Genomic DNA, 144,179 nt, shown 5'->3' on the forward strand with positions numbered 1-144,179 from the left:
ATATTGTTGAGGATAGATTATTCTTCCTGAACATGTTCATCAGCAGTACCCAGAAAAGCATGATGACAGTTTATCCCAGTGTAATAGACGTGCCGTGCCCTTATTCAATTTTCTTCCTTTTTTTCTTTGTGTGCTACAGCTAATTTTTTTTTCAGGTAATCCTCCTAGTAAAATGACATGTTTACCTATTCCAGACATTTCAGTGGAAACCATGGAGAAACACCTTCAGTGGTTTTGCTTATTTATTTTCTGGTTGCTCACAGGTCTGGAGCTGTTATCATTTGAGAAAAGAAAAACTCTTGATCTGAGCTACTTGATGGACAAGATGCTGTCTTTATGTTTTTTTTTCCTTTGGCAACTGATACTCTGTCTGACTTTCTTCTTAACCCATCTGTCCTATGCTTTCTTGTTTTGCCAGAAAAAAGAAAAAATTGACATCCTCACAAAATGTTATTTATATTGCCATAACTGGACAGAGAGAAAGAAGGTTCCTGATTGATGAATATCTGAAGGAAGTAAACTGTTAAAGGGATATGTTATAATAATTGGTAATTCTACTATGAAAGATAGATTTTTATTAATAAAGCATCCTGTTTCCTTGAGCCATAGTAAACAAATGTACTATGGGTTGTAAAACCAGAAGAACCTTTTGACAGAGGAGTCAGGTAAGCAGAGAACTTAACACAAAAGTAGAAAATTTGTTTTCCCTTAGTGACTCATAGACTTTTTTTTTAGTTTATCTATTTATTTTTGGCTGTGTTGGGTCTTCGTTGCTGCGTACGGGCTTTCTCTAGTTGTGGCGAGCAGGGGCTACTCTTTGTTGCGGTGTGCAGGCTTCTCATTGTCGTGGCTTCTCTTGTTGTGGAGCATGGGCTCTAGGTGCGCAGGCTTCAGTAGTTGCAGCACACGGGCTCAGTAGTTGTGGCTCGCGACCTCTAGAGCGCAGGCTCAGTAGTTGTGGCGCACGGGCTTAGTTGCTCCATGGAATGTGGGATCTTCCTGAACCAAGGATGGAACCCATGTGCCCTGCATTGGCAGGCGGATTCTTAACCACTGTGCCACCAGGGAAGTCCCACAGACATTTTAAAAATGTTACTTTTTTTTTCAGAGAAGGGAGTGGAAAGGATATATCACTCTGTATTTTGTTTATTTTACTTCTGAATTTTATGGATCACATTGGGTGGATTTACTCAGATTGCAAATGACTTGCTGTTTTGAAGAAGTAGGGAGAAAGGCCTGTTGAAACTTGTATATTTGTTTACTATTTCTTATACTCTCACGTTCTTTATTTATCACTCTTGAGATAATTCAAGTCCTATTTATTGGTGATGTACGAGGATCTAACAAGAATATTTATAAGATTAAATATTCATTGATGTTGACATCAACCCTCTTAGCTTTTAAAAAATAATTTTATTGAGACATATTTGCATACCACATAATTCACTCTTTTCAAGTGTATGATTCAATGATTATTTTTAGTAAATTTACCAAGTTATGCATCCTTTCACCATGAATCAGTTTTAGAACATTTTCATCACTGCATTATGATCTCCATGTACATTTACTGTCAATCCCCATTTCTTCTTCTTTTTTAAAAAAATCTTAATTTAATTTAATTTATTTATTGGCCGCGCTGTGTGGCATGTGGGGTCTTAGTTCCCCAACCAGGGATTGAAACAATGCCCCCTGCAGTGGAAGTACAGAGTCTTAACCACTGGACCACCAGGGAAGTCCCCCATTTCTTCTTCCCTCCTCCAGTTCCTTGTCATCCTGGCAGCCACTAATCTGCTCTCTGTCTTCATAAACGTTTCCTTTTCTTTAATTTCTATAAATTAAATCATAGAATAGGAGGTATCTTGAGTCTGACTTATTTCACTGAGCAAAATGTTTTTGAGGTTCATCCAAGCCTTAGCAGGTATCCCTACTTTGTTCCTTTTTATTGCCAAATCGTGTTCCATTGCATGAATATGCCACAATTTTCCTATCCATTCACCAGTTGATGGACATTTAGGTTGTTTCCAATTTGGAGTTATTACAAATAATGCTGCTAAGGTCATTCATGTGAAAGTGTTTCGTGAATATATGTTTATATTTCTCTTGGGTAGATATAACTAAGAGTAGAATTTCTGGGTCATATGGTAAATTTATGTTTAGCTTTTTAAGAAAACTTCACACCAAACTGTTCTCCAAAGTGGTTGTTCTATTTTACATTCCCATCAGCAATGCATGAAGCTTCCAAATTATCTACTTTCTCACCAATGCTGGTAATTGTGGGGCTTTGAGGGGGGGTTTGCTTTTTTTTGCCATTATAGTGGGAGTGAAGAGGTATCTCACTGTGGTTTTGATTTGCATTTCCCTAATGATCTTGAGGCTCCTTTAGCTTTTATAAGCTTACTTCTGCAATTTTTAAGCCTGTCTGCTTCAGACAGACATGTGAGGAATACACTGTGTCTTTAAAGGAATCTTTAATTTTTTTAAAAAATTGCTTTTAATTCATAGGCATTTAGGAAAAAAGTTATGTAAACTTTGGTTTTATCCAAAGTGACAAGAAAAAAATTCCCTGCTGATGAGAGAATAAAATGTACAGCAGGGCTGTGGGCTAAACTCTGTACAGTCTTCTCAAGACCTGGCATGCAGTACTAGCTGCTTCACTGGTTCTGTGACCTGGGACGTGTGTGTGAAGGCAGCAGCTCTCAGATAAAATAATTAATTTAGAAATGCTGTGAGGGATAAAGGCTCAAGAAATGAAGGTATTCTTTATGTTGACTGCTTGACTTTCTACCAACGCTGATCTATAATCCATATTCTTGTATCTGCTGCACTTCGTAATCTAACACTATACCATTTATAAAGCATTAAAGTGAAAAGGAGAGGAAACCCCACTATATAAACATGAAAATATAGCAGAATCCTTAAAAATAAAAATTAATACATAATCCAAGAACAGAACAATTTACTTCTTTCTGTGGTTTGACATTGTGTTTGGGATTCACTAAACATCTCTTCAAAATGCCAAGGAATGGGAAGACGTTTCAAACTCAAGGTCTTAATGACTTCTTTAGAGAAACGAGCCCCATTGCCATTGTTAATCTACAAAACAGACTGGTGAGCCACAGTGGCTCTTCAGTTTTTAGGAAGCAGAATTTAACTTCTGCCCCTGTACTGTTGGTAAAGAGTGAAAACCAAATGCTAATTTCATGACATATGATTTTTTTTAGCTTTATCTGTGAGGTAAAATTGTTAATTTTACCTTTCAAAAATGTTTCAAGTGGAAAAGGGGAAACATGAAATCCAAGTTGTTCCAACTGAATAAGCAAATGAGATGACTAAATCCAGAAAACTCAAGCACTGAAATAACCCAGCCATAAGATGAATAAACAAAACAAAACAAAAAACAAACAAAAAAACTAAACAAATAAAAGAATCACTTGAAAAACTTTAGTTCACCTCTATTAGCTAAGTGGAGGAACTTTGGAAGAAAATTGGCCAACAGAATTTTATAGGAATTTTTTAATGATACAGTGAGAAGATAAGCTAAGAACTCCCTAAGCTGAGAACGTTTATTTTTTGAGTAGTTCAAAGCTTAGTAGCAAACAGTGGTACCAGAAAATATTGTTCAGAGACACTTTGCAGAAACTTAGCAGCTCTGTACGTTGAAGCTCTGAGACAAGGTTACCAGAAAAGCAAAACCTACAACACAAGTAAAACCCATGGCTTAATGTTATACAGAGCAAAATATATCTCACATTAAATTAAATTATGTCCTGGAAAACACTATAATTATATAAATAATGAGAATTTATTCTTACTGTGGAGCTTTGAAATAACTCAACTCATTTATTCTTTATATACCTACTCTGGAAGATAGTTTTGGTTATACTAATTTGATAGAAGAGAAACTGAGTTTTCATGCAGTTAAGTGATTTCCCAGATAACGTGGCAGCGGCTTAAAGTATAATACCATGTTCCAAATCCAAGTTCACAGCTGTTGAAACTGCACACAACTTAACTGACAGTATATTTGTTCTCATAAAGAGAGTCAGTTTAGGGCTTCCCTGGTGGCGCAGTGGTTGAGAATCTGCCTGCTAATGCAGGGGACACGGGTTCGAGCCCTGGTCTGGGAAGATCCCACATGCCGCGGAGCAACTAGGCCCGTGAGCCACAACTACTGAGCCTGCGTGTCTGGAGCCTGTGCTCCGCAACAAGAGAGGCCGCGATAGTGAAGAGGCCCGCGCACCGCGATGAAGAGTGGCCCCCGCTCGCCGCAACTAGAGAAAGCCCTCGCACAGAAAAGAAGACCCAACACAGCCAAAAATAAATATTTAAAAAAAAAAAAAAGTCAGTCTAGAAAACTGTCTCTGACCTTTTAAAGAATGCAATTTTATTTTTCTAATATATTAATAGACAGTGGGAAGTATACATATATGTGTGCGTATATATGTGTATATATATATAGTGTATTGAGAAGTTATATACATATATATATATAAATGTAAATGTATACAAATATATATTCCAATTCAGAATCTTACAAACTCATTCAATTGAGTCTGTTTCCTCAGATTAAAATAGCACCTCTGTCTTCATAAGTACCACAGTCAGATATGGAAGGCTCAGTAACATTTTCTACAATGGTTTTGACCAGGTTTGAATAAATCCCTGGGTAGATCTTTCATCTCTTCTTAAAAAGGCTTAGATCTTTACATCACTGCTATACCCTTGTTAAAAAGGCGTTTGCCTCACTTATTCTTTCCCAGTGCTGTTGGAGAGTGTTTGCTTCAGGTTTTTTACCAGCTTCCTTTTGGAACAGAGAGCAACTGCTTAACAAATGGCAGGTTTATGTAAGGGGAAATCTCCATGGTTTAACATGCTTTTGTTTCCTGTCAGTATGTACCTTCTGTTTTTGTTCACGCATAATCATCTTGTAACTTTCATGGGAAGTCAAAGAAACCAAGGCTTGGAGAAACGGATATTCAAGAAATTACTTCCACACTGATTTCCCAATTCTGGGCCCAAAGAGCTTCCCAGGAGACGGGGGACGCTAGCTGGTACCTGGGGTTGCCGCATGCACAAGGCTGGATATAAAATAAAGCTGCAAAGTTCCCTCTAAATCAATACCTTGTCAAAAGAGCCTCCTCATCACTTGGAGGAGGTCTTCCCTCTAGAGAGAATCTGATTCAGGGCACTGAAGTATTTTGCATACACCTAAATTGTTATATTTACCTAATGAGTATATAATTATTTGTCTATGTGTCTCCACTAGACTGAGCGTTTTGACAGGATTGGAACTGAGTCTATTCAGCATATGCCTGCTACTTGTTTTGTGTTTTCTGCAAATGTCTGTTGGATGAATGGATGATCCACATACTGTAGAATGGTGTTTCAAAATCAGAAGGGTGTTCATTTCAATGTCACCGAATCACATGAACCAAGCTGCACTCACAAAAAGGGTGTCACACATTAGGAGTATTTTATACTCATGAGAAAAATGAAAAGCCACTTCTCCCCAGTATGTTAATCATGGATTTCCTTATGATGGTTCTCATCGTAGGAGAAAGAATGCATTTCTCTCTACCTGCTGGAGGAGCTAACTCATGAAGTCAACACATGTATTTTGAGTATTTACCAGGAAAACAGAAAAGTAAGACCAACTCAATTCTTTGAGACACTTAGATCTAGTCCAGAGACAAATATGAAGATAGCTACTGTGGCTTTGAGGGAGAATGAAATGAACACCATACTATCAGAAAACCATGAAAAAAAGAGAGGAGTAAGAAGTCATGAATGTCATCCTTCCATATGGAAACTGGAATTCTGAACCAACCACATGTGGCATTGGTTTGGATTGGAAAGGAAAGGGACGTTAGAAAAGAACAGGATTTGGAGAATGACTAGGTTTGGGGACTGTAAAGCATGGAGTAAAGATGGGTTAAAAATACATACCCAAGAGGAGACCGTTGAACCCTTTTCTAAGGACATATAATACAGGAGGAATTTCCTGGGAGATTATTCCTGGATGAATTTGATATTTTGGGTGTTTATGAGCTGCCCTAAATACTTATCTTGCTCCTTTAAAAATTCTAAATTCATGAGTGTGGGCAGGAACTAGTAACTCATTTCCAAACAACAGAGTATGGAAATGGGCAAATACTTCTACTGTGGAGAAACCTTGCACACAATACCTTAAGGAGTGATGACTTTTTCATAAGTGATGTCATGCTGATATCTTGTACCACCTGATATGATGTGATGAGAATGACATTCCACCTCCATGGCATTCTTTCCCAAACCCATAATTAAGAGTCTAATCTGGGGTCTAGTCATGAGAAAACATCAAACAAACCCAAACTGAGAGACAAAATACCTGACCATTACTCATTCAAAACTCTCAGGGTCATGAAAAACAGTGAAAGACTCAGAAACTGTCACAGAGCACAGGAGATACTATGGCTAAGGGCAATGTGGTACCCTAGATGAGATCCTAAAACAGGAAAAGGACATTAGTGGAAAAACTGATGAAATAGGAATGAAGTCTGGAGTTTAGTTAGTAGCAATATAACAGTGTTGGTTTCTTCCTTTTGATAAACGTGCCAAGGTAATGTAAGATGATAATGTTAGGGGAAACTATGTTTAGACTGATGTCATTTTCTTATGTTTTGAAGGCTGGGACTGTGTGATGTAATGATAATACTGTTAGCAATAACAACAACTAAAATTTCTAAAGCACTTTCACACACACTGACTCACGACCTGACGGTATATAAGGCTGGTAGAACGAGTATTTTTATGTCCATTTCATATACGAGTAAACAGTGGTTTGAAGCTGACTTACTCGGGATCAAAATTTTTAGTTCCTTGGGCTTAAACCATGATCTTGTGAATCCAAATCCTATGTTATTTTTACTTTCACCAAGTCAATGTTCATGTGCAAATGGGGAAGGGTACAAGAAACATGGAGAGGGGGGCTAAAGGATTTGAGATGACAGTCAAAGTTCAACTGAAAACTCCACTGAAGATTGAAGTCCTAAGCATAACTAAGCTGACTTTCTGGTTTTTGAAGCTCACAGATTTGCTTTTTGTTTCTCTCCTTCTCTACCCTTCTACATTAGTGATAGTTTCCCTATAAAAATAAAGTAACCTAATTATCACAGTTTTGTGAGTCTGCAAAATTATTATACCCTGGAGACCCTGAACCACATTCCTTTGCTTCCTCTGGCCCCGCCATCATGCATTTCTAGAGCTGACTCATGGGTCATATGCCTAAGAAATTTGTAACAGTGATTCTGTTCATACATTTGGTGTGATATTTTCCATACTTCATTTTCCTTGTCCTGATTAAATAACTGCACCAATCGTCTTTAATAGGGAGTATCTTCATATGACATTCTCCTCTTATACTTTGGAAACAGCAATCATCTAACATACAAATTCTGTACATCTGCACCACCCCCTCTCCCTTTCTCAGTCTTATTCATTTTCCCGAAGCATAAAACAGAAAGCACAACCTCAACAGGGTTCTGTTTGCCTTTAAACAAAAATGTATTCTTAAAGATGAAATAGTAATACCGTTATCTCACATCAAGGTTTCAAAGGAAGAACCTCGTGTAGATACTTATGTACACTTACACACACGAAGTTGGATGTTTAAAAAGCAGGTAGATGAATATTTGTTCTAAAATGTGGTCACCCGTGTTGATTCTGCGGCTTGAGGAGCTATCCCTATGCTTTGCTGCCACCTTGGCAAACTAGAAGGATTTACAACGGAATTCTGCACCCGGCTGGCTGGAAACAGCGTCCCCATTGACTCGGCGGGCTGGCCTGGCTCAGAGAGGCATTTGAAACGGCTATTATGTAGCAGAGAGAAATTAGAACATCTATCCGGTGGATTTTCTCTATTTAAACATTTTCCCTATTTAAAATAACTCAGGTTCTGCAAGATTCAAGTGTTACTCTCTGAATGATTTTTAAAGGCTCGGTCTTTCTTTAGTTCGAAACGCAGATGGAGAAAGAAGGAATCGGTTGAAGACGTCTGAGTTTGCGCTCTGGGCGACGTTCTGGCTCTTTGGGATATGACGGTGACAGCAGAGGCGTTCTGCTGTCAGTTTTCTCTTGTCTAAGCTTCCATTCTGCGTCCATGAGATGACTCGCCTCCAACTCCAGTTAACTTCTTGGGAGTCCAGAGCAAGTAGTCGAAGATGTTTACAAAATGCAAAGCATCTGGGTGGCCAAGGCGGAGGAGGCTCATATTCGTATTCTCTCTCTCTCTCTCTCTCTCTCTCTCTCGCTCTTTCTCTCTCTCTCAGGAACTGGGGAAATAATGTTTATTAAAATCCAGGCTCTTAAAGTTAACCTGCTGCTTTCAAAGTTGGGACTCAGATATATTTTCTGCATCGTCATTCTTGTTTGTGTTTCCCGTTTTTTCCATTCTGAGGATTTCTCTCTCTCCCCCTCCCCCCAGCCCTCACCTATTTCCCCATTCACATCTCAAAAATCCCTCACCTCCCCGCCCCCCCCCATCTTCTGGTCTCTTAATCTTATTTGAATATAAGATTATTATATCTGGCTTCTGCAGACACTGGGTGGTGGGTGACTGGGAGGCAACTTTCCTTGCGGTTTCATTTAAATTTGGCGTGAGTGGGTGGGTGCCTTCAAAAATTCGTCTCGCACACGCAAAACAGTTAAAAGCTAGAGTTAGAAGGAGCAGAGAGTCCCACAACTTCAAAAGCATCGTCTAGGAAAGGAAGTAATCCGGGGGTCCGGAGGATGGGGAGGGGGGAAAGGAATAAAACCCAACTTCGCTGGCAACTCTAATAAATCTGGTAACTGTAGGCAAAAAATAGATTCCGAGGGCTGGGTCTGGTCCGGATGAAACGCTAGGGCCCCTTCCCATGCCGAAGTCTGGCGCTGGAAACCTGCCACTGGTGTCTTGCTACGCGAGTGCCCCCAGACAGCAACACACCCACTGGAATCGCACGTGAACAAAGCTCTCTCCCCGGGAACCGCCGCCTGCGGTTTCCTGGTCGATTACAGCTTCTCCGGGGAGTCTAGGGCGCACACAGGGTTAAGTTAGTTCCCTCCCTGGTAGGAGGGAGAGGCGGGGGAGGGGGAAAACAGCTTACAGTCTCAGGCTGGGTACCTCGTAGTTAGTTGTACGTTCGAAACCTGTGGCCGTCACTTGCGAGTTTGGCATCTTCCACTGTCACCGAAGAGGAACGGGGGCTCGGAGATAATACCAGTGGCCGCAGTCTGCGAGCCAGGCGCTGCGTGACTCCCGCCCTGGGGGCGTCTCTGACCCTCGGTCCCGTGCGTCAGGGAGCTGCGAGGCTGCAGCTCCGCGCCCGCCGCCGTGTCCACCCAGCCCGGGGAGCAGGTTGGCAGTTCTCAACGATGGGCAGGAGGGACCTTGGCGGCGACCCCTAAAATAATACCATGCCCCGGGAGCCCTGCTGCTGCCGAGCCAGCTTCTTGCCTTTCCACCTCCCCGACCCTGTCGGATTCGGATGAGCCCACTGAGAGAAGCCGCGGCCTCCAGGTAAAGGGACTGAGGCGCCAGGTGGAGTTTCCAGTAACCGACCTGGCTGCCGCTAAGCGAGCACCACGAGGTTTCTTAAGGGGGATTAGAAATCAGCTGGGGGTGGTCATTGGGGTGGGATGTTTTAGGCTTTGTCTTTCATCCATAGAAAGAACAGACTGCTTAACTCGCCCCTGATTTTAGGGAAGGGAAGTCTAATTGCAGGTCGAATCTACCTCCTCTAAAGAGTTTCCTAACTGAGCTCTGGGTCAAAACGCAAATTAGCTAGCCAGCTGGAGCATAGATCCTAAATTGGGATTTCTCGATCCACTAAGCTTGCCTGAATCCAACCTCTCATTTCCCCTGAATGAATGCTAACTTCCAAGAGTAACAATCCCCTAGTCCCCCACCCCTGCGCCCACTCGATCTGCTGTTAATGTCACCAGCGTTATTATCCAGCGGTTGCGTCTAAAACCACCAGCCCGCCCCCTGCCCGCAATCGGGGATCCATTAGTGGCTAAGAAGATGCGGAGGGTGCTGGTTCGTTTTCCTTCGAGTTGGGGAAGGGGTTACTTTTCCCCAAACAAAGTCTTTCTCCAGCCCTACTGGTCTTCAGTAGCCTGGCACTGAACTCCGGCCTGCGTGTCTTGTAGGCGCGCCAGTGGTGACGGTGAAGGCGGGAGGAGCCCACCAGGCTGAACTGGGATTGCGTTCCCGGCTCTGCGTGCGTGGGACGTGGGGAGGGGGTGGATAACGCCTCCCAACACTGGGTTTAGGGGCGAGGCGACAGCAAGGAGCGCGGGAGTGGAGCCTTGCCAGCTGCCACGGAGTCCCAGGGAGGGGTGGGAGCCGCCTGGAAAGATCCCTCCGCCACGCAGACCAGTCCCGGGCTCGTCCTCGCGCTTTCAGCGCTGTCTCGGTCGCTTCTCATTTGTAATCAGGCCCAAGATCAAGGCTGCTAGTCGAGGTGCGGGCACTAACCAGGGAAAGGAAGTATCCGGAAAGAGGGTGACTGGGGAGGGCTGGAACCACACTTGATGCCCCGTAAAGTCCTGGAGCGCTTGGGGCTCCGGAAGGCGGCAGCTGCTGGTGGAGGCAGAGGCCACCGTTGCTGTCGTCCCTGGAGCTTTACTCCTGGAACCTCCCAGCAAGACGGCACTCACTGTCAGTCCTGGTTCAATTAACTCCCTCAGCCTCTCCCCCCACCCGATATTTATTAGTCACATACTGAGTTTGGGGAGAAGAGCGGCTTTGTATCTGTAAGTCAAAGCATTTTCCTAGACACCGTCTCAGGATGCAACAGGAGGAGCGACCCGCGGGCACGACCCCGGGTCGTGTGTGCGTGTGGGTGCGCGCGTGTGCCAGCGTGCGTCTCGGGCGTGCGTCTGGGTGGATCCGTGCGTGGTTTGTGTTGGAGAGGCAAATCAAGCGTTTCTCCAAGTCCGCTTAACGCGATTTAGGCGCTCAAAAAACGTGAAGGCGGTAGACACAACGGGGATGCGAAGGAAATAAAAACAATTAGGAAAGTGGTGCCAAGTGACTCAGACTTTGAACTGAGGACGGAGAACTCATCCCGAGCTGGTTGTGGCCACCGTCCCTGCCTAACACTTCCGCCGCGATAACCGAGAGGATCCCTAGGGAGTTGGTCCTAAGCCAGTTTCAAGCTCGCTGGTTGCTTCTCGCCTGGCCCCACCGACGGCGCTTCTCAGCGCAGTCCAGCGCTTGGCGCGAACTCGCTCTCCCTCTTCTGTTCAGATTTAGCCTCTCTCCAGACTTGTTAAAACATGACAGCAACTTACTGGAGGCAGGAGGAGCGGAATTGAAATGAGAGGAGAAAACCAGAAGCTTTTTTTTTTTTTACCTTTTTCAAGAAAGAGACGTGCACCTAGTTCTCCTTACATTACTCTTTAACCTTTGCAAAAGATTGCGAAGTGGAAACATAGCCTGTATGAAAATCAGGCTTTTTTTTTTCGCTGTCAAACCTGTTTTCTAAATCTCTGAGGCTGAATTTGGTTGTTCGTTGTAATCTATGGGGCAAGTGAACAACGCTCTTTCCAGCGGCCAGGGTGAAGGAAGAACATGGGTGGCTTAAAATAATTATATGAAACTTCGAATTATTTTCCCTATTGAGTTATTTAAGAAGATCCGGGATCAGGGAACTAGTGATGGGGCTGGGGGCAAATCACCAAGGTTGCCTGCATTTGAAATTACGCCATCTTGGTTGAGAGACTTGTGATATATTTCTACCCTCTAATGTCACGTTTCGATCGTTTCTCAGTGTCTAAGTAATAGATCCTCTGGCTTAGAAGTACAACTCCGGGCGGGCAGGGGGAAATCAACTTTTGGCGCTCAGATGGTGACACTATCCTTCAGAGCTGGGGGTGGGAGGGTTCAGGGTAGAGAGAGAGAGAGGGGAAGGCGTGCACGGTCTGGGTGGCATCCGCGTTGTTAGCCTCGGCGCTCGCGCTGCAACTCTCTTCAGGGAGGACAGGGTTAAAAGCCGAGGCTGACTTTGCCTCTTGGAAAGCTTTGAGTTGCAGCCGCGCCTCCCAAGCATTCTTTAAACCAGAAATGTGGGAGGGGCTCCGAGAGGGAGGGAGTAGGGGAGGGAGGGAGAGAAAGAGGACTCGAGGAGGGGAGCGCGCCAGAGCGCGAGGGACCCAGGCAGAGGAGGAGTGCGGGAGCGGCGGAGGCGATCCCGCGCCTTCATTACTGTAAACACCTCCCGGGGGTGTCAGACGGGGTGGGGGTGGGGGCCGCGGCGCCTACATTAGCCGGGCCGGGTTGGGTCGAGGCGGCAGTAAGGTCGGAGCAGCCTCCGCACCCACGCCGGGCCGGCGCAGCCCTCGGAGCGAGCCCCGCGGCCGCCCCCGCGCACCCCGCGCAGCGCCCCACGCCGGGCTCCGCGCGGTCGGCGCACAGGCGTCTCTGGCGCGCGCGCCCGCCCGGCTCTCCGGCTGCCCCCCGGGGTCCTCCGTGTCCGAGGAGCCCCGGCGCTGCGGGGCAGCTTTCCGCCGCCTCCCCGGCTCCCCCGCCTTCTTTCGGGACTCGTGGGCTCTGCCGAGGCAGAGAGGGGGGAGGCAGAGGAGAAGAGGAGGCGGGGGGCCGCGGCGGCCGGAGCCGAGAGCAAGTGGCATGCTCGAGCCCTGGAGGCGGAGGTGTTGGAGGACGGGGGAAGACGATGCCGCGGCTCCGTAGGGGAGGAAGGCGAGAGCGAGCGAGGCGAGCGGGGCGCCCGGGCGCCGGCCGGCTGCGGGGAGGCGCGCGCCGCTCTGAGGCTCCGGCCTCCGCATCCCGGCGCCCCGACGCTGCGGGCGACAGGGCCGGGCTCCGGCAGCCGCCTCCGTCGCCGCCGCCACCACCCGGAGGACCGAGCAAAAGTTTGGATCTGGGGGAGGACGCGACGCTGAGCGGGATTACTACCAGGGCTGGAAGGAGACCTCAAGAACCTTCGCAGGTAACGCACACCCCCAACCCTCTCCTTCCCTGCCTGCCCGCTGGGCTCCTGCTCCCTCCTACCGCCTTTCCAGACGCTCGCCAGATCTGGCTGAAAGTAAGAGGGAGGCGAAGTTGAAGATCCCGGGAATGGGCAGCTAGCACGGGGAGATCTACTGGAACGTTATGGGGAGATCTACTGGAACGTTATAGCGGGATCGAGGCGCTTGTCTACGCAGGGTGGGCAGCTGTGCAGGGAGGCGAATCTCGCCCGGGAATGGATGGGAGCCCTCGGCCCCAGCTGGTGCCTCATCTTGTAGCTCGGAGGAAATTTAGAATGTTTATTCAGTGGCTTTTAGTATTCTTCAATCCAGAGAAATGATGCGTAGATTTCACTCACTCCACCTTCACCCTCCCACTCTCTCACCCTTATTTAGTATCTTTTTAAAAATGATACGAACCCACTCTCATTCGCCTGCCCGGTTTAGCTGGTGCAGGAAAGCAAATGGGGGGGGGGAGTGGGAAAATTTCAAGCAAAGGGGAAAATTTACCCTTCCCCTTTTTAACATCCTAAGAGCCCTCCCTCCCTCCTTCCATTCACCTCTGGCTTCATAAAATAGGAACTTTCGAAGTCACATTTTGATTGAAGGGTGAGATGAAACACGGTAACCATTGGTAGTGTGAATTTGCAGTGATCGTCAGCCTGTGTAAGTGTGTTTAGGGGGTTAGTGGTGTTGCGGAGAGGCCGGTTTTCCTCGGTGGCCTGATGCACCGGGGCTTGGGGGGAGTGAGTGGTCGCGTTTGTGCACTAAGGCGGGGGCAGCGGAGAGAAAACAGTCACGTTTCCTGGGCAGCAGCCTTTCTTAACGCTAATAAGATAGCTCCTGCGTTTCACTCCGAGAGCAAAAAGGTTTCAGCCTCAACTCCCCGACGTCCCCTTTCCCCCAGTCGAGTTTGAGTTTCGAAGCAACTCAACGTTTGCTGCTCTGTCTTCTTTATTATGATCATTATTTATTCATCTGGAAACTCATGGTGCCGTCTCTCGTAAATGGAAATCAGTCTCCAAGAGCTTCTGATTAATTTTAGTGGAGGAAATCTCTTGTAAAGCTTACAGTAAGCTAATCAAGTGCAAGGCACAAATCCGTGTAAATGCTCGCGCAGGAGTGCAAGGTGCTGATTAGATTTCTTTACATGCTGCATTTGCTGTGCAAAGCCTCTTCTAAATGGGAGCTATTGCTCCCCACTCTGCTGGGAGACTCTTTAATCACCCAGGGTCAGGGAGCTTTGGGGCATGTCCACTCGCTCACAGGCTTATTGCTAAATTTATTATGTCTACCTTCTCCCAGGCAAAAGGTAGTATGAAGGCTACCTTCCATATCGGGACCAATATTGTCTGTGGACTTAACAGTATGACCTTATTACATCTCCAACGAAAGGATCCCCCAAATATTTTGAGGTAAATAGAATGCAGGTTGGCATTTGTCCAGGCATGTATTTGGTTGTTGCAGTATGAATCAGTATGAATGTAAAATTTTAGATCAGTATCTGAAGTGTTAGAACTGGACTTTTTTTTTTTTTTTTTAAATCACTGAGCAACATGCGCCAGATACATAAGATCGACAGGCCACCATGTTAGATGAGAATCAATCTTTGGGTAATCAATCTTTCATGCATAGCATGAAAAGTTGCTTATTTTCCCACAGTGTCAGTAGTCCGCGAAATACAACTTTTCTTCCTCGCCTCATCAGAAACCTCAAAACCATTTATGGATTTTTAATAATCACAGGTGACAGTGCAACACCGTACTGTCATGTCGAGCTGCAAATATCTGTGACTGGAGGAGGCTGGAAGATGAAATTTCAAACATTAGTCCATGCCTCTGGCAGCAGGTACAAGAAATTGTAAAAAGACTTGAGCTAGCTGTACTGTAGCAGACCTATTACAAACCTAGCATGGAAGGAATGCTGGTTTTTAAAAAAATGCCTGTGTCTTAACACTTCAGTAGTTTCATTGCAGTTTTAGAAATTCCAGGGGATGCTTTTTACAGAAGAAGTAGATTCCCAAATGACACCATGCTGGGCTGCCTTGGGTTTCCCAAAGCAAGCATGGTTTTTCCTGTATGCTAGGTTTCAGATGATGTGCTCTTATCCGAGTTTGAGTTTGACTTGACCGCCTGGATCTAATTTGAACCTCCTCTGATACCCGTTACATTTATATTCTGGCCTGCTGGAGAGTTTGATTTAGGATTTAGACATATCTCCCCAAAGCAATCCTATATCTTCCCAGTTTGAAGCTGTGGTTTCAAGAAAGGCTCAAGTATGTACAAGTGCGGAAGCCTTATTCTGTAGAGAACCAGTGTGAGCATCTGATCTGTCTGACTCTTCAGCTTTGTACTCACTCTACAAGGAAGAACTGCCACTTCTGCGGTCCCTAGTGTCTGAAGGTAAAAACCAGCAAGGGTTCCGGGTGGCTCTCGGTTTTGCTCTACTTAGAAGATTCGAAAAAGGTCAAGGTGATGTAATTTTATTTCTATTCCGGTTAGACCTTTCTGGATAACCATCTTTTGGTATCTTTCATTTCAATTCAAGTTCGTTTTTCACTAGATTACTAACTTTGTGGTTTCTGCCACAGTGATTCAAATTCAGGCCATTAGTGACCTCTGTCTGTGAGAAGTGAGCACTCATTGTTTTTCTTCTCATGAGAGTCGACAGATTATGTGTGTGTGTGCGGGGGAGAACCCAACAGCTCTGTAGTTCTTTCTGAGTATTTAGATTTTCGAACTTGATATTTCTAATACAGAGTTCAGAATGGGTAATGATATTTAACAACGGTAATAAAAATGTTACAGGCTAATAGGCTACTAAATGGTTATTCCATACAGCATTGACAATGTGATCAACATAAATAAAACACCAGTGCTGTCCACTGCCAATAAAAGGATAGTACAGTCAGGTAGACTAATGTTTCGAGACTCACAATACTGCTGGATGTAAGTGAAATTTTATTGCCCTGAAGTGCTTATGTAACAAGGGAAACTTGAGACAAGCCCAGAACATACATGTGGGATCTAGACTTCACAGTAGCAGTGCATGTATGTCTTTTTAAGTTCAGCTGTGCTTCTACTGTGAATTTATGGTCCAGATCAAGGGCGAGGTGGGGTGTGAGAAGGGTGTCTATAAACAGATGGTCTTTTAAGGAGACTTTTTAAAATCTGATTCCTAATCCAGCTTTGTCTTCTGAGCATTTTCAAATTAAAATTTCCATTTGAGTTGATTATCCTAAATGGTAATTGAAGACAAAGTTTGCTGGCTTTCTTAGGTGGGCGGATACCATTATCTGGCATTTTCCAGATGGTTTTTGATCTCGTGGTATTTGGGAATATAGAATTTTTAGGAGGCTTTCTCTTCCCTTGGGCAGGTTTTATGCCAGAGACATTTAAAAAGACCAATTATTATTATTATTATTATTATTGTTATTACTAAACTTAAACAACTATTATAACACCCCAACTTTCTTACTTTTCCCTACCCTCCACAAATTGCCTTGCTATTTTTAAGTTATATTTTTCTTCTAAAACTACATGTTGGGGCTAGGAGTAAGGCTATCAGTATCTTTTTCCTCCTTTCAGCAATGTGACCTCCAACTAAATACCTGTTTAGAGTAAAACATACACAGGTAAACATCAAGGACCATTTTAAGACAGAGATTCTTTTCAAGGTTTGAAATATGTTTCTTTTTAAAGGACTATGACACAAATATTGTAATAAAAATATCCTGTGTTCCAATGAATACAGAGACTTATTTTAGTCACATAGAACAGTAAAACACTGTATTGGCAAAATAATCAGCAGTATTTTCAGTACATGGTCAAAATCTGTTAGAACCTTCATGGGTTTTTTTTTTTTCCCCTTGGTGAATTTCGCATCTACTGGTCTTTTTGGTTTTCTTTGATTCTTTCTAATGTGGCTCTTTGAAGTGATTCAAAATTAAACAGTAGCTACTTTTCTCGGGAAATTCATCATGTTACGTTCAGGATTCCAGAGGAGTTAATGATGCAGAAAAAGTCCTGTAAAACGTCTTTCTAAAAGAAGTCCTTCTCTTGCAGGCTTCCCACTTACTGGCCTCCTGTACCATTTGCAGTGAATTGGAACTCTGTTATTTATTTATTTTTCAAATACCACCTCTAACTTAATTTAATGTGGGATGTGTTTCTGCAGAAGCGTACAGCACCATGTGCTGTCCGAACAAAGCAGTGTCATTTACGGATCTGTCATAGGGAAGGTCAAAGAAAATATCCTTGTATAATTTGGGAGGTCAAAAGGCCACATTCATGATTCTTAAATACCGATCAATTGTTCTGCGGATACTCAATAAGGGCACACATTTTTCTGGCAGTTTAGTGGTTGAAGACCTCAGCCGTTTTTTGAGGCATTCACAAAATAAATCTCAGATGCTCTTACCCGTTCAGCGCTCATTAGAACTGGGCAGTTTTTCTCACTTTCTTCCCAGGTTGCTTTTCAGGGAATGTGCGAGAAACTTGGCAAAAAGTCCTCTGTTCCCCTCAGTTCACAGGTCGTGTGCTGTATTTCAGTTCTCTTTATTAGAGCTTTCAACACACAGATAAAAGAGTCTTCCAGCTGAACCTTTTAAGAACCTGAGGGCTTTTGGATTTAAACCCATCGAAAAATATCAGGTCTCCAAGTTCATCGATACTGTTAGGCCTCAGAACACTGAAAGCTCCTTCCACAGGGGGTGAAAGAACAGTGGCTTCTAAAACTGGTTCACAAATATATGGTCCATTGAAGTCAACAGAGGTCACAGGGCTGAATGGAAAACATTAGACTTATATCAGTCCCGAAATAGGCCCACGTGCTGGTGTCACTCTTAGCCCCAGCTGCCCATGGGTGTCACTTTCATGAAAATCCAGTGTCAGAATAACCTCTATGGTAGTTTTCTCTCCCACTTTGCTCCAGAGCTTCGACTCGAATATTTTGAAGAAGGAAATCATGCAGGAACTTGTAATGTTCCTCATAGATATTAGATAAAGAGGCACTGAAGGTTAAGGGAGTGGATTGGATAAACATTTGACATAGTGGTTCCAGAAAATTCTGTGTAGGCCCTGAGGGATGACATTGACTTTAAATCATATTCCTCTTGATTATTTACCCCCCCCCGTTATGTTTTTCAGTTCTCACATACAGTATTTCATTTATTCCTCACAACTGCCTCTTCTGTGAGTTGGTCTGAGAGAGCCCCACTCGCCTGACTTCTTATTGGGTAACAGGAGCTGGGAGGAAGTTGAAGGCTATCTAAGGCTGCACAGAGCCCTCCTTTAAACCATTTGACTTTGTACAAAATCATGAACATTACATTTAATAACATAGATGCTGAATTCTCTGATACAGTTTAGAAGTTTCCTTCTTTACGAACTCACCTAAAATGATCGGAGTTGGATTTCTTAAATTAAAACTGTAAAGAATCTTGCGATTGTGTAAATATTTTGATTTTAAAATAACACTTCACTGTCTCTCCCCCATTATCCTAGAGGCATGTTTGCCTGTTAGGATGGGGGTAATTTTATGAGGTCGGCTTTGTGATTTCGGACTTTTACTGTGTTGGGGAATGAGAAATAGGGAGGCTGTTTTGGAGGAAGGAGAAGATGTATTTATAGAAAGAAAACCTGCATTCTCATGTCAGCACACTCCTTTCTACACTGATGACCTTGGACAAATTACTTCATCTTCTGGAGACTTAATTTCCTCTCTACAGAGTTCAACAGCGTTGTTATGGGGTCAGATAAGATTAATGTGTGTGAAAATACCTTGATAATAATTCAGTGTTATATTCCCATAAAGAGGCATTATTCAAATTGATAACATTTATCACTGCAAGACTGTCAGGTGCTAGGATAGTTCTAGGTTTTATGTAAATAGAAGGGTAACCAAGACAGAGTGCCCTGCCCTCCAGGAGCTTTTGTTTTTGTGAGTGTTCTGGATACCACCCAACCAGTAAAGTGTCTGGTGGTCCTCTACATCACTCCCTCCTTTCATTTAATGGTGCATGATCTTCTTCCGTGGTGAGTTGGGCACAAGGGCCAAACTTTCCTTCCTTGACAGCTTGGCTTGACATTGGAAACTGAATTTATCACAGATGGATTCCACTGGGGATCTTTTGGGAAGGAACCGTCAACATTCCCTGAAGTAAGGTGGTTTCTTTTTGAATGGCTTTATACTTTAGCCATCCAAATGAACCTTTTGCAAACACACAGTCATTACTAGAATATATGATAATTTTTCAGACTTTTGTTTTGCAAAATAAGGCAGGTCAGTGCAAAAGACTGTCAGTAGTTTGGAAGCCTCCTGAGCCCATTACCAATAAATGGCCTCATTTATTAAGAAACAACACAGTCTCCAAAGCTGGGCCTTATTTTGACTTGTGAGTGTCACAAAGCCCTTGTGGGACAGTTCTTCACAACTTATTTCTTCATATTTTGTTCAGTTGTATTTTTATAATTGTCAAACCGGAGACACTTTTAATTTTAAATGTTCCAAGAGTTGAGCATGTTTATTTTACTTCTCTGATTTGTATACATGTAGGCCTCTGTAAAGGTTAAGGTTTAATTGTTTTAAAGTTACTTAATTGAAGCCTGCAGAAAACACACATATGCGAAGTGTGTATTTATAGAACGTATGATTAAGTCATGATTCTTGATCAGAAGAGACTATTCCTATCAGTGATTTGAATGTATGACAGTCTGGATCTAACTGTTCTTTTTAGTTCTGGATTTTCTATCTGCCAGAGTTCTGATGCTTGCTTTTTTCTTTTTTAAGTTGATCAGCATTTTAGTAGTACCTTGTAAAGGACCTGGCCACAGAACTATATTTTTACATGACAAATTATTTTCATAGTCTGAAAAAATTAGTCTGAATACCTTTTGTTCTGGCAGTGCCAAATGATATAATATTTGAAGAAAGAATGTTTGCTGCTACTCTGAAGAGTTCTGCTAACAACATGAGAAGAACCTGTGGGTACATATGGGGGAGGTAGTATATGTTTGTGTGTGTCTTTGAAATGCACAAACAAATCTAAGGCTTAGATACTGTGGGATGGGAGTACTACTTTACCCTTATGCTAGGTGGTGCTAATTTAGCCCAGATGCCCCTAATATAATAGAGCAATGAGATAACCCACCTTATTTTTGGTTGGAGATTTTCACTTCCAAATAGGTCCTAGGGAAACTCTAAATAGATAAACACACACGTTGTAACGAGGGTCTGTACTTTTGTGTGAATGGCGTGGTACTTATGAGGAGATATTATTCTTGTATAGGCAGAAGGTATACATCCGATGATGAAGAAAACTTTTTCATACATTCAGGAGATGATTTTTGCCACTTACCATGTACCAGGCATGGAGTAAGACTGGAGAGGCAAACATTGGTAATGCAGGATCCCTCCACGGAGGCAACCCAGGCTGGTGAGGAGAGAGGAAGACATAAAACCTATCTGCATGGCAGTTTCATCCATGATTGAAGACAGTGCCAGGAGCACAGAGTATTCATGAAAAGAGCTTTACATTTGGAGAGAGAGAGTCTCGGATTCTAATGCTGCCTCTGTCCCTTGTTAATTATGTAAACTTGGGCACACCTTAAAAATATCTTTGAGTCTTTGTCTCCTCAAGTGGAAAAATGGAAGGAAATTCTTTCTAGTCACAGAGCTGTTCTTCTGAGGATTGAGATAATTATATAAAATGTCTGCCTGTCTGGCACACAGTAGAGGCTTAATAAATGCTGACTGCAGATCCTTCTCTCTCTGAAATGATAATGATTCCATTATGTTACTCTCCCCCTCTACACATACCTCTGCATTTCCCTGGAATCCCGAAGAAGGCTTTTGACCCTTTGAACCTGTTCATTAACAGGATACAGCTTCTGCAGAAGACAATTTCGTTTTTTATGCACGTAACAGAGCATGAGGGGACAGCAAAGGAAAGCGCTCTCCACATAGTGGCAGAATGGGCTCATGGCTAGTGGGATACAGTGTGGGCTGATGGTGTGAGAGGGCACAGAGGGAAGGGACGGAGGGCAGAAAAGAGGCCTCAGTTTGGGGAATCAGAAGGTGGTGTCAGCTGGGTCCTGCCTGACTTGCAATGTTTTTGGTCATTGAAAGCATAGCCTTTGGCACCCCGCCCCCCCATTCACCTCCATGCCCCCTTCCAGGGTGACAGTACCTGCAGCTTGCAACAAGCCCCATGTCTAGACTGTGACCCTGGACACAGTGAGCCGAGGTTATGATGCCTCTGCCAGTCTACGGAGATTTTTTTATCAGAATGCATTTTAAACACTTGCTTCACACAATCCATCTCGCACATGACTCTTGGCAGAGTCAAGAAGATATTTTATTGTAGAAGATTAACATGTAAATCATTGCTCTGTTTATATAATGCTTATTCTGTGCTTACAGAATGATTATACCTTGCTTGTGTGATGGTAGATGCTCGAATCAGAATGATGCTCTTGGGTTATCATTTCCGTGTGGAAGGATTTCTTTCAGAAAGCCATTTTCAATTAATTTAAGTAAAGGAGCTTCTTACTGCTTCTGTGTGAGACACTCCTGAACAGCACTCAAAGGCACTGCTCAAATACACAATGCTGGGGTTATTATTCATTTATCATTATGATTACATGTATATATAGTATAATTTTTGCATTCTACTGAGCAGTGGAGACTTGGTTCTTTTTTCTTAGCACTATGTTTTCTTAGCACTATGAATCTGTAAATTGATGTAGGAAGGTTATATTTAAGAAGATGTTAGGAAACCCCAGCTTCCAAGTTTGGAAACACAGAAGGTTTTCCTGTTAAAATCACATCATATATATGCAACACATATACATATAATCAATCACATTGGAGAAGAGAAGCAGGCACTAGAGTGTATTCTGCAAGCTCTTCACTTCTTAGTAAGTAGCTTTAGAACCAACATTCCACCCAACATAAAACAATAAGACCTTGTTTTGCTTCTTTAGAACATGTAAGAGAGATTAAAATTCTTTGGGAAATGGTTTATTTTATTTTTTTTACCCAAATAGGTAAGGAACCAGTCAAATAGTGCTGACAGCAATGGAATTTAAAGCTCAATTCTCATAATCTCTGAGTCCCAGAGGAATGCAAGGCAGACATCCATTCAAGTCACAAGCTTGTAACTGGGGATTTGACAAAGGTTGATTTTTTACCATGTGCCAGGCACCATGCTAAGTTTTGTTCTGAGCATTTGGGATACTCTTTCAAAGAAGACCTCATCCCTCCTCCCCAGGAAATCTAATGGATTGACGTAGAGTTGCCCTTTTCCAAACTAGACTCAGCCATCTGAATGAACTGAAGGAGCTGGTTAAAAATCCATGTTTCTGGGCCTGAGGCCTGGAGATCCCGATATTTTAAGTCTGTGATGAAGCCTGGGAATGTGGATGTTCAAAAGTTCCTGGGATTGGAGATCACTCGCTGATAATTTTTAGAATTTTTTCCGACCCAGAGACTCAGTGGTTTTATAGTTGTCTGGTTTAGAGTAACTTGTGAATTTCTGAAAGTATTTTTCCCATACATTTTGCCACATAGGAACTATTGCTCCATTTAACCCAACTCTTCTAGGGGAACCTTCTGAGGGACCAGATGTCAGGGCTGGTTTCACTCTTGGTAGCCACAGTCTCCTGTGTGGTTTCTCCACCATCTCTCTGTACCATTCTTGGTGACCCCAGAGTTAATCCCCTAAGAAAGCAAATCACATTGCATTACTAGTCCTATGATTTGGATTTCCTGTCCCCCTGGATAAAGCCCATCCAGACTTGTTTTCGTGACACGTGAGATCCATGACAATCTGGATCCCAAGCATCACTCAGATCTCATTCTCCAGCACCCATCCTCAGCACCCATGCTCCAAAGATGGTAAGGCCTCTTGATGGTTAGCCTTCCCCATGCTGTTTACCCTTTACATAGAATATTACCTGCTCACTCTCCATTTGGCAAACTCTTTTCCTTTAAGACACACAGGAATGACACATTCCCTCCCAGTCAAAATTAGTCATTACTTTCTCTGGGCTTCTAGAGCATTTTGTTTGTCACCTTATTAGTTCCCTGTTGGTGTTGTATTGTAATGTGTCTGTTCACGTGTCTGTCTCTCCCAGTAGACCCAAAACCCTTGGCTCATTCATCCCATCTCCCTGGTACTAACAGTAGTGCTCCATGCCCCAGGTTCTGCATACATGTAATTGAATGAATAAGTACATAAATGTGCTGGACAATTCTGGAAAACAAGAAGATTCATAATCTAGTGATAGGGGCTGCTTCCTCAGAAGTGCTTTCCATGCCTATAGATTGGTGGCTCAATGGGGAAAAAATACAACCACCACCATTCTGCCTTACTGTAAGAAGGTTTGTCAGGCAAAAGCCTTTTGGTTAACCCAACCCTGATCAGCATCAAGCTCTCCAAACCTCACATAAGGCAATTTCAAATGCCACACTCGAAGATGTGTTTAAAGAAGGAATAATTTTGCTTGATGAAGTATCTCTCTTGGCACCAAGTAAAACCATCAGTTAAGTAGATGTTCACGCAGATGTGGTTTCCATAAAATGAGAAATTTAACTTACAGTGTTAACTTTGTGTCTCTTTCCTGGCAGGATTAAGGAGAGCAAAGCAAAGAACTTGTGACAGTGCTGTGCATTTGCCCTCTTTTTCATGTTGTTGCTCTTCGTTTTTGTTTTGTTTATTTTATCTTAGGCACATTATTTCCTGATGGCGATATCTGAGGAATGAGGGCCCTCCAAAGAGGAGAAAAGAAGACTAGGAATCATAGATCCTTAGTCACTCTGTCTCCACAAAGCAGGATCCACCCTAGTCCTCATGATATGCACATTGAATGCAGCAAAGCACATGCAAGGGTTGCAACAGATTCTAAACTTGCATGGTTTAATGTGATCACAGTAGTGACAGAAGTTGGACTTCAAGTCCTTCTTGTTGGTCAAGAGACAATTCGAACACCTTGCTGCTTTTATGGTAGGCTATCGATTGACGGACAGAGAGGACTTGCTTGCAGGTGGGGGTGCTGTATGCACATATAAACACACTCTGGTCCCTCCTCCCCCTTTTTTAGCAAAATTTTCAGTGGCTAAAAGAGTAGAAGATAGTGGAGCACATTTTGATATGCCCACACCTTAACCCTTGGTCCCCTCTGGGCTGTCTATATACTGGCAACACTTTCCATGCCAATAGGCGACCCATGGATGACCTGAGATGACTTTTTCTTTTTAATTAATTAATTAATTTATTTTTTGGCTGTGTTGGGTCTTCGTTTCTGTGCAAGGGCTTTCTCTAGTTGCGGCGAGCGGGGGCCACTCTTCATTGCGGTGCGCAGGCCTCTCACTATCGTGGCCTCTCTTGTTGGGAGCACAGGCTCCAGACGCGCAGTCTCAGTAGTTGTGGCTCACGGGCCTAGTTGCTCCGCGACATGTGGGATCCTCCCAGACCAGAGCTCGAACCCGTGTCCCCTGCGTTGGCAGGCAGATTCTCAACCACTGCGCCACCAGGGAAGCCCCTGAGATGACTTTTGATAAAGCACTCTGCTTGAGTTCTAGGGGGTAAGCACAACCTCCCCCAAGGATCTTACAGGGTTAATTTATGGGGCTGTTTAGACACAATACGCTTTCCTGATTCTTGAATCATGCTGGGTATCAGTAAGGCCACACTCTCATCTAGGGAGATTAATAAGAATAATAATAGTAGTAGTAATAATAATTAACAGGGGTAATTGTATTGATTATACAATTCATTTAGGATGCTGCTTATGCAGTTCATGTATATCATCATGTTTAAATATTCACAAAAACCCTGTATAAGAGGTTCTGTTTAGAAATACTGCTAATAACCCCAGTTTACACACTGGGAAACTGAAGTAGAGCGAATTGCGTCAGATTGCTTATCTTATTTTGTAACTGCAGTTAATTAGTTTTATAGGATAGGTGAGCACTAAGTAATTTCCAAAATCCACTCTGAATTTATTTTTCCAGGCCTTAAAATCAAATTCCGGGATGATTGCTCACTGTGCCCTAGGCAGCATGTGGTCCAGCTTTCCATATTTGACTTTTCAATAGGTAACTATCTAAGAAGTCATTATTTGCTCTTTGCCCTTTTTGAGTGAAAGCAGTTCTTGGGTCTGTCCGTGCATTTCTATAAAATGGGAAGAGAGAAGAGTCATTAATTAGAAAATAAAGTGTGACAACTTCTAGCATGTTTTCAGTACTAATGAAAGTCTGTGGTAAGTACCTAGTGATTAAGGAGTCGGTTATCGGAGAGCAGGCTCTCCATTTCTTGTCTTTACCCTTTTACCAGCACTACTAATAAATAGTTAGATGGACTGATTTGAGATGCACCTCTTTTTCCCTGTGGAGGTGATAATGGACAATGGAATGGCCAAAGGGCAGATAATAACATAGAGTGAGAGGTTTCTGAGAGAGCCTGGAAATGACTGACAATTGACTGTGCTATAAATAGATCAGATTCTCTCCTTTTCTAAATCTATGTGATTGCTCAGGTGGTAGACCCTGTTGGGTGAAAAAATGACCCAGAGATGGTCTGGGAAAGGCTGTTGCATGTTGATAATTTGAACATAAGCCCAGCGCTTACAAGTCGTCACCCAGTTGAATTTGATTTTTGACCATCCCTCTTTTTTCACCCTTTCTGCTGATGCCCTCATCTCTGCATGTATTCTCGTTGCATTTTATGAATTTGCAATTATTTGTCCTTCCTGGTTCTGTATAAATATTCTTAATTCTGTCTAAATTAAGTGATCCATTGCTTAATTCTTTCATTTCCCTGTAGGCAGCTAGACCATGGCTGCTGTTGTTTCTATGTTCTTTTGTCACCACATGCCCATCATCTGTCATGAGACTTCTGTGGATGGGGTGGCATAAGATGATTTCTGAGTTGGGTCAGTTTGGATGGGCTCGTGGATGGGGTGATTTATGAAAGCACGCTCTGCCCAAGTGTGGCAGCAGTTTGATAAGCGGCTCCCCAGCTCCAGGGCCACATGCAAACACCAGCTCTGTTTGGCCCTCTGGTGAATTCTGTGTTATTTCTGTCTATGGCAGAAATTTTACCTAATGCTTTGTGTCCACTCTCTGTGAGCTCACTTAAGGTGGAGGCCTTGCCCAACAAATGTTTGAGGAGCTAAATTGAACCAAAGCATTTGCTCTCTGCAGTTTGCAGCTGAGAAGTGATCAGGCCACATGGAAGAAACTGAAACATACCAGTGTCAGTCTTGCTGGAAATGGCTGCCTGGTCTCTTTGGACCATGCGCAGACCTATAAAGGATCTGCCTGCGACCCAGGGTCACTCTTCCCTCTCCACTCGGAGTGGTGAACTCACTTGGATGTTGTTGGATTTCAATGTCGGTATGTCATTTTAAACAGTCTCACTCTGTTTAATTCACATGTCTTTATTAAACAAGATCCGCTGTCTAGAACCACTGCTTTGAGTCATCTTTGATTACTCCCTTTCACTCACTTTCAACTGTTCTGTCACTAGTTTTATGCATCTTTCAAAAATTCTGTCCTTCTTGCCCTTTCACTTTGGCTGCATTGCAGTTAAACCCAGGTATGTCTTTCCTCCCCTGATTTGCACACCACAGCTGCTCTTCCTCATTTTCAGGCGGATCCTACTGCTTTCCATTATTCACAGGGTCAAGGCTAAACTTTTAAGCTTGACACTCAAGGCCATTCTTTCCGTGGCTTTCCTTTATCTTCCCAAAGAAAGTTAATCTTCTCCTCTGAACTAAATGTAGGGTGAGCCCTCACTTTTATCTTTATAATAGTCTCATTGTGGTGTAAAATTTTACCTGGCGCTTTGTGTCCACTGTCTGTGAGCTCCTTTAAGGAGAAGGCCATGCCCAGTAAATGTTTGAGGAGCTCCACTGAACTCAGGTATCGGACTCCAACCTACCTCTGAAACTTATAACACAAATCTCTATCTCCATCAACATATCCTACTTCCCATCATTTTCAATACTGAGCAAATTAATATTAACAAAAGTTTGCAGAAATAACTCATGCATTTGAATTTCAAAGTTATCTAATAGAAGCTTCCCTTGTTCCCTCTGTGGAACACTTTGTCAAAGCAGTGCACTCTTGCTTTGAAAACAGGAAGGTAGAACATTCCAACAGCACCATGAACCCTCTGTTTATATTTGTAAAATCTGTAGTCTTTCCAGACCTCTAAGCAAAAGCAAATAGAAATAATCAGAGGCATTAGACTTGATTATGTTGAGCTGGATTCTTATAACTGAGGCTGGATAGCCAGAATTAGTGGTGTGCTGGTTTATACTGAAAGAGATGCTTGCAAAATTGCAGAACCACAGACTGCTGCTTGCTGGAATCTTTGAAGACATCTGGATGTTTTGAAAAATGCAACAATCACATGCTTTTTATTATCTCCATAATTGTATTATTTCAAAAAGGGAGCTGCGTAACGACAGAGGATGGGTGTAGTGGGAAGGCCACGGAGTTTGCATTCACATGGATGGCTTTGAATCTGGTTCTGCCGCAACCTGCTAGGGTAACTTGAGCATGTTTCTTCGTCTTGGGTCTACTTCCTCCATTTTTAAATGGAGGAAAAATAATATGCATCTCACAGGATCACTGTGACAAATAGATTAGGTGATGCCTGACACACATAAAGTACTAGTAAGCCTTGGCTCTCCTTCCTTTTGCACTCCAACTTGGAATAATATGAGTGCTGTGGCTTATAAATGGCTATTTTTTTCCTGCATAGATAAGGCAGTTCTGTAATACTGTGTCACTGTTTCCCTAAAGGATCTGTCTGTGGGGCAACACTGCCTCTTACCCAATTTCTCCATAACAGTATTTATGTCTGGGGTCCAGAAGAGGAAACGATATCTTAGAAATAGTTATCACTCTGTCTCAATTAGGACACTCACTGTTGAAGAACTCTTAAAAACACTTTGCTTCTGGGAAAAAAAGAAATCTCTCCAGCAGTCTTATCGCCTCAAAAACAGTGGGTATCATGGATTATTAGAAAAGAATTACTCAAAGAGAGTGCTCTTAAAAACAACTGCCCGCCGAGGAGTCTGGCTTATCAACAGGCAAAAAAAGATTTTTTCTACTAAATTTTAGCTTGTCACTATAAACATGAAAATGGCAACGCTTGTAATATATTCTGTGGGGACGATGCAAGGAGTGTTTCCACTAGGTGAAATTCTCAAGGAAGAGCTTCTAAGAATGAACATTAACTCTTCAAGAACCCTAGGGAATGTCTATTAAGAAACAGGTAAACAACAAAATGAAAGCTATTACAAAGAGGGAAGCAAAACAGGAAAATCAAGTAAATAATTTTATTGTGGACCACATTGTGGAAAATATGATGGAATGTGAGGCACATTTCATTTAGCATGAATGACCAATGTGATTATAATTGGCTAATGCATATGTTTTCTTTTTCAGCGTAATATTAGTGTCATCCAGGGTTATGAAGGTGTTTTTCATATCAAAACCCCACAGCCATGAGAAATTATATTCGTAGACTTATTTTCTGGTAAAAAGTCAATGTTGTTTCAGCTTCACTTAGATTTCAGTTTAAAGGCTTGTCTGCAGTCTGAAAATACATGTTAGCAGATACAGAAGGATCTATACAACATGACTTTTTTTTTTTACCCTTAAAAACCAGTATTAGAGCTTATCCTTGATTGTATTTTTCTTTGTGTGGAAACCTTGATCTTCTTGTATAAAATACTTTGGAAGTTTGGCAGGGATCTCATGGGAGAATTGTAGCATTTCCTTCATTAGCGATTTTTCAGATAACATGAATAATTACCCTGATGGTTTAGCTTAAATTTGGTCTCCGATGACAGGCGTGCAAACAAGCTGGCTTGTTACTGCCCACTCTCGTTTCATGATTCTTTATTTCTAGATCATTAATGGGGTTTCTATGAAAATATATAGCAAATAGATTCCTGAAGAAATGAGTATTCAGTTGATTATTTGTCCTTAAGTGACAGAGAGACTTGTAAATAATGGAATGTCGAGAGAAATCTCTAACTTCATTTAATGGTAGCTTGGCTGTGATTGTGACTCCACCTTTTTACCAGAACTCCTGACAAGAAGATGAAAGGATTGCAACTTCAAGTCCCATATTTCTTTTGCTCTTCAAGATTTAGAGCACGTTGCTGATGGAGGAGTGCTAGTTGGTATCTGTGAAATGTGCTGAACAGGACCATTAGGCCATAATTGAAGTGATATAAAGAACGGGATTGTTTGGAAAAATTAGGAATTAGAGGTAGACTGGAAGATTAAGAGGAGCATGGACATGCCGCTGGTAGAGATAACCTTCTAGAATCTCCTTTTCTGCCTACAGTAGCTCTTAGCCTTCTCCAATGGAGAGTAATTGAGAATTCGTTAAAAAATGCAGTGTTTGCTTTTTTTTCATATCACTCTATGATTTAACTCTCTAGAGCCCAAGTGACAGCAGTAGGTGCTCCTGTGTCACCTCTGCTTGTCCTGTTTAACGGGAGAGGTTGGGAAGGGTAGTACCTTGTGGTCATCGGCACATCCAAACATGACTCCAGGTAGAGGGAATGTCAAGGACAGCACGGTTGTTCAGTGTTAGAATTAGGTGGGTCTGAGTTTGCATACCAGCTCTATTACTACCTAACTGTGACACTTTGGGCAAATTATAAATTTTATCTCAACCTCTTGTATAAAATGATGACATTAATATTTTATAGAGTTCTTATAAAGATTAAGTGAAATAAGCTATGCAAAATATTATGCCTAGTAAGATCTTAGCATATTGTTAGTTTTCAGTGTGTTTGGCTAATTACCACTGTATCTTAAGTTCTTGAATGAATGGATGGATGAGTGCATGCATGGATGGATTTAGATGTATGTTCTGCCTTGAAATCCCTAAAAGATTCATTTTATTTAGGATTGCAGTGGACCCTAATGGAATAACTAAAGATTTAATTTAATTATTGCCGGAGAGAAAGCATGGCATGAAATGGAAACATGAAGATGGGAACTGTTTTTCGTAATCCTTTCCATTTTTGTAATTCCTATTTCTTTTATTTCTTAAAGCTTTCAGTTTGGTTATATCATTTTACTTTCCTGTCTCCTGTAGTAGGTGGGGTGTGTACAATGATCACTATCTCAAAGATTCCCAGAGAGGAAGATGAAATGGGGAAGGTCATGTCCATTTCTGTTTTGTATAGCTATGTACCAAATAGTCATCTTATCAACAATTGGTGCCATGAGCTGTACCGGACAAGCAGTGTGGATCATCAAAAGATCAATAGTCTAGTGGGCAGATGTTCTGAATTCTAGTTTTTGTGCTGTCTCTAAAAAAAAAAATCTTTGATTTCTGTCAAATTTCTCAACTGTCTTGAGCCTCAGTTTCTTCATTTGTTTAAGACTGGACAGTTCCAGTAATTCTTTAATTCTCAGAATCTAGGGAGCCAGCATTAGTGGTTAGAAGCTAGGCTCTGGATCTTGTCTGCTTGGGCTTGTAGCTGCCTTCACTACTTCACAGCTCTGGCACCCTGGCAAGGTACTTAATCTCTATAAGCCTCACCTTTCTCATCTGTGCAGTGGGGACAGCAAAATTAAAACCTCCTTTAAAAAGTTGCCATAAGGATAAACAACAAGGTCCTACTGTATAGCACAGGGAACAATATTCAGTATCCCGTGATAAACCATAATGGAAAAGAATATGAAAAAGAATGTATGTATAACTGAATCACTTAGCTGCACAGCGGAAATTAACAGAACATTGTAAATCAACTATATTTCAATAAAATAAGTTTTAAAAAAAGAAAAAAAAACAAACCCCCAAAACCAAAGATAAACCAAAGAAAAATCATGTTAATAAAAAAATGAAAATAAATATATAAGTAATCAAAATAAATGTGCATAGATTTAATTCACACATTAGTTAGAGATTCTCAGATTTGATAAAGGAAATAAATGGGTATTATGCTATTTATAAGAGACATCTCACCCCTATTAAAAAACTATACCTGAAGTTCTAAAATAAAAGAATGGAAGATTATACCACACAAAGAGAAATTAAACAAAGCAGACAAATAAACAACAACAAAAACTCCACCATCAACAACAGTAAAACAGAAAGATGCCAAAGAAAAAGAAATTGATATAGCAGTAGCAACATCCAATAACTAGAAAACAAACTAAACACTTAAGAATTACAGAAAGGAAAATATAAATCATGTATAATGCCAAATACTGGTAATGATCATCACTATTATTATTTCCATACGTTTTTCCATATTTGGAATTCTATTAAATACGTTTTTATTTTTTAAAAAACAAGTTGCCATGAGGATTAAATGCATGCCGAGCATTTAGCGTAGTATCCGGTGCAGTTATATGCTCAATAAATATTAACAAGTGCTTCCAACATGGCTTATTCAAAAAAAGGTAAGGCAAGCGTCACTGATGTTTTGGAAAAGCAATAGACATTAACGTGTCCCCGTATTACTGACCCAACAGCCCAAGTCATGCCCTTCGAAGCTACCAAGGGCAGATGATCACAGAAGAACACCCCACAGGCCTCTTCAGTGAGAGGTGTGGTCCCTCTCGTTCCCTCTAGGAGCTCAGCCAGTGTTTCATGAAGATACTGTTGATGATTCTGCCACAGCATGGAATTTCCTGGTGTAGACAGGTAAGACACGGAGACCTTTCGGTTTATGGAGCGATTTAGAAGGCTGATCGTGAAACCTTGGATGTGAAGGAATGATTCCAGAAATCCTTCCGAGAGACCTGCACTGCTGTAACTAATGAGTCTTGTTGTGCATGTATCTAATGCTTCTGCCACTGCATTATTTCTCTGAAAATTTTACCAGCCTAACCTCTAGGTCTAGTTATAGAAGACTGTGGAGGAATGGCATTTCTGGATGCAGTGCTCAGGCTAGGACTCTCACATTAAATTTTAACTAGGGGATTTTTTGTAAATGAAATACTTTCAGACACAGTAGATAGTGAATAAGGCAGGGGACACTGAGAGAGCAGCCACCTTCCACCTGTTAGCTCTTTTCTTTTGATTCAAGTAAGATTTTACAGGTATCTGCATTGGTCTTTGTTATGAAATGCACACCTGTTCTCCTTTGCAGCATTGAGACAGAGCAGAAGGATGCAGTGGCTATTGCAGTGATAAAGGTTTATTGGCCACAAAACATAAAATCCGGATGAGATGTGAGATACAATCTTCTTAAGGATGCAAACAGGGTATTTTGTAGTGGCCGACTTTCAAACACTTGCCCCCAATCATCCACTTGCTTTCTCTTCCTCTCCCTCAGTGGGCTCTGCCACTGGGACCATCTAAGGGTCCTTTCACCTTGTTGAAACCCTTGGGATGATGGCTGTCTGAATTACACTTTTATCCTCAGATTCCAGCACAAATCAGGGATATAGTAGGGTTTCAACGAATATTTGTGGTGGAAAGGAGTGAGAGAAGGGGGGGGGGAAGGAAGGAAAGATTGAGGGAGAAGGTAAAAAGAAAGATGATTTCAGGACTTCCCTGGTGGTCCAGTGGTTAAGAATCCACCTTCCGATACAGGGGATGCAGGTTTGATCCCTGGTCGGGGAACTAAGGCCCCACATGCCACGGGGCAACTAAGCCCGCACGCCACGACTACTGAGCCCCTGCACTCTAGAGCCTGCATGCCACAACTAGAGAGAAGCCCACGTGCCGCAACGAAGAGCCCGTACATCGTAACAAAAGATCCCGCGTGCCTCAACGAAGATCCCGCATGCTGCAACCAAGACCCGACGCATCCTAATTAATTAATTAATTAATTAATTAATTTTTTAAAAAGAAAGATGATCTCATGTTACCTCCATAGATGAGTATAAGTTTTGGTGGTGGTTCTGCATTGTAATTTTGGAGAAGGATAGAGCCTTTTTGTCCTACTGAAGACACGGCATAACAGAGGACCTTTGGAGTGCATTAAAACACAGCTCTGCCTATGTGCTTGACACAGTTATCCAAAAAACAGCATAGATTCAGTTTTATATTCATCAGCTTATAAGGTAGGGCAGATATTTTCAAATGTGATTTTGAGGGTTTCAATTGAAAGGAAAATCTCATCAGTAACAGAAAGCCAAGCCTCCCTTCTTGTTTTCATTCTCATGTAGAAGAAAGGGGGAAACATTTTATTCTTTTCTTCTTCAAAGAGCTGAACTTATTAGAGGGCTTCATTACCCTCTGCAAGACACCACATATTTTTAGGTAAAAAAAGATTCATGATTGAGCCAGCAATCAACAAGTACTTATTGAAGTCCCAAATACCAGAAAGTTCTAAGTGCTAGTTTAGTGTTCTTCCTGCAGGATTTAATAAACTATCATCTTGCAAGAAAGACATTGTAGAAGATAAACATTTGTCAGTGAGCGATCACGGGGTGCAGACGCCTTTCCTGCAGAGTGGAAGTATTATGTGCTTAATTTCCTGATATATTAGTGTACCTAAGAAATACAATCCAGGATGTACTACATTTTCATTTTTTTTTCAAAGCTTGCCAGTGGCATACAGATGACTCTGAGGTTTTATCAGACCACGTCTGTGTGGTTTGAATATCTATTTTGAATCCTCCAACCCTTTTCCTTAACTGAATCCTGACATTCTAGTTAGAGCTGACAATGAATTCAACTCACCTAATCGGGCCGAGACTCTTTCCCTCTTAAAATTGTGATATTTCTACTTGATCCATTATTTGTAAAATTTAGTTCATTAACTTTGACCAAACAATTAGGATTGTGAATATGAGTGTGGTGTTTAACTTATCTGAGGAATGGTTATGTTTGCCATTCCTTTCTGAATTTAAAAATAGAGAGATGCTGCTATGAATTTCAGTTGACTCGCCCCAGTTAAGAGAACAATTCTACATCACTACTGGATGCCTGCTAAGGTCTGATTCTGAGGTCCTTTTTCCCTGAAGGTGGTTTGCTGTCCTGCAGTCAGAGGTGGTGCTTGATACCACGTCAGCTTCCCATGCCCTCACCCACTGGGTATAGATCACACCTGCAGAACACACTGATGTGGATTAAAGACCTATAACATCATCTAATAATGCCTTTCTAATGGAGACAGGCATCATTCTGGTAATGCAATTGTGGTCCTTAGAGACCACTTGGTATGCTAGTTTACTCTGTGTAAAAGCTATCTTTATTGAAAGGGAAGGAGGGAAAATCTAAGAGTGACGAGGTACTGAAGTCTTTTCACGTCACATTTCACAGTAGATTCAGATCTTGAGCTAAGGGGCCAAAGGAGGTTAGCAGCCCTAATAATCTTGCTGTACCTTCAGAAATGAACTAGTTAGTATGTCAGAATATGCCTAAATTCCTATGAGATGCTACAGGTCAGCAACATAACTATTTCTTCCCTATCTAAAATCTTAAAATGAATCTGGTAAGGAGAGAAGAAAATGGGAAGAACTCCGACTATTAAAAATTAGAAAAGTGATGACTAAAAACACTTTTAATAATTAGCAGGAGAAAGGGACTTCCCTGGTGGCGCAGTGGTTAAGAATCCACCTGCCAATGCAGGGGACATGGTTCAAGCCCTGGTCCGGGAAGATACCACATGCTGCAGAGCAACTAAGCCCATGCGCCACAACTACTGAGCCTGCGCTCTAGAGCCCGAGAACCACAACTACTGAGCCCACGTGCTGCAGCTACTGAAGCCCGTGCACCTAGAGCCCGTGCTCCGCAACAAAGAGAAGCCAGCGCAATGAGAAGCCGCCACACCGCAACGGAGAGTAGCCCCCACTGGCCGCAACTAGAGAAAAGCCTGCGCGCAGCAACGAAGACCCAACATGGCCAAAAATAAATAAATAAATGAATAAATAAATAAATTAATTAAAAAATAATTAGCAGAAGAAATAAGCATAAAGATGTATACATGTTTCTATTTTCTAGCAGTGAGATGTTAATACAATATAGATAGAAGGCATATAATTAAGAAATTCACTATTAAGTTGATAAATTCAGCCTTGTGAATATAGAAGATTTGTACTTTCGTAAGACTGTCTGGAATATACGGTGATTCTCTTAAAATTAAAGCAGTAATAAGCAGTGCTGTCTGGATGTTCATAATTTTCTTAAAGTTTCATACCCTAGCGACAACTATACGGATTTCATCTGCAGTGTTCGCCATTCTAAAAGAATGCCCACTGGGTGGTTGAAAATTAGGTGTACATGGGTGTGTGCAGGGCACACTAATTTTATTGGTAAGAGCTTAATTTCAGATATTTAACTTACCTTTTGACAAGCTCTAGCCTACATCCCAAATACCCTGCTTTCTTTCCCTAAATTCACCTACAAGTAGTGCTCTATTAATTTTAAAAAGTTAGTGATAAAATTCTATTGCTAAAAATATTGTAGCTTTAAAAATGGAATCATAGACTGAGCTTGGTCTGAGGACCACACACGTCCCTTGGAGAAAATCCATTTTCGACCCGGTAAATCGTGTATGTTCTATACTGCAGGGGCGCGCCAAGGCTTAGAGGCAGTTGTAGGAAATGATTAAGCTAGCACTGGAGGCGGGCTCCGTAGGGCTCAGATCCCTCCTCGTCATTGTACTTGGTTACTTGTCTCTCTGGGCCTTAGTTTTCTCAACTAGAGCATGGAGATAATGTCTACCGCATAAAGGTGTTGGGAGGATTAAATGAATTAATACTGTGTGCTCGGAACAGTGCCTGGCATGTAGTACATGCATATTAAAGTAATAACTATGACTATTACTTATAAATAATGCCTTACTAGCACAATTTCTCTACCTTTTATAATTGATCTAGTAAAAGACTTTGTGAACTCTTCCTGTTTTCTAAGTGATAAACCGCTTCAAAAAACACAGACCCTCTTACTTGATGGGAGGCTTAAATTCATAACTAATTTAGAGTGTTCTTTTTTAAAGCATTTTTATGAGGTAGCTCTGTTATTAGTTTGCTGATTCTTTGAGAGCAAGGTTCATATCATATTTATCTTGAAATACCTCCACAGCTCCGGAGTATTGAAAGAAGTGATGAATAAATTTGCTTAAATGGTTTCTTCCTTAAGTTTACTGCATTATGACTATGAGGTATTATTAGTAGGGTACCTGCATTTTCAAAAAGGAGATGGGCTAGTTAACATCCCTACACAAACCCAGAAAGTATAAAAATAAAAGCAAAACATAAAAGACACTTCTAGAACTAACTTGTGTATAGCACAAGCTCATATTAGAAGGAAAATGGTGATTATAGAAATAGTGAACCTGGAATCCTTCTTAGGAAATAAAGCACATGATGGAATTTTGTAGACAGTATCTCTTGCTGTGTTCTAAGTACAGACCATAAGAATAATGAAGCCTCCGTGTAGTCTGTTTTGCTCTTGGAACGTGTATGTCCTCTGCGTGTGTGTGTATGTTTTCAGTTGGGTTATGATTTTGTCATTTTGTAAGCAGAACAAGAGGCAAGGGGCTCTCCTTTGCCCCCAGAGTTATATTCAGGTCTTTTAGGGAATTAGTGTGTTCACCCTGAAACATATATCCTTGCTTCAAAAATTAATTTAAAAAGTAAGTAAATGAGAACAAACAGAGAAAACAAACTGGGTGGGTGGAGGGAGGGGATTGGAGTCATGGGAATGGGCAGGTGCTTAGCTGATTTAAAATGAGAAGTAAAGCAACGGCCGACGTTCCTGGATAAATGTCGATATGCATTATTAAATGAAACTGGTAAAATATAGACTGTCAGAAGCATTTGTCTTCTAGAGACATGGGGAGAATTGAAATGCACTTTTGAAGGAGAAGTCTTTTTCAGTGCTTCTTCAATCATTTTCTGCTTGAAGCTTTAATTACAGTGCTCCTTGCTACCTAATGCTTTCAGTTTAAAATCACATCACAAAAGAGAGGGGAAGACGCAGTTGCTCAGATGAACAGCAGCTGTAGCATCAGTGTCAAGGAGTTTATTCACCGGGGAGTTCCCGCTACATGAATCCCTTCCAGATCAACATTTTGTTTTTCAAATGCTTTTGCGTCATGCATATTGGATAGTGTTTCTTTAGAGTGATCGCGAGATGCTGTTATTGCCAGAGGAGTTAATAACCTTTAGGGAATAAGGTAATCTGAAGTAAAGGAACTAGTTATTCCCATCACTTTCTCTGGATCTGGTAATGTGGGTGGCTAGTGGCTTCCTAAGAGTTTAGTGTCCTCATCAAAGAAAACTGCGTTTAAAATATATTTATGAGGCCAGATAAATACACGTAAAAGCACATGTATACGCGTAGATATGTACACGTGACTATGCATCCGCATATATAGACATATATAACTGTCGTCGTTACTCCTGCTGAAGAATCTGTTATTCAGCTCAGCTGACACATACTTTTTTTTTTTTTTTAATTTTTTTTAAATTTTATTTATTTATTTATGGCTGTGTCGGGTCTTCGTTTCTGTGCGAGGACTTTCTCTAGTTGCGGCAAGCGGGGGCCACTCTTCATCGCAGTGCGCGGCCTCTCACTGTCGCGGCCTCTCTTGTTGCGGAGCACAGGCTCCAGACGCGCAGGCTCAGTAGTTGTGGCTCACGGGCCTAGTTGCTCCGCGGCATGTGGGATCTTCCCAGACCAGGGCTCGAACCCGTGTCCCCCGCATTGGCAGGCGGATTCTCAACCACTGCGCCACCAGGGAAGCCCTGACACATACTTTTTGAACACGTGCTCAACCTAGCGGTACAGAGATGCGGGGACTCAGCCCCTGTCTCAAGCTGTTCACGGTCTGGTGGTAGATGGATAAGAGGGCAAGCTGGGGTGGGGGGGTGTACACAGAGGTCTGGAGGCAGAATAGAAGTGGGGCTCATTTCTCTTCTGGGAGTCTGGGAAGGCTCCACAAGGAAGTAACCTTTTAGCTGATCCTTGCTGAAGGAACAAGAATTAGCTAAGCCGATAAGCAGTGTGAGGTCTACCAGGCAAAGGAAGTAATCACTTTGGGGCTAAACTTACAGCAAAATGAATATAAGTTCTTTTGTTTCTCAATAGTTCAGCTGTCCTTTGAAAGGCACTACCTAGAGGAAGGGGAGCCCGGGAGCTAAACCATAGTTGCATATGGTAAAGATGGTATGCGCTATGTAATATATGTGTATACATACATGTGTAATGTATGTACATATGAGTACATGTAATATAGATGTTGTTGTTTATGAAGTCTTTTTACACTTTTTTTTTTCTTTTTACCTCTTAGCAGCTCAACGAATTAGAGGAATAGGATCACTGTTTTTCAGGTAAGGAAAGGGAGGCTTACAGAAGTGCTGTCACTTGCACAAGATCATGTGGCTCGGTTTCCCTCCAGGGAAGTTCTTGGGACTCACCACTCTTCCCCAGGTCTGTGCTGTCCAATGCCACCCAGAGGTTAGATGTCAGGTTACAGGTTAGACCCCAGACCCTGGGCTTCCCCTGGCATCAGCAGCTTTTAGTGGCTTTCCTGACTCCTTCACTCTCGCTTCATGTCGGAGGGACAGGGCTTTTTATCCGTCTCAAGAAGCCAATAGGATTTGAGCAAAAATGTTGACTTTCTTGCATCTCTGCCAGAGTTACTCCCTTCTCCCCCCAGAAATTTCAATGAATCTCTTCATGCTGCTTCCTCATTTCCGTACTTCAAAGTGTTTCTGCCAGACAGACCTTGTCTGTCCCAGCTCCGACTCTTCAGGGATGGGTAGGTTTATTTCTTTCTTTCTAGAGTTTTACTTGTCTACTGTATGTGGATCTGTACCCACCCGGGTGAAACAATTCTGTTTTCCCTCATTTTTATAGGTGAGACAGTGTGAACATACAATTACTTGAAACTTAAGTCCAGAATCAGGAAGCACGAAGGAGGAAAACATCTTAACCTATCAGATTTAGAAATGATATCACACACACCAGAAACTGACTCCTAATAAAGACAGTCTTCACACATAAAATCCACGCTATGTGACAAGTAATTTGTAACAGCTAAAAAAAAAGTGGTTCAAGGGAAGAAAATTGAAAGGTGCTAGGTGCAGTGTGACGAGTCTGCCTGCTCTTGGGTTCTGAGATAGATGCTTGTGAGAAATTTTAGAAAGTAAATGAAGAATGTTCTTTTCTCTCCTTTTTTTTATACAATTAGATCTTTTTGACTACAAAAAAAATGCAGAAGAGCAATTACTCTGCTACCTTAATTACTCTCCTAATTATAACGATAACCTTGTCACATTATCGTAATTCCCAAAACAGAAAATGCAAGCTCCAAATTGCACCGTTGTTTGGTCATTTTACCTTGTTAATAGCTCAGTGTCAGTGCGTGGAACACTAGATTCTTTTTCCTCATTACCTTTCTGTTGCACAATGGATATTTCTTTGCCTCCAAAGCTGATATTACATTCTGTCTAACATGCTTCTACTCCACCACCCTGATTTCAGTGCAGCTTTTTAACATCTCCTCACTGTCTCAGAGGCCGTCTCCTCAGCAGTGTGTAGTTCTCCCCTGGCTGTTGGGTGGTAATGGGAGCTGTATGTGTCTGGAGAGGGAAGCGCACAGCCTGGGGTGAGAAAGGAGCTGTTTATCAAGGTATCTCACAATCTCAGTTTATGTTGCTGTAAAACGTTACTGTGCATATGTTCTGCGAGATTATATCCGCTAGAAATTTGTCAGCCATTGTCGACATACTGTAAGGAGTAAGGACCCGTTTTCTTCTAGTCAACGGAATTGTATTCTGCATTTCTTTGCCCTCATTTTCAAAGAGACTGACTTACCGGGGATACTTGCTTAATGGTGCCATCTGTTAGATTATGAATTGGGCAGAATGAGTGCTGGAAATACACTAGAACACTCACAGAACCCCGGCAGGTAGAAAACAAGGCATCCTAATACATGGCTTTTGCCTGCATGGAAATTCTCCTCCCATTATTACAGCAGGTGATATTGTTGACACCAGTAAAATGGCAGAAAAGCTGCCTAGTGTACAGTGATAAAGTAGGAGTGAGATCACATAGAATCACACCGGAAACCTTTCCAAATAGAATGGTAAATTTCCCTTATTTTAAAAAGTATAATAACGGAGCCTTGAAAATCACTAGTTCTTTAAGACAGCCCCAAGCCTTGGGTAAAATTACAAAATTGTTTTGGTTGTGGCTCTTGTTGTCTTTGTATTTTGTTTCTGTTGTTTGGCTTTAGTGCCCCTACCAGTTCCAGAGCTCCCCATCCTCCCTTCTGTGAGACACTTCTGTCACCATGTTTCTTTTCTGTCCTCAAGCTCTCTTACCAATACAACTGGTCTCAAGATAAGTTGGAACTCATTGCCACTACAGTGAATATGGCTGACACCAATGTTCAGTGTTTGTTTTCTGAAAGTATTTACATTTTAAAACTATAAGTGAGGCCTTGGACTAAATGCAGATAGTTTCTGAAGTGGAATGCTTAGAGCAGCTACTGAACAACTGGGGGAGAGCATTCGTGGGAGGAAAGGCTTCATTTCCTTCTGAAAGTTACTGCACACCTGGTCAGCTTCTCGAGTCCATCTGATTCAGGTTTCCAAAGGGACACTTCATTTCACGTAGACATGGATATTTCTGAAATTCAAACCCAAAGTAATTGGAATGTAATGTAGACAATGTAAAGTTTTGATATTATTCCTGGATTCTCCATAGAGGATGTATGGCAGTTGACATCAAGAAGGCCAAGTCTGAGTGCAGTCTCTACCCTTTTTTTGGCTGTGAGGCAGGTTATTTGACTTTCTGGAAATACAGTCTCCTCCTCTGTAAACTGAGGTAATAATACCAACTCATGGCCTTGTTCTGAGAATCAAATGAGATGATATAAATATCAGAGAGGGGGAGAGAGTAGATGGGTATATAATGTCAGCTACTTGAGGCTAGTTCCCAACTCTCAACCCTACTCCACATTTTTTTTTCTTTAATCAAAATGCAAGATCTCTAATTTACTTCATAATTGTCTTAAAGATTGTGATGCTTATGGGCATCAATTATTTTCCTGTTCTTTAGGACATTCTTTAGGCAACGACAGTTCAATAACAAGAAAGAATGCCATCACATGATTGCATCATGTTCTTCAAAATGAAATCTGTTGAAGGTTGAACAGTATAAACAACAAGGAACATAATCGGTCAGAGTGACCCAGGGGAAAATGGCCCAATGAAATTAAACAAAGGAAATTTTATACTGTGAGGAAAAAATCAATGGATTGTAACAGAACCTGGTAAGAAGAGACAAAGCTCTTGAGTCCCAGAGACCCAGAGGTGATTGAGAAGCTGTGTGAACTGGAACCTGGGCTTCTTGTTTTGCTTTTTGAAGGCTGTTTCCACCGTGTTAAATATAAAGATAAATAATAAAGACATGTATTTTTAACTTTGTTTTTTCTTAAGTAAAGTTAGATAGCTAGAAGCATCAATAGGACATCTAGTTCTTAAAAGAAACACATACCATTTTTTGAGAATTATGGTCTTCTGGACACTGTTGCCTTACTCAGTGTAACCATTACAGAAGTCTTATGAAATAAGAATTATTTCATAATTACAATTACACCCAAGTAATATCACAACAGTTACCTCTGTCACCAGGGCCACACAACCAGAAAATGATGAGATTGGAATGGGACCAGCTCTATGTGACTCCAAAGTCTATGCTATTTAACAAATGCCAGATTCATTGAATGCTTCCCAAGGGTACTTCTGCTGTGACTGACATCGTTCAGATTTTCTGTTACCTCCAAACCCCAGTACTTTTTGTGATCTTGGGAAAGAAAAACAAAAACAGAGAGAGTTGGACTTCTCTCTCAAAAAACATGAAATATTACATATATTTCCTCCTAGGTAGAGGATGCGTCTGTTATTTGTATATAACTTCATAGATGACAGTTCACTCTAAATCTCAATGAAGACATAGAGTGAAAAAGAAGACAGCGTTGACACAGGGAGAAGTCCGAGCATGAAAAGGCCCTTAAAAAAAGGTACTCCTACATTTGATGCTTGAATGGACAGCTGGACGTCAGGGCATTGATCCCTTTCCTTCAGTTGATCATAAGATGATGTTATCAAGGGAAGTATAGCGCAGGCAGGGGGGTTCACACTTCAGTGCACTGTTTTCAGTTTTAACATGGTGGAAAACCAAAGTGGCACTTGGCAACCTGTTCTTCTCTGCCTGTATATGGAGAACGTTATAGCCAAATAACTTTTTTTTTTCATGTCTCATGGATTGATTTGGCTGATGACTATGTATTGCTTGAGTTGGATGGATAGGTTTAGAAGATTTAGTAATTTTTTTTTTTAACACTTTGGTGAGGACCAATTTGGGAGTGTTAAAAGGGACACTCGTTTCCCTCATTTTAGTATAAATTGATTATCTTAGAGGGATGCAGGATAATCAAAAATTCAACAAACAAAAACTAACAACTGAGTTAGAAACATATTTAGGTAATTAAGAGCCTAAATCATTACATGTCCATTGTTCCAACCAAGACCGTTCGAAATGTATTCATGGAAGATCTATGTGAAGACATTTTGACTTTGGCAAAAAGGACTAGTTTTCTGAGTGTTCCATTAGACTCATAGATAGCATGAAAAAAACGTATTTGTAAGTAAGGTCCTGTAACGTGAACCATTTTCTGTGTCTTTTGTAGGCATGGTTAACACTATTGCAGAAAAATAGTACTGTATCTCTCGTGATTGAAACAAATGATATGTAATTTAATGTAATAGTTCTTAAACTGTGCAGCTCTGCAAATCAACTTCTTCATCTATATGATGAGCATTATAATAGTGCTGATCTCAAAGGTTTTTGTGGTGATCAGTTGTGAAATCCTATCTAAAAGTGATTTGCAAGTTGAAGACTATGATTCATGTGTAAGTCCTAGTGGTGATTATTATTCTGATTCTATGGGGTAGTTCATACATTAAGACACATTTCATGTGGATTACCTTGTCCTGTCTTAAGTTTGTACAGTAATACCCATTTAAATTTATCTCCTTTTGTTTCACGAAATTGTTCTCCTCATATTTCCTGTGTAGCCATGAATTAGTTCTCAGCTGCATCCCTGGTCTTACCAGAAAGCAAACAATTTAATTTTATGGTTCAATCAAGTCTTTGGGATTATAAAATATTGCTTCCTCAATATAAAAGAGAATTCAAACTCCTGAATTGTTGGGTTCCAATGAATTTATATGATATTGAAAGGGAAATTTTGAATGTACACTGGTTGTTTCATAGTAAGAAGGAGGTAGGATATTTATCATACGATCTCTGGTTGTATCTTGTTTCTTTCTCACCATTTCTATGACAGCAGGAAAAGAGTTGTAGAGTTATGAACTATACCAGTTTTAGGAACAGAATTTATAAGATATTTTATAGAACATTCAAGATGCAAAGCCACAGAAATCCTAAAGTCTTATTTTAAACTAGACCCATTTCTGTCATTTGCATTTCTTTCAGGGATCTTAAGAAAAAGGAAATGAAATACCCTACTTTAAAAACAGTTTTGTTTTTTTTTTATCGGGATGAGGATAGCGAAATTCTTCCTGACCAAAATGGCATGCAGTCTGCAGTGTCATGTATTGTTTTTGCATAAGAGAAGTGATATTAATATTCCCAGGATGTATGGAGTCATAAAAATAGCTTTTGTCATAATGTCACTTGTGTGCTATTACTTTTCTCATAAGAAATCTGTCACACCCATTTTCAGTTAAAATGTGGATATGAGACAAAGGGATTCTGCAATTGGTTTAATGGGCTGGGTGTAAAAATAATGACTTTGATGGAGCTATTTGGAGTGTTATACAGCCTCTGGAACCCCGATAGTTTCTTAATCTGATTAATGGGAATATCACCATTGCTCCAGTACATGCATGGCTAGTGGCCAAATTTATTTACTTTTTAAATTTTCAAATGATTTCAGAATACAGGGAATATATAAGATGTATGTGCTTGAGGGTCCTCGTGCTCAGGTTATTGGTTTTAAAATACAGGTTGTTAGCTTTAGAAAAGGGTTGCTATTTTGGATTGTCATGCTTAAAAGACACTTGGAAATAGCATAAAAAGACTCCTAGATTAAAAGAGCTGTTATAAATCATGAGGGAAAATGTACTTGATGTGTGCCACTGACGTACTCCAACCTGTTGAATCCATGGGGCCTTGGGAAGGTTTAGAACCTGTAATGGAGTTTATTACAAAATGCCTACCGACAGGCCGTTATCTTAAGGGAGAAAAGCCATTGCTTTGTTAGTCCTCCAGACAGAGACTTCACTGCTTTCAATAGAGGATGGATAAGCAAAACGAATCAACTTTTGTAAGATTCTCCCATACCCCCAGTCATTACAATAAGAAGGATGGGTCTCTGCTTTCTGCCAGATCTAGGCCATGCTGACAGATAAACCAGTATAGGAAAATGACAAGTTTAGGGAAATTTGCAAATGCTACTGTGCCAGCAGTAGTTTTCTCATGAATTATCCTGATGACTCATACAATGGAGATTAGAAGACAAAGTTGGATGTACCTGGACGGAGAACCACTTTCCTGTTGGCACTTGCCCAATTCACTCTGGTTGAGGACCCTAAAGCGTGTACATGAGTCAACAAACAATAGTCTCTACAGGTATTAAAGGGAAAAACATCAAAGTATTGTGGGCTTGAGTACGCTGATGAGCCACTCACTCATGGGTCAGGGAAGAAGGTATTCACTAAATGAATACCACACATTATTACTACATTCAAGACTGAAGTTGGGGCAGTTCTTCAAGAATGAAATGGCTTTGTAAAGGAATCCAGAGGATCATTTTGATTTTTCAGCCCATAACACTTGGTAAATTCTCAAGTCTAATCCTAAAAGAACCATCCTCACCACTCCCATGATTGTGTGTGTATGTGTGTGTGTGTGTGTAAGATGAAGATTTCTGCTGCTATTTTGGTGAAAGCATTTGGGAAAATGCAATATTCAGTATTGTTCAGTAGCTGATCCAAATATGTGTGGTATACTCTTCAGGGTTTATATTCCTGGCCTAGTTGCAGGGGGAAAAAATGTCATCTGGTGGCTGAAAAACAGTTGCAGTTTTGCATCCTATCAAATCTTTGGCATGACTGAAAAGGAACAGACCTCTTCAGTGTATCAGCTTCCCAGAATGAAGCAAGCGTAAATATTTTTCAGTTTGGTCGTTTGTGAATTAGTCATGATGAAAAAAACAGTCCGTTTCTGCCAGATGAAGGGTAATACAGTGCAGAACTTTCAACAATATTAATATTTGTGTTGGGACTAGAAAGTAATGAAAATAGTTTCCACAGGTCACCAAAATTTCTCATGATTCAGCCAGTGTCGTTGAAAGTTGGAGGAAGGACACATCTATTGGAACCTATTTAAAATGAAAAATGTGTTGATGCCTGGCTCAGTGGTAATCTTTTTCAAAGGAGCTAGAGGAGGTGTGTGCAAACGCATCCATCAATTGGGAGCAGGATATTGGATTTGAACTTTGCAGAAGTGCTTGCAACCAGCCCAGGTCAGCTGCCATGTTTGACACGTCCCCTCAGAACCCCATGGGCATCTGGGCAGTGTCTTGAACATCATGGTATTCCCATCATACCATGGTGCCTGCACATAATAGAAACTCCAAAGGTCGTTTGGACCTCCTTCTACACACTTCCTCTGTTAGACCAGAATGGAACTTTCTAGGAAGACACACTCTGTGTACGTGTCATATGCATGTCTGCCCTATTGCCATACTATATGGATTAAGAGCATGGATTCCAAAGACAGACTCACCACCTGGGCTCGTACCTTGGCTTTGTCACTTATTTACCTAGGAGCTCGGACAAGGTCTTTATCACTCTGCCTCAGTATCTTTCTCTGTATAATGCAGACAATCACAGTACCTACTCATAGGGTTGTTGTGAGAATTTAATGACTTAATATCTGTAAAGCACTTAGAATGGGGTCTAGCATAGGGCAAAGGACTTATGAGTAAATTTCATTTTCCTATAGAGATCAGGGGAACATTCAGCTTGGTTAAGTTCTACGACAGCATGGCTTACCCTCCTCCCAGCAGGTGGGTTGCCGAAGACTTGCACAGTTCCTCTGTAGAGCAAGGAGTCTTACTACTTATTTGGAGATTAGCCATCTCTATCTTCCTCATGGTGGGTTCTTTGAGAATTTGCCCCTTATCCTGTTTCATCAGGGGACAAATAAAGACAAGGAAGTGAGAAGGCAGCAAACACTGTCTCTATTCGTAGAACCTCGCTGACTTGGGGAAGGAGGGCGCTGGGGGAGGAACATGGGTCTTTGAGGCAGAAAACATGGTTTTTGTTCCAGGTCTGCCCTAGGCTGGTCACTCAGTTTCTTGCTGAAAGTAAAGAGTTTCTTTGCCCTGCTTGGACAATTGAAAGGGTTATTGTAAGGAGGATGAATGCTAAAATTAAAAGATGATTGGAAAACCTTAACAACCATGTGTGAGGAAGGCATTAGGACCGAGACAGTGGTCATTGCTAGGTGTATTTCCAACTGAATTTAATTTTCCTTCTTTATATAATATAGATGGGGATTTTCCTTAAAAATGTACTCATGTTCAGGAAGCTGGGAGCAACTCTGAATCAAATGGCACAAAAGATGGTGATTGAGCTTCACATTTAGTTTACCTGTCGTTTCTTTTGTCTTTTCTGTTTCCATGAACTTCCTCAGGGATCCAGTGTCCTGATCCTGCCCTCCCCTCCAATTAATGAGGACACTCACTGTGGAGCCCTACCTTGGATGCTCCCTCCTCCTATTTCAGGCTCTTTACCTTTCTCCTCTTAGTTACTTGACCTTTTGAAATCCATTTTCATTGTCTGTAAAATAGAGAAGACTAGAGGTTAATGGACATGGTATGTATGTCTAGCCCAGTGCCTGGTATATATTAACCATTTCTCTCTGCTTCTCATTCTTTCCATCCCCTCTCATCCCCTCTTATCCTAATGTCTTAAGGATTTGCAGGTCAGCCTTTATCTTAGAAATTCCAGCTCTGATACTAATTAATGAGTAAACCCTATCATGATCAGTAGTAACATTGTGAAAGTAATTTCTTAGCAACCGCAACCCTTCACGGAAAAAAAGGAATATATTCATGGTGGACCTTTTGGACATTGTGACAAACTACTGAGGGCTCTGTGGGACCAAAGGAAGGCACTTTAGCCAGTAGAGGTGGTTATCATTTTGTTCTTGGTCACTGTTCTTGGTTTCCTCTAGAAAGAAAAGAGGAGATGTGTCTGCCCAAAGCAGCTCTGTCATTACCCCACGTCCTTGACAGCTGACCAGCTGTTGTTAAGGAGACCTGTGTCAATGCAGGTTTCTAGCCTAGGATGGAGAGAAGGGCAAAACTGAGCCCCTCTGGTTCCCTGAGCTGACCAGGAAATGGCACCAGGGGCAAGGAGGAGGGTGGAACCTAGCCCTCTGTGCTGGGACTGTGGACCAGAGCAGTGCAAGAGCATCAGGAGGAAGAGATCATTTCCTACAGTGAACACCACCCTGGATGCATTTAACTTGGCCCTTAGAGATAAACCTTAGAGACAAGGAACCAGTAGGAACCAAGACAATTGTGAGTATGCTACAGAGTTCTCATAAAGCTCTGCAGACAGTCACACTAAGGAGTGTGTTTTAAGAATTTCAGATGAGGTTTATTTTGTCACTGGGCCCTTTGGTTACCAGTTTGTTATGGTTTTATCAGAGCTACTAAAAAATACATTTATCTTGCTGAACACCAGTGAGACAATGGCAGGATACCAATCCTGAAATAATGTTATTAAAGCTTTTTTTTTTCTGTGCCTTTGGAAGGATTTTGCATTAGCGATAAAATCAGCACAAGTGCTGCCATTACCAAGATGTTTTCTTATAAAAGTTTTGACCAGTTCAATTTTGGGATCATGCTAATTAAACGTGACAGAGAGTCAGTCTTAGTGGTATTGATAGGATGTTGGTATGTCCATTTCATCTACTACCATGTTCTTTAAACAGGCTTTCTCCAGATGGATATATCATTTTCAACCTTAGTAAAAACTCAGGAACAGAAAGTGACAAGCTTTCACACCACATAAGACTGTGTATCGCTACCATCACCATTCTCTAGCTTCCAGTATTGACAGCCATCACCCAGGAGAGTAGAGTTGTCATTTTTGTCCCAAATTATACCTTGGCTCCTTCAAAGATGTTCTCTTGTTCCGATGCCAAGTTTGTGTTGAGTATTGAAGATGAAAGCCCTTGGTTTTCGTAGGTTTCAAATTCCAACTCCAGGTTAGAATCTATGTGAGGATATTGTAAATAACTGAGTAGATACATACAAAATTGAACATGTAATAACTGAACTCTTTTCATTTCAGGCATTAGGATTCATAGTTGTACTTTTTTACCTCAACCTGAGCACAGTATTGGAAGCAGCTAAATGAATTCACATTTAGAGGTTTTTTTTTTTTTAGATGTGCTCTAATTTATACAATTACTGAAAGAGCAAAGAGTGAAGTGCATGGTTTTAAGGAATTCTTTATGCTTGTGTTTTCCCTTAAATTTTCATTATTTCCTTGAAAACAGCTCTGGTGTCTTAATATGTTCCTTATACTTATTTTCATTGTAGTCTGCCATGAATCAAGAGTTTAGATTTTAAAGCATTTGTTGCTTCAAGTGTTTGTAAGACTTCTCTCTTTAGAAAGTATCTGTTTATGGTTCTCAGTGATACTAGCTTTGGGGGGTGTAAGGTGATTACAGTGTATCTTGGGCTCTGGTGACATCCTAAGGATTTGGAACCCAGGGCTTTTCTTCATCTGATTTGCTCAAGGCTGAAGTTGTTTAAAATGGATATACTTTTATTTTTATCACAGGATGCTATCTGCTAAGGTTTTTCTCAGAAGCGTGCATGATTTTAAGAATCAACATGATGTTAGCTTAGGGTCGGCTATAATGTGTTTATGTTTGGATCTGCTATAACATTTTTATATTCTAGAATTTCTTTTAAAATGGAAATTATCACCCTCATATATTAGTTTCAGAAACTTTAACAAACTATAAATATAAAGAACTTTGTGGGGTAAGGAAGATATTGAAATATTAGATGGCCAAATAGTACCTATTACATTTTAATTCAGTGGTCCATAATTGTCAGTTTAAAAAGTATAACCTAATGGATGGGGTGGTGGATGTGGCCATAAGAAAGGAGAAATGGTTTATCAGATCTCTGGGCTCTTCCCTTCCACTGACATGTGTAAAAGCTGTATCAAAGATTGATTCCAAAAATGAGAATCAAAGGTAATCATTATTCATCTGGTGTTGAATATTTCCTTGACTTTCTTCCCACGGTGGAATGGGAGGCATTGTAACAAGGTGGGCTGGGGGAGGCCACTGGAGCAGAGCCATAGAGGGACTCTCCTTCTCTGACTCAGTGCACTTGATGTTTGAAGAACACAGAGAGCACCTTCTTTCCTTATCAAGTGTCTCTTGATTTGGTTTGCTAACGCTCTTAGAGGCTCTTGTCCCAAGGCAGCCATGTCAACCAGGCATCAAGAGACTATTGTTTTGCAGTCAGTGAAATTGTGTGTGTGTGTGTGTGTGTGTTTGGAGTTGGGGGGGGATGCTAGTGCCAGTTTACTAGGACTTTATATAATCTACAATCAGTCTTATTTATGCAACCCCAAATACTTTTGAGTGGAGCCTTGAGAATGATCACTGTTATTATCTGACAGCTGTATAGTGGTAAGACAAACAATAAAATGTTGAGAACCACTGGCCTAAATAGCAATGGTCCAACTTTTGTGCCTGGCATTCAGTGCTGCAAACAGCACGGCTAATGTACTGTGTATCTCTAAGTCATCACTTAGCCCTGTGTTTTCTCATTTCTGTGACTTTCTTGTATCATAAATCTAGGATTTCCTCTTCTCTGCTTATCTAAATCCTACTCTTCTTTCAAGTCCAGTCTCAAGTGGCTTATCTTCCATGAAGAATTCCCAGACTGCTTTAACTCATGGCAGTTCCCTTTTTCTCTGAGCTCATGGATGGTGTTATCAGTTATACCACTTGTCTGACTGCTCATCAGTGATTCATCTACTGCCCTTTGTACTTTTATGTTGTCCTTTTGTTGTTATTCAACCATCATTTTCATTAACTTCTCCAGCAGGTGTGTGTTATTTCCTCAACCAAGACATGGGGGCAGGGCAATGTGTCTTACAATGTTTTGTATTATCAACATCAGTTAATCAGGTCCCACGTTCATGGCAGGGGTTGCTATTAAGCATATATTGGTACATGGATTATAAGACAGTTATGTGCAGACAGTAAGTAGGCTTTGATATTTTGTTGCTCATTTGTCCTGTATGTAGCTAGGTACAGAGTCTGTGCCTAAGTACTGGCAAATACATGGTGATGGGCTGACCCACTGGGCCCACAGAAATGTGCATTCTTGCTTCTCATTATTCCCATTTAGTGAGCATGTACCATGTGCTGTGGTAGGTACTTCACACACACTAACTTATTTAATCCTCACAGGAACTCTTTGAGTTTGCTGCTGTTACTTACATTTTCCAGATGGCTAAGGGGCACAGAGAGTTTGAGTAACCTGCCCAAGATCTCAGGGCCAGTCAAGATGGAACTCGGATTTGAACACAAGTCTGAGTAACTCTCAAGAGAGAACTCTAATGCCTACTTTCCACTCTCCTGAATTCCTGCTGCATACGGACCCAGGCTTCAGTTCTAGCTTTCCAGTTCTTGGCCATTCTCATTACTGATTAGCCACAGTTTCTGTGTTAACATCTTTCTTTGGCTGGGTCATCCTCTTGGTCATTTGTATCTCATAGTTAGCAACCCAGGATTGTCAAACATAGCCTCCCTGGGAGGGGAGTTTTTATCTATTGTAAATGCAAGGGTGTGTGTGGAGCTATTGTAACTGGCCATTATGCCCCAGAGAAGAAATTCTGCTGATGGTAAGAGAAGGAAACACTCCCTCCTCCATCATTACTGTCCACTTATAGGCAACACACACACACACGTGCGCACACACACACACACACACAGCATGTCCTTGGAAGCAAAAAGTCATCAAGATTTATTTTCCATGAAGAAAAATTGGATTTTTCTTTACTCACTTTTAATGCTATGTTAGCATTTACTGATACAATGAAGACCCAGCTCACATCTGTTGCGATAATTCCTGATTCAAATGTAGATGTCGTTATGTTATACTGTGATTGGACGGTTACATGGTGGCAAAGGAGTTCGCACATTATCTAAGGGTAGAAGAATGTCTCAGACCCTTCTGTTGGGTGTGCCAACTGTCTCAGCTGTTCAAGAAACAGGATGTAAGGAGGAATTGTTTAGAAATGACAACATGGGGTGAATTCTGGCATCAGGTGTCATTCTATTCTTGGTTGTGCTTCTGGGTTACTAATTTAGAATGAGTAGTTCTCCCTCAGTGTCCTCATGTGGGTAATGAAGAAGTGGTCCATGACAATATTTTCTTAACCAGTATTTGGGTTGACGTTATCTCCTTTTGACATTCTCAAGTTAACACTACCTTAAGATTTAGGACATCTGAGTCACCTCTAAAGGCCTAATGGAGTGATTTGAGCCATCAAAGAAATCTGGCTTATTGTGTCTTCCACATTTATTTTTATTAGTCTGGGTTAAAACAGTCATTCTCAAATATGTGTGCATCAAGATTCACCTGGGAACTTATAAACACAGTGATGTTTGGCTCATAGGAGAACTAATCTCTAAGGGAAGGTCCCAGGAGTCTGCATTTTCAAAGAGCTTCCCAGGAAAACATGAAGCACAATAGTGGTTAAGGACCTCTGGTTGCACCATTAACCAGCTCAAAAATAGTTCATTCAAAATTTGCTCATGACTGCTTGATTGTTCTATTAGAGGGTTAATAGATATAATAAATAAAAATACAGGATGCCTGGTTAAATTTGATTTTCTGATGAACAGTGAATATTTGTTTGCATGCATAGGTCCCGTGCCTTATTTGTATTATGTTTTTTTCACCTGGCAACCTTTCATGCTATAGAAAGCCAGGACAGTCTTGGTTCTTTTACAAATGTTAATACCAAGGGGTCAAAAAGGATCTCTAGACAAAGAGAGGTTTGCGGAAGCTGTGGTATTGCCTGTTAACTTGTGTCTTGAACCTTTGGAAGATCATTGTATTAGAAAGAAATTTGAAGATGCCTTTTTTAAATCTTTCACTCGTTTTCTTCCCTTTATGCTGCATTTTGCCAGAGCTGCATTCACTTTTATTCTTGAAATAAATTAAAGGGTTTTTTTTTTTTACAGTGCAAAGGAATCTAGCCACACTGCTCCTATTAAGCTATCACTTCATGTGGAAAACTGTTCCAATGTTTCTCATGTGGGTACAACTACCGTCTCCTAAATTTCAGAACTTTATTTTGATGAGACTTGTGAGGAATCTAAGACCTCCCTGTTGACCAATGTGTTGTCTTCCCAAATAGTTTTTCTTCCAAATGGAATATTTTTCCACTGTTTGTGAATTGCATCTCTTTAGTCTACTTTGGAAAAAATTTACCCAAGACATGCTGGATAATGTAGGAAACAAAGGGCTTGGCCATTTTTTAAGAGCAGACCAGGTCATGGCCAACACCACCAGGATTCATTTTCACTGAAATTGATCTCTGGGTACCACCCACGCTTAGTGATACTTAGTCTTACTGACTCAATATCTCTGGGTACCACTCACACTTAGTCTTACTGACTCAGCAGAAAAGACTTGTGGTCATTAGGTCAGCAAATATTTTCACTTTGGCTTTTATTTAGTAAGTTTTCAGATACACTTAATGGGCACACTTGTGAATATGGCCATACTGGCATAGAGCGTGTAATAAATAGGTGGTTGTGATTGCCAAGGAAATAGTTCAGCAGCCTGGACCCAACCTTCATCATCTGAAGGTTGTTTATTCCCAGGCTTTGCTCCTGGGCTTTTACCATCTCATTGAGATCTTGAAACCTGGACCCAGATGATCCTCTACAGTCCTTACACCTAAAACAGGCTGAAGGTAAATTTTGAATATCTACCTCTGATACCTCTGGGTACCTCGGAGCAGAGTGTGTGTGGGTAGGACAAGGGACCCTGACTTACAACCCTGTTTCCCATTTTCTGGAGCTGAAGACAATTTGTTCTTATTGAAATATTTCTTCAAACTCAACAAATATCTACCGATACCTCTGGTTCCCCCTCAAAACATTATTTTAGAATGGATCAAGTGGTTCTTCAGCTCAAGAAAAGATAACTCACCTTTTTCATAAGTATGTATAAGTTAAGTTGGAAATGGGGAAATGAAAGTTCTCTGCTCTGGGATGGGCACATCGTGCCCCACAATGAGAATCCCCTGCCAAGCGTAGCCAAATGGAGTAAGGAGACATGAACGGTTTGGACCCCTGAGGCTCCAAACAAAGTGGTTTACAGCAAGTAGTGAAAACCCTGCCCCAGACTGTGCTTCTTCCCATGGGGCAGATGGGCTAATGAATGAACAACCTGCAGCAGCAATTTCAAGCCTCTTTAAGAGATGCGGGGCTTCCCTGGTAGTGCAGTGGTTAAGAATCCGCCTGCCAATGCAGGGGACATGGGTTCGATCCCTGGTCCGGGAAGATCCCACATGCCGTGGAGCAACTAATCCCGTGCGCCACAACTACTGAGCCTGCGCTCTAGAGCCCGCGAACCACAACTACTGAGCCTGCATGCCACAGCTACTGAAGCCTGCGCGCCTAGAGTCCATGCTCCGCAACAAGAGAAGCCACTGCAATGAGAAGCCCGCGCACCGCAATGAAGAGTAGCCCCCGCTCGCCGCAACTAGAGAAAGCCCGCGCGCAGCAGCAAAGACCCAATGCAGCCAAAAAAATAATAATAATAAATAAATAAATAAAATTAAAAAAAAAAAAAGAGATGCATAGAGCGAGGGGGTGCAGGAGGGAAGACAGAATGGGGGGCCCCCTTTGTTCCAGGAGAGCCACCTTCCAGCCATAGTTCCACTGCTAAGCGCCTTCACTTCTGAGTGTCAAATTGTTCATCTGTAAAGAAGTGATAATACTACCTCTTTGGCTGGGCTATCCAGAAGATTAAAGCGAGGAATATATGTTAAGAGCTTAGCACAATGTCTGGGAGGGACAGGGCTTTTAAGGAGCTCGGTAAACCTTCATTCTCTCTTGCCTGTAAAATTCTATTTGTGAGGACATATTCTAGAATTGGGAAGGATGCTTATTGCACTAAGGCTTTAAGAGATCATTCACGACCTTGTATGTTTATATTCTGCGCTTCCTCTGATTAATAATCTGCCATTGAGCTCACCAGTGACCAATCTTGAGATAAAATGATCTTTCTTTACTTGCAATCTGTGCTATATTTGAAACTCTGTCAGAGGCAGTCTCAGAAACTCATGACTAAACCCTCAGTTATTCGGATTTCTTTCAGGTTTGCTGCTATTTTAATTATATGTGCTTTCTTATTTTCCTTTTGGGATAAGAGCTCTGTATTTTCATCACCATAGTTATCTTTTGATGCCTCAAAGTATTTGGCTGTTTTCCTCTATTTGGGCATAGAGACAGGGATGTTATAATTTGTCTAAAAGTATTTGCTGTCTCCAAACAGGAGGGAGAGTGCCTTATATTTATAAAGTGCCAAAACATTGTCATTGTCTTGTGTTTGGTGCTTGCAAACTCAGAATTTTACGTGTTATGAAAAGCTTTCAACACCTTCTTTTCCTACTTTGAAAAATAATCAGCATATTGCCTAGCATTCTTTCAAGGAAAGCCAAAGACTGTGTTTTCCAACTTCTGAAAATCTAATTCCTAAAGCAATAGCAGTACAAACTGCTTGTACCTTTTGCGAGGAGGCTAACAAGTCATTTGTCGATTTTGTTTTCAAATACATTTCAGATTTGCAGTTCTTCGTATTAAAACTGATTGCTTGCTTGATGGTAGAAATAGTCTATTGCGTCAGAGAAGAGGCATTATAGACACCCCTCGAAAGTGCTCCAGATATCCTTCCAAGAGCATTGACACCCTGTGCTCAGAGAGGAGCAGAAATTCTGATGGCCAGTTCAAATCCTTGACATGAAGTTCCCACAATGCCCACGTGTTTTGTATTTCTGTTTAGAAAAAGTGAAAAACCAATTCTGTCCATGTGTGCTCCTGATCTTACATACTGTTATTCCTCTAAATATAGCTCAGAACATTTGTCAGCGAACTGTGAAGCTCTTGTTAAAAATAAAATGGAAATTCAAATCTCAAAATAAATAAGGAGCGATTTGTAATGCATTGCCTGTTTTTCATTTTGGGTTGGCGAATCTGAGGCCCGTGGAATGCTGTTGTGGGTGACCCCATTTAAATAATTATTCAAGGGCCATCGAATCTTATAATTCTGATGCCTCCTTTTGCCGAATCGATTTTTTTAAATGTATTTTTATATTTTGTCAATATGTATAAAAATGGAGGAGAGGAAGTGAAATGATTCATTTTAAATGACGTATGAATCCATTTTCTCCTGCAATGCTGTTACAGAACTCCGGTCCACACGAAGGGGAGTTGAGTGCATGCATGAAGAGGTGAATTCCAGTCACAGCCCACTGCTGCTGCCTTTAAAAAAAGATGTACGGATTTTTTATTAATTCCCTGCAGCCGTGCTCTCCTTCAAGATTCTGCTTTCTAGCCAGTATACTAGTTTTCAGTTTATTGGCCTCTGAGGACCATGCCCTGCCTTCAGTATGCCTGTTCTACTTCCCCTACTGTCAACAGGACTTGAGTGAGATGGTCAAGGACAGCAAACGGCAATCACTGCCCTTAGAGAGTTTGCCACACTGAGTTGAGGAGGAAAGGGCCAGATATTTCTAATGTTGCATATGGTGTTACCTATTTTGTTGTCATCTATGCACAAAAGTACACCCAGTTTGCTGTTTAAAAAATATGTATATTGGCACCTGTTTTTTTTTCCCCAGTCCTACGTGTAACCGTTCAGAAAGCTACTAAACATTCCATTGCAGCAGCTTTTTTGACTTGTGCCAGAACAAAAATCACAGGCATGCTATGTTAGCTAGGCAGTGTAGAAGCATATTGCATACATTATTATCAGATGAGAACATCTTTATAAGTCCATAATCATTCTGAATAATAATGGCAGCAGTAACAATGATAACGGATGGATGATAAACCAAGAATAGACGGCTAAGTGGCTGTCTCTAAGAAGTCACCTTGTAAATCAGAGGCAGAGCAGAAGGGAAGGATGCACTGGCTTGACTTCCAGGCAGGGCCTCCAACCCCTATCGTGGACAAAAAAAATAGACGCTGCAGCAAGTGGGGGGAAAATGGGGGCTGAGGAATGTTACAAACCATTCTAAGGAACTTTTTGGTTATTTCACATCTTTAGTTTATATAGCTCAATTCAGGAGCATTCTTGTAAAAGAGTATTGCTTCAAATTATAGACATGCTCAGGGTCACAGACAGCTTTATGGGCGGGTGAAATACTGCTGCCTTGTCATGGTGGGGATAAACTGAGTCTACTTGACATCTGGGTGGCCACCCCTGCTCCTCAAATCCAGCCAGGCACTCAGAAATCTGGGATCATCCTGCAAACCTGGGATCTGAGCAGCAGAAACTCATCCCTCCCAGTTGGGACCTCATACCTTCTGATCTGCCCTGGCGGTCCTGATAGAAATCAGCTTTTGGAAACACTTTGAATTCTTTTCTTTGAGCTGACCGACCTCTGTAGTGAATCTCCACTCGTCCTCCACCCTTCCCTAGGGATATGATCCCCCTTCCAGCTGGCCCTCATGGACCTCGTGCTCCTCTTCCCCCTGGAGTTGCCTTTGAAGTCAGAGGGGGCTGTGCAGTGGCCGACGGGAGCGGGGAGGTGGTTGGAGGGTAGGAGTGGGGGCCGGCTGAAATCCATGTTGTTCGATGGGATTACAGGTTTCTCCTTTGCCTCCTTTTTAAAAACATATATTTACTTTTTATTTTGAAATGCGTGTCTTCTCTTGGCTAAAGTAAAGACAGAATTATTCTGGTTTTAAAGAACACCACTAGAGCCAGCCTGTTTATGCAAAGTTGACTGTAACAAGCAGCTGCCACCAAAGCCACTAAGTGCCAGGACTCGGAAATTGGACATACACCCATCCCATTTAGGCTTAGGCTATTTTGGGAGTGGAGGAAGGCTGGGAGGTGTCAGAAAATTTATAAATGAATCCTGACGCTCTCTCTTCTTTAGTGTCTCATTTTCCAGCTACCTGGAGAAAATTACCTCTCAGAACCTCGATTTTCCTTATCTGTAAAATGGAAATAAAACTCTTAGCTCATGGGGGTGTTCTGAAGATTAAAGGATGTAGTATTCTTAAGCACTTTATATAGTTGCTGGTTCATCTGAACTGCTTAAGAACCTTTGTCATTATCAGGATCATAGTTACGGTACAACAAATTTCTATTGAATGTGTACAGGGCTCTAGTGGGCAGAAACTGACAGAGTCCTCTTTGAAAGCAACACCCCTGGAGTAATAACAAATCTTTTCGTGGCTATATGCACCAGTAGTGATAGTCCAGATGCGTAGAGGCTATTGGGATTTCTTAAAATCAGTAGTTATCAAAAGGGGAGGCCTGAGTCGTTTGCAGATTTGTTCTTGAGCATCTACCAGTCTGGTTTGAGTTGTCGCAGTTTTGTCACTCAGATTTGCATCTTGTCTTTCTTTCTGTTTTTAGTTGTTTGGATTTCTCCCAAAGTATTTGTGGCTAAAATTCCTTTTGGACTCTGAGCTGCCTTTTTTACATAAGCTTTGGATTGGAATCAATAGAATGTCAAGATGCCGGGCACATTCAGCCTAATAGCAGGTGGGTGTCTGCTGGACGGCGTGCCTGATTTGCCTGATAGTCGCAAATTTAGGCCAGAATTAATGATCCAGGGAAGATGCTGTTGCAGGATTTTTGCAGAGTTTTCACAAGTAGTTTTGTTTTCTCCTTCTAATGGGATTGTGTTTGCTCAAGAAATACGTGTTCATGTACGTATGTGTGTGTTTATTATGACATAGAGCCTATTTATTCTTGGTAACTAACATTCGCACACACCTCAAAATCTGGCTCATAAACCTAAATAGAGTTTAGTTTAAGTTAACATTTTTCTCTGGCTGATTAATCTTCAAGGAGAAGAAAACATTCAAATGCTGAGTGAATTGCTGAAGTTTTTGTTTACACTTACTAGGATACTTTTCTGTTGTATTTTGGGCTAATGTGAGAAAACAAGGGGTCAGCAGAAGAGAGGTGAGTTGGGGTGGCGGGTGAAGCAATAGGGTTACAGCCAGACACTACTACATTTGAATCTTGCTTCTACTGTTTAGAGGATGTTTAACATTGAGAAAACCTCCTGCCTTTTGATTTTCTTTTTCCTCTGGACTTCCCTTGTATATCAGGGAGTAAAAAACGATTAAATGTGGAAATGCAAGTAAAGTACCTGGTGTCATCTTAGGTGCCCCTGAATGGTGACTTGCTAGCTGATCCGTAGATATGCAAGACCTCAGCAATGGTTTCTGGTTTCCGCCACGTTTATACTGTAACTGGTCTTTTTGTTTTTTCATACTCTGTATCTTGCAGCAGGCTTTCCCTTGTTTCTGCTTTTAATTTCAAATATAAGCACAACTCTGGAACCCACACCTTCTCATGGTTGACCATAAATGGCCTTAAATTCACGAGACCTCCCACAGCGGGGATGATATTAAACATTCTGATCTAGATTTGGGCAGGGGATGAATAAAATGCAAATGAGGTTTATGCAAATCAGCTTCCCATTTGTTTGGAGATGGTCCGGAGGCAGCAGCAGTCATGGGGTGTTCCAGGATTCTAGAACAGAGCAAGCTGTGCTCTGAATGACAAGCCGGTGGCTTCACATGGCTCATTACAGGATGCCACTGACCCCCAGAGACCGGCCTCTATATTTTGTGGTCAAAGAAAGGAAAACAATAGTTTGACAGTACCGTTGAGTCCTAGTTCAAACGGTTTAGAAAATTCTACCACGTCTCCACTTCTTGGAACAAAATGGCGGTCATTCCCTTCCTTTGGTTCAAAGCCCCAGTCGGTCCTCATGGGCATTCATAGTCAGGAGTCCAGTAACGTTAGCATTGAAGACTGACCCCAGGATGAAGACTTCCATTTTCTTCTGGAGTGAAAGGTTAAAAATTCTCCCTATGCAGTGGTGACATTACATACATTTTATAAAGTTTGTTTTGTAGTATCCTTTATTTTTAAATTTGTAGAACTAGATTTTAAATAATAACATTCTTTATTTTTATTCAGAAAAAAATGTGTATTTTTTTGCAGGGCCGGTTTGAGGGTGGTGTCCAAAAGGTCCTTTGCTACGTTTCACTTGAGTGAAAAAAGTCTAATATTTGGGGGTCATTCTGCAGTGTTATTTCTCCATATTGTCTTGTCCACCATTAGGATGTGTGACAAATATGACAAATATCTATCATTTCATTTCAACTTGGGTTGTAGCCTTTGAAGGGATGAAGTCTTGGCTATGGATGACAGCTATACCTGTGAACACAGATGCAAGTTTGGCTTCAACTTTGGTGTTCCCCTACAGTGAGGGGCGGGCTTTTCTTTTCATGGAGTGCATCATTTGCACTAGCCGTTTTCTTCCTTGGGGATGGTGGCAAGTGGGGAGCATTACAAATACAGTATGTTAGTGGAAACAGCACCAGCACTGGAGAAGGAGCTAGTCTTAAATATTTGTGTGATCATTATTTTTATGCATCTGAGTCTTCCTGTCTTTAAATTGTACAAAAGAAGTCTTTCTGCCATGTTCTTATGAAGCTTAAGGAAGAAGCTATTTATAGGAAGCAGTAACTCTAACAATGGAAGATATTTACTTAATAACAGCTACCATCCCATTGTCTGTATGATTTGCTTGGTTTAAGGTGTACTTAGGTCCTGCTCTTAGGTCTACAGGCTGGTGGTAAGGCAAAACAAACGGAGTTTTGATAGTCTATTCAACAGCAAGATGAGCGTTATTTTGATACATATGCCTTACGACTATGTGATGTGTTTGTGTGTGTGTGTGTGTGTGTAATGGGTAATCATAGTTTGTGTTGATTTAGGAAGCTCAATGAAAGTGGCAGAAATCTTGAGTTGGGGACCTAAGGAGGAGATAGAGACTATTTGCTCAAAGACTCGTAGAGGTCTTCCTCAACCCCACTCACTGATTTTCATTGTACTTCGTGTTTGTTTGAGGCAGTAGAGCAAAGTGGTTAAGAAGTCAAGAAAGAGTTCAGTCTGGGTTGAAATGCTGACACTTATTAGTGTTGATCTTAGTTAATTATTTAACCTCTGTGGGCTCCGTTTCTTCATCGGTACAATGGGAGAAGCTAGAGAGCCCGGTTCATAATGCTACTGCACAGATTAAATGAAGATGACTTAAGTAAGGTGTCTAGCACGTAGTTAGGCACTGAGTAGATAAATCATAGCTCTTGTTGTTGTTATTATCATTACTATGATATGTATAATGGGGGATAATAGATAGTCTTATCCTAAGCAATCACTGTGGAGATTACATGCAATAATTATGCATAAATTTGTCCTGCAAAGAGAGTGCTAAATAAAGTCTAGCTGTTTTTATTACTAACTTGGGATGAAAGCACCTAATTTTGAGAGATGTTAAATACTAGCTATGAAAAAGGGCATCCTTTTGTAGGGTTCTGTGTATGTTAGATCAATTTTATTGTTTTACTATATATTTCCATAATATTCTGCATATTTTTTTGAGAATAACAGTTGCACATTGTTTCACTCACAACTTTGGAGGTTAAAGCTAAGCTTCCTCCCTACTCCCTTCTCTTGGCCCTTATCTAAAGTAGAAAACCATCTGAAAAAATAGTACCTAGAGAAAATTCCCATGTGAGGAATAAAATTGTCCTTGTGAAGGGTTAGGGCTCTAGGAACTGTGTGCGGAAAATCATTGAAAGATAATCTCTGTAAGATTCTGAAACTTACTGGGACGGATCAGCTCTGAAGGTTAGAATGTCCCAATCCTTCCCATAGTAAATACTTCAGGGACATTTATTTATTTTAAATTAATTTCGATTCATTTAATTTTTTATGCTATGTCATACTAGCTAAAGAAGCAGAGGTAATGAGAAAGGATAGATAAGGTTCATCCATTTTGTTAGATCAAAACTTAAGGAAACACTTTTAACCCATTTGAAATCCTTGCTGCTGGTAAACTGGAGTGGGCAAAGTTCCCCAATAGTAACAATCAAGGAGTTAATCCAGGGAGCAACTGAGGGGCACTCTGTCCCATGAACAGAATTCAAATGTGGGTTAAAGCAATGAATTTTGGGAGCAGAACACTCCCATTTTGGCAATAGTGGCTTGAAGCCCTAGGTACACACAGAATCAGGCAGTAGATGTTATGGGGAGAGCCTCCAAGCACATCCCAGGGTTCCTACGGGATAAAGTCAAGATCAGAGCTCGTGGCTCGCTTAAAGAATGTTTCCTCAAGGCATTGTGCAAGGAAGAAAATATGTCTTACTTTATATGTGTGCTGCATGTTGATTGTACTGATCTGTACCTCCTGAAAATCAGTGAGAAGGAAGAGAAAAATGGGCCTTAAGCTAATCAGAATCTGACAATGGGTATATGGATGTTTTAAGAACAGGAGGTGATTGGCACTAGTTTTTTGTTATTGATGGGCTCCTGTGGCTCCCTGGACTGTCTTTATCCCTGCGATAGGATTTATTTATTTTTCCCTCAGGGAATATGGGCTCCCCTTTATCTTACCTATAAGCTTTCAGTCTTAGGAAGGCTCCACAATTAAATTGCTCTGTTGTCCTAACCTCTCTTTTTAAGCACTGGTGAACTAGGGCTTCTTAGCTACTTGCCTCATAAAATGCAAGGGTTGATTAATATGTGCACAGGACTAGGAAATGCCTTTTAGGAATGGCATGAGCATGTACCAGGCCTTATAGTATTGACTTAGGCATTGCACTCATTTCCTTCTCTAAATAATTAGCAGGAGAAATTACATGAAAAAATATATGCTGAAAGCTATAAATGAAAAAATAGTGGGGGCCAATGAAAGCCGTGAAAGGCATTTTTTTTAATGATGTCTTAATTCTGTATTTCTGTCAAGCAGTAGACATTCCATGCCTAGGTTGGGTGACTGGATACAGTCAGACTTGGAGGTTCTTCCTTAGACATTTCTGCAGCTCTTTCTCCCCTTCCTATCTTTTGGGACATGACAATATGCCCTCCAGAGCCACAGAGGACAGACATTCTTCCCTGGGGTCCCATGCAGTCCTGCCTGGGTTCAGTAGAGAATCACCTACTCTGTGGGAGCTGGCCTCCACCGCAGATGCCTGCTGACACAGGGTTCTAAGTGGTGCTGAAAGCTGCTTTATGAGCTTTGCAGAATTGGTGTGCATGCCTGCAGCTGCACGTCTGTGGGAATACTGGTGGGTTCAGGCATTGCTGTCCCTACCTTAGTCAGGCTTTCTGTGTGGGAGCTATATGAGGCTTTTGTACTCCTGCTGACTTTTCATTGCAAATGGGACCGCATCCAAAAAGCAGGGAAGAGGGTGGGCTTGAAGGGGGAGCATGGTAGGGGCAATGAATAAATATATGAGAGGGCTGAGGAAAGGCAAGAGGCGGACGAGGGCCTCTGTGGCATCATGAAAGGATATGTAACTTAGAACTGGGAAATGTGGCTGGTGTTCTACCATGGCTGCTGACCTTGAACCCTGGTTTCCATATTTGTAAAATCGTGGTCCAAATAGCTCTCTACAAGTTGGAGGTGAGATTGAGGGAGATCATGCTTGTCAAGTTATCTGTCATCAGGACTCAATAAGTGTCTCTAGCCCCTAAGCCTTTCCAAGCCACCACTCCTCAGGTTTGACTGAGGTGAGCATCTGTCCTCTGGGTTCAAAGAGCAAGATGTTACTCAAATGTTTTATTTCTCTTACTGTTCTTTGTCCCACTTGGTTCATCGCAGGTGATCATTTTTCAGGGCAGTCTTTGTATTATCAGTCTGCTAATCCTGCTTTTCCCACTCAAAGGGGGCTCAATCGTGTTCAGTTATAATGCGAATTCCAAAATTATCCCCACTTGAAAACTGCGAACCTTTTTATTTCTGATTACACATGTAAGGTGAGTTTATTTGTAGATAATTTGGAAAATCCAAAGTTAAAGAGTAAAATAACTGGCAATTATAATCTCAATACACGGAAAGAATCATTGCACGTGTGTGTATGTGTTTTACATAGGCATGAGAGTATATATGATGGGTATTTTATTAAGTATCATATTAATATGTTATTTAGAGTTCTGGATTCTGCAACATAAGGTTTGTTGAGATCAAAGGTGGGTAAATTTTATTTTCTTCATTTTAGAATGAGAATATAAATACATATACATTTTTCTTTCTTGTTGTTCTTCAGGAGTACCAATGCTTCAGCTTTGCTGATAGACAGTGATAATGATTGCAAATATTTTTATGTTATTTATCGTCTTGGCAGTGGTTCTACATGCCACACACACATACATAGTTAATACAGGTATACCCACACATACATGTTACATGTTTTATATAACATATAACACATATAATATATGTATTATTTTGATTTATATATCTATAAATATATATATTTTATATAACATATATAACACACACACATATATATAAAACATATAGCACATATATATGATTTTTTAAATTCTTTTCGCAGAAGAGGAAAATGAGGCACAAGGGAGGTTAAGTAACTTGCCCACACGTCACACAGCCTGTAACAGTGGAGCCCAGCTTCAGTCCCAGGGGCTGTGGAGCATGAGCTTTTATCTATTCTGCTTACTGCATTGATAATGCTGGTGTAAGAAATGATGATCAATCAAGGAGCATGAAGTTTCAGTTATGCAAGATGAATAAGTTCCAGTGATCTGTTATACAACATTGTGCCTGTATGAACAATTCTGTATTATACACTTAAAAAATTGAGGGTGATCTTGCTAAGTGTTCCTACCACAATAAAATGAAAATTTTTAAAAATAAATGAAATAATGCCCCAAATCGGAATTTTATAATCCTGGTAAAATTCACCAGGATTATGTGCCAATCCTTCCACAGTTCGGGAATTGAAAATATGGTATTTCATTATATATATATCTCAAAGTAAAAACGGGTCTTTGTTTAAATTTTTTTTAAACAGTTGAAACCAGAACACCAGTCAGGCAAATTCTCATGGGCATAGTAGACATGGAACCAGTTTAGTAATGATCCCATCACTTGTACAATGGGGCCGTGATATTTCTCAAAGTCAGAAGAAAAATGTTCTAATCCAAAAGATCAACACAGGAAGGTAAGCTGGTTCTCATGGAGTTGAGCTGAATCAAAGAAATTTCCAGGTAGCATGTGAATGTTAAAAATAGTAGAGGTTTTTGTTTTTGAGTTGGCTTCCCTTTATAGATCAGTATTCCCCAGTTTGACTATACGGAAATCTGCACTATTTTATATAAAGAATATCTTACTTGATATTTGGTCCTTGGTTATGTGTTGGAAAAGGTGTATTTCCAGTTTTACCATCAAATGAGGAAGCTCAGTTTTACTTTATTTTCAAAATGATATTCGAAAAAAAACCACACTTACTTTCTTCCAGCATTTCAGGACATGGGCACAAGTAGATTTTAGCCTTGAAACTGCTTTGTCATCTAGTTTGTAGCTGGCTAAGGAATGAAAAAAAAAAAAACAGAGCTTATCTTGGTCACTCTAATTGTCACTGACAGCAGACACCAGTTTGCCCACAGTTCCAGAGAATTCCCAAGGAAGGGCTACTTCTGCTGTCCGAGGTTTTCCAGATTTGTTCTGTTTGCTCATTTGATATATAATCTTGTGGTTTACACCACCTAAAGCAGAAAAACATATTCGATTCTTAGGTCATTTTAACTAGAACTTGCTCAAGTTCTAACTATTTCAACAAATTAAAGGACTTGACTGTGGAATTGTGTTTTTTTTTGAAGTGAACACTTTGCTATTACTCAAGCTCTAACCACAGGTTCAACAGACAAATGCAAACTGTCTCTTTAGATGTGGTCACAGTTGACAGCTCAAAAGAGTGAAATCAGAACCCTTAAGACTTGAAATAAAAAATCACTCTTGGAATAAAAACTCGTATTTCAAAGGTGATACTAAAATGATAATAATTTTAAACATCCCCTTTTAGCATAAACTTCTCCTGATTAAATACTACCCACAAAACTGTAAGGCTGTATTGTCTTAATCATCCTTTTAGGGAAATCTCTGGAACTCTCACAGGGTAAATGATGAGGAATGTTCTGGAGGATTGCTTTTATTTTAGCTTTCCTTTTTATTGGTGGGGATGGGATTAGATTAAAATATTCTAGGCTGAACAAAATGTGACTGTTTGATTCTGAATTTTATTTTTTAATACTATCGTAAGCTTAAAATGCGTCTTTATTCTGATGCCCTCTTATATATTTTCCTTTCTTCATGTGCTGTTCAATGAAAGACATGGGCTTTATTATGAATATGAAAAAATAATAAAAATACTTCCAGTTTTATAAGCATTCCAGTAACAGGATGAAGTACTTTGCTTGAATTATCTCTTGCAGTACCTCACCCATCCTTCAAGGTCGGGACTGCTGTATTATTAATAGTATTATACAGATAAGGAGGCTTGCATTTCCAGAAGTTCAATAATTTTTCAATGTCGTATCACTAATTCAGGGTTTCTCCACTACAGCACTATCAACAGTTTGAACGGAATAGCTCCTTATTGTGGGAGCTGCATTCTGTCTTCTAGGACATTGGGCAACATCCATAGTCTCATCCACAGTCTCTTCCCACTAAATGCCAGTAGCACCCCCAGCCATGACTAATAAAAAGTCTCCAGTATTGCCAAATGTCCCCTGGGGAGAGGGGTAAAATTGCCCCACTGAGAACCGCTGTACTAGTTATGTAGCAGAGCTTGGGAATGTCTTAGACTAATTCCCTTCCTCTTTACTCTCGTTACTGTAATTCTTCTCCCTGTTCATATAGCACATAGCTACAGCTATCAGCTTTTCTTGTCTCTTTCTCTTCCTCTCTCTCTTTCTTTCTTCTGAACACAGAGATTTAGCCCTTAGTAAGTGATCATTAATGTCTGCTTGTTCATCTTGATGATGGGCTAAGTGCATTGACCAACACCTTTCTATTTTCTTTGTGGGTGTAGTCAGTTAAAAATGGTATGGGCTCTGCGCCTTGTGAAGGCGATATCGTACGCACAGCAGCGTGCGTGAAGAGCCACACAGCAGCTGTTCAATTGCTCATCCCTCTTCGCTCGTTTGCTGAATGTGTGTTTGAGATACACAGTCGTCATGTGTTCACTGAGTCAGACTTCTATCACTGTTTCCTCTGAGTCAGACTTCTATCACTGTTTCCTCTGAGTCAGACTTCTATCACTGTTTCCTCTGAATGGCTGAGTGGCCTTGAGCAAGTCACTGAATCATTTGTGTTTCCTCTTTTTTCTTTTTGAAAAAATGAGAACCGTCCTTCTATCACAAGTCCTCTTACCTTTCACTTTGGAGAGTGGTGTATAAACGGCGAAACACTTTGAAAGGAATTCTAAGACATCCAGTTCATTGAAAAGTATAATTTTTGAAAAATAGAAGTATCATTCACGGCGATAACTTTCAAGATGAAATAGTCCATTGGTCAGCCATTAATGCTTAAAATACTATCAGAAGAAAGCCACATATACCTTTTGCAAGCCATCGTTAGTTTTAGTTTTCTCAGGCCTTCTAGTAGCTGAGGATTTGGGTTAATACAAAACCATTTTGGAAAAAGGTAGTAAAAGCACATATAAGTGGTGTCTTGATGTTGCCATCTGTTGATTTCACAGAAGCTGAGGACACATCTTGCCCTCTTCCAGTGTCGGTGCATTTGAAGTGCGTTGTGCTGTGGGAATTTATTCTCTAGGTTAGAAAGTCTGCAATGGAAAAGTGCTTGGGCTCTGAGGATCTAAAGATGCACAGGCAGGGGACAGACCACAGCCCTGCCCCTTACTTGGGGAATTTATGGGGCAGGTTCCAATTGCTCCTAAAAGGTAACCTAGGTGAACGCTTAGGTGATTAGAAATCCTATCACCTCAGGCCTCCAAAATAGCCATCAAATTATTTTTGCCAGTTAGCACATAAAATAGTTAGCTGAGAATAAAACAAATCTGTATAAATCTAGGTTAGCAGGCAACTAAATGCAATTCTTTTTTAATTGCTTTTGATTTACTGAGTGACAGGTGTACAAGGGTACCTAATATATAAATGAGGTGGAGTTTTGTTTGCTGAATATATAGCATTTTTATTGCTTAATAAATATTTCATGAGCTAAGCCCTGACTCTTATGGATGTGGAAAATAAAAGGGCATTATAGTTACATAGAATGCTATATAAATTTAATATGCATGTATCTTAGTGTTTTAAAACACATGTAACAGTCAAGAAATGAATGACTCACTCCAGTAAATTGAAATAACGAAGTAAATTGCAAATTGATTTTTGAAGTGTCAAATTAAATATTTCTCTACGTAGTAGTTGATTTCACCCTGTCTGAGATGGGTCATTAAAAACAGATGTGACACGAAGAAAACAAAAATCTTTTACATGACTATTTTTTAACAGCAACAACAAAAAGTGATAGGATAAAGACGACTTTATCTCTTAGTGTTAATCAATATATTCTGTGATGATGGAAGACAAAATAGAAAAGGAAGGAGAGAACTCTAGAGAAGGACAGAGGTAGCGCCTCCTTTTTTTCTGCTTTTTACATCCCTATAGTCACATCCCTGGTTTCTCACCCGATCAGATAGCAATTGGGCTGCAAATTGTGGGACACACAGTAAATGGAGACCTTCTCCTTCCCTTCCTTCTTTATCAGGTAAGAAGAACTGGTACATCCTTTTCCCGTGGTGATAAAAGTGCATCAACTCTGAAAATAAATGGAATCTGGTATATACAAAGAAGTATTGGCATTACTTGCTCAATCAGAAATTGTAACCACGTTCATTCTGCACCTGTTTGTCCAGGATGCCGTGCAGAGTGCTGTGGAGGATCCAGACGTGCAGAACATGTGGCATCGGCTGTCCCGGGAGCATAAGGCTTTCTTTGTAGTCATTCCATACTCTTTGCAAATTACATAAATGTTTCACATAATATTTTCAAATCAGGGGGCGGAAAATACACAAAATACATCTTCATCTACTCTACACTAAATCTCAATACACATCTGGATATGGGTAACATTTTCTTTTCATCTTATGCTATATAATTGCCACTGGGTTATATGCTGTGTTCCTTTAAGAACATTTAGAAGAAATGTTTCTTCAGAAGAAAGGAGAAAAAGAGTACTTGACCAGATGTCTATATACAATCTGTAGATTAACTTTTCATTTCTTCGAGTGCGGCTTTCAAATGCTTAATCAATGAGTTATTAGACTTTTCCTAAAATTTCTAGGTTTTTCTGTGGTGTCTGTGTGCCCCTATTCTGTGCTGCTTTTGACATTACATGAGGCTCATGGCTGTTTCTTCCTCATGATATTCAAGCTCTTTTTCTGTACCTCATCTCCTGGCTGCAGAGCCAGTAGGTTAATTTAAGGCTTGGTCATAGCTTTCATATAATTTCTTTTTAAGTACAATTGTGAAATCCTGTTGATTTGATAAGATTTAAAATGTGTTCAGTCAAAATCGGTAGGTGCCAGTGGGATTTTTGATATGTCATATACTTTCTGGGGATTGAAACCGAGGCATATTGTTGGGTCTTTATACTCTACCTGGGAACCAATTAATAATGTTTTATAGACTGTGAACTCTTTATGTCATTGCCAACCCTTAACTGTTTCTTTTGGTTGTTTAGCATTGTTTACAGGGCTCTTAGTTACCTGTGTTTCTTGTTTTTGTTTTTCTTGAATTGAAATTATTTTATGCCTGGTTCTGAGCATTAAAAAGTCTCAACATCTGATTTTTAAAAATAAGGTTTTAAAGATTTCTATTCACCTTATATACTGTGGATCCTATCATTTGCCTGCTTATTTAGAACATTCCAGTCACAAGTATCTGTTAATAATTTGTTTTCAAACTCATCTAAAGACAATATTTAATATTAAGTATATACTACTTAAATATGATTATTTAAAAAACATTAAGCAAACTAGTAATGAAACTTTTATCAGTGAGTGAATGACCACAATTGTTTTTTACCTAAAATAATTTATCTAAGCTAAAATTTAGATTTTCAGCCATAATGAGGTTTTCAGTCCACTCCAACTGTGGTCTTCTGAATATTTTAATGAACCAGCACTAGATTTAAGCTCCTCAATACAGTTTCTCTAGAAAATTCAAATTGCAGTTGGTAGACCTGGGTAATTCAGCAGCCACATGAAAAAGACCAGGCTCTGTGTTATGTGACCAACGTGAGCCTCTTTCTGTGGTTGAGAACATGAAGCGTGGGCTGGTGGCAGGAGACACAGCAGGCTGGATGCCCTGCCCCAAACACCAGCCCCTCTGTTTCCCATCAGCATGGCTTCCTTCCTTTGGATCCCCAGGGCTTTTCTTCAGATAAGAAAGCATTTTACAATAAAAGTTTATCTTGATTGGAAGCAGTCTCCTGATACTAATAAGCCCTACAAATGGGATGATATTGATTTCTTAGAATAAGCCCAGAGGAGGTATCTTTGGAAAGGAGAAGACAGAGGAAACAAACCATCTGACTGGAGGAGACAGCCAAGGAATAATAGGAGAAAAAATTCCACAAACACACCCTATGTATGTCAAGAGGAGAGTACACGTCTGTACCAGGAAGTGACACTTTTTGCAGGAGATTGGAAATGCAGGTCGTGGTGGAGTGACTATACATGGCTGCAAGGGTTTTGTTCAGGTTCTATCTGTATTTCAAGTTTGTCCTCAGTGGAGGGAGAGAAGGAGCAATGGGGGCCACGATTACTACTCTGGGGAGGATTGGGGATCTGTTGAGTATGGTATAGAATGTGTGTGAATGTGTGTCTTTGGAGTATGGCCACGTGTGCGTCAGCAGAGCTGCCCTGAATCTCTTCCTCCAGGTATCCATGTGCCCAGCTCCTTCCCTCCTGCAAGTCTCAGCTCAAATGCCTTATTTACAATTGCACTCACTCAGCCCTTCACCACACACCCAAATAAATCCCTCTTACCTTATTAGGTGCTCAATAAACATTTGGGAATGTCCTCCCTGAGCTCTGAAAGAACTTGGACCTTAAGAGTTGTCCCCAGAACTTCCCTGAGGGTCCAGGGGTTAAGACTTGGACCTTAAGAGTTGTCCCCAGAACTTCCCTGAGGGTCCAGGGGTTAAGACTTCATGCTTCCACTGCAAGGGGGCACGGGTTCAATCCCTGGTCAGTCAGGAAACCAAGATCCCACATGCCACGGGGCATGGCCAAATAAATAAATAAATAAAGATAAAAAATAATTTGCTTCTGGTATAGGTATTGTACTGAATTTGTACCAATTTAAAAAAAAAAACAAAGAGTTGTCCCCATCTCAGTCATTTTCAGTCGATAAACATACAGGAGGCTTTTATCTTTTAGCGCATTGGAGTCTAAGTCCTCCCATTCAGTTTTCATATAATCCTGATAAGAACTAAAGTTTTCTCCATAGTTCCACACACAGCCCCAGTCATTACCTAACAGGGGATACCTGTGATATGTCAGAATGACCCTGGGATTTGGTACTCACATCATCCTAGGTTCGAGAGCTGATGTTTATAATCTGTGTGAATTTGAGCAAATTATTTCACTTTAATTAAATTTAGATTTTTAAAAAGCTCAATAATGAGTTACAAATAATGGCCTGCATGGGTTTTGTGAGGATTAGTGATAAGATGTAAAGAAATGCCAGAGAAAGTGCTTGGCCTGGAGAACGTGTCCATAGTTGATAGACACATTTTGAATGTATATTCATGCTTGTTTATTTCTGTACGTGTATATGCACAGAGCTAGGAGAACTCATGGATTCCTTTCAAAGATAAGGAAGAACGAATCTTTTGAAGTCTATATGAAAAGAGCTTAGGAATTAATGTCCTGCTGTTATCCAAGATATAAGTGCCTACCATGTTCAAATAGCATCAGTAGGATTAATATTCCTAATTTTCTTTGAAGTCCTAATACAGAAAGGCCTGGAAGCGAAACCCATAGCTATTTCTAATGGGGATAAGTTCTCAATACCAAGTAACAGGCCCAGTGGGACAGCTGGGCCATATCTGTGTTTTCCTGTCTTCACATATGTATTCTCTTGGTGCCTTAGAATGGTTCAGTTGACTCGCAAGAGGTAAGCATGTTCCTTGCTTGGTCTGTCGCTTGGAGTTAACTTCTGTAAGTCTCCTGGGGAAGATTTGGAGGGCTTGGAGATTTCTGCTGTCAGGACTGGGCTTTCTTTTCTTTCATCTTCGGACAGGCTTGTGGCTGCCTCTCAGGAAATTACAGTTCATTTTTTGACTGTTCAGGAAGGGCCTTTTTAAATACTGGCGTCCAACAAACAAACAGTCTTTCCCTGCACAGGTCAGCGAGGCCGCATCTCACCCAGGGGCCAGGAAACAGACTCCTGTGAACTTTCCCCGTGGTTTGTTTTCACACGTTATCTTCTCTTCCCGATCTGGAGACTGACATAGAACGTGTCTTCACGGATTTAGGTGAGGTCAGTTAAATGACCACCAGCAGCCCTCATCTTCATAAGAATCCTCAAATGAATCAGACATTCCTGCAAATATTAAAGCAGTTGGACACACAGTTTTCATGTAGTTTTTTTTTTTCTTTTTTGAGACACTCCAGCACATTTGTTTGCTATGTCATATTTATGCCTTGTAGAACCATGGACCAAACTAGAGATTAGATAGGAACACAAGGCAGGTTTTTTTTGAAGTAACTTTTTTCTTAAGTGAAAAAGGACTTTAATGTGAGAATTTATTTTACGGATTTCTCCAATGCGCAAGTAGATAAAAGAACTTCAGATTTAGAAATTGTAAAGTAACTGAGCCCGTCATCTTTTGGAAGATTTTTCTGTTTGTTTTTCTTTGAAACATTTTCACTGTGTAAGCTCTTTCTGCTTCTCACCGTGGTACCTGCAGGAATTCGGATGTTTCATAGGTGAGCAGTTAGCATGCAGCTACACAGATCAGAACATGTTAGCTGGGCCTTGTTATGTGATGTGTTGACTTTCAATTGATTTTAAGCACAGTTTAAATGGTAATGAGAATGCCAGGCTGGGAGATAGCATATGGCTTTAACGATTTGATTCTCAGAAAGCAAGCAAACATTTTAAAAGTATGATAGAGTTTTACTAGTGTGAAACTCAAGGTGAAATCAGTGTTTGAATGACAGAAACTATTTCTTCCCTCTTTATTATTATTAGCTATGCTTTATTATATTGTATTGTGTGGATAGGAAAAAAAATAAAGAGGAAAACCAGAATTTGCTATCGAAGTTTGGATCAAATTAAATATGACATAAGGCTTTGCTCAAAAGGTATGACGCCTGGTGTTTTTGAACTCAGATCATCCTTTCCAGCAAAATTTAATATGAAAAGTCAATTAAAATATAATAAGGAAAAATGTAGTTCAAGGAGCTGGAAAATGAGAGAAAATGTGTCAGGGCATGAAAGAAAGATGAAGAGAAATATTAGCTATTTAGGCATGCACTACATTAATATATATAGAGTACTCAGTACATAGTCTCCTATTAACCAAGAGAAAAATGTGAGTAAATGAGGTGAGTCATTTGATTTCTTTATGGGGAAAGACTTGGAGGCGCTGTTGAACGTTTGTTTTCTTTATTTGTTCTATCAGATTTTGCCGGCTGCCATTCCCAGCTAAATGACAAAAGCCTATGGGGTTATTTTTTCTTAAATTACACTGTTTTCATAGTTAAAACTGAATGCTGGAGATACCAAAATGCAGTCAACTTTAGGATATTTAGGGGTTTAAACAACTTGTGAGAAGTACGATCTGTTCACGAAGAAACCATGCTTCTCTATACTTCAGTCACTTCTGCACAAATTTAAAGGCATTGGTGAATTACACAGTAAGATGTGTGGTTTAAAATTATATACTGATAGGATGTCACCGCTGAGTGGAACTACAGAGAGAAAATGCTCTGGAGGCATTTTTTTTTTTATACCAGCAAAACGGATTTATTTGCAGTCAAAAACATAATTGTCTACAGTTGGAAAATAAACCTTTGATCTCCTGAGTTTTAGACTCTCTTTAATGGCTTCTCTACACTTGTCACTATTTCAGTTTAGCTGTTTCATTCAAAACTGTTAATTCAGTTACTTCATATAGACACAGTCTAAGTCGAATGATGAAAATAATGATTACCATTTTCTGAGCACTTACTCCATTCAGGCCATTTACTAAGTAAAAGCTTTGTATAAATGCCCTCATTTAATTTTTACAACCATGTTGTAAAGAAATTTTGGATTAGAGAAGTTAAACGATTTACTGAATATTTGCCTGCAGCTCATTAATGGCAGAGAAAGTGTTCGGACGCACACGTACACTGGGGACAAGGAGATACGAGGAAAGTTCAGTTTAGCTTATTTATGAGGTTAGCAGTAAATATCTGAAGAGGCAGTTTTAAAGTAAGACTTGACGTTACCAGTGACTCATTTGGGTGGTAAGTTAGGAGGAAGTAGGAGGCAGTGGTGACCTTTTCACTGTGAGTAACAAAGAGGATGCTGATGCCATTGATCAAAATGAAGAAGTCAGAAGAAGATCCTGAGAGAGGTGGTTTGAAGTTCCAGATAGATGTAATGCTGTTAACATCCATGGGTATGGAAATGTAGGACTGAATTTCTGATCAGGTGTTGGAACTGGGTTGAAGATTTGGGATCCAGCTTTATAGGATTAAAGCAGTAACATTTCATCGTGCATCGAATAGAAGGTAAATGAGGACAGAACTGTAAGGACCGTCCACGTTTAGGGGTTGGGAAGAAACAAATGGGGTCAGAAAAGTAAGAGGAAGACTGACCGGATATCAGAGAAACTGATGAAGAGGAGAGCTTAGGGAAAGGGAGAGTTGTCAGGAGTATCATTCCTTGCAGAGAAGTCAGGGTGAAGGAAGATCCAAAGAGACTATTCGATTTTATATTATGAAATCCTAATGTGGACTTTTTAGAGAGCAGTTTCAAAAATATTTCAGGATAGTTTAAGCCAAATTATAAAGATCCAGAGGGTAAGAAATAGAGATAATATAATTTACAAGAATGCCAGGAGAAAGATGGAGTGGGAGTTTGGTGGACTCCCAGTGCTGGGAATGAGTTTTTGGAATAGTGGAGACCTGATCATATTTGTCATCAGAGAAGACCTAGTTTGAGGTCAAGTCTCTGACTTATACATCGTTCTGTATGTTGCCTCATCCACGTAGGTGCTTAGTAGATGTTTGTTGAATGACTGATTTAGCCTTTTACCAAACCAGAAAGATAGATATTACCTTAATTTTATAAATTTGAAAAAGCATGTTCCCAAATAAACAAATAGAAACCATGTCCTATGGTAGGCGGGAGGGTGGGGAGGAGGTCGGATGAAGGACACAGGTTAACATCAGAAAGGAGAAGGCCCAGCTGATGGTCAGGCAGGGCTAAGGCTCAGGAAGGCGGTGAGGATGCAGGGACAGAGGCAGAAGTGCTGGAGGGAGAACAGGATGAGATTGGAGGGAAGTAAAATAGGCAAGAGACCCACTGACAGGATGTGGCACAGGGCAGGCCGCGAACTGGCAACCCAGACCCATGAGGGCTGGGTTGAACTTGCATGAACTCAGAGACCATTGCTGAGCCATTTTGTCAGCCTTGCTTACAAGCCCTATTGAACTTTAAATGACATGGCATGATCATAATAAAGAGGTCCTGGAGCACAGCCAGGCTTCCAGGACTAAAGTTATGCCCCACATCACCAATTCCCCGGAGAGACTGCAGGTCTCTGGATAATAGAAAGCAGCAGGCTGCTCTAGCAGCTGGCGAATAGCAGGCTGCAATGGATTAATGGCCTGGGGAGAAAAGCCCTAAAGCTCTTCTCACCCCAAAGGAAAGGGCACAACTCTGGAATCAGAACACTTGAACTTAAACTCCAGCCTTGCTTCCCACTACCTAGATAAGCTTGAGCAAATCTTTGAAACTGTCTGAGCCTCAGTTCTGTCATTTACAAACTGGGACCAATGACAGACTTGTCTTACAGGGATGTTGTGAAGATCAAATAAGATACATGGGAGAGTACTTTGTAAATTTTACATTCTACGCAAATATTAGTTTTTTGACCATTATCATTATTGTTGGTAAAGCCACAGCGATGTGAATGGCTAAGAAACAGTGCTAGCAGAAGGGTTGCCATGTATCTGGCATACAGTACTCAGAAATGGGAGATGTGTCCTTGAGTCCATCATGGAGTGTTGTGAATACCAGGCTGTACAGATGGGAGTTCAGGTAGAAGAGTTCATTGTCTGTGACAAACAGTACTTCTTGGTCTGTATGGAGGAAGGCCCTTTCTGCAATAGACACTTTTTTGTAAAACCATATCGGAAATTTGTCATGAAATACTTATTTATAGTAAAGGATAGTGCAGTGTATTTTGTAGGTATAAATGTTTTTTGTGTATATATACATACACGCACTCATCCTGTAAATGCATATAAACATTTACATGTATGTTACATGAAAATACATACATAACTACCTTATTTTCTTTGCTCTCTCCTACATAGCTGTCTTTTCAAATAGTGATACATCTATTCCAGTTTCTCGAAGTTAACCATCTTGCTAAAACAACCTTGCAATAGTCTCTGGGCTCAGATTTGGAGTTACCATTGCAGAATCATTCCTGGTCCGCTCCTGGCTCTTCTTCCTTCCCACCTTCTCCACTGGAAGGGAGATGGCGTTTCCGATTTCATTACCACGCCCAGTGGCTCAGGAAGCAAATTGAAGACATCAGGATTGATTGTTTTCTGTGCTCTCTTTGTCTTCGTCAGGGTTTGTTCAAAAGCCAAGTTAGAGTTTTCAGAGTGAGAGTAGCTTAATGGAGCTCTACATTCAGTACAGAAACTGTGATTTGGCAAAAGCTCCAGTTATTACAGAGAGTGAAATAGAAAGGGTGGGCGTGATTGTGCTTTAGGAACCTTACCTTCACATCATGTTATTTGCCCTGTAGCTGAACATATCTGGCAAATTATTTATTAGGAAACAAGTTGCTAGAATGTCATAAGTGGATGGCATATCCTTTGATGCATGTAAATTCTGTGTGTGCCCTTCATTCCTTTTTAAAATAAAACTAATGACCATTTTAAACATATATTGCAGAGAAAAATTGGTCATAACCCCAGATTAATGATTATCTCTGTGCTCAGGTTTATTGGGGGGGTTGGGGGTTGTGAGGTGCTTCTCTTGTTTACAACTCAATGGGCAGTTAGAAATGGAGCTAATCTCAAATGCCACTTTTTTTTTCAAGTCTTTCAGATATTCCCAATCAAATATTCCCTTTCTTTTCTGCCTGGATATAATTTTGTTGATACCTCTAGTTATGGCATTTATGACCTTCTGCCTTCAATTATTCATTTATCCATCTTCCTTGTCTTCCTGTCTGCTAAGTAACACGCAGGCAAGGACTTGAACTGATTCATTCTGAATTCCCTGAAGACACTTAGTATGGAGCCCCTCACCTAGTACGTGCTCGCTTGGTACCTGCTCCTGTTGCTGCAACGAGGTAGACTCCAGAGAAGAGTAGATGGAGGCCCCTTTGCTTGTATCAATAAGGAAGAGGAAAGCTGAGGTTCTGGGCACTGATTATTAAGGAGGAAAAAAAAGACTTGTGTCAGTTCTTTCTACAATAACGGCAGTGTCTGAATAACTGATAAGCTCAAAACCAGCATATTAAAAAATGCCCCTGTCTTATTGTTCCTTGATGAGTGATGCTGTCTGCTGAGGACAAGATAAGGATAGATAAATAACTTCTGATAGAAGATGAAGGGGTTCCCTCTTTATTTTTTCTTCTCTTTTCTTTTTTGTCAAATCTTGGCAGGTAATTGGGACCTGAACAAAGAATGGAGAAGGGATCAGAGATTAAAATTGTACAGATTTCTGGGTAACAAAAGGTGACTTTTCACTGTGTCTTGATGGGACCATTTTAATAACGTTAAAACGTACTGCTCTGGTTGAAATACACATCTATTGCTTTCTTTAATATATTTCTATGAGCTCAAGAACTTCAAAGCTTATCCTACTTAAATTAATCCTACCCTGTCTTATTAGTTTTTAAAAACATTTCTGTGGAGTTTTTTGTTGATTTTGGGTAGGTGGGATGGGCTGGAAGAAAAGAGCTTAGATGTAATGGAGTCCATCCTTTTCCATAAAGATGCATGACAGGATGCCCAGGGAAGTTAAGTGACATGCCTGTATTAGTGGAATGTTCAGGAGTAAAGTCATGATCTCCTAGCTCTTACCCAGATCATCTTTCACTTATATCTTATTTCATGTATATTTCACATGTTTATCTGCTGCCTGATAATCTTCTCTAATGTGTGTATTTTCTTTATGCAACTATAGTGTACATTTTTCAAGGACTCAGATCATACCTTTGACTTCTTTTGACCTCTCACAACCAAGCCCAAGTCTTTGAACATCATTATTCACAGTAGGTCACCGTTTAAGGGTTAATGATTGCTGTGGGCAGCATTTGTTTGCACAAATTACTGTGGGTGAAGAAGTTGAGTGAGAGATGGAAAGCTCCACCAAAAAGAAAAAAAAAAAATCAGAAGCAAGATAAATAAGCCTAAGGGCTGTTTTTAAAACTGAGAAGAATTTTTTTTGTTCTTACTGTTTTTGAAATTGAACTAATGGTAGAGGGAATAAAAGGATGCAGATAAACTAAATTGCTCTAAATAGCGGCAGTTCAGAGCAGTCCTAGAGAAATACCTTCAAAGAGGGCTTAGAAAATGGGAAGAAATTAGTCATTCCTGCTGTGTCTGTGCAGAGGGGTGGGATGGGGGTGGTTAGGAAAGAAAATGGGAAGACCACAGTGGCCCCCGCAGCCTCCTCTGGCTGTCAGTGCCCGCTAGCGAAGACGTGACTCTGACACGGAAGGTTCAGAATCATCACAGGTCACAAAGAAGACACCACTAAGAATTCATAGCCCTTTTGGGGCCTAACTACAGTGCACCAGATAAATAATTCAGGTAGTCAGAAGTGCCTGTGTATGGAAGACTTTAACTGTTCTTTTTCATCTTTTCCTTTAATATTATCCCTGGCCTCCTTTCCATCTGATGAAAATCTCAATCTCTCTGTCTCTGTCTCTCTCTGTCTCTCTGACTCTCTCTCTGCCTGCTCCCCTCTCTCTTTGTCTCTGTCACATCTCTGTCTCTGTCTCTGTCACTATATGGCTGTGTCTGTCTCTAGCTCTCTTTTGTCAAGAAGGATCATTTAGGAAGCCCCTTGTTTTCTCTCAGCTATGTTTTTCTTTCAGTAACTTGCAAATATAGTTGGAAATAGGGAGCATCGTTTATTTTGGTAACGGTAACTCTCTCCATTGGATGGAGCTCAGCACTTCTGCTTACATTTTTGGCTCAATAATAAGTCACAGATTTTCCAGGTTTTAGGGCTAATAGAACCATGTTATACATTTGAAAATGTATACAGTGTACAAGTTATCTATTATCAGACATAATTGGGACAGTAATTTCAGTTAAATTAAGAAGTCATAAAAATATTTAATGAGTGATACACATACACACAAAACCATCTAAACGGACACTAACTTGGCAATCTTTTGATGTAGGGTGCAAGTTATTGCCTGCATGTTGATCCACTGATTGAGGTAATATTGTTTCCCTTCCCCAAATGCATCAACTCTGATTTCCAGTTTGCTTTCTTATATTGGAATAAAAACATTTAGGCACTTGGAGAGTAATTTGAGTGTAGAATCATTCAAGATTTTTAAGATTCTGCCCTCTCCTTACCCACATGTCCCCTGATTTGCCAGAAACTTTTAACTGACTTGTCCTTCATGAATGTTTCTAAGCCATTCAAGTAGATTTTCATACAATGAGTAACTCCTTTTTTGTTCCCCTATTTTATTGCATTATAAAATATTTATTCTTATATAATCGCAATACAGAAGTATAGTTGGCATAATTGCTAATTATTAGAGAAATGCAAATCAAAATTACAATGAGGTATTACCTCACTCCAGTCAGAATGGTGGTCATCAAAATGTCTACAAATAATAAATGCTGGAGAGGGTGTGGAGAAAAAGGAACCCTCCTACACTGTTGGTGGAAATGTAAATTGGTGCAACCACTATGGAGAACAGTGTGGAGGGTTCTTTAAAAAACTAAAAATAGAGCTACCATATGATTCAGCAACCCCACTCCTGCACATATATCTGAAAGAGACGAAGACTCTAATTCGAAAAGGTACATGTACCCCAATGTTCATGGCAGCACTATTTACAATAGCCAAGATGTGGAGGCAACCTAAATGTCCACCAACAGATGAATGGATAAAGAAGATGTGGTATAAATATACAATGGACTATTACTCGGCCATAAAAATAATAAAATAATGCCATTTGCAGCAACGTGGATGGACCTAGAGATTATCATACTAAGTGAAGTAAGTCAGACAGAAAGACAAATATCATATGATATTGCTTATATGTGGAATCTGAAAAAAAAGAATACAAACAAACTTATTAACAAAACAGAAATAGACCCACAGACTTATTGTTACCAAAGGGGAAGTGGGGGAGGGATAAATTAGGAGGTTGGGATTAACATATATGCACTACTATACATAAAATAGATAACCCACAAGGGGACGATACTTATTATTTTTTAATAACCTATAAGGGAAAAGAATGTGAAAAAATGTATATATATAAAGAATATTTTTTTTCAGCAATTTTTTTTTAAAGTATAGTTGGCATAATATGGTTTGGTAAGAGCTTGACGGTCAAGAGCACATGTGTGGAGGTGCCAGAAGATTACCTGAGCAGCCACTAACGCCCAGTATGTGCTGGGTTGTGGTCAGTGCATTTCATGAGGACATGCGACCATAGAACTTCTTGGTATATTGATTAAGTGGAATATTGGGCAGAAACTTTCTGCCACATATATCCCAGCTATCATATATTTCAGCTGTGCAATCTTGGGAAAATGACTTAAACACTTATGCCTCAGTTTCTATGTCACTTAAAATAGTAATATAATAGTAATACTTATCTCACAGGCTTGCCAGAAAAATTTAATGAGCTGGCAAATCTCAAGCACTTGGCACTGTGCATTTCAGTTGCAGGTGGCACTCAGTACATGTTAGCTATGACTATTCTTATTTCCTTGTTTGGTAGTCTATGACTGTGCCTCTCAAACTTTTTGTCCTGACTGTCCCCCTAAGGAGATTGCTTAGATTTTTTTCCCTAAAGATCTCGTTCCCTCATAACATTTTTTAAAAAATTTTATTTATTGATTTATTCATTTTTGGCTGTGTTGGGTCTTCGTTTCTGTGCGAGGGCTTTCTCTAGTTGCGGCGAGCGGGGGCCACTCTTCATCGCGGTGCGCGGGCCTCTCACTGTCGCGGCCTCTCTTGTTGCGGAGCACAGGCTCCAGACGCGCAGGCTCAGTAGTTGTGGCTCACGGGCCTAGTTGCTCCGCGGCATGTGGGATCTTCCCAGACCAGGGCTCGAACCCGTGTCCCCTGCATTGGCAGGCAGATTCTCAACCACTGCGCCACCAGGGAAGCCCCCCTCATAACATTTTAATACCATAGATATGCAGTGTATCTGCTTATGTACTGTGGCCACGTGGAGGGTCATAAACTATCATAATATCTAAGGTTTTCTTCTCCTTTCCCTAAGAAAAATTTTCTTACCCTCTGGGGACAGCATTGCCCTGGTTGAGAACGCATGGTCTACTGTATTTTCAGGTGACCGTGCTCGCCTCCAACCCAAGGCATCAGGGTACTATGTTTGTTAGAGTGGGGTTGACTCTTTATAATATGGGATTGAGCAAGTTTTGACCTGGGAGTGATGCTCCCTTATCCTGTGGATATTTCCCTCCTTAGATAGGTACTTTGTTAATGGATTGTCATTGGAGATATGGAGTATTATTTGTTAGCCTGAAAAGTGGGAGGTGGGTGGATTCTTGGAACTGCTGGGGGTATGACCAAGGCACCTGGGAAAAGAACGTTTTCAGTTCCAAGAATGAGAAATCCTGATGGGGATGCCTGGAAGTTGAAATTAGGTTTAGAGTGGACTTCTAGAAGAAAAACCTTCCTTTGGTTTACAAACAAGTCTGCTTTCAGTCTTGCTCTGAGAGTTGGATGTAAGTGAGCTGTTCTTAATCACCTGGTCTTACAATTAGTTGTGGCATGTCTTTCTTTTCCTCTGTATTATGAGTTATTGAACTGAGCGTATCTCTGTGTTAGCTTGCTTGGGCTGCCATAACAAAGTACCACATACTGGGTGGCTTAAACCACAGAAATTTATTTTTTCATAGTTCTGGAGGTTACAAGTCCAAAATCAAGATGTCAGCAGGGTCAGCGGGGTTCTGAGACCTCCCTTCCTGGCTTATAGGTGGTGGTTTTCTCCTTGTGTCATCAGATGGTCTGCCTACTGTGTGTGTCTGTGTCCTATAATCTCTTCTTCCAAGGATACCAGTCATATTGGATTAGGGCCCACCCTAATGACCTCATTTTACCTTAATACCTCTTTAAAGACCCTGTGTGCAAATATGGTCACATTCTGAGGTCCTGGGAATTAGGACTTCAGCATGTGAGTTTTAGGGAACACAATTCAGTTCATAGCAATCCATTACCTGTTGGGTAGTGGGCATTCAATAATAAGTGAATGAATGAATGAATGAATGGGTTCTTATTTATATTTTTGCTGTTTGCAGAATTAGCAATTCTAGCAAGTCTTGTGAGTTATTAATAAGTTTCTCAAAATCTTTATATTTCTTTCACCCTAAAGATATGCTTAGGAGATAAAATTCCAAGGTGATGTTCATATTTATTCAGCAACTGTGCACCGCTCTTCTCTTCATGAAGGAAGGTCCTCTCATCATGTTAAGAGCTTCTGCCATCAGCAGGTGTAACCCAAACATTAGCAGAGCCCCTGAGCAGCGGTTAGAGCGAGGCCAGCCACAGAGCTAATCTTTCAAAAGTTATCCACCTTATTAACAGATTGCTTATAAAATGCGTACAATCCTCCTACCATGACTGATCTGCATTTCAGAATGCCCTGGAAGGCCAGGCAGGTTTGACTTTAGAAGTCTGACTCCACCAGTGCTGCATGGAAAGTAGCAACACAGAGAGAGCTGATCCCAAGCCTCTTCTCTTCGCCACAGGGGTCCCATCCTGAACCACAAGGGGCTTGGCCCACGCACACCAGCTCTGCACTCTCCTCCCCCAGATAAACAGGTGACACCTAGAGATATCAGAACCTCGGGAGGACAGACGCAGCAGAGAAGCCCACCCAGGCCCTGGGAGAAGGTTTGGGGCAGGAAATTATGGACCTTGGCTGCAAAGAACATCGCTTAGAAGAGGCTGTACAGTCTTCAGACAGTCATACTTTTTGGCCCTGTCCACCCCTTGCCCTGAGGGGAGGGTGTGGGTCTTGGTCTGAGGGTGATACTGCGGTCAGTTTCAACTCCTTTAGGACCTTGCACTAGTTTTGAGATTATCCCCATACTCTGACTTCCTTGAAGAGTGAGCAAGAGAGTCAGGGGGACAGAACCTTGTGAGAAAACACCAGGATCAGGGGTTAGCCACGTTCAAAGGGAGCTGTTGGAGGTGGCTTTTTCACCTAGGAATTCACCTCCTTAAGTCCTGACGCCAAATACCCCCAGTTTCTGCACGCGTGAGTCCCCGCAAAGACCAACTCACTCCTTGTGAGGAGATTCAGCTCTAGAAACGTATGAGCAGACCTCAGGTAAAAGCAGAAACTGCACGGACTCCCCTGGAGAGGTGCCCACAGGGAGCCAGGGCATTGATGCCACCCCTGCACTCAGGTGAGACAGCCCAGCCTCTCATGAATGTTACAGCCCTGCCAAACCCTGGACAGCACTGGCCACTTTTGTGTCACTAGGGTCACGAAAAGCCGCTTTTTCAAAATTATCTATGGTGGTTTCCAGGCTATGCTCATAGCTTCAGGAAAAAAAGCCAGTGTTCTTCTTCACTACATAGAATAATTTACAGGTAGGGACCAATCTACTTGCTTGGGAACAGCGGGTGGTCTGTGCCTTTCCCAGTGGAAGGGACATTATGCTAAGCAGGGTGACAGTCTTCAGTGTTCACCATAGAAGCAGGGAGAGCTTTCTCATCAATTACATGGCTGTCTTTATGCAGTATCGGTACCTTACTTTGTCCTCAAGATTCTTTAGGCAAAGCCGTATTTCTTTTATTTACTTATTATTTATACAACATCTATTTTCAAAGAGAGTTTAAGACAGATGAGAAAATGGGAGCGGGGACAGTATCTGGAAGGCTCTCTGAAACAGGACATTTGAAGAGACAATTTAGACAGAAGTTTGGAGGTGCTTGTCCTCTTCTTGATAAAATTTCCTGTTTTTACTTCATCCTTACTTCTCCTCTCCCCAGACCTCCTTCCACTCTACGCTGTACAGATTCAGGGGATCCCTTTTCATCTTTACCATCCCGTTCTATACCCTCCCTGCTCTAGTCCATTTAATTGCTGGCTTCCAGTTGTCCTTAGAATAAAATTCAAGCCGTTTACCAAAGCCTCAAGGCCTTGTGTACCCAGGCCCATCGGAACCCTTGGTCCTTCCACTCACCCCATTCCTCACAAAACATCCCCAGTCACGTTGATCTTTCAGTTCCCAGAAAAGATCAGTCTCTTCTTCCCTACTAACTTTGTACCTGTTCTTACTAAGATCTGGACTGTTGTGTTGGCCTCTCTCCTCCCATGCACTGCCCTCCTTTGTCCCAGCTCCCCCATGGGTATCAAATGCTCATCCTTTGGGAATCCCATTCTCCAAGACGTCATCCATGGCCGCCATATTTAAACGCACACTCACAGCCTCCCAATATTCTCTATCATACTTCTCTATGTCCTTCATGACATCGCTCATAATTTTATTATTTCCAGTCTCAAATTTGTAGTTGTTATTTGATATTTCTTTTCTGTCTTGCTTTCAAAACAGATAACCTTCCCGACTGCAGGGACTTTATCTGTCTTGTTCATCTTTGTATCCCAAGGGCCTCACACTGTGTCTGGCACAGAGTAGCCACTCAACACTTGTTTGACAAATGAATGAAGGAATGAGAAATACTAGCTTTAGGATAAAGTCTGATACACTTCACTGGATTTAGAATGTCTGCCAAGGATATTTGGATTTCTAGAGAGGGTAACATTCTAGACCAAAGAAATTGGTTTACAATTATGAAATTGTAAGTGTCAGGGAACTGGTGTAAAAAGGTTTTTGTGGAAACAGGGGTCCATTGGGAAACCGTGTCACATTAAGCAGCTGCCCACCCACGAGTCTTTTTCCTTGATCTGTTTCTTGAGTGTTTTGTCTAAGAGAGCAGGCCTGCCGTTTAGATGTGATACTTTAGAAGTTAAACCTTGTTAGACCCACCGCGGTACTCCCAAGGACCAAGGGGCCCTGCATTTCAGTCAAGTGTGAAAATGTAGCTAAGGAAGGAAAGAGTAATCCAATCTGATTTCAAACATATGATTCTCCCCTCATTAATCTCAATCTTTAAAATCTGCTTTATCACCCCAAACTTCACATTACTCTCTAATACTTGAGTTTTTAGTTTTATTTATAAGTGAAGATAGGAACTCTTTTCTGAACAACCATAAAGTAGCTGAGACAAAGATGAAAAAACAGTCAAAACTTTCTTTTCATGGGATGGGTGTGTGTGTGTGTGTGTGTGTGTGTGTGTGTGTGTATTACTGGGATCATCTTACAGCTGCGTTGCCTCCCTCTGGCTGCCAGCTATGTGCACATGGGCCTGGGTGACATGGACTAAGTCAGACTGTAGCTTGCTTTCTTTTAAAAAAAAAAAAAGAAAAGAAAAGAAAAAGAAAAAATGTTATTGTGCTCTCCTGATTTTTTAAAAACTTTTTGGTGGAAGCTCTTTTTTTGTTTTGTTTAAACAAAGACTTAAGTGGTTGAAATTGATTGGCAGCATATATTCAATACTTAAGAGAATACAAGCTTTTTGCATGTGGGGTAAAGTTGGGAACCTGCAGTGTTCATAAATGAAAGCAGGTCTCTGACTGCGTATAAACCTATAAAAGGATCTTCTCATGTGTTTAAATTGCTCAGTATAGGGGGAACATATTTCAAAATTCATTCAGATGAGAAAGGCCACCAGTATAGATTTTTTAAAGGTAGCTTTTAAAATCTGTTGTGGGTGTGTGTTTTTATTATTTTCCTTTGAATTGTTCCTTATCTGAACTGTGTAGCTACACTGGATATGGTACTGATGGCTCTCATCTGAGGTTTTATTTTATGTCTTAGAAATCACTTGATTTAATTTTAACCCATATCTGGACATGTTCCACGGTCAGGGCAGGGGAGAATTTCCTTGAGAGAAGGAGAGGGTCAAGGATAAGGAATAATAATTTTTCTTCTGTTTCTTGTCCCTTCTCATCCTCCAGATCCAGAAATAGTCCCCTGAACATAGCCTGACACTTTGCGTGACAGGTGTTCTGAAGATGAGAAGGTGCACGGTAAAGCCTGTTTATTCAGTGAGGACATTTTATACCACTTACATTCAGAGCCATCACTATCATACCGAAATAGGCTTAAGCAGTGAATTTTTCGTTTTTTTAGACTCAAAACCAGATAACCCACATGGAAATACACACTATGTAATTTCATTTCACGCACCTGATCAATATCACTGCCTGAAATCTGTATTCTCCTTGTGAAGGAGACACAAGATCTTCTGTTTCATTATGTCTATTACATATAAGGTGCAGTATTTTGGTGGGAAAAATAGGCCATGTTTATAGTTTTGGATTCAGTTTGTTTTTTTTCATAAGCGTTTTTATAGCTCTCAAAGTTACTGGCCTATTTTGTGTTGATTCCAACTATATGGAGTGGTAAAGTGATGTGCAATTAAAATGCAGTTGAACTGTCACACTGAATGTATGTAAATATTTATAAGCTGTTGGTATATATAAGCAGAACACATATTTGCTGTAGACCCTAAAGACTTACCTGAATTCAGGTCATCACCAATGTAAAACTGAGGTGTTAGGTATCTAGCATGATCAGATGTGTCTTTCATCAAACAGAGTTTGTAGTAATAGATCAGACTGATCTTATGTGAGCAGTACTCTTGCTGAAGAAGACCACAGAATTTGATGTTATTTTGTAAAAGAAGTACAGTGCTGTAGTAATTACAGTTATTTTCCACTTGCGTGTTCTGTGTCTTTTCCTAAGGTCATCTAGTTCCTTTGTGTTTGGGGACTATTTATCCATCAATCTCTCCAGCTAGGTTAGTGTAGCGTAAAACCCTTGAAGCCTGTTCTGAAATATTATCTCAGTGATTCCTTATGGGACCTCAGATTGAAGATGCTGAAGAGTTTTCACAGACTGCCTCTTCAAACAAAGTAATCATCTGAAGGTCGTTCTTTGATTCGTCCATTTATTCTACAAACACTTCGTGAATGCCTTCCACGTGCTGCTCCCGGCCCTGGGGAGGGACCAGCCTGTGAATGTGTGGAGTTTACAGAGAGACAGAACACAGGATAGGAGCAAGGCCCTGCAGATCATGCCTCAGTTCAAGTCCATCCGTGTCACTTCTCTGCTCATCCACCTTGGAGAAGCTACTTAACCTGGAGCCTCCATTCCCTCTATGGAATAATAACAGTATAAAATGCATGGTCTTATTATGAGTCCATGTATGTAAGCTTCTTTTAAAGTATCTAAAACTGTAAATGCTATGTTGGAAGTGCTCTTGAAACACTGAAGTAAGTCAGGTGGGTGTTTGGGTGTACAGATAAGCAGCTGAGAGGACAGTCTAGGATGGAGACTGAAGTTTCTGATTGTACATATGATCATTTTTTAAAACTTTTTTTGGAGTTTAGTTGATTTACAATGTTGTGTTAGTTTCAGGTGCAAGGTGATTCAGTTATACATACACATATATTCATTCTATTTTGGATTCTTTTCTCATGTAGGTTATCACGGAATATTGAGTGGAGTTCCCTGTGCTATACAGTCGTTGGTTATCTTCTTGTATATAGTAGTGTGTGTTTGTTAATCCCATCCTCCTGATTCATCCCTCTCCCCCCGCCATATTTCCCCTTTGGTAACCATAAGTTTGTTTTTGATGTCTGTAAGTCTGTTTCTGTTTTGTAAATAAGTTCATTTGTATCATGTTTTTAAATTAGATTCCACATATTTTTAAATATCATATGATATCATATGATATTTGTTTTTCTCTGTTTGACTTACTTCACTTAGTATGATAATCCTAGGTCCATCCATGTTGCTGTAAATGGCATTATTTCATTCTTTTTATGGCTGAGTAATATTCCATGGTATATATGTACCACATCTTCTTTATCCATTCCTCTATTGATGGACATTTAGGTTGCTTCCATGTCCTAACTATTGTAAATAATGCTGCAAAGAACATTGGGGTGCATGTATCTTTTCGAATTATGGTTTTCTCGGGGTATATGTCCAGGAGTAGAATTGCTGGGTCATATGGTATTTCTATTTTTAGTTTTTCAAGGAACATCCATACTGTTCTCCATAGTGGCTGTACCAATTTACATTCCCACCAACAGTGTAGGAGGGTTCCCTTCCCTCCACACCCTCTCAAGCATCATTTGTATATATGATCATTTAAGCTTAAGGCTTGGGTGCCATTTCTTACAAAGGGAAGAAAAGAAGAGTGTCTGGACCCAAACTTATTGGACTAACACTGAATGGCTACACTGAAGAGGGAGAACCTACAAAATAGGAAATAACAAGAGAAATAGGAAGAAAACCAGCAGCTGTCATAGCAACCAAGGAATGAGGATGTTTCAGTAAGGGCATGCACAAGTCTAAATGATGCTGTGAGATTAACTGGGAGGAAGACAGTCAAAAGAAAGCCCTTTGGATTTGCCAACCTGGGGCTGATTGTTAACATCTCCTAATGTAAACATTAGGAGAGAAGCTTGTGGGAGAGTAGGGGCGGGAACCAGCATGGAATGTGTTGGTGTGAGATGGATGGGAGGTGAGAAAACAGAGATATTGATGATGGACTGACTGTTCTCTCCAGGAATTTAGCTAAAAGGAGAGAAATGTGGGAGTAGCTGGAGGGGAACTTGGGGGTCAAGGGGATTTTTTTAATGGAAAATATTGGGGAATTTTTAAACATGGATCCAGTTTGAGAGGGAGAGATTGTGCACACAGGGAAGGAAGAGATAGTTATCTTCCAGAGAGGCCTGTAGGGCGAGAGCTTCAAGGAACGGATGATGTGATCAACCTTTAAGGAAAAGAAAGTGGGTGCACATAAAGGTAAACTCGTATGTTTGTCACCAGAAAGAGGTGGGAGATCCTGTCTGATGCCTTCTGCTATCTTCAGATTAAAGTCAGGTTGTCTACTGAGAGTGAGGGGAAAAAGGTTTGGAGGGCTAAGGAGAGTGAAGTTTAACGCCATCTTTGAGGAGAATGGGAGAGAGTGATTTCCAGAGAAGTGCAGTAAAATTGCTAGATGGGGTGAGGTCTCACTTTAGGTTGGGGATTTCTTATTTAAGGTAGAACTAGTCTGTGCTGTTAGGTGACTTCCTCTAGTGGGAATCTGAAACTCAGGTGGGCACAGGGGAGAATGGGCTTGTGATTGGGTGGGAAGCGTTTGCTTGATTGGTGTAATGTAAGAATAGAGGGCAAGAGAACCTGGGGTGTTAGCAGAAGAATTTTTGAAATGAGAGACTGTATACCCTAAACTGATAAGGAGAGAAATGTGGTGTAGTGGGAAGAGCACTGATTGTTTTTTAGCCAGGAAAATTGAGTTGCAGTTCTATTTCTAGGATATGCTACTATTTGAACTGGTGGAAGTCACAGATTTCTCCAAACTAGTTTCCTCATTTGTAAATTAGGAATAATAATGACTTATTTCTCATAGCTGTGTAGGCATTTCACAGGACTAGTAGTGACTAGCTCTCAATAGGTGATCCCACTTTCTACAGATTTTTTTTCACTTGGAATTCAAGGAACTCACAACAATTAACATTTCATTTAATTAGTATACAGAAGGTGGCCGTATGTAGGACAGTTGGCAGTTAGTTTTATCCCTTAAATGGCTTTTCCGACAGTGACCCCCACATAAAGACCTTCCCAAGCTGTAGAACATGGTGGCAGCAAACTTGGGACTCTTGGCTATGAAGGAGGCAAGGAGACTTTGTTGTCTGTCTTGCTACCAACTTATCAGTAGCCGTCTAGAGTCCTTTAGACGCCTCCAGTTCTTGGCATCTTGCTGTTGCCCATCAGCTGGGGAGCCCTTGATTTCCCATTCCTGCTGAGTCCTGGAGTCACGTGGGCAGAGCAGATAATGGGCCCCCTGGTGTAATTACCTTTTACTTATGCACCAGTCCAGCTTGGAAGTGTTACCCACTTTAAATGCCAGGCTGCTGCTAGTTTTGAAAATTTGAGCAGTGGCGAGGGGCTTTAGTTTTTTCAGGGAAGTGGATGTTGGTTTTAATACCACTGTAACTAACACCATTCATAAAATTATACTTGAAGCTTGCATTTTCATACGGAAGATTTATAATACTATCCTCTGTCCATACCGTCTATGTGGCTTCAGGCAAATTATTTCATCTCTGTGGACTTCATTTGAGGTTGATATAAATATCTCCTATGGGTGGTTGTGGGATTAGATGAAGTGAAACATATTAAAAGTCTTCGGAATTGTAAAGAGCTTTATACAAAAAGTTACTTGATATGACATGAACCTTTACTCGATACCAAGGGCCATGTCGTAGGTATCTTTCTAGTTACCAGCTCCATGCCGCATGGGCATTCCCCGAGTATTTGCTGAGCTGTACTTGGTGCTGGGAGACCTCATGAGTCTTATTTTCCATTCTGGGCAACACATATCAAGAAAGGCATTGTCAGTGAAGGCATCAGCATTGCTAAGATTCTGGAGCAAATGAAAGAAAAGGGACATTTACACAGGAAAGGAAGAGATCTCAGAGACCCAATAAATGTCTCCACATATTTGCAGGTTGATGGATGGAAAGGTGTATATGTGTATCTCCAAAGGAAAGAACTATGATAAAAATAGAGAATGAAAGTCAGAGGAAAATAAAATTTGATGAATTAAACAGAATGACCTGTCTACTAAATTAGAGACAAAAGCTTTCTAGAATAGGGGGCTTTTTGTTATTTTTTTTTTAATGCTAGAAATAGGAATGAAACAATGAATGTATGCTCTCCATGTGTTAGATGATATTCTAAGTGATTTATAGTCCTGCAACAACTATGAGAGAGTAATACTGTCATTTTCCCCATTTTGCATATGAGTTAACTGGGGCATAGGGAGATGAAGTAATGTTCCCAAATTAGCACAGCTAGTAAGTGGGAAAGCTGTCCAGGTCAACTGTCCCCAGACCCAGCTTTTTCTCATTATACAATCTCTACCTCTCCTAAATCACAGTTTATTGAGTGCCTAGTTGGTGCTTTTTGTTACTTTACATGCATTATATCTAGTCTTCCCAACATGAGCATGGCTTATTATCCCCTCTTGAGATGAAAAAAGGTGATGTACAGAGAGGTTAAGTGTCCATTGTCATGCCGTTTGAGTGGCTACACTGATGTCAAGCTAAATTCTGACTCCAAACCCTTTGCTCTTTCCATGCCCCTCATGCCACTTGTTGATTTGATCCAGAAGCAAGAAGGACCAGTTGTCTCGATGCCCTGAAAGCAGTTCCTGATTAGTGAGTGGCTGGGTAGTAAGACCCTAAAGTGGCTGATCATCAAACCCATCTGGGGAAAGTTGACAAAATGTGCCTACCCAGCCTTCTTTGAAGACCAGTCAAACCAGAATCTGCAGGGGTGGGACCCAGGAACTTTAATGTTTCATCACCTTCCCTAAGTGTTTTTGATGACCCTTGGGGATGGGGAATCACTGGATCAGATGATGGGAAAAATCTCTCCCAAAGTTGAGTCTAAGAAATCAGCTATTTTCTATGCCCGAACCACGAGGTGCTCAGTATCTGAGCAAATGAATGAATGTATGAATGACTGAGCTACCTCCCTTTGAAATGGGTTGAAGAGTGTATAGATATGAGCTGTAGGGAATTCCATCCTTTATGGACCATATAGTTTTTTCTTTTCTTAATCCTGTTGGTGCTGTCTCAATAAAATTCTTCTCTAATAGTGTCTGTTCACCACTGGGCTTTATTAAATACCGCGAAGACTCAGTCTTGCAGTCCTAGATTATACAGATTTATATGAACCCAGGGGATGGTCAGTGGGAGCTCCCTAGTGGATTGAGAGAAGCCTCTGGCAGTAATGAAGGTGTCCTCAAAGTTTATGCAGTTGAGTTTTTAACATTGTAACTTGTTCTAAACTTAGCCCTATTATTCAAACCAACTGCACTGGAAACCATGTGAGAACAACCCTTCAAATGTGTTAGAGAATTTTATGCTTGTCAGGAGAATAGTTTTTCTTCTTTTTTTTTTTTTTTGGTCCAATTTTAATGTTTTCCATTCTAGACTGACTGGAGCCAGAAAATTGTCAACTGTTTAAATAAAGTGTTTCCTTTCTTTCCTTCCCTCCTTCCCTCCTTTTCTCCCTCTTCCTTTCTTTCTCTCCCTTTGTTTTGGCAAAGAAAAATGTTTGTCTAATGAGAAGAGCTTCAAGGAGCTTGACTGAGCTTCAGTGAATGAGATGGAAAAATGGTTTCAAGTTAGGGGGTAGCTATTGTTATATTTTCCTCCACATTCCTATGCTAATCTCCACATCTTGGCCAGCTAACTACAGAACTCTCCTGATTGCTGTAGGAACAGTATTTATAACCTATCTTGAGGAATGTGGAAATGTGCGCAAGATCTATAAATTGCTTTAGTGTTTCCAGATTATAACAAAGACATTTGCAGTATAGTTGGGCCTATGGATTCTGCACCTGTGTGTGTCGATTTTAAGCACAAACTTAACTCCAGAAGCTCTAAGTCTGATGTATCCAGGGAAACTTTTCTAGGAAGATCCCTCATCAACGTAGCTTTTTCACTTGCATCGCTCCAGGCAGTGTGCTGTCTTGGCACAATCCAGCCAATGCTGAAACCATTAAGATTTTTATTAGGTTTGTCCTGGTGTCATTATAGTATGCAATCGGCAGTGCTTATAGATAATGCCTATTTTTTGTACTATGACTTTTATAGTCTGAGTTTATTAAGAGCCCCTGGAATGCAAGCTCCTGGAATTAATTTAAAAAACTTTTTAGGCAACATGAGGAGAGAAACACTTTGCAGAAAGCTCTTCCATGATTTATGTCTTTTGAGTCTCAGTTCCTATGAAAAGAGTTAAAAAGTAACCTGGCATAACTGCTGCCGTTACTGTCATCTTTAACAGACAGGCAGGGCCAGGGTCTTGCTGTCTCCAAAGAGCCTTTGTTGCATGTTGTTTTACACTCAGGCTTTTGAAACTGTTTTCTGCTTTAAATGAAAATTTCTGTTTTTACCTAGCACCTTCCATTAAGCCATTCTTCACATTCTCTCATTTCCTGGAGGGGAGACATATTCAGTGCACTATTCAAATAGGAAAGAAAGAAGAAAAACCCCACAACTTTTGCTCTCAATATTTGAAATCCATCTTGTAAAGCAAAATCTTTTTATCATCAACCTTTAGAGACTTATAAATGAAATGACTAATGATTTTGAAACATGGGTTTGTTTATTAACTTCTAGAAACAGGACTATCTCTGTGGGAAGCAAAGAGTTGGGCGAAAGTGCTGTGCAGTCAAAGTTTTGTTCCTTCTCTGAGCTGGGCTGGGTTTCACCTCTTGATCTACATTACAACCGTCCATGTGCAGAACTTTTGGAATCTCTTCCCTGGCTTGCACGTTGCTATCCTTCAGATCCTCATGTAGACAATCCTTCCTCTGCTGTGTTTTTCCTGATACCCCATGGACTAGATTAGAGCTTTTTACATGGTGCCATAATGTCCTGATGCCCTGAGGTTGGAGATCTTTACACAGTACCGTAATTCCCTGCTTATTCATTTCTCTCCCCTCATTATACTTTTAAGACTCACAAAGTCAAAAACCATATCAGCTCTGCATGATGGTATCCTCATTCCAGTGCCCAATAAATATTGGCTGAATAAATGAATGAAAAACATATTGCATTTTCATGCTTTTCTGGTGGCCATGGCACGAAGCATTTATGGGCTCTGTTTATTCGAAACTTATCTTCACCTTCCTCTATAAAATCAGGATAAAAATACTAACCCTTTAAGGTACTTGTAAGATGGTGTGGGTCAGTTGTTCTTAACTGGGGGCATTTTGCCTCACCAGGGGACATACCTATGGCAATGTCTGGAGACATCTTTGTATGCTCACAGCAGCTCCACAAGGAAAGAATTATCTGCCTCAAAATTTGAATAGTGCTGATGTTGAGAAATCCTGGAGGAGGTGTCAGGACAGAGAACTTGGTTGGTCAAAGGTGATTTTATTTTACTCTACATTTTGGAGTTCACCTTTTTGGATATCATTAATAATAACAAGTACACAGAGAATAACAATTTTATTTATTATGTTCTTGCCATGTGTCAGGCACCATATAACTTTTCACAAATATTATCCTATTTAATCCTCTCAACAGTGCTGTTGAGTTAGGAACGATTTTATCCCCATTTTGCAGATAGGGAGACTAAGACTTAAAAGGTTAACTAATTTATCTAGCTCCTAAGTGCCAGAGGTGGGATGAGAACTCAGGGGCTATGCTTTCGACCATTATACTATACTACTTTCTCTATAAATACAGTCTCCACTTTAAGGTCTAAAAGGATTTCTCCCCTTAGTATTTGGTAGGAATTACAGTGGAGAATATGGAAATTTTAGCCTTACTTAAGTTTAAAAAAAATCATTATTGCCTAGGTGGTTGCAGTTTTACACTTGCACTAATTTGAACAAAGATACAGTCTACTGGCTGATATAATATGTAGGCAGTTGTTGATCCAGGAATTAGGACAAGTCTACTGTGCACAGTTATTTTATGGAATTCCCAAGAAGCACAAAGAAAACCTTGAAAGTTTGTTTTCTTTCCACACTGAACTTGCCATAGCTGATCAACACAGTGCGATCTAGATGGGACTTTGTTCCTACTGAGGTGGATAAACAGTGACAGTTTGCCCCATGTAACCCCATTAGGAGCTTTCTTCAGGACCACATCCTCTTCTTATGTAATTATACAAGAACCACTCACGAGTAAAGTCCACCTGCCAAGAGAGCAAGGCCTGGGGCAAAGGGTTGGCTGATAGGGCTTTTTCTCTCCTTACACAGGACACAGTTGAAGCAAGTGGAAGAGTTGCAATTTGGATGCACAGTGATGGTCTCCAGTGATCCCTGAGTACTTTGTTAGCTCCCAATCATTATTGCCTTGAGGCTCTTCCCTGATAGTTTCTAAACAAATTCTACCATCTTCAAGCACTGGTTTGTTGTTTCTAGGGCCTTAAAACTTGGCTTGTAAATGCCGTTAAGAAGCATCTATTCTTTTTACAAAGGAATTTAAAAACCCTGGGGCAGCTGTGTTTTCTCCCTTGGAAAATTCCGTTCATTGTGTGCTACTATCACACTTTGAAGATTCCCATGGAATACTCAAAAATGTTGTATTCTATTCTTTTAGTCTCACTCTCCTACCTTTTTTGAAGAGTAAATGCTAATAGCACCAAACAGACTTTTGTTCTTAAATAAATCATGCTTTATGAAAGTATGCCCCCTCTGATTACAAATAGCTCTTTCATCTCCTACTGGATATTAGTGCTTGTCATTCAGACATACATTTTCAAGGGTCTGTTGAAGCCAAGTGATATATTCAGTCATTGCACTACTCTACCTGTAAGATGTCATTTACATGTAAGATGCAACTTGAGACCATCTCCTGGGGACGAAAGTGATTAGTATGCCTTATGCTTTTACTCTTCTCAAATGAATCATTTGACATGCTCTTGTATTTATTTTACATTTAATAAATTAAAACATTTGAAAAATTAAATAAGACGGCACTGTGTTTAGGGCGGTGTTTTTCAAATTTTAACGTGTACGCCCTAGGCTCTTGCTAATGTGCAGATTCTGTTTCCAGCAACTTCCCAGGTCAGGCTCATGCTGTTGGACCAGGGATCACACTTGAGTAGCAGGCTATTAGGGAACACTGAGATGGTTTGAGAATTTGAAACCTGAGCTAGGGATGGCATCAAGCTGATGGCATTAAATTCGCTTTTCCTGCACTACCCTTAGTTGTATTATAAATTATTCTTTAAGCGTATAGGGAGATTTTTGGCAGAGAGGATGACTCCTGTTCCATGTGATAAAACATATATTTGTAATTTTTAACAAATTAAATAATGCTTAATTTTTAATAAAGTATCACATCCATCTGTTTTGCCTGGAAAGAGACTCCCTATACCCCCTCCTTTTTTTTTAAAGTTTTCTGAACAATAAAAAAATGAATATTACTGTTTCTGGTCATCAAAGGCATTTTTTAGATGGCTCACAATCTTTCAAATTGTAGAACAAATTTACAATAGTCTGGACACTTAAATAGCAGTTACAATGTTTTTGTTTTTGTTTTTCTTTTTAAATTACCTTTCTAAAGATAGCTAAGGGAACAATTTCAAATAGTTCCTCTGTGCTTTAGATATAAGTTGTTTCAATTGCTGTGTATTGGTAAGAATTAAGAGACTTCCGGCTTGCCATGTCCTGTCAAGTTAGCTTCTTTTGTAGGGAAATCAAATCTGGCACCTTTCAATTAACTTCTTTACCTCTCTAATCTAAAAATAGATGGAACAGTTCTGGAGCAGGAAGGTCTGATTACTATCTGTAGATTGCCTTTACTTCCCCAACTGTGTCTTCTAACATTTCAAAGTTTACTGAAAGTCCTTTTCTAAAAGCAGGAAAACACACACAGATGGGACGAAGGTTGAGTTGTTGGCAAATAATTTTATTCCCAGTCATGAGCTTGTCAGCTCTCAAAGGAATCACAATGGTGTATCTCATCTGAACCTGGAGGTCTCAAAAGAGGGGATAAGTGGAAATGTGTCATGGACTGGAGTTTGGTCATTCTAGTTGGTAACTCAAGTGTGGGCTATTTGGGAGGCAGAGAGAGATGAGAGGAGGCGGGGAGTGGGGAAGAAAAGAGCAGTCTTCTCTCTGACTTGACATCACCTCTGTTTCTGTGCATCACCTTTAAACTGCTTCATCACAGTGTCAGATTAAAAGGATGCATCTTTCTAAATAACTTTATCAGTCCCCATTTTGCATTTGTTTATAACTGGAAAGGGTTTCACATTTTTTTTTTCCCTTAAATTGTATTCGTTGCTCAGTCACTCATTTCATCTTGAAATATGACTGTGGCCAGTTGCATTTGTAGATGGTCATCATTGATTCAGTGGATTCAGCCCTGGGCCTCTTGTGCCTGTCTGTTTGGATATGCAAATAGATCTCTGAGAGAAGATACTGACTGTGATGTGAAATTCACAATATGATCATTGATAGTGAGAGGTAACAATATGGTTTCTGTTTGATGATAAAGATAATTGAATCGTTTTCATTTCCTGAATACCTTTTCAACTGAATTATTATTATTTAGCATGTCACTTAATGCCAACTCCCTGCCTCTGGGCATTTAGTCCCAATAACAGCGATCTTTCTTTTTTTTTTTAACATCTTTGTTGGAGTATAATTGCTTTACAATGTTGTATTAGTTTCTGCTATATAAGAAAGTGAATCAGCTATATGTATACATATATCCTCATATCCCCTCTCTCTTGAGTCTCCCTCCCACCCTCCCTATCCCACCCCTCTAGGTGGTCACAAAGCACCGAGCTGATCTCCCTGTGCTATGCAGCTGCTTCCCACTAGCTATCTATTTTACATTTGGTAGTGTATATATGTCCATGCCACTCTCTCACTTCATCCTAGCTTACCCTTCCCCCTCCCTGTGTCCTCAAGTCCATTCTATACGTCTGCGTCTTTATTCCTGTCCTGCCCCTAGGTTCTTCAGAACCATTTTTTTTTTTTTTTTTTTTAGATTCCATATATATGTGTTAGCATACGGTATTTGTTTTTCTCTTTCTGACCTACTTCACTCTGTATGACAGACTCTAGGTCTATCCACCTCACTACAAATAACTCAATTTCATTTCTTTTTATGGCTGAGTAATATTCCATTGTATATATGTGCCACATTTTCTTTATCCATTCATCTGACAATGGACACTTAGGTTGCCTCCATGTCCTGGCTATTGTAAATAGTGCTGCAGTGAACATTGAATCACAGCATTCTTGAAAAGCCACAGTCAGATCAGCACTTAATCCACTCACTACCCTTAACTGACTCTTTTCTCTCTACTTTCCTACAACAGATTGCAGACTGAACTTAACCAAGTTCATAGGCTGATCCACACTGACCTGACCGACCACAGAAGAAGGGATTCTGCCTACCCAACTGGGCCCCTTTTGACCGCTGATAACTTGGTTTCACTTGTTGCCTGGGTGGAAAGTTCTCCCTATTGAAATTTTTTTGCACATGGAGGACAATAGCAAAGAGGGCAACATAGGCTGATAAGACCAGAGACCACAGGAAGATTCTTTGACCTTAGCCTTCGGGACTTTTCCTCTAGCTGGAGTTCTGGACTTTCACAGAACTGTGTTCAATCATTTTGGTTTTGCTATCTTTTTTTTTTTTTTCTTTTTCTTTTCACTACCACATCGTATTTTATTTCTGTACTTCAGAAATGGGCCTACAGACTACACAGGGGCCCAGCCAGGGGGCTTTTTTCCTGAAATCTTGGCTTCTCATTTCCCTGGGGCTCTACTCACAAGTGTCAAAACTCCTGGCGTGCCCTAGCGTGTGTCGCTGCGACAGGAACTTTGTGTACTGTAACGAGCGAAGCTTGACCTCAGTGCCTCTTGGGATCCCGGAGGGCGTCACTGTACTCTACCTCCACAACAACCAAATTAATAACGCTGGGTTTCCTGCAGAGCTGCACAATGTACAGTCCGTGCACACCGTGTACCTTTATGGGAACCAACTGGATGAATTCCCCATGAACCTTCCCAAGAATGTCCGAGTTCTCCATCTGCAGGAAAACAATATTCAGACCATTTCACGGGCCGCCCTGGCCCAGCTCTTGAAGCTTGAAGAGCTCCACCTGGATGACAACTCAATATCCACGGTGGGGGTGGAAGATGGGGCCTTCCGGGAGGCCATGAGCCTCAAATTGTTGTTTCTGTCCAAGAATCACCTGAGCAGCGTGCCTGTGGGGCTTCCCGTGGACCTGCAAGAGCTGAGAGTGGATGAGAATCGAATTGCCGTCATATCAGACATGGCCTTTCAGAACCTCACGAGCTTGGAGCGTCTGATCGTGGATGGAAACCTCCTGACCAACAAGGGCATTGCCGAGGGCACCTTCAGCCACCTCACCAAGCTCAAGGAATTTTCCATTGTCCGGAATTCGCTCTCCCATCCCCCTTCTGATCTCCCAGGTACGCACCTGATCAGGCTCTATCTGCAGGACAACCAGATCAACCACATCCCTTTGACAGCCTTCTCGAATCTCCGGAAGCTGGAACGGCTGGATATATCCAACAACCAGCTGCGCGTGTTGACTCAAGGGGTCTTCGATAACCTCTCCAACCTGAAGCAGCTCACTGCTCGGAATAATCCTTGGTTCTGTGACTGCAGTATTAAATGGGTCACGGAATGGCTCAAACACATACCCTCATCTCTCAACGTGCGAGGTTTCATGTGCCAAGGTCCTGAACAAGTCCGGGGGATGGCAGTCCGGGAGTTGAATATGAATCTGTTGTCCTGTCCCACCACGACCCCCGGCCTGCCTCTCTTCACCCCAGCCCCAAGTTCAGCTTTGCCCACGACTCAGCCTCCCACACTCTCTGTCCCGACCCCTAGCAGAAGCTATATGCCTCTAACTCCCATGGCATCGAAACTCCCCACGATTCCCGACTGGGATGGCAGAGAAAGAGTGACCCCGCCTCTTTCTGAACGGATCCAGCTCTCTGTCCATTTTGTGAATGACACTTCCATTCAAGTCAGCTGGCTCTCTCTCTTTACTGTGATGGCGTACAAACTCACATGGGTGAAAATGGGCCACAGTTTGGTGGGGGGCATCGTTCAGGAACGCATTGTCAGTGGTGAGAAGCAGCATCTGAGTCTGGTCAATTTAGAGCCCAGATCCACTTATCGGATTTGTTTAGTGCCACTGGATGCATTTAACTACCGAGCTGTAGAAGACACCGTTTGTTCTGAGGCCACCACCCATGCCTCCTACGTGAACAATGGCAGCAACACGGCTTCCAGCCACGAGCAGACGACTTCCCACAGCATGGGCTCCCCTTTCCTGCTGGCGGGACTCATCGGGGGCGCGGTGATATTTGTGCTCGTGGTCCTGCTCAGTGTCTTTTGCTGGCATATGCACAAAAAGGGGCGCTACACCTCCCAGAAGTGGAAATACAACCGAGGCCGGCGGAAAGATGACTATTGCGAGGCAGGCACCAAAAAGGACAATTCCATCCTGGAGATGACAGAAACCAGCTTTCAGATCGTCTCCTTAAATAACGATCAGCTCCTTAAAGGAGATTTCAGACTGCAGCCCATTTACACCCCAAATGGGGGCATTAATTACACAGACTGCCATATCCCCAACAACATGCGATACTGCAACAGCAGTGTGCCAGACTTGGAGCACTGCCATACGTGACAGCCAGAGGTCCAGCATTACAAACGCGGACAGTAAGACTCTCGAGAACACACTCGTGTGTGCACATAAAGACACGCGAATTACATTTGATAAATGTTACACAGATGCATTTGTGCATTTGAATACTCTGTAATTTATACGGTGTACTATATAATGGGATTTAAAAAAAGTGCTATCTTTTCTATTCCAAGTTAATTACAAACAGTTTTGTAACTCTTTGCTTTTTAAATCTTAAAAAAAAAAAAAAAAAGTTGCTGAAGTACTGTACAGGGTTGTACAATGAGAACCCAATGCCAAGGTAAAAGAACGAGTGATTCTTCCTCCTGATGCAATTCACCACTTTGCTGTTGAAGCTTCAGAACAAATTCCTTTCCTAGAATTGGTGGTCAGATGAAAGGGCAGGTTAAAGTGGACTCATCAGGGTAGGATAAATAATAGGCATAAAACCAGAAATGACCCCAGATATCTTCACGCTATTTGTATACTTCCTGGTCTGGAAGAAAAGTGAAAACTTCTAGAATATAAGAAAGGAGGTAGTCACCCTGATTTGACCCAAAGGAGGAAATGCAGAAGACATCTCTTGAGGAAGTCAGTTCCTGTGAGATAAGTTAACCCATCCTGGCAGAATCAAGAAAATGAGATAAGATTTGAAAAGACAGTCAAACCCAGGGGTTGGCTTTCTGACTGGGAACTTGAAAATCACTCTTCAGGCTTCCCTGGCCCTATGTGAAACAGTGAGAGACCTGAGTCTGATTTCAGTCATCTTCGGGGGCAGGTAGGATGTCCCAGCAAGAAAACGCCCTTAAAAGTGTTACTGTTCAAATCATATGTCAGGTTGAATCACATTCAACAGAGATATATTCTAGAATACTTTTTTAGAAGAGGCTAATAAATTAATGGGAAGAATTATATTGAATGGAATTATTTTTGATAATGAGAACTATTTGGGTAGATTCACTGCAGCTATGTCAACATGATATTTAGACCAACAAGGGATCAATGTTTGGAATATACTAAACTTGTTATGTAAAAATTATTGATACCATTTAGACAAAAGCAAGTGATCAGTGGTTCTGTTATACTATATCAAGTAACTTTGTTAGTATCATGTTGAAATAGCTTGAATTAATACCTTTATTCCCTTGGAAATTCTTGTCTTCCAATCACCTCATGTCTATTTTCGTAATTAGCTGTAGAGGCAACATTTATCGTTCCCCCCTCTGCTCAAAATTCAAAAGAAAATCATGGATGCCAGTCTTGGTTGCACAAAATATCCATATACACTTTAAAATGTATACTAATTCTCCTTGCTAATAATTCTGTAAGGACACATCAAAGCTGGCGAAATAACGTATTTGTTTAAAAAGCAATACCAAGTTTCCGCCTTGAACTGACTTTGACCTTCTTCCATTTTTTAAATTTCATTTATTCCTTTTCAGTCGTGGATGTTCCTCTTCTTTGGGAATTGTGGAGGGATAATCAATCTTATATTAACAGCATAACAGATGAAAAAAATGATCAAGTCTGAGAGGGAAGACTTGTTCCCCTAATCTTGGCAAAGCAGGGCATAGAACAGAGGGCATAGAGACTTAATTCTAGATATTTTTTGAAGCAACGTCCATCTTCAGAAAGCATGTGTAATGTACTCCTTTCCATCCCTTAGTTGTAGAAGGGCTATCGATCACATACATATATTATCTAAAAAATACACCCTTGGAAAATTCTTTTTAAAATCAAATTTAGGCATTTCAGTCTGTGTTGCATGTTTCCTTGATCACCGGCCATTATTTTAGGAACCTGTGAAGTTAATGTCACAATCATTTTCTTTCTCTTTCTCTGTCCCTCTTACTTTTAACAAAATAGAACTGTGATGTGTCTACTTTGTAAGAGTTTAGGTATAAAATGCTATGCAAGTTTTTCTTTATAGTAAGAGCTTTATTTTCTTTAATAATATATCCCCAACTCATATGTTTTAATCTCCCATGTCCCTCAGAATAAGCAGAAAATATAACTGAAGTTATAATGCTATAGACACAAGAATCGAAACTGTGCAGTCAGTTGAGCTGAAATTAACTACTAATTAATTTGAATTAATTTTAAAGTGACTTTGGTTTCCATTTTAGTTTATTAGCTAGCTCGTTTTGGCTGTTGCTTTTTTAAATCTTGATCCACACACTGAAGGGATAAGACAATCTGTGAAAGTGATCAGTGTAGCAGTAAGCCATCTGAAATGCAGGACCATGACATGGGGTTTTGTGTATTTAACTGGATAATTCCCTTCCACTGTCCCTTTCTCCTTGGCTGTGTAGATAAAACTATGTGTTCAAATGATGGTACTTTGATTTTTGAGGGTTTTTTTTTTCCTTTTATCCACAAAATAATCATTCTCATTTATTTGTATTGTGTGTATAACCTCCAGCTGGATATTTCGCTGCTGAAGCAAATGTTTTTGCTTTGAGCCAAGAAGACCAAGGTCAGAGAGGCTTCTATAATGTCTTATAGGATTCACAGAATCATTTGGGGCTTAAGTCCTATGACGGAGACCTGGTCATGTGAAATGATTAGGATGATCTGAAATGGTTCCTTTGCTAGAAGACATTTCTGAAGAGATAGAATCTAGTTATAGGCTTAATTCTGAGCTTGTGAACAACATGACAGAGACTGTTAAAATTGAGATCAGTCTCCCATTTGTAATAGTGTACCTGGGGCTCTCACCTACACCAGGATAGAAAGCACATCATGGAATTTGTAACAACCATCAGTGGTGGATGATGCTTTGAATGGTGTTTTTGTTATGAGAATGTTTTACTGATACATCAACTCTGTATTTTGGACCTCTCTTGAGCTCATACATTATTATGCATTTTGAGATTAGTCAAGAGTCACAGTTCAAGGTGCAGGACAAGACCACGAGCCGGTACCAAGCCATACGTACCGGCTTATAAAGAGCTCGATGCTGTCTGACCAAATCGAATGATTTCAGATACTATGTGTCCACTTTCAGAGCTAGGTAACTGTCACTGTGCAGAAGAAATTCCAAAAGGAAAAGGCATAGCCATGAGCACATAGGTATTACTGACCATTATTCGTACCCAGGGTTGTCATGAATACCTACTTGTTTGGGGAGATGTATTTGAATAGCGAGAGGCCCTTAGCTTCCCTCAAACTGTCAAACGCATTAACAACCTATCGCATGGGACAATCAAAAGCAGAGACACAAAGGGTGTCCTCCTGCCTATTTTTCTGATGTGAGAAGTGGAAAACATTCTACCCTGTGAGAAATCATGCAATTTCTAGTTATCTGGATGTTTGTTGAAAATATATTACATGTTTTCCCGGAGATTAAAAAAAAAGTATAACGTGACCAGTCTGGTAAAAAGGATGAATGAAATAGCTAACGTTATGGCTCCATTTCCTACTAGATCGTAATAGTCCTAGTCATTCCACAGGGGTTAGAACTTCCTTCCTCGCCGAGGAGAACAAGCTCTCCATGTTGTGAACAGAGCATCCATTCCAGACACAAGACGATACGGTTGCTGTCCCCAGGGAGCAGATAGCTTGGTCAGCTAACCTCACTTGCAGAATCCATTACAACTCTCAACAGTGAAGTGATCAATTTCCATTACTTCTTAGCTTCTAGCATTTTTCTCTACCGTACAACAAGGAGACATTGTTTCACTTTAGAATATGAGAAGAATAGTTTTGCTCATGACTTACCTTTCCAACTTCATAGGAAAGCAGAGCAGAAATTGGAGCCCCAAAGAGAAAGAGATAAATACATAAAACAAACCAAAAAACTCCTCTTCATTATTAGTTTTGTCCAACCTTGCCTGCTGCTTTTTTTTTTTTTTTTAAGTCAAAATACTAATGTAAGAAGCAGTAGTTTACACCCCTCTCTAATTTCTTCAGTGGGGTTGAAAGACAATTGCTGACAATGGGGGATGCTTGTCCCTGATTGTGGGGAGAAAGTTTTGTACATGTTGTTATAACATGTACTGTTACACTGTTATTCTGGGGATACTGTTACAACGAAAAAATCACATTCTTTTTGCTATAGTTTAAGTTTTTTTCTTTTTCTAACAGCACACCCACCAGAAGAGCACAAAGCAAGGCCATCACAACAGACATTTTTTAACTAGTACAAAACACACACTTGTGTACACACATATACCACACACAGGGGTATTCGTAAAGACATCCATGGGATGTAAGATTTTTAACCTTTCTGAGGCAAGGTGAAGGCGTCGCCACTGTGTGTCCCTCGTGGGAACAGTATATATTCGCTGAAAGTTAATCCTGATGATTTGTTATTGTTTGAGCCATATGTTGATTTGCTTCTGGTTTCTGTGTAGTGTGTTCTCGCTGACAAGGGACTGCAAGGGGCTGGAAGATCCTGCATCACACATCCCCTGAGACCTACTGTGTCGCACACTTTGTTAACTACAAACTTCACTCTACACTATACAGTACCTTGTTGATATACTCAGTAAAGGCTTATTTTAAAAAGAAACCACATTGTGTTTATCTGAGTAAGTTCATTGGGATACTGCCCATCCTTGCTTGGTTCATGTCACAGAGAAATGAGGGACACTTCCTGATGCAGGACCGTGGATGGAATGAAGGAGGTAGTAGGGCTTTTCATTTTCTCTTACCTTGAAGACAACTTCTGTGTTTTAAGGCCATTTGACTCTTTTTGTGTGAGGGGTTTATATGAAATCTTCACATTCTTTTCTATTTCCTGACTAAATTGTGTGTTCCTATGAATATCTTTTGAATATACACACATACATGGAGCATATTATTTTGTGTTTGTGAAATCTGTGTTGTTTAGAATATAGATAAATGCCAATGCAGTTATCTCATCAGAATAGTCTTTTTCCCTATTTCATAATATACACTGTCCATTTTAAATGTCACTTTTCCTTAAGAATCCTCATGGTACTTTCTACTTCAGAATTGTTTATAGCTCATCCACCCATACTTTCAATAAGCACTCATGAAAATGTATGTATTCATATGCTCAAGTTCAATTCGGGATTAATCTCCTGATTGTCCAGAAGCCCTTTCTCTAACCCCTCTTGGCCATTTTACTAATAGTGTATTTGACAGAGACTGAATCAGGAAATAAAATGATGACACTCAGTTACTACTATTAATGACTTGCAGAATCTCTGTTGGAGAATTAACTATGAAAGACGGTTGTAACAGGTGATTCATATTACATCTGGGAGATTTTATGCAAAATAATGTCTATGTGTTCTTGGTTACTTTTGCCGAGAGTTACAGACTTTACTCTGTGGAGACCAGACCCTTAGTCAAGGAATACCTTTCATTCAAAAAAGTTTATGAAACAACTTTTACTATGTCCCAGGCACTGGTCTGAGTTCAGAGGTTTCATAGAAGAATAAAATACAGTCTTAGCCAAACCAAGCGTATTTCCGACTCCACCATGTTCCTAAAAATGTTTGTTCATCCAATATATTTACTTTTCATCTACTTTTTACAGAGTACTTTATTAGGTTCTACTGGGGATTCAGAGAAAAATATGACTCTGCTGCTAGGAAGCCCACAGATCGTGTAATAAACTTGTTTTCTAACACATTGCAGTGTCTCAGAGCCCATGTAATAACTTTACGTTCTCTCATTAAACTCAATGGAATATCTAAGATAACAAAAGAGACATATATACCTGTTGGTAAATTTGATAATGCATCAACTTTATATATTAGATATCTAGAGAGAAAGAGGTTAGATGATCTTGGTATTTAATAGATGAAACAAAGAGAGTGCTTTGATAAGATCAGAATTCAATTGAATTAAATTTTCAAATTTACACCGAGTAATTGAAAATTTCGGAATTGTATTTGGTAATTACAAAGGCAACCTCTTAAATTCCCATTGAGCACCAGAATGGAAATCAATCCAAAATAATAATCATAATAATGGTACCTGGCTCCATGGACTCTTCTTAACTGTTTTCTTGCCTCTTAATCAATTGACTAGCCTTAAGACTGACTAGCTTTCAGGACAAATTCTTAGTGGTTAAGATTTTCAGTGATGGAGATACCACAACTTCACCCAGTAGATTCATCCATTGATTGTTTGTGACCCATCAAGGCAGTATTTTTACAAACCTCAAAATATCTATGTCTTTGAACTCCCTTGGTCGTCCATTCCTATATTTTAATAGTAATTCTGATTTTGTGATCATTTGATACCTGCACATTGATTTGATTTGAAAGCTTCAGATGGAATCAAGCAAGCTCTGTGTATATCCATGGGGTGAGCTGAGAGAACTATTAAAAAAACTTGAGTCAGGTTATTTTTAGTCATGAATTTGTTTCATACTTGAGAGGTTGCTCTAAATATTTTGTAAATCCTACTGAAGATGCTCATATATCAGAATCTGTTAGGGTGTTAGCAAACTGGCTTCTGGATTTATACCTTTATTTCATAGCACAAATATAGAATGTGTGCTTTAGAGGATGTTATACAAGCTTTATCTCATTCGTTATACAGAAAGTTAAGGATAAAGAATTTTTAATGTTAAACTCCAAACTAGACGTCACTGTAGGACACACACCAACTGATGATACCGTCTGTCCAGGTTCTTGGTATGAAGTCTAAACTAGATGAACATTTCAATATACCCTTAGGGGGATTCTTATCATTTGACATAATAAACCTCCGTAATGGGTCCATCTTTTTCTAATCAAATATAAAAATGTGATGGATCAGAGGGTCTGTTAAACTCCCTGGTTTGGGTAATTTAGTTTTGTTTTCATTCAGCAAATATTCGCTAAGGCCTGGTAAGTTTTGGCGCTGAGTAAGACAGTTTTCCAGGAGACTTAACTTTGCATCATCAAAAATCTTTCCTGGAAGCCGCTGGTATTCAACTCACAGCCTAGGCTATTCCCCACACTCTTTGACTTCTTGGAGCGCTCACGCACCTATATTTAAATCATCAGCTAACAGTACTAGTTCTGGCACTTACACACGCTCTCAAATGTGTTTTCCTCTCTCAGCTTCCTAACCCTGACATGGTTAAGACCCTTCCTTCAGTCTGTTCCCACTTCAGCCTTGTGTACACATTGCAGGACAAAGGATAATCTATAAAGAATGCTTGGTGTGACACCGTCTCAATTTCAAAATATTCCATTATCATTACTTTAAGAGAGAAGTCAAACTCCTTGTGTGACATACGCATCCTATTACACATTGCTGCCTGGTATTCCTTACCAGTATTTCCTCCTCATTCATTATGTGCTCTAGGTTAGATATATATTTTAAATTAAAAAAACGAATGAAAATCTTTCAGTCTATCTATAAGAGATCTCAAGCTCCTTGTCTGTTTGACTATTCAAGATACAATTCAAATGCACACCCACCCCCAACACTTGGAAAGCTTCTTGAATCATACCTGTTAATGATCTGACCTCTCTGTGCAGTTAATCTAACTTTAAAATACTTTTATTTGTGGCACCTATGCATTGTAAATTTTCATGGGTCTGTTTCATGACTATACTCCAGGAGAGACAGAACACATATTCTGTCAATTGTATCTCATCCAGTGTTGAGTATGGTGTCCAGACCCTGGCAGCTGCCCTGTATGTGCTTTTGGAGAAAGTGTGATTGGAGCACAGCGGGCCCCATGGTGACATCAGGCTCCCTGTGGGATCAGCTCTCCACACACAGAAGCACCTCAGATAACAGCTACCCTGTCAATCTCTTGTGGCTGGATAATTTTTTTTCAAAGCCTCAGAAAGAGCTATAGAATTGTGAATTATGCACAATAAGCTTTGCTCAAAGCAAATCATGTATTTTCTTTAACATCTCTTGGTTACCCATTACTATTTTTTACAGAAATTTTGTTTTTATGATTATATGATAGCCACACAGTTATCTGATTTGGAAGCTTGAGATGGACTCAGGATATGTTTACACCCACAGGGAAGGCTAAGAGAACTGTTAAAATGATTTGAAGAATATCCTTTTTTCTATTTACACACAACCTCAAAACTGAGCCAGGGGCTTCCCTGGTGGCGCAGTGGTTGAGAATCTGCCTGCCAATGCAGGGGACACGGGTTCGAGCCCTGGTCTGGGAAGATCCCACATGCCGCGGAGCAACTAGGCCTGTGAGCCACAACTACTGAGCCTGCGCGTCTGGAGCCTGTGCTCCGCAACGGGAGAGGCCGCGACAGTGAGAGGCCCGCGCACCGCGATGAAGAGTGGCCCCCGCTTGCCGCAACTAGAGAAAGCCCTCGCACAGAGACGAAGACCCAACACAGCCAAAAATAAATAAATAAATAAATAAAATAAATTAAAAAAAAAAAAAACTGAGCCAGCTTGCAAAAGGCATATAAAGAGCTATCTTAAAAAAATCGTCTTGCAACAAAATGTCACCATCATGAAAAGGACGCAAAGTATGGGGAGACACAAAGTCAAATTGAGGAAAACATTTTGACCGTTTGCTAGTCAAAATGAATTCTTCACATGTAAAAAGCAGAGGTAGATTTTTTGTTGTTGTTGTTTCCATCAGCAGTATCAAAAGGGACAGTCATTATTCACTGTGTCATACCCTGTATCAAAAATCAGGCATATATCATTTAAACGTTCACATTGTATTATCTTGGTTATTACCATGAGAATAAATAGTATCTCCTAGAAATGACGTTCCCATAAAGAAGGATGCAGTAGAGAGTAGTGGTTATTGAAACTTGAATGAGGCTGACTTATTTTGGAAACCTGCCTTTGCCATTGACCTGCCAATTGACCTTGTTAATAACTTACACTTTAGGGTCATTGGTTTCTTTTACCTTAAAGTGAAGACTAACACATATGATGGCTGTCAGAACTGAAAGCAGGTATAGAAGTTAACACATTATCTGGGGCTAAATAAATGACATCAAGCACCACGTATTTTTCAGGCAAACCCAATTCACAAGCACGGGGTGACATATCGCCAACTTTATATGATGAAACCAAGCTTCTTGAAGATTAAGATCAGAATTATATGCAGGAATCATTTATTTAAAGGTAATTAGCATCCAAAATTCCACATCACTGTGTACAACCATTTTCAACACAAGTTTGACAGGGAGCTTTTCATTTTCCCTATTCTTTTTTTCTGGAACAGTTGGGGAAAGTGAGATCTCACAGGATAACACAAAACAATACCAGGTCCTTTGTCTCATGGTGAGCGGGATCCATTGAACAGCACAGTTGAACGGAAAGAGAATAGACTTCTTTGTAGTGTAGCTATTTCCTCTCTGATCTGCAGAGGACATGTAGGCATGGTTATTGCTGAAAATTAAATCAGGAAATGTATCAAATGGGTGAGTATAAGAACGAGTGTTCAGAAGACACTGGGAAATTGAACCATTAAAAAGATCAAGGTAATAACTTTCTGTTTCAAAAATCTGTAATGTTAAATGACGTAGTTTTATTTCATTCTACTATCCCACAAACCGTGGCATCTACATCCACACTTGATTGATAGTGGGGAAGGTAGCAACCAAATGAAAGAGTTCTTTAATGGCTCTGCAATGCAGATGTGATAGTCTACCAGCTGTCGCATAGTTCCTTTTTGCAATCAATACCATTCTTGATTTCATAATCTAGCTGTAATTAAGAAACATGCATCCTCTTCAGCTGGGTTGTGGTTTTTTTTTTTTTTTTTCCTTCTGTACACTTTCTGTTCATGGTAGTTAAAATAGTCTCAAAGCAGCTCACTCACTGGGGTCTATATTAGCATTATTTTCCTTTAAATCCCGCGTTTCCTTGATCAATAAATACAGAAGATCAGATATCCGGATGCTAAGGGAAAAAAATACTTTATATTCCAATCCTTGACTGCAGAGTTTAATTGGTTTCAGGGCAATTATTTGGTAGGTGTAAGTCAGTACTACCAATCCCATGGTCTATAGCCAATTTCTATTCTGTTTGGGCCGGTATCTGTTTTGATAGATTGGGCCACAGCTCTTTCTATTGTTAAATATTTTACATAGCAGCCCTGGTTAGTTGGAATACAGGATGCTCCTCTAGTATATCTGAAATAAGGGAAAACCAGTTGCTTTGTAATGGAGGCCAATCACATCTGCTAGAGACCAGCAGTTTCTGTACAGCCTATTGGGTGAGGAGCTAAACTACTGAAAGGTGGTGACTCCGTTTCAGTCTGAGTTCAAAGCTATCTAGAGCTAGATTCATCCTTGCTGCAACCCATACTAATCTTGGGCCCTGGACATGTTTATGCTTCAATTTCCTCATCTGCACAAAGGGTAATTACAAAACCTACCTCAGCAACAATAATACAGTGCCATGCTTGACACACACCAAGTGCTCAATAAATGTCACTTACTTTCTGAAAATATGCGGAATTAATGTCCAAAAGTTGGGCTACATAGCTCAGGTCTCTCTTGCATCTTGGGTAAGACCATTAATCTCTCTGGCTTGTTTCTTATATTTGAAAGCATCAGAGTTTGGTGGATTTCTTAAGATCTTTAAATTCAGTTTCATCCATGTTAATTTTCCGTGAAGTTTAGCTCTATTTAATTGGGCTGCTTTATGTCCTATGTTCTTATAAATTTTAGAAAGATGTGTATGGACTAGAAAACAGGGAGCATTCACTCAGTTTCATTAACTTTATCACAAAGACTGACATGTCCCTCATTAGCTATAACGAGAGTAAACTCAATATGTTTGGGAAGCAACATGCACAATCATTAAAAGTAGGAGTTGTGGGATCATAGGAACTCCTAGTTTGTATCTGTGTGATATTGTTTAATGCCCCTGAGTCTCAGTTTCCTCATATGTGAAACGGGGTGCTAAAACTTATGAGGAGCCAACGAGATAATTTATTTCCAGTGTTCAGTGCAGTGACAGGGATTCATTCATAACCATTATTGCTGAAAAATGACAAATGAATGGAAAGGGAAGAAAGTGGAACAAAACTCATTCTTATTAATTCAATTACCCTTCCTTCAAAACAGAGGAATTCAAGCACTATTACTAAGTAGACACACTTATAAAATACTTAATTTCAATACAAAGTATCAAAGATAGATTTCCCTACAGTAACAATTGTATAAAGCAAGATTGTTTCTTAAAATATTGAGTGCATCTTATATCTTTGCAGGCCTTTTATGTAATAGCTATTAAACTTTAAATATTCAACAGAAAGTTAATTATGAGAAGAATACCCAGGAAAACAATGATTGATAAATGTGGTTTATTTTAGATGAAATAGAACAGATTCTAGTACTGACTCTGCCACTTCTTATCATTAAACCTTGAAAAACTATACACTCATGGTCTAAAAAAATTAAAGGACAAGGCATTTAGAATAATTAGGAATTACTTCTTTTCAAGACCTTCAATATATTTATAAAACCACTGCTTAACAGGTAATAATGGGATATTAATTTCAAAATGTTTAACCTTGAAGTGGTTGCCTAAGAATCCCTGCCAGTAAACAATACCTTTATTTGATTACACCATACACCTGAATTGAATAATGATATATTGTTTTATTAAAGATGTTACATAATGCCGACTTTCCAATTTATAACAGACTAATGATTGATATTTTAAATGAATGACTTTTTAATTTTTATTGGAGTATAATTGATTTACAGTGTGTTAATTTCAGGTGTACAGCAAAGTGAATCAGTTATATATATACAAATATTCACTCTTTTTTTAGATTCTTTTCCCAAAAAGACAAATATCATATGATATCACTTGTATGTGGAATTTAAATGAATGACTTTTAATTGTATAGTTGGAAAGTCATCCTTGGGGCTCAGATTGAGGTACCTCTACGTGTTTACCTTTTTTACAAGCTGTTATTTATGATTCTCATTCATTAGCTCTTTGTTATGAAATTTTAAAAGTCCATTAATTCTAGAAAGGGAATTTAATAAAATGAAACCAAATTAGTAAAATAATTATTTTTTGATGTTAGTTAAGTACTACTTTACCTTTATAAAGGACCAAAATAGCATTTAAGAAAGGATTTATCAAAGTAAATATTATAAAATTATATAATAGTATTTTTTTCAAACATTAAAATTCTACCTAGCAGTTCAGAAACATCCCTAATACTGCTTAAATATAAATAAATCAAAGATGAAGTCACCTCAAGGAAAAACACATTCTTATTAATCTTAACTAATTTTCCATAGTGAGTGAAATTCAAAACTTCAGAGACAAGTTTTTGAAATCATTTATTTTAATAAAGATAGATTTTACTAATGAAAGAATTACTATAAAGTGAGTCTGTTTTAAAAAGCTAATGTAACCTGAAAAGTAAAAAACAAAAACAAAAACAAAACAGCATAAGGAAGAGAGAAAGACATAAAATGTTTATGCAACATTACTAATATTTTAACAGGCAAAAACATACACACACAAATAAAAAATCTAAACACATATATTTTACAGAGGAGCGATCAAAGTACAGGCAAGGAAACTGTGGTGTGACATACTTTTTTTTTGTTTTTAGGGAAAAAGAAGCAACATGTTTTATGGACATAGAAATAAACACATTTAAACATATAAATCATTTGTGGCATGGGTACAAGTTAAAATAATCAGGGTTAGTTTAGAAAATATGAGAAAATTTACATCTCGACCAGGAAGTTATTAAAAGCATTAACAAGTAGTTTAAAATATTAACCCTCCAAATACTAGAAAGTTGAACTGCTGTTATTAAAAGTTGTTCAGAGTCCCCATGGCATATGAGTATGAGATGGTGGAAATAACACTGGCTTTGGAGTTCAAATGTTGGTTTATTCACTTACCAGCTGTGTTCCCTAGCCAAATAACTAATTTCTTTAACATTTGGTATCTTATCTTTAAAAGGTATCATAAAAACATCTACCATATTGTTGGTATGAGAATTCATTTAAAGTTACCAGCAGAATGCCTAGTTCATAGTAGACGCTTGGCTGCATTTACATCCAACATCTTCCTTTCATTTCTGGCCTCTTTCCTTTCCTTTGCTAGCACTTCTTGTAGAACTAAGTGCTTTCCTGTACTCCTGTAATGAGTACTCACAGTCTTCCCTCCCATGAGATCCTCAGATAGAGATGCTGTCTCATGTGTCCAGGAGTCATGTAGCTTTGAGCAAGGATCCACCAATCCTGCCATACTTTGGGTATGCTCATCTATTGCTTGAATTAAATTAAGATTTAAAACATAGTCATTTCCTCTGGCATTTCTGTGGGTGTCTCCGGGAGAGCTGGTGAGACACATGTGCAAATTTTTCATGATGTAATCTCCCAACAGTATAACAGAAAGGTTAACTATATGCACCCCTATAGTTATCTCATTTAAAAGAAGTTTAAATTCCCTGTTGTTCTTACTCTTTGTTCTGTAATGCTTCACGCTGCTTGGAGTTGCCACCAGTGTCTTCATTCCCTTGATTCCAGGCATCATTACCAAAATGAGTACATGTTACCAAGATTTTCAAGAAGTGACGCGTCTACTAGCCATTATGAAAGGGTGTTGGGAATATATGTCTTATCCCAACATAACGATTAATGGTGGAGAATGGGACGAGACAATTGAATTGGAGAAAGGAGAAATGGAAGAGTTTGGAGCAGAGGCCTCTAAGAAGGACAGCCACCAAGTGGGATCCCAAATTTGGGAGCAACGTTAAGGAGAGCAAGATATGCCTTTGTGGCTAGCACTCCAGGAAGCGCTCTAGCGCTACTGGTAGAAAGCTTGAGTCTGAAGAGAGGGGATCCACCTCTGTCCTCTTCTCCAGATCACCCTTACCTGATGACTGGTAGCCACGGGGGTATGAAGGTCTGGGTATCTTACTGCAACTTGGATCAGCTCTGTAAGGCGCTGCTTACAAATGGGCTGCAGCCTCCGTTTAGGCTTCATTTAAGATTTTATAATGGCTTCACTTCTGCCTCTATCCTGTCCTTCCTTCTTTTTCATCTGTTTCACTGTCGATTGCAAGAGCCCTTGCAAATAAGCCTCTGGCATGCTAGTCTTGCATGCTTCTCTGGAAACCCTACCCGCCATAGCCTACTTCACATTTCTGCTTGAAGTTTAAATTTCACCGCAGATAGGACTATCATTTTAGGAAGCTGTGAGACTGAGCTTAAAGGTGTTCCTTACTTGTTGAACAATGTGGAGTAAACTTAACTTCATGTTATAACCTCTGACTGTTTAATTCTATGCATATAAATGATGTAATGAACATATACGAGGCCCAAATTTTGCTGCATGTTTACGGCAAACCTATTTTGATTAATCAGTATTTGACTTTTTCCCTTCTGTGATGACTGTCAAATTTCTAAGTAAATAGCCCTAATATACCCTAAAAGTGAAAATTTAAAAACACAGAGTACAGAAACCAAAAATAGTTAACATTCAATTCTTTGAAGCCAAGTGAAACCAAGTTTATCAATTCTATATCAAAATAAAAATGTCTAAGAAAAAGACAATCAAAATGATCGCTGTGTTAAGACGAGTGTCTCCTGTGGATAGATAAAAACGGAAATGAAACCAAAAGAATTCCCAAAGTAGGCAGCTGCTACTCTGTAACAAATTTCTCTTATGATGCAATTATTTTAAGCATCCCTGCAGGATCCCCCGTATTTTCTCAATCATTGGCTGGAACCTGGGAAATGGTGCTTCTCATTCTCTGTTGTGCTGTTTCCTTCTTCCAATCCTAATACTCCTTGACAAATTCAGTTAACCAGATGGCACGTTGTTTATGAGAATGCCCTCTCGTTAAGTTGACAAAATCTTGACAGGAGTAAGAGCAAAGTGAATTCTCTTTCTGAAGTGGTTTATACTTTTAAAATAAGCAGCTCTCCTTGAAAGCAGTTTACCTACATGGGCAAAAAGAAAACGAGTATTAAAGCCCATCAGGTATTCAAGGTACCACATTTACTTTCTGTAACGCAAGTAAGTAGAAGAAGGGTCCCCACCAGTAATTCAGAGACTTGTGATCACTTTCAGCTACTTACTTTTTAATGTGCCCAAAGAAAAGTAGCAGTGAATGGTTTGTCTCAACCCTATTGGAGAGCTTCTGAGTTTTCTTATCATTGATTTTAGCTAGAATTAGCGTGTGTATTGAGAATTCATATTTATGGACTCTTGCTATCATCAAGTGCATGACTTATTTTAAAGATGAGATAACTGAAGCCCATTATAAGGGGCTTGTGGTGGACCATTCTGCAGATAAAGCCAAGGAAATCTAAAAATGACCAAACTGAACATTTATTTCCAAAACTATATATTTTAACAGGATAGCAAGGCACTCCGTGGATTAATGACCCAACCATCCTGCTGACTACATTTAGAATCATGCAATTATGAGTTTTTAATGCAGATCATGACCCAGATTCTCTTGGTAAGTAAAATTTAGTCACCAAAGTATTTATAGCAAGTATTAAATATCTTGAGATTTTGTTTTGTTTAATTCTTGGGAAAACCATGGAGAGCTTCCTCTCCAGAAGCAAATTAGAAGAGGCAGAGTTCATTAATAATAATAAAAATAAAGACTAAGTACTCTTATTGAGGTCTTTGCCATTACAGAACCATTGGCTGCCATAAATTGCATACTTTTTAATAAATGTGCCTTGTGACTATTGCTACATCTTTATACATGTTCTGGATTTTCATTGGTCAGTCTGTCTCTCCTATTAGAGTCTAGAATATCTGCAAAGAAATTTAAACCCCTTGATTAGAACATAGCAAACTACTTAAATGACCTGGCAAGCACTTCATTAGAAGCTGCCTCCTATTCTCTCTCACAAATAGCTTGAGAGAATGTGTGAACATTTCTAAAGTATAGATCTCACCTTAGGCTTTTCTGCAGCACAGCTGAGGTGCCTGTGTGGAAATCCTGACCTGGCTTCTTACTAATCACGTGACCTGGGGCAAGTTGTTTAAACTGTAACCAAAATTTCCTGGTAGATTTGGTGTAAGTGCTAAATGAGTTTAAATACACGTAAAGCACATACGACATCTAGTGCAGTTCTCCATAATGTGGGTCCCAATTGTACTCCTTCCCACAATGCATTTAGTCTATGATTTATTTCTGCTAAATCCCACTAAAGTGAAAACTAAAAATAGAAAGGGCTTTTAAAAGACATAAAAACCTCAAAGGAGAAAAGAAGGGAATACAGTGCTTGATGCTGGGTGGCAAGCTGTGAGAATCAACTTTTTTAGACAAACCCCAAAATATGGCTGATTGCTTTGGTATTCATCATTCTCAATTTATTATATACCTTTCTCTCCGGAAGAGTCAACCACGTTTATTGGACTCCTTTGCATGTAGGGTTCTATCTGTGAATTAGGCTCTGCCAGTTATGTGCACGTGTACAAAATTTTCAAGGCAGAAGTGAAGTCGAAACTATCTGTCTTTTGATGTTCGGGCTTCGGTACAAGTCAGGCAAGGTAGCCATAATCAGCGTTCCAGTGTCTGGTCACTAACTTCACTGAGGTCACGAGGCAGTAGCCGGAGAGCCCTGCTTTCTGGATAAAGGCTACAGCAGAATGTCCTTGGATATAACAGTTTAAGAAATGGCCCTGGATTTCTTCTCCCACCCCCCAATCCCAAGGCTCTTTCACTGATTTTGTACACACCTAATATTTATATTAAATCCTCTCTTGCTTAAAATAACTAGAATCATTTCCATTTCTTACATTTTATCCTATTGGCTGAAGTATTTGATTCCAAAACTGGTTGCAGATCTACTTATTCAAGGATATAAAGTTGGAATTGCCTAACCCGGTTGCGTGTGAAAGAGGAGACAATCCTATTAGTGCATAATGACACATTGCTAATTCTTGGCTTGTAATTATTACCTGAGGTCACCTGGAATGAAGTACCTATGAAAACCAAGGTTTTGTGATTTCTTCAATAGAATTTTATGACGGGAATATAAATATAATAATTGTAAGGTAGGCTGGCTCTCTCTGACTGGCCTGATTGTACAGAGAGAAAACAACAAACCCAGAGTTTTAAATACTTTTCTCAAGGCAAGTCAGGAGCCCAGGGAGCGTCCATGACTACCTCCTACAATCTTTTCTATCTTGTAGCTGTAGGGCTGCTGATGGCCAAAAAAAAAAAAAAAAAAAAAACACCTACACAGCGTCTGATCTTGTTTATTGCTAAATTGTAATGTGGGCTGAATCTCAGCCTCACCAGGCCTCCTCTGTGAAAGTTACATCATTGGTTGAGAAAGACTGAGAGCTCAGAGAATTTGAATGGGAACATTAGATGGATTTAGATTATTGTAACTATACTGAATGTCCAAATCCACTGAAGCTTCCTTGCCAGTAGAGGACTCCTCATCCCTATTTTATTAGGTTGATTCTTCCTTTCTTGGAGAGCTAACTCACCTGCAGTAAGTAATGTATAAGGAATGCCATTTCTCCTCACGGTCTGTCCTTACCACCTTACTGCCTCCAGACTTGTTAGAATTGGTTCCCAGTGTGTGAATAGAGGTCAAATGCAAAGTGTGAACCAGGAGGAAAAGCCAAAAACTTTAAAAAATGGCAATAGTTTGTTATTGTTTATCAGCAGAAACCTGAGGAATGTGTGTGGCAATATATTTGAAGGGAGCTGCACCAGATAGGAAAAATTATAAACGTACTGGGCCAAATTAACCAATATGGCTGCACATACCAGAGTCTGCATCTAATGTGCTGGTCCAAGAAGCCAAGAGGGCTTATAACTGTTTGATGGGTTGGTTGACTGAAACCTGGACTTAGAGATGGTTCCCACCAATTGAAGTTAAGATGCAAGAAGTTCCTCAGCTTATCTGTAGAATCTGAGACTTGGGGGGATAAGAACATTGGAATGATTTATCATGTGACTCACTTTAACTTCTCATTATGTCACCTAAGCAAGTTCAGAGGGTATTTCTTTCACCAAGGCATTTAGCAATACACTGATGTCCTCTCTTGGACAGAGATAAAGGTGTAGATGCTGCCCTTGAAAGGGGCTCTGTGTTTAGATAGGAATGATGGACTCCTGGAGTGACAGATGTCAAATGACAATATTTGTTGCCAGGTATAGGGTGGGCATGATTATAATAGACATCAAGAAGATAGTAGTAGAAAAATGGTTTAACCCATTTTCTAGGACTGGATAATTGCTCATCATAACTTTATGAATAAAATAGATGTTCAACTAACTTAACTTGTATTAATTTGTACAGCTGAAGAAATGACCCGGGTGTGACAAATGGAAGCCTAACTCTAATTATCACAGTGGAATGTCACAGCCACTTACCCAGTTCCCAGACTTGAGGTGTAAGGGTAGTGATTTCTATGATATCCCCATTTAACTTGCTTCTTTCAGCCATGAAGAAGTTGGCTATGTTTTGGAAAATAGCAGATCAATGTAAGCTTAATCTGGTGGTGACTTCAGTTGCTACTGTTGTGGAAGATGTGGTCTCTCCTAGAACAAAATCAACTGGGCTGTGATAGCTTGTAGCTATTAATCTAGAAATTTCTTTATTTTTATCTGAATAAGCAAAGAACATCAAAATGGCTTGCTTTCACCTTAATTAATTTTTCTCATGGCAATGGCGTGAATTACCCCAGGGCCCTTGATTATCTGACTATGCCAGAAGATATCACAGAGGTCTATTATTTAATGACATCAAGTAACTTTTCAGTCACTTGGAGATCTGGGAGTAAATTTTATTCTAGACAGCTCAGTAATTTGTATACATGCCAGAAAGTAGGAGAGACCCCCTTCCCCATGAAAATTCAGGACCTCCCATCTTTTTCAAATTTCTGAGAGTTCAGTGGGGCATGTCTTTATATCTCTTCCAAAGAAATAGGCCCAGTTTTTGTGGGCTTCTTGGATGTTTGAAAGCAACATACACTATTTTTGGATGTGCTTCTTCAATACTTTTACCGAGTAATCACTATGGCTGAGTCTTCAGTGTGTTGCAGAACAAGAGTAGACTCTCCAGCTCATCCAGGCTGTGGTGAAAGCTCTTCTCTCTGCCACTTGGCCATAATGAGTCAGCAAATTCAGTAGTGCCTAAAGTGTTTGAGGCAGATGGCTATGAAGTTTGGAAAATCTTGCAAATCTGATAGGAGATTAATAATGTAGACCTTTGGGGTTTCAAAACAAAATCATGTCTTCTTCCTGAAATTATTAATCTTCTTTTGAAGGAAAGATCCTTCCTTGCTAATAGATCCTGGGAAAGACTAAACACTTGACCATTGGACCCCCCAAGTGGTCATGCAACCATGATTATCATGTTTTTTGACCAACCCACCAGAAATCTGAGCTTGAGCAACAAACCACCTACAGCAAACGGAAACAGAATATGTAAGATTGGCTGAATGCTCAAATTTGTCACTCGAACAATTTTTTTGCCCTTGAACAATTTTTTACCCTCTCAATGGACTTCATTTTGTTGCATTGCCACTTCAATCATCCTATTTCCCAGAAAAACTATAAAGAGAAATCTTCTAAGTGCACAGATCTTTGAGTGGCACATCTGTTTGCTCACTTTGCTTGGAAAAAAAGGTTGCCAGAAGTATGGATGCAATTTGAAGGATTGATAACAAGGAGTTATAGGGTAGAGGTATGTGGAAGGACCTTTCAGAACTGACAGAGCCTATGTGGATATTAATGTCCCAGGTGATTTCTCTTTAGAAGACATTCCTAGATGAGGAATCTCTCAAAGATTACATGAATACAATGACCCATTATATGAATGCCAAGGATTTTGTTTTTGTTTGTTTGTTTGTTTGTTTTTAAATGTCAATATATGCTATTTAAATTTATTTATTTATTTTTATTTTTTGGCTGTGTTGGGTCTTTGTTTCTGTGCGAGGGCTTTCTCTAGTTGCGGCAAGGGGGGCCACTCTTCATCGCGGTGCGCGGGCCTCTCACTATCGCGGCCTCTCTTGTTGCGGAGCACAGGCTCCAGACGCGCAGGCTCAGTAGTTGTGGCTCACAGGCCTAGTTGCTCCGCGGCATGTGGGATCTTCCCAGACCAGGGCTCGAACCCGTGTCCCCTGCATTGGCAGGTAGATTCTCAACCACTGCGCCACCAGGGAAGCCCCTGGTTTTTTTTGTTTTGTTTTGTTTTTTTACCAGCCACCTTCCCCTGCTTGCTCAATGGAGTCAAAACTAAAGAGTTCAAAATAGCAAGGATGTAAGTTAAACACATTTAACAGCATGGCTTATTCGGTATGGCCAATACTGAGTACCCGAGCTGCCAGCCTCAGGGATAAATGCTGATACTCACATTACACCATTCAAAGGGGGACCAGTAATCTATCTGATGACAGATAATGACATGGGATTCTTTCCATTATGGAAAGGGCAACTACTCATTTTAGGATAGACAATTATTCTGCATATGGATTTGACTTTCTTGTTACCATGTCTCTGCATCTGTTGATTTACTTAATGGTACATCATCATGGTGACACATACAACATTGTTTTTGAACAGTGGATTCATTTATAGGACACAAATTTTTTAAAATGGGCTCAAGTCAATAGGATTCACTTGTGTATCATATGCTACAAGCTGCCTGAAGCAACTGGCCTCTTAAGACAGTATAATGAACCAATGAAAACTCATTTATAGCACCACTTGGGAGAAGATTCACTTGGAGGTTGAAGGCACTGTCCTTCAATAATAGGATACATGATCAGAATTAGTGACCAATACATGGCACTTTTTTTCTATATTTGAATATCATGTGCAGAGTTACCTGAAACTTCCCAGAGGTCACTGAACAATGTCATTGAACAGAGACTCACAGACCAAATTAAGATGCTCAAATCAGATGGCATATTCAATTTAAAACAAATGATGAGAAGTAAAGGGAAAGGGCTGAGTTCAGTTAATGTTCTTCTTAGAACAGATGCCAGTGGGCTGAATGGATCCTAGTGTTTAATCTTCACTTGAACATATTTGTAGCTTCTGTCTCTTGAATGGATTAGCCTTCAGCCTTCCCATCTGATGGCATGGTAATGAGGACCAGAGTTGAGGTTTAAGAGAGGGTCCCTAAGATATGGAAATTGTCCAGGGCCAGCACACTCTATCTAGGATGCCAAGGGGCATGTGCACCTGGATAAAGCTGTAGCTTGCAAATTACTGGAGGAGCAGCTATGGATTCTTTTTGCATTTATGGTCCACAGGAAACATGGGTTTGGGATGATTATCACTAATGTTTGGTTGATCCACAACCTTGTACATTTTGAGTACCTCATATGCTTTATGTACATTTAGTGTGTCAAGAACACTTGGTGCCTCATATATTTAGTATATTATGAATGTTAGGTGACTCTTGTTCTTCCCATCCCTTTATGTCTATGTTCAGTGCACACAAGATGTACTTGTTTTATCTATGTTTAATATGTCTCATAGGTTAAAAACTTACACATCTTATGAGTTTTTGTGTTTCTTACAGCAGAATTGAATATTGACTAACAATATGACATATGCAAATCATACCAAAGTGTATATCTGGAAACCAAGAGATGGAACTGGGAGAGGAGATAATTATCTATCATCTAAAGATCATTCACACTATTTAGCTTTCCATCCACATGACTTTGGGCTGGGATGGTTTAAAGGTCTTAGTACTCAAAGGAGGAGTGCCTCCCCTCCAACATGACACAACAGCGATTCCTTTGAACTCTAAGGTTACTGTTGGATAGTTTGGTGTTTCCATACACTGAACCAATAGACAATGAAGAAGTTAACTTCATTGGCTGGCACAATTGATCCTGTATCAAGAAGAAATAGAACTGTTTCTACAAAGACAAGGAGAGGTACATGTGGAACCCAGGGCATCCTCTAGGAGCACCTCTTACTACTTCCATATGTTTTTGTCAAATGTTAAATAGGGAACAATAACAATCCAATACAGGCAGAACCACCAAGAGTAAAGAACCCTCAAGAATGAGGATTTGGGTCCCTTACTGAGCAAAGATTCCTAACTAGTCACAGTACTGGTCAAAAGTCAATGGAATGGGAAGAGAATAAAAGGCATCGTAAACAACAGTTGTGATCTTGTGACCAGTTACAGAGTAAGGAATTATATAACCACTCCTCTTTTCTTCCTTGCTCTGTTGTGTATGTCCTGTCTTTCCTTTTTACCTCTTTCCTTTCCCCCTACAATTTTATATCAGTGGTGATGTTTGTAATTTGGCCCTCAAATTACAGACTATCAGGTTAGAATTATGACTGGAGCTGAAGGATGATGATAACTCATCTACAGATGCAATGACTAAGAAAATTTGGGGAGAGGAAAACCTACGTTTATTTGTATAAGGGGTAATTGCTATATGATAGGCAGGTGCATGTTGAAATTGCTAATTTTTTTTAAGTTTAAGATATGGTCTTGAGTAGCCAAAGTGTCTAGTCCATTGGCACTCAGCATTCATTCCCATATTCTTCTGGGTGCTATCCTGTACTAAAGAAGCTGTAAGCCTAAAAATGCGTTTCCATACCCCCTTGTTACTAGTCGTCTAGATGGGAATTTGGTTCCACCATCAGATACACTCATACAGTTTGAAAGACAAAAATGAGACAGAGGCCATCCTTATGTTGCCATTTCAGTTAGGAAGTGCACTGAGACATAAGTGTCAAGGGCAGCTGTGATGGGGATAGTGCCTGGCAATACAAGAGTGTTTTTCTAATTCCCAGAGTGCAATCACTCGTTGCTCTCTTGAACTTAATACTTCCATTGACAGTCCCCTTTCTCTGCTCCTTCAATTCTTCATACAGTTTTCTAAGTACCTAATTTCCCTTCTTGCCTAAATACTTAGAGTAGGTTTTATTTCTTGAATTGGACCTCGGACTAGTTACAGATAAGAAGTTCTGTCTGCATCCTTAATTGTCCCCAGTACTACAACAAGGATATCAACTCTAAGTGGTCATCTATCGCTGCGATTATATGTTCAATGCCTATCTCCCATTAAAGGATAAGATCCATGAGAGTAGGGACAACAGTTGTTTTGATCAGAACTTAGCACAATATTTAGCACTGTCGAAGAGAACCAGAGCCAGACAGTAAAGTGGTAAAAATAGATTTTATTTGGAAACTATTGCATTAAGGGGAAAAGAGACCTCAGCATAGAACAGGGCTCAGTTGTAAATACAGCAAGGACAAGTGGGGACATATAGCTAAGGAGCAGAGTGAGGGGTTATTGATGGAAAATTAGTACAAGAAACATCCAGGGCAGGGGAATTCTTGCTAAATCGACCTAACAGGATTCTTCTTGTACACAGGTCAGGGCTGTCAGATATCAAGGCTGGGAGATTCTCACTAAACAGGCTAGCAGGATTCTTCCTACAACTAGGACAGGTAGGCTTTAGACAAGCCCCAAGACAAGACCCAAGGATGAGGCCTATTCAAAAACAGGGCTCAGAGGAGACAGTCTAAAATTTAACCAAGGAGAGATACTGTCATGAATAAGATCTAAATTTTTAAAAAATTGATTAAAAGTTTTTGAATGAAGAGATTTTAAGCCATGTGTAAACAGGTACAGAATTTGTATTTCTCTTTATAACTTACCTATTCCTTTGAACTCATAGCATCTTTGCAGTGTATTTTGCCCACAGACATTGCTCCATAACTGATGTGGACAGAAATCCCATATCTCTGGGGGAGAATTGATACTGTCCCTGTCAACATACCCATTACCTCAATGTGACTTGATTGCCCTGAAGTCTGGCTGCAGAATCATAAATGCAAAAGTATACATTTTAGACATGATGTAAGAATCTGGAAATGCACTAATTATTAATTTTCTATTCTACAGTTTCCTCCATAAAGTCCCAATGTATTTATTTTGGGCAACAATTTACTTGAGCAGAAATCACTTGACCCAAATTTTGATGATTTAATAGCTCATCGGAAGAACTAGCCTGAAGCAGATGACAAAATCTGTCGCAGATGCTGTAACTCCTATTTGCAGCCTTTGGTCCTTTGGTTTATGTGCTTTAATAATTTGAAAAACAAGAAGATAATCAGGAACCAAGACAGATATGTGTGTCTCGAGACAGAACTTTATTCAAAATTGTACAAAATGTTTTGTCAGATGAACTCCTTAACCACATTTATTATCAGTGGCACAGAATATATTGGGTTAAGTGTTTGAATAACATGCAAGAATGGTGTCAGATTGATCTTCCCAAGCAAAAAGCTCAGCCTCAAAAACAGAACCTTGTTTCTATCAGACTGGTTTTAAGCAAAAGATTTTAAGATGAATTCTTTCACAATGAAATTTCTCATATTGTCTATACTTTCCCTCATTATAAAATTTAATGAAACGTATTATTGTTGTGTGTCAACTTTGAGTTCTTCATTTATCTTTACTTAAACTGTGTCAACAATTTCAAAGAGACCATGTTTTGGGCAGAGGCAATAATCCACTTATTTTAAAATATATACCTTATACACATGTAGAATATTTTCTCATATTCTGAGGAAGAACGTAGTATTTCTGTTCTAGTTGAGCATACAATTTGTTGCTTTATTTTATTATTTCTTTATTATTTTATTTTTTATTAGGAAATTATTATTATTTCACCACACAGGAAAGTAAAGAGAGTGATAATAGGAACACTAATGTACTCATCAACTAGCTTTGATCTAAATAGTACTTTAAATTTGCTTCAGATCTTTTATTCATTAAAAAAGTTACAAAATATAGTTGAAGCCCTTGTGCCCACCTGTCACACTAGCCTCTTTCCTTTCGCAAATATTTACTGTGTTCATGTGTATAAATAAACAGTATATAATTTTGTTTTATGTTTTAAATTTATATATAAATGGTTTTATAATCTATGAATCATTCTGCATTTTGCTTTTTTGTGCCCAACATCATATTTGTGGAAATCCCATGTTGTTTAATTCACTCATTTTCAATACAGAATAGTATTTTACTATATAAATACAACATTTAACAAATACATAAGAATTTAGATTTTACTTTAGCATGTTGATGAACATTTTAGCTGTTTTACATTTTTCAGTATCATAAAACCTCTTTCAGTGAACATTTTTTAATGTCTTGTATCATGTATGAGAATTCCTTAGGTATATATATCTAGGATTTGAATTGCTAGATTGAACATTCAGTTTTCATTTTTAGCTTTAGTAGATACTACCAAATTGCTCTCCAAAGTGTTCATACAAATTTTAATTACCACCAGTAATATATAAGTTCTCATTTCCACATGCTTGATATTTCCTAGTCTAAAACATTTAAATGTTTGTCTATCTTAGGAATGGAAATGGTGTCTCCTTTTGGTTTTAATTTGCATTTCCCTAATTCCTGTTGTGTTTGAGCTTCTTTTTGTTTATGTATTATCTGTTCATGAATTTTGTTTATGTTTTTTCTTACTGGTTCCTCTATATGATGAATAGTAAACATTAGCTTGCTCTAATCTCAGCAGTAACTTTTAAAGTTTTTTCTTAATATAACGCTATATATTTCACTCTAAGTACTAATTTAGCTGCCTCTCTGAACTTTTAGTATGTAATTTTAAATTAATATTCAGCTCTTAAATTGTTCTAATTTGATTGATATATATTTTTGATCCATAAATTATTTAGAATGTCTCAATTTTTTTGTTTTATAGATATCTTTAATTACTTATTCCTGATTTATTTTCATTTAAGTTGGAGAATATGGCCTAGAAAATATCAATTCTTTGATATTTGTTGTGATTTGTTTTATGACTTAATAATTTGTCGATTGCTTGCAACGAGTGTTCTTTTCCTAATGTTGTCTACAGGATTCTATGTAACTACATTATATTGAGCCAATATTACCTCGTTTTATCTCTTACCACTTTTGTTTTGCCTGCTTGGTCTATCAATTATTGGGATAATGTATTAAAAGATTGTGCACTGTGTCATAATTTGACTATGTTATTCAATGCATAGATTTTAGAATAGTTGTATAGTTGTAATTCCTTTTGTAATTATGTATGACCCATTTAATTTCTCAGAGGGACATTGTGTATTATTGCCTTAAATTCTATTTTGATTGTTATTAACATAATTATACCAGCTTTCTTTTGGCTGATATTTTAATGTCATTTTCTTTCTCTTATTTTTAATCTTTCTATGTCCTTATGCTTAAACTGTGTCTCTCATGAGGAAGGTTTTTTTTTTTTCTTAACTGATTTGGAAGATACATGTTCTATTTCTATTTCTTGTAATGGTTTCCTGAAAATCTCAGCATGCATATTTGACTTAAAGTCTAAAATTAATCAATGCTTTCTTGTTTCTCCTAAATAATAAAAGAAATTTCAAATTCGTTATTGTCCTTCATCACCTGCCAGCTTACACATACTTTCTCACTAGGGCTGGGAGCTCACATATATTATATCTTAAAAAAGATATCTGTATTAAATACGGGATTTAAAACAACACCAAGAACATAGACTAGATTAGATAGTTCTCATTAAAGAAGCTGTTTATAAGGAAAACAATGAACAAAGAATACAGAGTATTCTTTAGACATGAGGACAAAAATAATATTTTGTTTTGTATGTTTGGTGTTGCTGAAGATATCTTCATAAACATATTATTTAAAGTCAATTAGAATTCTGCTTTAATAGCCTTATTAGCTCAGAAGATATTTCAGTGATTTGTACTAATGTATTATTTGGAGAATCTTTAAATAGCACTATTAGATGTTCTCATATTCAGAAATATTTATATTGGAGAGCAGCTTTTCTCTGATTATTTGGAGAAGAGTTCTATTTTCTGACATGCTTCCTTTCCATTGAAGAATATCCAAGATAGCAAGTTTTCTTTTAGAAGCAAAGTTCGTTTCCTACCTTGAAATGGGTTTTAGTTTTTTGTTTGTTGCTGCAGAAAATATTTCCTGAGAACTTTCTTCTTGTAATGCTCTTCATCTGATTAAACAAACAAAGTCACCTTAATTTTTAGTCTATAAATCTAATAAAATATTATAAAACTTTTAGGAGCTTGAAAAAGAAATCATGGCTTTTATTTTACAACTTAAATATAATCTTCGTCTATTACTGAGCCAGTTGTAAGATTTGAACATTTGACTTTTTCTTCATGTTAAATATGTCAAATTACACTATGTTGTACACCTGACACTAATTTAATATTGTACATCAACTATACTTCAATTAAAAATTTAAAAAGGCAAAAAAAGTAATATCAAATTAGTTGCTCAAAGTGAATGTGTAACTAAACTAATCAGCATGAAAATACATTTAGTGATTTACAAAAACCTAGAAATTAACAATGAATTTGATGTTTTTGTTATTTTGAACAGTTTTTCCTTTACAAGCCTCCACAACTCTTTTTAACAAAGGAAAGAAATTAAGAATATTCTTTGGACATTAATCAACATAACAACACCCTAAAATCACTTACCTCTGAAGTTGTGGAAATCTTAGCCCTTTGATTTGGCCTGTTTAAGGTATGTCATAGTGCATGCTGTGAATGGAAGTTGCCTTTAACTACATGAGAACAGTGCGGAGAAAGTCAAAGTTTTAACCTAAGTTGGCTGTTATGCAATGGCTGTGATAACAGTCATTATCTACAAGAGAGAAAACAGCAAACGAGTTCCAGACATTTACAGAGATGCACCTAAACTCAAAGCACAATTTAAAAAATAAACATTTTCAGTGGTGATCCACTTGAGGACTTGCATAGATAGGCTGGAGGTATTTTCTGAGTCACATATACAAGTGGAAGGTTTTAATCAAAGTTGGGAAAAAAAAAAAAATCGCAACTCTACCCACAGAATAGTTTTGCTACGGAACAGATGTAACTTGGAAAGCTACCAACTTGGTCATCCAAGTTGACAAATCTTCTGGTGGCATCAGTGGAGTGCCATTTGGCTAGTCATGCCGGGGTGAAGAATATCCAGAGATTCTATGACCCGTCACTGAGGATGATCCATTAAGCCATTTAAACAAAACTTCCTCGCAAGTGATGTCTAGAATCTCAATTTAACTGTATCCTTTGGTGATTTCAGGGAAACCTCTATCAAAGCTAAAAATGCTTCTGCTGGGGGACCTATTAGTAATCTTCACAGTGCTACTCAAACTCACTGCCTTTTCTTAGAAGCACATGAAAGAAACTCAGATCCAAGTATGCTGTGTTCCCCTCACCAAAGCCACCTTGGAGAGAGCCCGCCCTGCGATATGGAGACCTGGGCTTTATTAAGAGTTCAGCCACACAGTAACTTTGATTGAGTCACTTAACCTCTGTGCTCTTCTAAGCACCTTCCCTGGCCTGTTTTGCAGGGACATTTTGAGAATAAGTCCATGTGTATGAATCCTTCTCTGTGTGTTGCTTTTAGAGAGACATGGGGATTGATCTGAGTAGCAGGCTTTCTAAAAAATGAATGAGGGAAACAGAAAATTAATGCCTATTTTTCTTCCAAATTAAAGAACAGAGAAACTGTACCCTTTAATTGTTTTTCGTGAGACTGAGAGTATGATTCTAAAATTTTATCTCTCATCTCATATTAATGTTAATTTGGTATTACCTGATTGAGTGTCATTTATTGTCTGGTTTTTCAAAGTCATCTGATGAAAATCAGAATGATTTCACTTAATGCAAGAGACATTAAAATTAAAACTAGTAAAAAAAAGTACCTTGACATTCACGTTTGTGCCAAATATTATCCCGATGAGTTTCTGATGAGATGGCTGCAATGAAGAGACCAGCTTTTTGGTTTGTGATCTTTCTATGAATAATAGCATAGATTTGAAATAGCTATGAACATTTCATGGGATTAATTTGTAAATCACTTTTTCTCTGCATATAATTCTAATATATATTTTTTGTTGAAAACCTAAAGAGCACATAAAGTACAAAATAAAAATTACCCATGTCTCACCAGCCAAAGCTAATTAACGTCACCGTCTTCATATCTGTGAGTATATTCTTTAAAAAAATTAAGTTGGGATAATCCATTTAAACAGATTTGATTCCTACTTGAACAACATATTCATAAAATTCACTTTGTGAACGTAATATTCCATCTTATTGATGTACCAACATTTATTTAATCAGTGGTCCGGTGAAGGATATTCAGATTAAATTTTTTTAAGTACGATGTATAAGGCAACATGTACATCTTTTTGCTTGTACACTTTGAATAATTGGGAAAGTTGGGCAAATGTATGAATAGCTTTAAACTTTTATTTCATATTATCATATTCTTTCAACAGTTTGTACTAATTTACAGATTTACCTGCAGTGTACGGATAGCCGGTTATACTCTGGCCTCATCAACACATTGTTAATGTAACAAGGCTGGAGATGTTGCTCACGTCTTCTTGGTAAAATCATAAAACAGACTTCAACCAGATGTTGAAATAACACCTGGGTATTAACAACAGTTAAATAGAAGAAGCGTCTTTAAACTCAATCCTGAAAGCTCTTCCTCAACCTTTGAAAAGCTTCGGGCAACAGAAGAAGAAAGAATGCATTCATTTGAACCTAGGGGTCCATATGCTGTCTACAAATCAGACCCATTAGCTTTGCTCACCTTATGGTTTGGCTATCACATGGAAACTGTCTTGACTGCCAAGCAGAGATAAAAGTGTACATTAAAAATACAATGCACCTTATCTCACGGAAGCAGGTGAAGAGGCTTTCATTCTTTAAGCAGGCGGACTCTACTTTTTTGTTGCATGTGTTTAATAGGGACTCAAGCACGCTGCTCCAGGAGCAGTGCCTGCCATCTGCTTGGGCTAAATGGAACTGCCCAGTCCTCGCCTCCCTGCCCTTGAAACTTGACTATTGGAATTTAATTACATGGTTATATGATTAAATCAACGAGATTGAAAGGTTAAAGCTAACTTTCCTAGAGGTGAAGCAGGCCTCAGGCTTCTGAAACAGCTGGCACTGGGGAACAAGTTCCCTCCTGGCATGTCAAGAGGAGGAAAGGTAATGAGCTCTTCTGGGGGTGACACTGATTTTGTTTTATTAGATGTGGTGCTGATTGGGAAAGAATAGGTCCAGAAAATGAATTTGAAAGCTTTTTATTTTTTTCTTAAGTCAAAGTGCTCAAACAATATTTTTTTCCCCCCTGATTTAGCTCTTTGATTCCTTTTGCTCTTTTAGAGTAATTTTGAGAGTCTGGAATATATTGTATGAAAGTTAAGGAATTAGGGAGGCAAAAGGGAATCTGGGACTCATTTTTAATAGATGTGCTGTCTCTCTCTTACCTCCAACAGTTCAATGCAGTGCTGGTCTTTGCATCAAAACAGATATTTTTGGAGGGACTGTGACCTTGACAGTGACATTCTTTTCAGAGGACCCATCAGAAATCAGCCAATGAAGACAGGTATCAGTTGCAAAGGATCTCCTGGATTTTACAGTTTAGTGCGGCACAGAGCACAACAAGAGGTGATAGAGCCCAGACTCAGGAGACTAAGATTTGTACTCGGGAGCAAAACCTGCGTCTACCATTTACTGGAGCTGGCAAATTACTTAACTTCTCCTTGACTCAGTTTTCTCATCTGAAAAATGGACTAACAATAGCACCCACGTCATGGAATTGTTAATTAGGATTTAAATGGCTAGTTACTGCCAGGAGCTTAGAATGAGGTAATTGTAAATATGAGTTCTTATTGCTATCAGATCAAATGAGGGAAACTTCTGATTTTCCATTTGATTCTTCACATACTTGCAAAATACTTCTTTCTGAGAGGTCTGTGTGGCACTACTATGGTCCTTTGACAAATTCTATTATCCATGCAGAGTATGCTGTGAGAATTTGAATTATCGCATGGATTTGTGGCAGAACCATATGACCTCCTAGCCACAACTATGGAATTTTCAGCATCATTTTGGTGATGAAAAAATACTTTGGCCAGGAGAAGTGTATTAGAGGAGGAGGCTGTGTTACTCAGAATCCTTCCAAATTCTCAATAGCAAAGTTCACCCCTCATCCCTCCTTGTACCTCCCTCAGTTTAGTTTCATTGGGTCCTGTCACCTCGATGCATCCGGCATTTGTTACTTTTGTGTATAAAACACTGATTCATAAAAGTTAGGGCAATGTGCTTCTTGCACCTGGGAAGCAGTGTTTTTACCAAATCAACAGTTATTTGCAGAGATTTAGGAGGGGGGCGGTGACCAATCAGCTCTAGCTCTTGACTACCAAGATCAAAGGAAAGATAGACTTTAAATGCAGAATGACACAGTCATTGTAGGCATGGGTGAGAATTTCCCAATAGTGAGCTTGGTGACTATTGCAAACCTTAATTCACTCATTTTTTCCATGTGTTAATAGGACTTATATGTTAATAAGTCCATATAATAATAAGGCTTGCCTGCATTTCCACATCTAGGAAGGGATGACACTTGGTTTGAATCTCAAAGCCCTCATTCCTGATGATGCTGTATTGCACCGTGCAGAACAATACAAGTGCCAAAATAACAATTATGCCAACATGTATGGAATTCTTCTAAAGCACTGTAATGTACCTTGTGTGCATACTCACATTAAAAAACAAACAAACAAACAAATGTGACATTAGCTCCACATTACAGATGAAAAAACTGAGGGTTGATATCTAATGAGGCCAGACTCAGACTCAGGCCCTGTGAGTCAAAGCCCATTTCTTCTTAATCACATCATATAATGAGATATAAGTTTAGTCAAGGGTCTGGGAGAAAAACACCTTAATGCACCTTAATGCAAAGCATTAAGAAGCAATAGAAAATGACAGAAAGAATTTGGCATAAGGGTCTGGAAACCCAAATTCTGATCAGTCACAAATCTCTATATCAACTTGGATAAACCAGTTAAATGTCCTATAAAATGAGAGAGTTCAATAGCTGACTATTACACATTCTGCCCAATGACCATCCTGAATATAAGTACCAAATTGTTGTTATTTATGCCAAAACTCAGCCTCTGTGCACCAGTGCTGAATTGAATCTTGGAGACAGAGTTCTGGGTGAAGTAGAAAAGAACAGCTTTATTGCTTTGCCAGGCAAAGGGGGACACAGTGGGCTCATGCCCCTCAAAAACTGTGTCCCAACCCCGGGGTATTTGGTGAGGAGTTTTATAGCAATGGTTCAAAGGAAGTTTTGCTGATAAGGATCAGGGTGTGTGCAGGGCCTGCACTCCTTTAATCTGGCCTCAGGTGGTCTCCTGATGAGCTTCTGTTATGAACTGTGACCTTCTCTCTGGAATGAAGAATGCTTCATCAAGTAGATAACATCTTCCATTTGTTGGGGGTTTTAGTTCTGCAGAAGAGCTCAAACATATTGTTATATGTATCCCTTGAGGCAGAACCAGGATCCTATCCCAAGGCTGCACTATTGTTTCTTGACTGCTCCCACTTTGTCTCTGCATTCCCCTCCCTTCTCTAATTAACAACTGTTTGAACCTGCCCTTCACAACTCAGGGAAGGTCATGGATGCTGAAGCTTATTCCATACAAACAAGAAACAGAGGACACAGAAAGGCTTTCATGCCAAGGAGCCCCCTAGGGTCCTGCTCGGTTTCACTACCAATCATAAAAATTAAGATGATAAGGAAAGAGACCTTCTTCTGAAAAGTATGGACTATAACGGACGTTCTTGCTGCTTCAGTTGTCTTTCACTCCTCAATTCACTTTTGCAATAGGTTTCCTTTATTCTAAACACTCCATAGAACTACTTTGACAATGGTCTCCAATGACTTCTATTTTTTATTTCTAATTTTTAAATTATTATTATATCAGTTAAAAGATCATTTTCTGTGCTAAGAAATTTGATTATTTGAGATTCTTATGGAAACAATGTGATCTTTCACTGTAAAATTATATTATTGCATAAAAACATATCTCTACATAAATTCTCAGGTGACCCACAGTGCCAAATACTATATGGCGCTTAGGAAGAGTGGGACTAAGTAAAGTGCTTTGAATTTGTCAAGAAGAATTTTGTAGATCTCAACTGTTAAAGGTTGGATAAAAGTCAGATTGCAGGGAGAAAATATTTGCAAACAAAGCAACTGACAAAGGATTAAACTCCAAAACATACAAGCAGCTCAACATCAAAAAAACAAACAACTCAATCCAAAAATGGGCAGAAGACCTAAATAGACATTTCTCCAAAGAAGATATACAGATTGCCAACAAACACATGAAAGGATGCTCAATATCATTAATCATTAGAGAAATGCAAATCAACTCTACAATGAGATATAACTTCACATCGGTCAGAATGGCCATCATCAAAAAATCTACAAACAATAAATGCTGGAGAGGGTGTGGAGAAAAGGGAACCCTCTTGCACTGTTGGTGGGGATGTAAATTGATATAACCATTATGGAGAACAGTCCGGAGGTTCCTTAAAAAACTAAAAATAGAACTACCATACGACCCAGCAATCCCACTACTGGGCATATTATACCCTGAGAAAACCATAATGCAAAAAGAGACATGCACCACAATGTTCGTTGCAGCACTATTTACAGTAGCCAGGACATAGAAGCAACCTAAGTGTCCATTGACAAATAAGGAAGATGTGGCACATATATACAATGGAATATTACTCAGCCATAAAAAGAAATGAAATTGAGCTATTTGCAGTGAGGTAGATGGACCCAGAGTCTGTCATACAGAGTGAAGTAAGTCAGAAAGATAAAAACAAATACTGTATGCTAACACATATATATGGAATCTAAAAAAAAAAAAAAAGGTTCTGAAGAACCTAGGGGCAAGACAGGAATAAAGATGCAGACATAGAGAATGGACTTGAGGACACAGGGAGGGGGAAGGATAAGCTGGGACGAAGTGAGAGAGTGGCATGGACATATATACACTACCAAATGTAAAATAGATATCTAGTGGGAAGCAGTCGCATAGCACAGGGAGATCAGCTTGGTGCTTTGTGTCCCCCTAGAGGGGTGGGATAGGGAGGGTGGGAGGGAGATGCAAGAGGGAGGGGATATGGGGATATATGTTTACATATAGCTGATTCACTTTGTTATACAGCAGAAACTAACACACCATTGTAAAGCAATTATACTCCAATAAAGATGTTTTAAAAAAAAAGTCAGATTACAAGTGATTATAGAGGAAGGAATTTGAGACAATGAATGTATTAGAAGTTTGTGGAATTTCTTTTTGGAAATAGAAGGGTACAAATAAACAATGTTAATCCTGGACAAAATTAGAAACATCTTGTACAAAGTCCTTATTTTACAAATTCAACAAATTATCTACAACAATAGAAAAAGAACTTTGATATTATAAAATTACTTGACTAGTTTCTCCCTAGTTTTCCCTTGTTCCTCCTCCCCCAACCCCCAACATAAAGCTATGGTCATAGGAAATTATACATCTGAGTCTCAGATATGTTACTGAGACGTAAAGTATATATGTATATATGTAGGATTTCCATTTCTTTCGAATTTCAGTTGAGTTATAGCACCAATATGACACAAAGAGGAGAATCTTGCAATCTGTTTTGGCTTGAATTTCATGTCTGTCTATCCATGAGTTTAAAGGGATAGTGGAGAACAGAGGGCTAAGTGCCATCCTGTTATCTGCAAAGGAGAAAGAAAAGATAAGGAGATAAGCAGAGTGATAAATAGCTTGGGTGACTAACATATGCTGACTACTGCTCATTTCTCCCCACTCAAATCAGAGGTGACATCCTTGCTGCCTCATTTCACCAATTTTTCTACCATTGGCAGGGGCGGGCAATATCAAGTGGATCCATATGAATATTGTTTTAACCACTGAATGAATGACTGCGGGCAAGTTGCTTAATGACTCATCATTTGCAAGTTTGTTGGTAGGTTTTAAAAAAGTTTGTCAAGGTCTCAGTATAATTCCTAGCACATAGGAAGTATTCAACCATGATGATTTTTACTGTGATGATGCATCAAAACACTTCTTTTAGGAAAATCTCTGCTGATGGTGTAGTACTTGTTCAAAGCAAAAAAAAAAAAAAAAAAAAAAAAGTTATATAAATTCACAATGGGAATTCAATTTTCTACTTTGAAAACAACAACAACTACAAAAACAACATGTTCTCTAGGTGTCCTCCACCATGCTGTGAGAAACTCAAGTCACACAGTTGGCCCATCAGAGCCACAGTATTTAAATTTCAACTCTTTTTTTAACCTTATGTTATAATAAGGTCTCTCTCTCTCTCTCCATGTGTATATATATATATCTATAGTGTAGATCCAGTCCAAATGCAGGCAAACTAGAGACCCAAGAAGAGCTGATGCTGCCGTTCAAGTCTCAAGGCAAGAAAAAGACCAGTGTCCCAGCTCAATGAGTCAGGCAGAAGGAGTTCCCTGTAATACAGGCTTTTTGTTTTGTTCAGATTTTCAATTGATTGGATGAAGTCCACCCACATTAAGGGAGGGAAATATACGTGTTACTCAATCTCATTTAGAAACACCTCACAGAGACACTCAGAATAATGTTTGGCCAAATGTCTGGGCACACATGACTCAATCAAGTCGACAACATAGAACCATCACGCCATAGAACTATATCTTCTTGGCATTTGAGAAAGACAGAATTTGCCTGACTCTGTATGAATCAGGTGTTTCTTGGGACTTATTTTCATAATCTGAAGGCTGCCACACAGAGAGACAGAGCAAAGTGGCAGAGACTACAGTCACACAATTCAGGGCAAACAAAAATAGGTAAGACTCACTCCCTACTGAGCTTTGCTCTTCCTAAACCTGATCACGATAATCAACAAAGTTCAGATTCCCTTGTCCCAGTCACTGGAGCCATGACAGTTAACATGCACCCATCCTGAAATTTTGCTTTGCCTTTCTTGCAAAGGGATTAAATCCCATGAACAAAGTGGAATTTGATCATGAGGAATCCAGTGGTGCCCTGGGCAAGAAGTCTATCAAGTTGACTCTGTTAGGTTTCCCTACATTAATTTGGAAATCTACTAATATCATCCCTAGACCTAATCCATGCACTTCCTCTTCAGCTTGCTCATCCCCCATCTTTGCCTCCAACAGACCTTAAAAAGGCTGTGCCAGCCATTTTGAAATCTGGCCATTCTCGTGAAAAAAGTGAGTGGTACCTTTGCTTCTAGGAACTAGTCAATTCTTAACATTTCTGAGTTTTCTGAGCATGACAGGAAACATATGTCAACACCTGCCACAGATCTTTCTCTTGGTTTACTTTGAAAAACTGACTACTGGACCAATCCCACGAAATCTACTTATAGTGGTTATCAAATTATAATAAATTTAACTTAAAAAGAGCTTTGAATGAAGTTAGATGATCACCTTTGATGCGAATGTTTTCACAGTTTATTTCCTGTCACCAGCAATATCCAATAAACTCTGTTTCTCCCTCTTTTCCTTATAGAGCCTTTACTTGAGATTTTTACTTTAGTTGAGATTTTCCTGGTTTTCTTTTCTTCTCTTGGCAGTAGGAAGAGTTGTGATATCCAGGGTACCAAGGCTTTAGCTTTGGTTTGTCATTTGGTGATGCTATCACACCTCATTTTGAAAAGAGAAAATTGCACTTGTGCCCACAGGCCATAGAAATGTCAAAACTACTGAAGAGTTTGATCCTCCCGATAGTTTGGAAAAGCTCTCTGAAAATCCCATGGATGTAACAAAAGAGCGAGAGAGGAAGAAGAGAGGGAGAAAGGGAAAAAAGTAATAACTGTATTCATTTCCCCTAAACTGATGTGGCAATCAACTGTGCAATTACCAGGATTTACTTCACTGGACTTTATAACTGGAAATGAAATGAGTGAGAAATGAGACTCTCTAATGAAGGCTCAGGTCCCCACCCAACTGCGTCATCATCACATGCCACCAATTTCAACATTCACTCGCCAGCTTTGTAATTTGCAGCTTATTTTCTCACAGCTCGTCAAGAGATTCACATTCATTTACATTATTGCCGTTTAACATGCAGACAAGGAGAAATATGGTTTCAGATCTGATGGGCTCGGCATTTTTTTTTGTCTAGTTGAGTTTGTTTTGCTGCCTAAAACAAATGTGTCTGGAGCTACGTTTAATTTCGCATGTCAAACTGCTTCCTTCAAAGGCGATTTGGAAAAGCTTTATATATATGATAGACGCAAAAAGCCAGAAAAAGCAGTGAGGAGTGATGCTTAAATGAGGAACAATGCAAACATAAGCGGGGCTGCCTATCAACTCAACTGATGTTTCCATTGTTGTCAGAAAAACAACTGTATTCTGGAACTGAAATAAACTGAGGAGAGAGGCACGAGGCATTTCAAAACCATGAACTAATAAAAAACATTTCTTAGTTGGCCTTCCTTTTTTCTTTTCTTCTAATTTTGATTGTTTTAATTGTAACCTATTTGTGGCAACCCAGTATTTGTTCATTGTCCCAAACATACAGATTTTTCAAAGGTCTCTGGCTCTTGGAACTCCCATTGTTTGTATGTTCTTGATGTGAGGTCTTTATCAGATATACGATTTGCAATTATTTTCTCCCATTCTGTGGGTTGCCTTTTCACTCTTGATAGTGTCCTTTGATGCACGAAAGTTTTTAATTTTGATGAAGTCCAATTTATCTGTTTTGTTCATTATTTATACAACTCGACAAGCAGGTCTCACACAATTCCCTGAACCTTAAGGCATTTAATAAGCGTTCTTTAAAAATAGAATCTGCATGGACTTTCCAAGAAGGAATGGCATTTAATATTGAAGTTGTGGGAATACAGGTTGACGATTTCTCATCACCAATTCCCAAATCTGAAAAGCTACTGAAATGGAAAGTTTTCGTAATTCAGTTGTTAGTAAAACCTCTCCTAAACCATCATGCAGCTGGAGATAGTCTTTATTTACCCCACTTAATGGGAATATTTGTTCATTTTGCTTCAGAAATATTAACGTCTTTAATAATAGGACGCTATCCCAAGCTCCACTGAATCTAATAATTGGCATATAGATTGAGTTACTTTTTCCCCCCAGGATGCTACTAAACTATTTTTTAAGGTGAACAATGCCATGATTTAATATACATATACGTTGTGAAACAATCACCACCGTCAAGCTAATGAACACATCCATCAGCTCGCATAGTTACCATTTGTGTGTGTGTGTGTGTGTGTGTATACGCGTGTGTTAAGAACACTTAAGATGTATTTTCTTAGCAAATTTCAAAGGAATTACCTTTTTAAAATCAAAAATATTCTGAAGTTTGAAGAGATTTTGAATGGGCTTATGAACCTGCAATGATAATAACAGCTAACAATGGTTTAATGCCTTTAGTTTCTAAAAGGATTTCCTGTATTATCTCACTTGAGCCTCACCTAAGATTTTTATAGAGAGTGTTATTCCTATTTTACAAGTAAAGGCACTGATGCTCAAAGAGATTGTGTTAAAGAAAAACAGAGCAAAACAGAAGTTAAAACAGTGAAGATACATTTTATTAAAAAACAAAACAAAACTTTGCAATAGCAAAAGAGACATCTATAAAACTGGGTTCAATTCCTAATATAGCATGGGCAAGTGGGAATTATAGCTGAGGAGCAGGATTGGGCGGGGGGCAGGGCAGTGGATAGAATATTACTAAGAGGAAACCTTGGTAGCAAGAGGAGATTCTGGCTAACCTGACTTAACAGGATTCTTGCTGAAGGAGGGCCAGGTAGGAGATTTGAGCGGATTTTGATGGTGAGCAGGTGTCAAGGAAGAGGGTTCTTTTTTTTTTTCCTACAATTTAAAACATTATTTTATTTTATTTTATTTTATTTTATTTTACATTGGAGTATAGTTGATTTACAATGTTGTGTTAGTTTCAGGTGTACAGCAAAGTGACTTAATTATACATATACATATATCTATCCTTCTTCAGATTCTTTTCCCATATAGGTTATTACAGAGTATTGCGTAGAGTTCCCTGTGCTATACAATAGGTCTTTGTTGATTATCTATTTTATATATAGAGGAAAGGGATTCTTGCTAAACTGAACTATCAGTATTCTTGCTAAAATTGGATTCTACAAGGAAGGGTGTGGAAGCCTGAAACTGAAGCCTAGTCAGAGAAGCCTGACAAAAGTGTGGTCCAGGAGAGAGTGCTTGTCAAATGACTTTCTCAAAAGTGATGAAGTGTCAGAACTGAGAGGTTAGATTTCATGTCTTCTGACTACAAATCCCAGCGGATGGCACAGCTTCTATTTGTGAAGCACACAGAAGAAGATGTACTAAACAAGGTGACCCCCATGCAAAATTCAGCCAAAACTATACCTGTGATGATAGAAAAACTACACAATTCATTGAAAGAGAGAAAGGGAGAGGGAGAGGGAGAGGGAGAGAGAGAGAGAATCTATACCAGACACCCTGTGGATGTGACTGAAAATTGTAATTTTCTGTTACTGAGGACGAGGCAGTGGTGTTGATGGAACAGAGAAGATAAACAGGCTTGCTCAGCTAGCCTGCTCTGGATTTCTCTTCCATGGGACACTTCCTAACGAATATATAGAAGAGGCCTACGAGTTTAGTGAGATTCCAGGTGAGAAATTTTAAGGAATTTGGTGACCCTTTTCTCTGACCTTTCTTCACCTGTCAGCTCACTGAGCATTCCTAAAGGTTTTAACTGGTTTTATTCCTGATCTATCAAGGGGGTGATAATTGATACAAGAGGGACACGTTAAGCCATTTCCACCTCAGTGTGAATAATATTTTTTAAATCCTTGTCTGAAAGCATAAGGACTCCGAATTTGAGGCGGGGAAGGAGGCATCAAAGAACCCTGAAATTGCTCTTAAAATTTTGGGAGTTCCAGCCCACGTGGTTGGGATTCTGATGGGATGTTACTTTGTAACTATGTTTCTTCAGAGAAGTTAACTTCTTTGAGCCTTGATTTTCTTTGTTTCTGGGGGAAGCTGTAAATTTGGCCAACTTCCCAACTTTTTTTTTTTTTTTTTAACATCTTTATTGGAGTATAATTGCTTTACAATGGTGTGTTAGTTTCTGCTTTATAACAAAGTGAATCAATTATACATATACATATGTTCCCATATCTCTTCCCTCTTGCATCTCCCTCCCTCCCACCCTCCCTATCCCACCCCTCTAGCAACTTCCCAACTTTTGTAAGGCTAAGGCCTGATGGCAAATATTTTGGAGACTAAGAACTCACTTTGTACATCTGCCATTCAGGGGGGCTGCCATTGGAGGATAGATATAGTGAGTGGTTGGTTGTGTAAATAGTCTGAGCTTGTTTCTAGTGGAAATTACATTTGGAAGTTTTGGAGAGATTCCATAAATCAGGACACCCATGACTGTGCTTGACTTGGGTCAAACTGAGACGGAGGTTGGCAGTGGGCACCACTGAACCAACCCCTGTTCCCGCCTCCCAGTTCTTCTACATCTGCTTTAAGGAAAGAATTGGACAAGTTCACTGCAAACCAGAATTTACAAGAAGATTTTCTGTTAAAAGAAAAATGTTTATAATTCTTCTAAGCTACTGACTACTTTGAATCTCAAATATACAGGTAGGAGTGGGGGAATAAAACTTGAGTGGAGCCTTCCTGATTTTGCTTGATTCAAGCAAAATAAGCCGTTCCCATAGGTACATAACCAATCTTTCGTACAAATCCATCTCCTCCAGGTTTTGGTGAGGATACAGGAGCCTGAAGGTTCCTATCCATAAAGAATGTACTATGCCTGCATTGCAGTGGCTGAAGGCAGTTCATTCCCACCCACATCCTAGCCTTTTTTTTCTTGTTAAACAAAAACTTCTTTACCACCAAGGTTAGGATTATCATTAGCCAGCTAAACTCTTTTTTTTTTTTTTCAGGAAATAATTCTGCTGAAACTAATCATGTCATATTAAGGTAGGTAGGTTAAGTAATGTTTAAGAAATTTCCCCAACTTATATTAGTTATAGGGTGTCAAGATAGGAATTCTTACAAAGAAAACCAAACATTTTTCCTTCTGTGGGTCTTATGATTCTGTTATTTGCAGTGGTCCCACCATCCTGACATAGACTCATTTCTTCTCTCCCTTGGGCTGTTAAGCCAGAACAGGAAGCATTTCATGACGGGCAGGATAGATTTCCAGAACTCCCTGGTGCTTCTAAATCTCCTATTTTGGCTGGGGGAAATTACCCAGCACAATTTGTAATATCAGACAGCAGTGTAAGGAGAGGCTGAATGTCAGGGCTGGGGAAGCAGAATGATGAGGGATAAATGTGATTGCCTAAAGCAGCGCTGAAGACGATCTCATTAATCTTTCATTTTATGGGCATTGGTTTCCAAGACAGACAACAGGAACACACAGAGAAGAGGTATGCTCTGGGCAACTTAGGGGACAAAACCTTCCCACCTTGACCTAGTGAGAATGTCATGTGACCCTGCTGATGCCCATATTTAAAGGATTCTGATGTTCTTTGTGTTGTCTCAAAGACTGTATTAGAAGAATAAGGGTGAACATTCCTTAAACCTCTGTGGAAAACACTCATGGTTTGCGGACCATTAGAAAGTTGGGTTTTTTGTTTTTTTTAAACAAATCAGCCTTGTTTCAGATCATGGCAATTAAGAATAACTTGTGGTATTTTCGATTGTTTATACTTTAGTAAATCTGGACCCCAAAGCGTCAATGCCATAATTGCTATATCAAAGTCCCTCTGTATCTGAATAAACAATTTCTTATGAAGTCAGTTTAGGTCACAGTCAAATTTTTCTCATTTCACATACTTCATTGACTGGTTCTGAACAGTCCATCTTAATCCTGGATTTACAAGTGAAATGATTTTATTTGCATATTTCTTGAGATGGTGCAGTGGACTAGGTGTTGTGGTGGAGAGTCAATGTCTAGTGCAGAAGAACCCTGAATAGAAAACTACAGTAAAATGTGACAGTGCCTATGGTTGACAAATGAATACAGAAGCAACATGGCAGCCATGGGAGAATGTCGACCAGGGGAATGAGAAAAGGCTTCTCAAAGGAGGTGTTGTTGAGGATGATTCTTGAAAAAGTAGGAGTTCGCCATATGCACAATTCAGGAGGAGCTTTTCCTGGTATAACAAACATTATACAAATGGTACAAACAAAATGAATATTCTGATAGATCGAATATTTCATCTTGAATGCACTAACATGCATATAGCTCAGCTACATAAAAATAACAGAAAAATAGTTTAGGTTCTGTCATAGTTGAAGATATATAAGTACTTTCACACATTGTACCTCTTCATGTGCATAAATTAGCTAATGATCAGATTCTGTGCTCTGAGAATTGTGTGATTAGTCATTTAGAGTATCATATGAGAATATCATATGAGAATATCTCATATCCCACATGCTAATAACCATATATTTGTTTTAATTTGTCCCTTTGTATGCCTACAATACACTGAAAACTTCTATAACAATTGTAGAATTCTGAAGTGATTTCTGACATTCTGGAAAAAATTTAAATTATACCATACAGTTGTAGTGTTGTGGACTTTCAAATATATTTTCCATCCTTTCTTTAAAAAAAAAAAAAAGTCTTTAACTTTTGATATAATTTATATACTACTAAAAGGCAAAGACTACATCTTCCCAAACTTGATTTCTTGTGCATTGTGTAAAAAAGTGTTCCAAGTACACTTGTCAAATTGTATTTAATGCAGTAATCTTGTTTACTAGGATAGCTAATTAAACTACACAAATTATTTTCTAATTCTGCTGGGGAATCTGGTTCCATGGGATTGGTTGTGACTCTTAACTTTTTTTATAAATTTAACAAAATTTTTAACTTTAATTTTAAAATAATTTCAAAATATAAAAAAGTGGCAAAACCAGTACTGTATGAATTCCCATTTACCCTCCTTCCAGCTTTCCAAAATGATGACATCTTTACATAACTACAGTTATAAAAAGTGTTAGGAAATTGTTAATTTCCTAGTTTAATGGTAATAATTAACAGGAATAATTAATTACTTAGTGAAGTAATCAATAGACCTGCACAAATTTCACCCATTGTTAAACTAATGTGATTTTTCTGGCCCAGGATTCAATTTATAATCCCACATTGAAATTCATCATCATGTCTCTGTAGTCTCTTCTAAATTGAGATGGTCCTTTGTCTTTCATGACCTTATCCTTTTGAAGAGGACTGGACAGTTACTTTGCAGAATGTCCCTCCTTTTGGATTTGTCTGATGTTTCCTCACAATCAAATGCAGGTTTGCGTTTTTGGCAAGAGGAGCACAGAGGCATTATGCCCTTCTCAGTGCATCATATCAGGGAAGGCGTGTTGTTGCTGTGTCTCATTACTGGTCTTATTAACTTTGGTCACCATGAAGTCTGACTGCAAGAAATCAAGCTTGCGATCACTCTGCTATGTCACAACTAGACCAACTTCAGTTCCCAACTTCACTTCCAAATGTTAATCTTGGGAACGGTTGTTGTTGAGATAACAGTGTATGAGTTCTGGTTGAAAGAGACAAGACGGTTATTATCTTTTGAACTCCATAATTGAAACTCTGGAAACCAAAACCCAGGTCTAAAGTTTTTGTGTAAGTTAAAGAAATCAGCATGTGGTTTCTCTCATTAATTTCTTTCCCTCTCTGGCCACAATTGGGCAAAATCCACCAAGATAACAGGACTCCAGTATACTAGCCACTATCTTTTCTTTCTAGGAATGGAGCAGTGTGGATCTTATTTTCCCAAGAAAACTTTAACGTATACTTGCAATTCTTCCATTTTCAGCCTCTTAGTATAACAGTCAACCCAATACCTTTTTTTTTTAAGGAAATGACCTCTTGCTGACCCTCAGTTTCCTTTTAACGTTAAAGGATATTGTAAGGTTGGTATATGTAAAGAGAAAAGAAGACCAATGGCCCAGTTCATAATGACAGGAAACAGGAGAGATAAAAACAAAAAAGTACAAGAGCTGCAGGAAAAATTATCAAGTTTATCTATACATGCTTCTGTGTGGGAAAGAACAGTGAAACAAGACTCACCCCTCTCCAAATCAGGAATTCAGTTGGAAATAGGAAGAAAGACCAAGGTCATGCAAATGACAAAGAGCCTAATATGAAAGCACGTGTGAAATTAAACTGCCCGGGTTCATCATTACATAATTGCTGTGCTACTAAGGGCCCAGAATATTGACATTCTGTTCATGTGATAGAGTTGATGAGATCATTTTAGTAAGACTATATGCCCACTCTAGACACTTTGTTCTTAAAAGCAAAGAATGTTGGTGCTATGTCACAATCCAAGTACTGTGTATTATCAAGTTAGGAAGTATAAAAAAAATTGTGTGGTCTTCATTTGCGGTTCAGTATGTTTATAGAATCTATCAG

The 144,179-nt window shown here is 39.8% G+C and overlaps 1 protein-coding gene across 2 annotated transcripts; it reads left to right on the forward strand.

The window, feature by feature from the left end:
* Positions 1–9,178: 9,178 nt before the first annotated feature.
* Positions 9,179–100,977, forward strand: FLRT2 (fibronectin leucine rich transmembrane protein 2). 2 transcript variants are annotated; one of them, XM_061182777.1, is made up of 2 exons: positions 9,179–9,535; positions 97,586–100,977. In XM_061182777.1, exon 2 carries the CDS (start codon positions 97,958–97,960, stop codon positions 99,938–99,940), a length of 1,983 nt encoding a protein of 660 aa, XP_061038760.1. In that variant the 5' UTR covers positions 9,179–9,535; positions 97,586–97,957; the 3' UTR covers positions 99,941–100,977. The 2 variants fall into 2 exon arrangements, with proteins under 2 accessions (XP_061038760.1, XP_061038759.1); XM_061182776.1 differs by lacking the exon at positions 9,179–9,535 and adding an exon at positions 12,474–12,971.
* Positions 100,978–144,179: the final 43,202 nt, after the last annotated feature.

Source organism: Eubalaena glacialis, chromosome 2 (assembly GCF_028564815.1).
Source record: "Eubalaena glacialis isolate mEubGla1 chromosome 2, mEubGla1.1.hap2.+ XY, whole genome shotgun sequence".
NCBI classification, from domain to species: domain Eukaryota; kingdom Metazoa; phylum Chordata; class Mammalia; order Artiodactyla; family Balaenidae; genus Eubalaena; species Eubalaena glacialis.

Bases quoted from the DNA above. Each gene is read 5' to 3' on its own strand.
- FLRT2 (XM_061182777.1), top strand. From the start codon at position 97,958: ATGGGCCTACAGACTACACAGGGGCCCAGCCAGGGGGCTTTTTTCCTG.